This window comes from Mercenaria mercenaria, chromosome 3, assembly GCF_021730395.1.
Source record: "Mercenaria mercenaria strain notata chromosome 3, MADL_Memer_1, whole genome shotgun sequence".
Classification (NCBI taxonomy): domain Eukaryota; kingdom Metazoa; phylum Mollusca; class Bivalvia; order Venerida; family Veneridae; genus Mercenaria; species Mercenaria mercenaria.
This window is the reverse complement of record NC_069363.1, coordinates 72354399-72460454: the sequence shown is the minus strand read 5'-3', so window position 1 is coordinate 72460454 and position 106056 is coordinate 72354399. Positions and strand designations below refer to the sequence as shown.

The window sequence follows — 106056 nt, the reverse complement described above, 5'->3', positions numbered from 1 at the left end:
ACTTTTTCAGCTTTTTTTTTCAGATTAATACAACAGTAACTAAATAAATTCACTGCGCTTCATGCACGCGCCTTCTCTCGTACTTAACATGTATATGACACAAGCCAATTTTGTTTTTTAGCAAGAACACACCATTATAAACATAACACCAGACTGTGCTTGTCGAGAACGACTTGCATCTGTTAGAATAGACTTACAGATTATAAAACATTTCACCCAGACTTGTTTCCCTTATATCGGTGTTCATGATTCAGTGTGATCAATAGAAGTTGTATCACAGCTGGCTGAAACAATAGCATTGGCTTTACTGAGCATATATACACAGATATTTCTCCAAATGTACCGCTGATTGTCTTAACTGCTACACTTGGAAAGTTAGATTCCAATTAATAGTTTCCGGATTAGTTACTCGTACCGAATAGCGGGATTTATCGTTGCTTTTGGAAATAATTTATAGGTGCACTTTAATGACTGAATAAAATTATTTGTAGCGGATACTTGGTCTTTTTTTTCTAATATATAGTTAATTATCTGAATAATACATATTAATGGAATAAAACGCCATTGCAGCCACTTGTTTTACGAATTTAGAAATAAATTTATACTACTATTAATTACTTCACAAATCAATACATTGAAATGTAAATTGCATCTTAACAGTATAAATATCAATATGCAAGGACTTTAATTATTCATTCCCACGCATCTAACTTGCTATGTGTACCGAACATCTGTCACGGGTGTAAATATTGGTTGAAAAATAATATAAAAGATTATGTCAATATTAACATGATGAGATTTGACATTGTTTATCAAAATAATACCGTCATTGTCTTTGACATTAAACAAAGAATATTTTTCAAATAGTGATATGGAAGGAATAGCGGAGAGGATAATGTAACTATGCCTTACCGATTTAGATTAGACTGAATTTCCATTTAAGGAAATAATTATTTTATAATAAGCATAATTTGGACTTTTGGCAAGAAACTGAATATTTTATATTTTGATTTTTTTTTCCGAATGCAAAAAATATGTGACGAATTCAAGTTTATCAAAATAATATGTAACATTAATTGAAGCAGAAAAAACACTTCAAGCGTTTATAAAATTGATATAGAGATTGTTGCAAGAGATTTTTGCCTGACATTGTCGCCAGACATTGTTGTCGAGTTTGTATGAAACCGGATAGTAGTTTGTTCTGCTTCTTGAAAGCTGAGACTTGGTGTTTATCCTGTAGGATTCGTAAAGAAGGTCGGGATTTATTAAATTCAGTATTGGATAATTTACGCAAAACGGGTAGGTCCGGTGTGCGAGCCACACGGCCAGGGATATTCTATACAATGGGAGCCAAGGAAGACCCACCAGACCCGTTTGATGACATACAAGAAATGCACCATGAAGTACAGGTAAATTGTTCTTATTGCGATCTCATCAAACTTAACATTCAGAACATTTTATTGAGGTAGAATTCCAGTTGCAGTTTTGAACGTTTCAAAATGAAAATTACAAAACAGGCACAAGCCAGCATTCAAGACAGAAAACAGTATCATTGGTCACTTTCAAGACAAAATACACATTTCACAAAAGCCAAAGTGCACAAATTGCTGTCTGTATAAAACTTAAAATAAGAAATATTTAATTTTGCCAAAAGCGAGTGTCAGTCACTCATATTAATTTGTCATTTAAGTTTTCCGATGGCAATGCAATTGACTTGTTAATACCTATCTGAATACTTTATAACATGGCGAAAGCTGAAAGTATGGGAGTTTTCGTTACTGAATTGTTGATGATATATTTACATAAATATCAGCTGAAGTTATACGCATTCAGTGTCTTGAATATAATTTATAAATGACGGAAATCCAACATAGTATTCATTTTAATGAAATATTTGTAGAAATTCTTGGAAATATTTTGGAAGAGGAAAGAATGCATAGAGTAGTTGTTGGCTTGCTTGCGGAGTTTGATTCTGACTTCGTTTGCTGTGCTCAATGCTTTCCATGAAGCATGTCACTATATTGTAATGCTTCTACTTCTGACTCTGCATTGTCAGTGGTCCCATTTCTAGCTGTGTATTGTCAATGGTCCCATTTCTCGCTCTGTATTTTCAATGGTCCCATTTCTCGCTCTGTATTTTCAATGGTCCCGATTCTAGCTTTGTATTGTCAATGGTCCCATTCCTAGCTGTGTATTGTCAATGGTCCCATTTCTCGCTCTGTATTGTCATTGGTCCCTTTTGTGACACTGCATTGTCAATGGTCCCATGTCTGACTATGTGATGCTAATGTGTTCGTTTTTGACCCTGTAATGGCAACAGCTCAATGAAAAATTTTCAAGAAAGCCAATGATTTTTCACAACTTACAGCAACTTTCAGCTGAATCAAATTTCCTTCAGCATGATGATCGGTAGAACGAATTAAGAACATGAAGGAAGAGAAACTACATTACTTACTTTGCTTTTAATGATTTTAGAATTTTCCACGTATTATTTATTAAACTTACCAATGGTGCTATGATACTTCTACTGGTATGTATATACAGAAAGTTCAATATGACTGGTGGTTAATGTTTGTATTGACTGTAATTTTTTTCATCACAGAAGGTGGTATTTTCAGTTTTGTTTAGCTTTAGATTTAGACGCAATAAATGACTTGTTATGGCCGGAAGAGTAGAGAAAGCACATTTATTATTCATGATTTGCCTGATTGTTACAAAACTGATACAACGCAAACTTGTTGACTTATTGATGAAACAAATACAATTCATATTTGCCGATGCAAGTTCAGAATACATCACATATGTCGCACCTGAATTTTAAATGAACGACATGCCGCAGTTATGATATTGATTTGTCTGAATGTATATCTGTTGTGGGTATACAGTCATGCTCCATTTTCTATGCGGATAGAGAAAAATGCACTTTCCCTAAAACAAAGTTTGCTGACTATCTATGCTATCAACAATCTTAACAAAACTCACATAAAAGATTGTATGTACGAATTACTATTCTCTATTTAGCTATCTATTAGAGCAAACGAAAAATGCATTAGAACGACGTATGTACGCAGTATCTTGCATTTCCAGATGTTTGTATTGTAGGGTGTTTTACTTAAAACAAAATATAACGTTACAAAACTATTCTAAATTTACATTTATGTTCATCAAAATGAACGACAAGGCAAAATTGGGCGTCTTTCTATGAATATAGTACACTATGATTTATGTTGATAAATAAAACAAGAAATGTCTTTAAAAAGTGACCAATACAGAAGTCCCCTTTCGGTGATTTTTTTACTTGACCTTTGACCGACCACCATGGGTCATGTGCGCGATACATTGTCTAATCATGGGGAATATTTCTGTGTAGTATCGGTCGGGGACTAAAAAGATATTCGGCGTCAGTGGGGATTGCGTTGTTTACATAAGAAATGCATTACTTCTTGACAAAGTTATGACTCTTTACAAAAGATTTCGAATATTCCTGTGCAATTTTAAATTATTATCAATGTCTGACTGTTTTCGTTAGACATACCAGCAAATAGACGGTATTTTGTTATTTAAAGTCATATCAAACACTTGCATTTATTATTATAAGTTCAATCAAGCGGTTGAAATAAATCCGCAAGTACATTACAGAGTTTACGGAGATAGCCGAGCTCACCACGACCGTCAACTACACTATACATAAAAAGTTACACGAATCTGGAGTTCCAAGCTTCGTGTATTAAAAACCAAGCATCATTCAAGTAAAACTTTAATATGACATGTATAAATACCTCCTGTCTGCAGTAACCCTTTGTGCTTCGTCCGATATCTCCGTTATACTTTGTTAAAATGTCACGAAGCGTTTAGTGAAACAGTATATTAAATTCAGCCAATTAAAAGTATGTATGCATTCATTTCTGTCCAGTCCTGCTGTTTTTTATTGGTCGAAGAATTATAAAGTGACATTGGTTCTTTAAGTAGGTCAAAACTTGGCTTAGATAGCTACGCCGAAAAATCTGGACAACTGTAGAATAGTTTCTGACTGTTGTTTCAAGTCTTAATGGATGTTTAGTTTTACTGGTTAGACGAACATTTTTATTTCTTATCTGGTAACGATTTAACCACTTACACGTATACGAATGTATATTTGTTCGACTAACATATGTCCGCTGAAAGTTGATGTTCGTAAGATTGGTATTTTCTGTTTAGAGAATTGTTATGACACGTACCTGACTAGAACAAATGCAACACATATATTTATATAAAGAAAAAGAACAATATCTCTGCCAGATGTAATTCAGGTATTATGTGTTCCTGTCTTATGCATGCTCACGATTTTGTCATGCTGTCAGATATATATCAGATCAGGATATTAAACGCACTTGCTAGTTAGAACCATTTTAAATTATCAACGTTTTGTTTTACTTTTACCACCAAGAAAATAATATTATTAGATTTTAATGGTGATATTTTCGACTAGACAATTTGTGACGTATTATACGACGCCACATATTGACAGATAATGGGGTTTATATCAAGATTCTGTGCGTTGATGACTTTCTGTTTCCTTTTATTGAGTAAAACGTAACAAACCATCATGGATCCTAACTTAATACCAGGATAACCATGTAACACTGGAAAGCCGAAGAGCCTTAATTATTTAAGAGAAAGACACTTAGTCACAATTTCCATTGACTGTCTGTCCTAAATTCGATTTCACCTTATACACAAGCTGTGACATATGCTGTATACAGATAGGTTACCATCTGAGCAATAGACTGTCGCATGGTACGGCAATTTTCCTTTGGTAAACGTAGTAACTTGTATACATTATTAGACAAAACCTGTGTTGACATATAATAAAACTGTTACAAAACCACATAGAATGATGCCAAAGATAAATATATTCGTTTTATTTTTTGCTTTTTTATCCGTTTTGAGGGAAATAACAACATTTTGATATACACATACATAGTGAAGAAACACAAAAAGTTTGTCTTTCTACTGCACATGTATGAAAAACATCCAAATAGCAAAATAAGGATTCCCCAAAAAGGGCAGTTCGGCAAAGCATACATTTGGAAAGCTATACAGTATATGTTTTTATATGCAGGTTGTATACAGTATATGTTTTTATATGCAGGTTGTATACAGTATATGTTTTTATATGTAGGTTGTATACAGTATACGTTTTTATATGCAGGTTGTATACAGTATATGTCTTTATGTGCAGGTTGTATACAGTATATGTCTTTATATGCAGGTTGTATACAGTATATGTCTTTATATGCAGGTTGTATACAGTATATGTCTTTATATGCAGGTTGTATACAGTATATGTTTTTATATGCAGGTTGTATACAGTATATGTCTTTATATGCAGGTTGTATACAGTATATGTGTTTATATGAAGGTTGTATAAAGTATACGTCTTTATATGCAGGCTGTATACAGTATATGTTTTTATGTGCAGGTTGTATACAGTATATGTTTTTATATGCAGGTTGTATTTTTGTACAGGTTAGAATAAAATAAAATGCTATATTTGTTAATGAAACAAGTAGTCTCTGTTCTCTGATGGGCTATGTCACAGGTTTGAATGTAGAAAAAAGTTCAGAAAATGGTCTTTATGTATATACTGAAAAAATGATCTTATTTTTTCTGCAAGAATGTCATTTGTTTGCTATAATAGATTAAACCTTAAAGGTCCAATACTAAGGAAAGTGAACATTTTAATTTCTTTTAAAAAGCACAGAAACTATTTCATTTTATTGGAAAATGAAAGTTGGTATGTAGAAATTCGAAATAAATCGCAGTATATGTACAATTATTTTTCTATGAAGTATGAAGAAAGTTAAAAAGACCTGGGGGTCATTCTGTCGATTCATTGAAATTTCAACATAATACACATACATTTCTTTGAGTTCCAAAGACCTTCTGTAAATTTTGACCTGCCAATCTTCATTATTTAGTGTCTTGCAGAAGTCTATGCACTGGCTATGAAAAAAATTGCCAACTCACTTTCCCTTAGTAATGGACCTTTAAAAGTTATATAAAGAAGGCAGTGTAAAATTTTAAAGCTCGACAACCCCATAGTGTTCGTGTTTTGAGCAATTAAGCTAAAATTCTAACCTAGGGTCATTCTTCTATGAACTATCATTATTTTCATATATTTAAAAAATTTACCATATTCCGGATTATGAATAAAATTTGTCGACACATTTTTTTGAAATTATTTTTATTTGTAAAACTGGGCTTTTCGCAGTCAAAACTTAAGTAAAATCATTTTCAACTCATTGTATAATAATAATAATAATACTCTTTATTTAATGAGGATAATATATATGGCTACAGCAAGTCTAACATATGGTCGACTGTCAGCAACTTATAAATAGTTTGGACTAAATTTTAAAACAAACTTTTTTAGATTTGGACATTTTTGCATATTTTAACAGCTTTGCGTTTGTGAAAAATTAGACTATGCAATAATATTTTAAAGAGATAGATAGATTTCTTTATTTCCTCCAATAATGGAGAGCATAACGTATATACATGAACAACATCTGCACAATAATATACATACAAAAGAACAAATATTTACACAATTATTTCAAATAAAAGGCATAAGCATTCATGAGCTGAATAAAGTGAAAATCGAAAATAAACCTCCTATAAGTCTCTCACACCCTATTAAATCCCTACTCAAAATATCGTTTATCTAAGTTTAATCAATTATTATAATTACATTATAACAATTCTCAGTAACGACGACCCTATTTTCAGTGTTAAACTCATCTACTTGGCATTCGCAATGTTAAATCAAAGCCTTGAAATGTCTGATGATTGCGGGTTTTTGGTAGATTTATTTTCTGTTTAAATGCCAGTCTATGAATATACATGAATGAGAAACAAATACAAATTTAATGTGCCTCATATCTAAGATGAACTCTGCCTGACCCAGCTTGTGATGTAACCATGGGCTGGAATACCTTATCATTGATAGATCTTATATGATCTAAATGGTCAGTTTGAGTGGATACAGGTTGAATAAGAACTGCTTGTTCATTGATAATTCATCCGCAATGTTCATGAATGGGACTATTTTGTGTAGCACATGAACATCGTCTGGATGTGATTCGGAATAAAGTAAAGACGCTTTGATTGTCAGAAATACACTTTAACTTTGGTAGCGGGATAAACCCGCAACCAAAAACTTTCAGAAGGATTACCCCTGTATCACCTCCACCTGCTCCATAAACTTCCCTATAATAAAAAATCCTTAGAATATAACCAAGTGTAAAACTCCAATTTAGGACAGAGAGTCGTTTTCTCTCAAAACCAAGCAGAATGCAGCAGTTGGCTCCCGAACTTTTAACGATGGTAAACATATATATAATACTGCGTGCACCTTAGTTGATTCAGGAGTGCATCGAGTCAAAGTGTAACGCCCCCAGGCCAGCCTAAACTTTAGATCTCGCTTCGCTATCTTATTGTTTATATATTCATTTATAAAAGACTTAGAATTCGATTAGATTGTAGGGATAATACACGTTTTTTTGTGTATTAACGTCTGCAGAAGCCCGCAGAAGACCGAAGGTCGAGGTCACAAACATATCCCAAGGGCTTCTGCAGGCGTTAATACACAAAACAAACGTGTATTGTCGCTATTCTTGCATAAAAACATTACACGACGACTAAATGCATTGTTTTCATATGTGATGACTTGACGATTCCGGTACATTTTTTATTTACCATTCTTGTTGTTCTTGGAAACGGTAAACATGTTTTAAATATCCGTAACCGGGGCACACGTAACAACAACACTACTAAAAGCGTGATTTGAAGGTTTTTGGTTATTTCAAACGTTACATTACACATAATTTTGCATATAACTTAAAAATTTGATAAACAGGAACACAATTATTTTAAGAATAACAACTTTACATTCGAATTATTTTGAGTACGAACAAACAGAGTACGGATGAGTACGAAGCTAGTGACTAGCTTTCGAGGTTTATTATATGAATTCTGCGAACAATCAGGTAAAAACAAACCGACTGATACTAACAAAAGTCATTAATATAATACCTAAAAACCGACAATAGCACAAGTTACACGCGATACTTATTTATTCACAGTTATTTACAATAACTGAACAGACGCTTTGTAAAGGGAGTAAACTCTAAGAGAAGTTAGTGCGTACATTGATGGGGGCAGTACGTTTTGGGTTGGAAACTGATACAGCTAAACATACTATGGATTACATTGTGTCTATAATGCTTCAAGAAGAGGTTATTATGGAAGAAACAAGATGCAGATGCCAAATATCAGTCTGCGCAGAAATACATACATACGTCCCTGGCAAAGCATTTCAAAAATAAAAATCATGTATTAACAGCACGTGAATTGCCTTGTTTGCACACGATTTTTCTCCCGTTTATACATGGGCGGATCCAGTGAAAAAAGTAGTTTTTATGCAAGAATTACGGTTAAAGTAATAAAAACTGTATAAAATTTTGCTATTTTTTCTTTTCTTTTTTGCATTATATCCCTTTCTCTACCCTGGGAATCTTTGATTTTACATGTACATGTCACAGAATACTGCGCTTAGTTTGCATTAGGTCTAGAACAATTTATGCGGTTTATTATATTTGTTTGACCTAAAGGCAGGTATTTTTTTAAAATACAGATGAGCCATACAGGCTTTTATAGGGCAGCTACCAGCAAAGCTACTTAAATTAGACCGAATTATTTCCGGGGCAGCTTGACCCCAAACCCTCTAATTGTCCTTGCAAATACATTCGAGGCTGTATAGCTCATTTATATTTTAGGCAACAATAATATAATTTGTCATAAGGGTCAAGCAATTTCGTTTATTTATAATATTCAAACGTAATTACCAACATTTTCATGACCTTTGATTTTTGCTGCTTTATTGTTCTGTACAATATTTATTAGTAGTGTTAAAATCCTCCAGAAACAATTGAAATGATCTTTAATGCTTTCATTAAAGAAGGAGTATGCTTAAAGCTAAATTTATGTGATTTAAAAGACAGATTTGTTTGCAGATCTCTGAACAGGCTGATGCGTAGCATTGAATTGGCTGGTGTTCTGACAAGAAACATTTTGTAAGAAAATGATTTAACTGTTCCCTTCTGATTGTTTAAAAAATCTAGTCCTTTTTCTTATCACTTTGAAAACAAAGCTATGGTTACTAACACATAGGCAGCATCGATAACCTTTAGTCTGATACACTGGAAATAAACTGACACGGAGAAAGCAAGCAATAAAGCAAAACAAAAATATCAGAATTGTTTGAAAACAGTATAAAGTTTTCTTTGACCGAATATAACGAAACTGTAAATTAGTTAAAGAAAACATTTTTATTCGCAGGCATGTAATTTTTTACGCTAATTTCTACAAATACAGTACCTTGATTCTTAAGGACGCTCGCTACAGTTTCATAATTTTTTTCTCAATAATAGATTTCGATGAAATATTTTGTATTAAAAGATCATGTTATGATGTAATGAAAAATGAAATAAAAGTACTAGGTCACCAGCTTTGTTTCAATTTAATTTGCCCCTAGATATGGTGCTATTTTAAAAATTTTTCAAAATTTCTGTAATCCTAAAATATATTTCAGTAAAGTACAATAATCAGCATAAATTTGATTATTTAAGCATTTTTATAACGGAAAACAATATATCTATTTGAAACATGCTCAGAGAAATCAAAAGAACATGGTTTTGTAAAGAAAGGAATACTTGTTCAGCAGACCCAATGACTATTTTTGCATATTTTTGTCAGTTTTAAGTTGGTACTTCTGCTATTTTATCGAGTTTCACATAATAGAATTTAATCAAACTCTGCACATACCTTTGGTTATATCTACCTAATCTAAAACAAAAAGAAAATTGATAGGTCACCATATTAGATTTCGCTTAAATCAAATTACAACGAGGTGGGGTGTGGCAGGCATTTATACAACGCAGGTTGGTACGAAATACTCTTTCAGTGTTTAAGCAAATGTCTTAGAAATATATATATAAAATTATCAAACGGCAGATTTCTTAATAAGCGGATTTTAAGGTGTTTCTGAAGCATTTGGATGGCATAGAACGATGAAAGTTTCCGCCTTTTTTTTTTACAAAACCTATAGTTTACGAATGTACAGTACGGGATTAGAAACAGCTGTGACTCAATGCAGTGTTTGAGCGCTGGTATAAATAACAGACTCCAGTATATGTCGGATTGAAGCAATTTTAACTAAAAGTACTTTAAATGTATATATTTTAACCATGGTGATACTTACCCTAACCTTTAGTCAGTATATTATACATTTTGTACATTAAATGCATGCGAACATACAATAAGTTGCGAATTTTTGCCGTACGCGACATTAGATAATTACTTCCAGGCATGCGCAGAAGACCGCGCCAACTCTGCAGTGAGTTACATCGATTAGAGGCTGAACACCACTAAATCCAGCTGTTCTTTATTTCATATAAAATCAACTCACTTCATAACGGTGTTTCGACATTTTCTAGCATATCAGATTTTCAGACACTTATATTCCCATAAAGAACTAGATCGCTACTTTAGAAAAACAAAAAGAAAAGGGGGTGTTAACTTTTATATAAGAAAACTACAGTTCGTTAAATACAACCCGCTGAATTTACTACTTTTCGCTTCTTTCAATTTCTCTTTTCGTGACATTAAATTCTTACGCCGCCATTTTCATCTAGCATGCGATAGGAACATGCCGATTTCATTAGAATGCAAAGTGATACATACTGAAACGCGGTAGGGTAAAAGTAAGCACGTTGCTGCCGAGAAAATGCACTAGGAAAGGAAAAAAGATTAGTACTATTTATATTTGGACTACTTGTGACTAGACCAGCGGAGGCTTACATTCTATTTGGTAGTGATCAGCCTTAGAAACACAACCAATTGGCACGGTGTTGGGGTAAATATCGACCCGTCCGGAAAAACTGTAGCGAGTGCCTTTAAAAGAATAGCTTCGGTTTTCAAAAGATTTAAAGCACGTGCTTTGGTTAGAGTAGACTGGCATCAGTCGTTAGTCATTAAATGTAAAGCACTTGGCCATAAAATTAATCCTCTCTAATAGCACTTTCTGAAAAAATTTACAACAACACTTAGATCTACCTCTGACTCTGAGCCTAGAGAGAAAATGGTTTTCTGAGAAAACATCAGTGTCAGTATGAAGAAAGAATAAACTTTATTGCAGATTACTTGATCTCAACAGACTTTGTAAGTCTATGATTACAGCATACACGCCCGGATAGCATTAATTATATTAGAAGTTCCCATGCTCTATGTGACTGTTACAGTCCAGAGAAATTAGTGAATACTCATTCATAAATTTTGATTTAGATAAATATGCTTTTGTGCGGTTAGATTCATTTGTAAATATATAAACAGGTACCGGCAACATCAAAATAGCGGCTGAAATATGTGTTTTTAGTACATTTTGATACATTTTGTATTTCCCTTGTTATGAATAATGAACAGAAGAGTGCGCCCCCCCCCCCCCCCCCCCCCCCCCACCCCGACCTTAATGGAGTGAACCTGAAATTCTAGTGTCCATGATAAAACGTTCATAAAAAACATCACACATGTTGGTTACATTATATTCTAACACGATCCGATTCATTTTCCTATTAAACAAAGAAGGCAGAAAACAGTGAATTATTATACAACAAATCACTGTTCTGACGTCACAATTATTACGTCATGGAGTCAAACGGCATGGCAGCGCACTGGAAAAGAAACCGATTGAAAACGGGCAAATATTTAATGAATGTCGTCAAGGATGTACTTAAAAATCCTTGGTAACGTGTTAGAATCGAAATAATATATCTCATTTAGTGATTTGCTCTTGAATAAATCATTGTGTGTCGTTCAGATGCGTATTATTATATCACTCGGGCTGCGCCCTCGTGATATAATTCCTTCGCATCTGAACTCCAAACAATGATTTATTCAACGACAAATCACTGGATGAGATATATTATTTCTTAACTAATTCACTTCTTTATTTATTTCATATGAACAATTAAATCTTACCTCATTTTCAATATTTTAGAGCATTTCAAGAAATATACGAAAAAAGATAATCCTAATGATTGCTAATCAAACTGCATTCGAACTACAGAAAACTATATAAATCAGACAAATACATCAAGATTTTGTTCGATGAGATGCCAAAGTGACGTCGATGACGTCGAAAACCGTAAGAGAATCCTGACGTCAGCGGTTACGTTCTGGTTAAGTGATGTGTTAATTGAGTTGGTTTTGCAGTGGTAGACTATAGCTTTTTATATTGTAAAAACAGATCATAAGAATATAGTTCTATATGCTTAGCAGTTAATATGGAAAAAATAAATCATTCGGAGATTCTAGTGTACTGGGTTTTCAATCCATGCTGATTCCGATCTCTCTAAACTTCTGGACATGAACTATATAGATAGTAAAATATAACTTTCCTCTGTTGTTTTAAAATATTCAAGAAAAAAATTGAACCTGTTCGAAAATAAAATGGTCATGGTTTACAGAGGCATATTGCCACATTTTACTGACAAATTGAGAATGCACGTTCCAAAACTTTTACCCAAAATATGTTTGCTGCTGTCTCTATCTTTTTAGCAAAATAATTACCCTATGATTTTCATACTGATTAAATACCACGTTAAGTATTTAATAAGATCATTTGCATGTGCGTTCTACATCAATATATGCCACTTTATCGCTTCTGCACGAAAATTTAACTTTCATAATATGCGTTCGTTTTTCTTTTGTCTTTAAGGAAAACAATAGATATGACAATCAACAAACAACAACTGCTTAAATATTTTCAGTCCTATATAATATTAAAGTTGATATACTTTACTTAATATATCAAAACAGTTTAGTTACTTTCTACCTACATAAACTGTAAGAAAACATTTTATCTTCAATGGGGTTTAACGCTATTTCTCAAGAACATAAATAGGATGAGATCCTGGTCGGGACGAAGAAAGATTAAATGAAAGGAAAAATGATATGTTTCATTGTAACAGTACATCTCTGTCATCTACTTAGCTCAACAGGATAAAACAAAATACTTAAAATCAGGAAGCTATAGGGTGATCCTGGTCTGGACAAAGAAAGATTAAATAAATGGAAAAGTGATACGTTTCATTGTAACAGTACTTTTATTTGGTCTGACATGTCAGATCACAGGCAATTCCATTTCTTCGTAAAAGAAATATCATTTCCAAATATACAGCTCCAAGAAAAAAATCACGAAAAAAAAAGTAAAATCAAAATTCTTATTAACTTAAACATTTAAATAATATATTAAAATTGTATATAAGAGTTATCATAATGGTAGTTCAACTAGGATGTTGTATTCGACTCCAGTAAACTTTTCAAGGCCCCGATAACATCTGCAGAATCCAGAGGGATTGGTTGGTGCCCGAGTCCGGTAGGGCGAGGGTACCAACGTTTCCCGAGGGATTCTGAAGATATTACAACACAAAATGAACATGCGTTAACGCTATTCTAGCGTGACAAAACGCCTGAAAAAAACAACTAATAAACGAATAAATTATCCCTCTACGTCATTAAGTTTCCATGAAACGCGCTGGAGCGTCTGCGCTATTTTTTCGCGTTGACGTCAGTTCCTTTTGAATAATCCGTTTTTGGGCCGTAATGCGTTTACGCTTTTCAACGGAACGCGCATATATAAAAAGGTGTTTTAACGGCACGTGAGCGCGAGAATCTCTGTTAATACACGTTTTCTCTCCTGTTAAAACACCCCCGAAAAATGACAAGAACATCAGTTTTATGCTAGAATCTGCGTTGAAAAAGAGTTGACCTCAATAAGATGCACAGCGTAAATGTTCTGTTCAGATCGGCCCGAATCGGCGTAGGGCATTTAACGTGTAAAAACAATCGGTCCTTGGCACAGAGGTGGTTAAAGATGTAAGAAAAGACAATTAGTCGTAATTACCCTAGACTACTCTAATTTTGGCTTCACGTTCTAAACGCAAGCTGTGACATAATCAATACCATTCTGTGCTATATGTTACCACAGGGGCACCAGATTGCTTACTTTACAACAATATAACAAACACTGTATTTTTAACATTCTGTTGGGTTTTTCTTTTTCAGTAGCTGCACTGCAACTCCAAATTATACTGAATGCTTGTTATAAATCTATGAATAGAGTTTTTATTGACAGTTTTTTAACAAAAATCTTAACAACCGTTTTTGTCGTTTGTTGTAACAGGAGAGTAAACGTGTATTAACATAGAGATTTCAGTTGATGTACAGCAAAATCTTTTTTGTAAAATATCATTTTCTTCACAATTAACTCCTTTTGCAGAAAATATCGTACACTTTTAAATAAGGTGTTTATTTAAAATCATTACACATTTTGAAATATTCAATGGGTAAGTAACATATGGACATACCCGACTTCTTAAAACTACTGTTAAAGGTATCTGTCGGCACTTACCTGAACCATTTTGAGCCTTAAAATTTAAACATTCTGATTAGGGAATGTCTGCGTTGCTGTGACTGGGGACCAAAACATATCATTCTGGACTTCATTCTCAACGGGCCTGCTTGATTTGCATTCGCCGCTGGCGTATCGGGGTAAGCCGGTCACATGACCGGTATGTGACCGGCGTACGCCTATAGGATGAGCTAATCGACCAATCCGGTTCAACAAATATGGCGGCTATTGCTGTGACAGCTGTCTGTAGTTTTAGAATTAATAAGTGATACAAGATTTAGCTTACCAAAAGGTTCCTTCTAGCGCATATTAAATATTCTTTTTAAGGGATCTGTTTTAGCATCCTGTTACAGATGATTAATAAAACAAGTATGAAAAATGTGTTTTGTTAGTTTACGTGTATTCTTATCTATTTAAAAACATTTAAAGTTATTTCAAATAAACATATATTTAACTTATAATGATAATGAAACACCTTCTACCTAAATATTATATCAGCGGACAATAAATAATAAAGACCATCATTCTATAAAAATTTCGGGAATCCTCTGTCGAAACCTTCCCTAGTGGCACAGATCGGAATTTGACCGTATGTTAGCCTCTTTGTAAATTTAAAGTTTTACGTAGCAATGCAATGGACAGAAAAGTGCTGCCAAACACCCTTAATTGCATCGCATGATTGATACATCCAGCTCCAGAACGACATAATGCCGTCTGAGACCGTAAAAGTTAAGCTGGAAGAAAAAGGGCTTATATATAAGCCGGTGTAATGAAGTATTTCGACCCCCATAGAATAACGACCCCCCGGTCATTATTCTATAGAAAATGTGACTCCTTTCCTGTAAAATATTGACTCCCCTTATAAAAAACTGACTCCCTTTGAAAACTCTATAGAATAACGACCCACGGTCATTATTCTATAGAAAAACTGACCCCTCAAAGTAAAATACTGACTCCCTAAAGATGACTCCCTTCGAATCTCATAGAATAACGACCCCGGTGATTATTCTATAGAAAAAATGACTCCTTCCATGTAAAATACTCACTGCCGAAATTACTACATTCGAACTCTCATACAATATCGATTCCCGGACATTATTCTATTTAAAAAAGTTACTCTTTCCGTGTAAAACACCGGCTCCTAAAAAGACTTTCGACGATAATATCTATTAAAAAGTGATCCCAACCAAACCTAACGGACAATTTTACTAGATCTGCAACTCTAATACCCTCCATTGCCAATAGTTAACATTTTGATTGTACTACTACTGCTGGTGCCGCTACCTCTGTTGCTATTACTACATGTAATTCTTCTTCTACTACTACTACTACTACTACTACTACTACTACTTCTACTACTACTACTACTACAACTGCTACTACTGATACTACTATACCTGCTTCCACTTATACGTCTTGTACATCTACCTCTTCTTCTCCTGCTGCTGTTGTTGCTGTCACGTATTCCTCTGCTGCTGCTGCTGCTGCTGCTGCTGCTGCTACTGCAACTGCCACTACCACTGCCACTACTACTACTACTACTACTTTCTATTGTTGCCGCTACCGTACTTTACTGCCACTGCTAAGTATTGCAACTTCTATTAATACTAAGTTCTATGCTAGCAGTTTCTTGTGCAGTTTTCTTCTGAAGAATTACTTCATACCGAAGTTTGCAGGGATTATTGACACTGGTGTGTTTTGTGAACGTATCGTGAATTGTTATTTTCCTGAAAAAAAATGTATACACCAAGATACAGCGTCTAGAAATAGAATCCCTTTTCCCGTTGCGGAATGCTCTGATTTCTGTGTCAAGTGATGGTATCTGGGGCTAATGGTCAAACGGAAGGATGGACGGACAAGGGCAAATCTATATGCCCCCCTCCCCCGAGTGGGGACATAAAATGCAGCAATTAGGCCTTAGATACATGAGTTATCACTAAATTTGACCAAATGACAGGGGGTCGTTTTTTATGGGAGTCAATATTCTTCGTGAGGTTCAGTTTACTTCACGTGAGGGAGTCATAGTACTATGATCTGGAGGTCATAATACTATGACCGGGGGGTCACTTTTTCTATAGAATAATGACCGGGGGGGGGGGGGGGGGGGTCATTATTCTATGGGGGTCGAAATACTTCATTACACCGGCACTAACAACTTAATGTGTTTGAAAAAAATGTTTACAAAAAGTTTACAGCTTGATTCTGATAAAACAACTTACCAAAAGGCAAGAAATTACAAAGTTCGAAAATTTTTATTGCTAAAGAAAGTGAAATCAAAGCCTTGAAATGTCTGATGATTGAAGGTTTTTGGTAGATTTATTTTCTGTTTAAATGCCAGTCTATGAATAACAAATACAAATTTAATGTCCCTCATATCTAAGATGAACTCTGCCTGACCTAGCTTGTGATGTAACTATGGGCTGGAATACCTTATCATTGATAGATGTTATATAATCTAAATGGTCAGGTTGAATAAGAACTGCTTGTTCATTGATAATTCAGCCGCATTGTTCATGAATGGCACTATATTGTGTAGCACATGAACATCCTTTGGATGTGATTCGGAATAAAATAAAGATGCTATATGATTGTCAGAAATGTACTTGTAACTTTGGTAGCGGGATAAACCCGCAACCAAAAATGCATTATACAGTTCTGGATAAAAACAAGGGAAGTAATTGAAATGTTGTAAAAACGGTGACGGTGCGTAGCGTGCAAACAAGCGAAAAAAAATATCTCGAATTACTTTATAAGTACAGTATGTTTTGATAGTAATACTGAACGTCAAAATAATATAGCTGATATGAAATGAAATCTGTAAAAAGATCCTTTGGAAGCAAAGAATAAAACCAAGCAAAACAATAGCAGATGACATTATTTGGCGGGAGTCTATTTTTAGATGATGCATATTCATTTAAATAATCTCGATTCTTCAATATGACAAGTTAGATTTAGAGGAGTTATATGATTTAACCCACATTATTGTTTCTTGAAGGTCTGTTATTACGTAGTTGTATTTCGCTAAAGATTAACTTAAAGATGAGTAAACACACATCGGAAAGAGACTTTTTGTAATGAATATGCACGAGTCCATGATGGCGGCGCCCAGCTAGAATTCGGATGCCTTTGATGATACCCTTGTTTCAATTATATGCTCAGTCAAGTGTGACATGTTCACCATAAGTGTTCCTTCCCTTGAGAAGGAACAATAAAACAATTATGAAAAAGTGTTTTGTTAGTTTACGTGCATTCTTATCTTTTTTAAAGTATTCAAAGTTATTTTACACAAACATTTTTTTTTTAATTTATAATAATAATCCCTCACTTACTTCAAAATTTCCTTACAAGGAGTTTTCAGCCATATTTGCAATCGGCGCACCCCGGAGGCGCAAACGAGAGAAATAAAGTGGCTGTGCCGGTTCCGGAAGTTGAAATCGGCGTAAAACGGCGTACGCCGCTTTGCAAAACAAGTCCCACCAACATTTTGCTCTAAAACCCCTTTTCACAGAAGGGTTAATATCGATAAGAAGGTTTCTTAGATTTAATTGGGAATATTTCTTTGTATATAGTAAATTGAGGTAGTCCGCACTAAACGAAAATTTTAGGTTGTCTGAATAGTTTCGGGAAAACTAAAGACAGGTTTGGCAGATTGTCCACTTCCCATTTATTCCTCAACATTGAGACCGCTCCTTTGTCAATATATCAATGTAGGTTATGTGCTTAAAGTCGCTGTCTTCAAAATATTTGCCCATCACCGTTGTTGGTTCGAAACACCTCTTTAAATGTATGATTATATCATAACAAGTAGCCATTTAGGTCGCTGGTTCTATCATGGCACCCAAACATACCTTAAATAATGTCCGGAGATACCTCGGGACTTCCTAAATTTATCAATTGATGCTGACCGCCTTTTTTGGATTTTTCGCAATTGATTTAGAAATCCAAATATATTATTTTTTTACTATTTAAATATGAAACGAATCAATTTGTAGCTTATGATGTGCAGTGTTCCCGCAAAATAATCCACCGCTATAACACGTACTATATCGTCCAATTTAAAGTGTATGTAGTATATATTTTACGTAGTACCTGTCCAACTACCAAATGTATGTAGTACATTGTCTAACTATATATTATACGTAATATATTGCCAAACTGTAAATTGTATTGCTTTGCAACTATAAAATGTACGCAGTATATTGTCTTAACTATAAAGTGTACGTAGTATATTGTACGCAGAATAACGTCCAACTTAAATTTTTACGTAGTATTATTGTTCAGCTTTAAATTGTAGCTTAGCTCAATAATCTCGGGGCCGCAAGTTTAATCCCCGCGCGAGGCGTATGTTCCCCGTGACGCTTTGACAGAAGACATTTTATCAGAAGTTATTTCGTCCTCTAGCTCTGATGCATGTAGAGAAATTGGCAGTACCATGCGGAGAACAGTACCGGTTAGCTTAACTGCCTGTCGTTACGTAAATGAAATATTGTTGAAAAACAGCGCTAAACCAATTTCAGGTTCTTTTTTCTTCAAAAGTAGCAAAACAGTTTCAATGGAAATTTTTACACAACGTAATATTTACAGAGCATAAACTCAGTCTTATGAAATTATCAAACGGAATTTGTAATATATGCAAAGAACACAGAGAAACTTTAGTGCACCTGGTGTGGAACTGTCATTTTGCCAAAAATATTTGGACTCTTTTAAATAAGAACTTGAACGACCTGTTTAGATATGTCAACATCGGTGATTCTGCTTTTAAATTTGCTGTTTGTTTCGGATAGTATGATGACAGGCAAGTGAACAAATTGATTAATACGATTATATATGAAACAAAATGGGAAATTTGGAAATATAGAAATAATTGTAAATTCAATAACAGCTATCAGTCAATAAGAAGCTTTTATAAACATCTAGTTAGAAAAATTAAAGAACAAATAAAATGGCACAATACTGATAATGAAAAACTACAGTTATTGAAATCTATTGAGTCCATGTCAGATACATATATAGACGTATAAATTTTCACAATGTTGTGTATAATAAAATATTTGTAAACTTGTCAAAAGAAACTTCGTCAAATTTTACTTGTCATTTCGTTTTCGAACAAGTTCTATTTCACTGGCGAAGTAACTGTTGTGTTCAATATATCACTAAATTCATTATTCATATGTTTGTAAGAATTGGTTGTTAATTGTTTGTTGTTTTTTTGTTGTTTTTTTTTTTGGATTTAACGTCGCACTGACACATGATAGGTCATATGGCGACTTTCCAGCTTTAATGGTGGAGGAAGACCCCAGGTGGCCCTCCGTGCATAATTTCATCACGAGCGGGCACCCGGGTAGAACCACCGACCTTCCGTAAGCCAGCTTGATGGCTTCCACACATGAAGAATTCAACGCCCCGAGTGAGGCTCGAACCCACATCGATGAGAGGCAAGTGATTGGTTGTTAAATGTCTTCTTTTATGGTTATTGTTTTGTAAATGTTCATACCTTACAAAATAAATGGGGTTATCCCAAGTGGGAGCCCGAAAATTGTATTTGGTAGACTAGCTATAAATTGTACTAGCATACTTTGCAACTATAAATTGTATGTAATATATTGTCTAAATAAATTATAAGTAGTATATTGACAAACTTATAGTAAACGTAGTATATTGTCCAACTTAAAATTGTTTATATATTATATATTTAAATATATAATTAATATTTTTTCGAAATAGTAAGTATACATATAACATATACTCAGTAGTAATTTCAGACAAGTAAAGAACATGTACGGTCATGCAAAACTGTCACTGACATTAACTGACCTGTAAATTAAATATATTTTGTTTTCATTCAGGACCAAAACGTGTCATTGATGTACTAGGAGAAAACTTACAGATATTATTTTCAAAGCCGAATGCAAGCGATAACAACTTGTAAAATTATCTTATAATTTCATTCTGCTTGTTTTAAGCCATATGGTTGATATTAAGGAAACAATAGTTTACCTCAGGGAATCTACAGTTTAGTCTCTTCATTAAAACAGATACCGATGAACTGGTTAAGATCACAGGATTGAATTGGATGGTGTTCTGACAAGAAACATCTTGTAAGGAAATGATTAAACCATTGCCTTTTGGTCAATTCGTTTGTGCTTCTATGCTTTGTTAAACTCTTTTCTTCCAGTCCTATCTGTTATTAGTTGAAAAAGGCGGCCGTATCTGCTAACCTGAAAGGACAAACACTTCAGTGTTTTCGTAACAAAACTATGAAGTCTACTACGTTACGAATGTCTTCATACTTATTTTCATTGATGATGACCTCTCATAATGGCAAAAATTGTCATGGAATAACACGAAAACATTTTCGGAAATTAAAATTCTATAATGCGTCGGCTATTATTAACCCAGCGTAATGATCAACAGCATCTATACTATCAACACCAAGTAAAGGTTAGAACTATTTTATGTCGAGATAAAGTTTTCTGATCAAAGGGTTATATTAAAGCAGCAATAGAAAACCTAATCAACAGCACACATTTTCACTCATTTCGGTAAATATCTTAACTTCTCAGTTCTGAGATATAGGACACGTTTTAATTTGAAATGCAAATTAGATTCCCACAGATAAGTTATCTATCGCTTGACAAAGTTAATGTTTTAATGAGATTTTAAATCAGATAGGAAATGCCGAGTTTTCTAACAGGAATTGAAGTTTTGATTAAATACCAATAGTGAAAGCTTTACTTTTCAGTCCAGTTGGGAAAGGGAGTTGCATTCAAAGCTTTTATTAGATTTGCAGGCGGATTAAAACATTGGAATTTATGTAACAGAAATATCTTACTACTACCAATGAATTGCGGAGCGGATATCTAAGCTGCCAAAATATAAACAGCTGAATCCCTGTGTCTCGGATTCCAAGGGTTTTACTTCGAGATTAAAAGGAATCCGACTTAAAATGACACTTGTTGCAGATAATTTTATTTTATTATGTTGGCGTAACTTCAGATACATGTACAGGGTATACATGACTTTAGTAATTTATATACATCGCAGTTTGAACGCTTTGCTGTTGCCTCTTTAGAAGCGTGGTAAATGTTTAATGCTTTACTAATTACAACCATTCTTCTCTAACAGAATGTCTATACAAATGTAGTTAGCTTTGGTAGAAAACCAGTAATTTCCGAACAAACCAGGAGCAGCACAATTTACATAATGAAAATATTAAATTTGAAATTCTCAAAGGAACATCTTTGACAGCATTGTATAACCAGATATCAATATTTACAATTGAAGCGAGAGAGAGAGAGCTAATCAGATTTCATTGCACATTTGCATGATACAGACCTGACAGATACTAACAAATCGACATTTACGGCTATTACATATATGTCAAGGGAAGTACTACTTATAACTATTCTGTACTTTGTTCCGCGGGCGACGCGGGCGATGCGGACTCCTCCCGGCCATGCAGGCACTACGAAGTTAAAAACGAAAGCGTTTTTCGATTTCAACAATTGTTCTTCGCTCACATATATAGTTAGAGTTACACGACGAAATGCATATATTTCAAAAGACTTACTTGTGTTTTACAGACGGGTTTTCCCAGTAAACATATTTCAACATTAGTAATAGTTATATCTAAAGTTAAATAAAAATATTATAGAAAAACCGCAACTGAACTGAATTAATTGTTGAAAATACTTTCGAAAATTAAAGATGGAACGTATTTCTTGTACCGTTTTTTTTTTTTGTATACGACACAGGAGTAGAACACTAATAACTAGAAATAGCGTACGTCTCCCACCACTTACCACGCAGAAATTGTAAAATGCCATAGATATAGGACAATAACTGCAGGCATATTCAATGAACAATAACAAACCAACAATGTGCACAACTAGGCTTGGAAGGGGTAACTTCCATCGTTAATAAAGGGACCTACATAATAACATGGCTTTGTTCGGGGACCTATTTTGATAGTACATAAGTGAAGGGACCTATATTTGAATGATATTGTTGAAGATACATATATAAATATGACTTTATTGATTGGACCTATTTTTGTCTGATATTGTTAAAGGGACCTACTTTATATGCCATTGTTGAAGGGACCTGGAATTGTATTAATTTTTGAAGGGACCTATATTTTTATGATATTATTGAAGGGATCGATGTAAATATGACATTGTTAAAAACCCGATTTTTGTATAATAGGACCTATGTAAATATGATAATGTTAAAATGACTTTTATTTTTACTATATTGATATAAGGACCTATTTTGATTTGACACCGTTGAAGGGCATATACTTTTATGATATTGTTGAAGGAACCTGTATTAATATGACATTATTGTAGGTACTATATTTATATGGCATTGTTAAAGGAAGCTGGGTTAATACGACATTTGATGAAGAGACCAATTTGTATGATATTGTTGAAGGGCCCGGTTTGAATATGAAAATATTGAATGGACCTATAATTGCATGACTTTGTATGATATTGATACTTTGTATGATATTGTTGAAAGAACCGATACAAATAATACATGTTTGATATTGTTGAAGGGATCGATTGAAGTAGGATACGGTTGAAAGGACTAATACTTGTATGATATTGTTGAAAGAACCTATACAGGTTTTATATTGTTGAAGGGATCCATTGAAGTATGATACGGTTGAAAGGACCAATATTTGTATGATATTGTTGAAAGAAGCTATACAGGTATGATATTGTTGAAGGGATCCATTGAAGTATGATACGGTTGAAAGGACCAATATTTGTATGATATTGTTGAAAGAAGCTATACAGGTTTGATATTGTTGAAGGGATCGATTGAAGTATGATACGGTTGAAAGGACCAATATTTGTATGATTTCGTTGAAAGAACCTATACAGGTATGATATTGTTGAAGGGATCCATTGAAGTATGATACGGTTGAAAGGACCAATATTTGTATGATATTGTTGAAAGAAGCTATACAGGTTTGATATTGTTGAAGGGATCGATTGAAGTACGATACGGATGATTTGTATGATATTGCTGAAGGAACCTAAGTTAATATTACTATTTTGAAGGGACCTATTTTTGTATGATATTGTTTAAGGGATTTATATTGGTATGATATTGATGACGGGATCGATATTGGCATGATTTGTTGGAGGGACCTACATTTGTATGATATTAATGGAAGAATCGATTTAGATATGATATTGTTAAATAGACCTACACTTGTGTGATACTGAATAAGGGGTTGATATTGGTATAATTTGTTGAAGGGGCCTATATTTGTATGATATTGATGAAAGTATCGATTTAAGTGTGATATTGTTTAATGGACCAATATTCGTATGATACTGTTGAAGGGATCTCTATTTGTCTTATATAATTGAAGGAGTCGATTTAAGTATGATATTATTGAATGGACCTGTATTCCTATGATATCAGGAAGGGAGCTATATATGTATGATATTGTTGAATGGATCTACATCTGTATGACATTGTTGAAGGGGCCTATATTTGTATGATATTTTTGAAAGAATCAGTTTAAGTTTAATATTGTTTAATGGACTTATATTCGTATTATTTTCGTATGAAACTGTTAAAGGGGCCGACCTACATTTAAATGATGTAATGTTGAATGATGTAATGTTGAATGGACATAATCTTGTAAGATATTGTTGAATGGACCTAATCTTGTAAGATATTGTTGCAGGGACCTAATCTTGTAAGATATTGTTGATGGGGACCTAATCTTGTAAGATATTGTTAAATGGACCTAAACTTGTAAGATATTGTTGAATGGACCTAATCTTGTAAGATATTGTTGAATGGACCTAATCTTGTAAGATATTGTTGAATGGACCTAATCATGTAAGATATTGTTGAATGGACCTAATCTTGTAAGATATTGTTGAATGGACCTAATCTTGTAAGATATTGTTGAATGTACCAAATCTTGTAAGATATTGTTGAATGGACCTAATCGTGTAAGATATTGTTGAGGGGACCTAATCTTGTAAGATATTGTTGAATGGACCTAATCTTGTAAGATATTATTGAATGGACCTAATCTTGTAAGATATTGTTGAGGGGACCTAATCTTGTAAGATATTGTTGAGGGGAGCTAATCTTGTAAGATATTGTTGAATGGACCTAATCTTGTAAGATATTATTGAATGGACCTAATCATGTAAGATATTGTTGAGGGGACCTAATCTTGTAAGATATTGTTGAGGGGACCTTATCTTGTAAGATATTATTGAGGGGACCTAATCTTGTAAGATATTGTTGAATGGACCTAATCTTGTAAGATATTGTTGAATGGACCTAATCTTGTAAGATATTGTTGAGGGGACCTAATCTTGTAAGATATTATTGAGGGGACCTAATCTTGTAAGATATTGTTGAATGGACCTAATCTTGTAAGATATTGTTGAGGGGGCCTAATCTTGTAAGATATTGTTGAGGGGACCTAATCTTGTAAGATATTGTTGAATGGACCTAATCTTTTAAGATATTGTCGAGGGGACCTATATTTGTACGATATTGTTCAAAAGAGAGATTGAAGTAGTTTACTGTTGAAGGAACCTTTGTTTGTATGATATTATTGAAAGGACATATATGTGTATAGTATTGGTGAAGGGATCGAGTTAAGTAGGATAATTTTGAATGGATCTATATGGACACAATTGAAGGGACCTATATTTGCATGACATTGTTGAAAGCATTGATTCATGTTTGATGTTGTTAAATGGACATATATTTGTACATGTTGTACATTTCTGAATGGATAATAAATGAGAATTGTAATTACTAATCAAACGTTATTTTGTCAGATTAAATTTGGAACAAGAGGGCCAAGATGTCCCTAGGTCGCTCACCTGAGAAACACACCATAACAGAGTAAACATTTTTGACCTTGTGATTTCATGGAAACAAATATTGACCAATTTTCATTAAGATTGGACCAAAAATGTGGTCTCTTTAGTGTAAACAAGTATTTTCTTCAATTTGACCTAGTGACCTAGTTTTGAGCCAAGATGACCCACATTCGAATTTGACCTAGATTTAATCAAGGCATTCATTATGACTAAATTTCATCAACCTCAATTGAAAAATACAGCCTCTATCGCATACAAAACGTTTTTCTTTAATTTCTCCTAGCGACCTAGTTTTTGACCACAGATGACCCATATTCAAACTTGACCTTAATTTCATCAAGGCTATCATTCTGACCAAACTTCATGAAGATCAATTAAAAATACAGTCTCTATTGCATACACAAGGTTTATCTTTAATTTGACCTAGTGACCTAGTTTTTGACCTAAATGACCCATATTCAAACTTCACCTAGATTTCATCTAGACAAACATTCTGATCAAATTTATGAAGTTCCAGTGTAAAATGCAGCCCCTTTGCGTACAGAAGGGTTTTCTTTGATTTGACCTGGTGACCTATTTTCTGACCCCAGATAACCCATATTCAAATTTGACCTAGATTTCATTAATGCAATCATTCTGACCGAAATTCATGAAGATCAGTCGAAAAATACAGCCTCTATCGCATACACAAGGTTTTTCTTTGATTTGACCTAGTGACCTAGTTTTTGATTCTAGATAACTCATTTTCGTTCTTGGCCTAGATTTCATCAAGGTAATTAAAGTTACAAAATTTCATGAAGATCAGTTGAAAAATACAGCCTCTATCGCATACACAAGGTTTTTCTTTGATTTGACCTAGTGACCTAGTTTTTGACCCAAGATAACCCATTTTCAAACTTGGCCTAGACTTCATCAAGGCAACTATTCTGACCAAAATTCATGAAGATCAATTGAAAAATACAGCCCCTATCGCATACACATAGTTTTTCTTTGATTTGACCTAGTGACCTAGTTTTTGATTGACCCAAGATGACCCATTTTCAAACTTTGCCTAGATTTTATCAAGGTAATCATTCTGACAAAATGTCATGAAGATCAGTTGAAAAATACAGCCTCTATCGCATACACAAGCTAATTGTTGACAGACGACGACAGACGCCGGACATCGAGCGATCAAAATAACTCACCTGAGCAAAAAATACATTATTTCTTCGCGTGTTACTTTCATAAATGTACCGAACTAACAAATGCATCCCGTTTTAGTATTCTACCAGAAGAAGCAAATAAATAATAGTCTTTTCGATTCAAGTTTTCTGAACCAACTAAACATTTGATTAGGTTTCATGGTGAAGTTTCGGACTAGCCAATCTATGACGTCACATAATGACAGATAATGAGGTTTACTGCAGGATTTGTTGGATGAAATGGTTTTCTGTTTCTTTTTATTAGCAAATATATATCTGTATAAGCGGACTCAAGAAAGTGTTGGTACACAGAAAATTAAAGATGTAAAACAAAGACAATTAGTCCCAATTTCCCTTGACTGTGTTATAACTAAACATAAGCTGTGACACGATCAATAAGTTTGTTACAGTTCTATATCGGAGCAATCACCCGTAAATATGGATTCATAAAAATGATGCACGAGACCCGTAAGTAAATCAAGGTACATAGCCTATATCATTATGTTAAATTATGCAACTGATGTCTTCCCTCAGATTATATTACCCAAATATTCTGGCTTTGATTTTAGTATCTAGGGTAATTTCAAGCTACAGTATACTTTTTTATATTTTACAGCAGTAATTGTTATTCCCTTTGTTAGATTCAGCACTCGAGAAATGGCATTTATCTACAAAATTATAAATTTCGAGGAGCAAACATACATGTAATTTCTAGTTTTTTATGAACTAATCTTTGATTTTTGCAGTTTTATTGTCCTGGTTATTTTATTTCATATAAGAGAACTAGTATAATATTTATTCGCAGTCAAATCGTTAATCGGAATTAATAAAACGTTCTTTAATGCTTTCATTTCAGAAGAAGTAATGTCTTATCGAATGCTTAAGCCAAATTTATGTGATATAAATGACAGATGTATAGTTTTATAACAACCCCGATCAATTGCATACCTCAAATTTGCCGTTTATCAGAAACCAGAACCAGATGTATTTAGAATCTCAGACAATGAATGTTTTCTTAAAATAGTAAATGTCCATATATATCTAACATTTAATGCATATACAGTAGTTATTTCACGAATCAAAGAGCATGCAATTTAGATACGGATGAACGTCTTAAGAGGAAAGTTTCTGAAACTGAATATTTGCATGCGATTATTAATTGTAACTTTTAACCTACAATTCCATGCTGCCTGGTTGATATCTCGTTGAGGCCGCAGGACATCAACTGCACCTTCAATTATACCCTTCGTGTATACTTTTAATTCAACTATACCTTCAACTATATCTTCAACTATACCCTTCAGCTATACCTATACCTTCAGCTATACTCTTCAACTATACCTTCAGCTACACCCCCCTTGCCTTCCAATATACCTGATGCCATACCCTTCAGCTATACCTTTCAGATATACCTCCAGTTAAACCTTCAGCTCAACTATACCTTTAGCTATACCTAAAACTATATCTTTAACTATACCTTCTGCTACCCTTCAGCGATATACTTCAACTATACCTTCACTTACACCATTCAATTGTATCTTCACTTATACTATTTAACTACATCCTCCAAATCTGTGTTTCTTTGATTTCCTCCTAGTCTTGTCACTTGTCACTTAAAATAAAGAGCTATGTATGATAACAGGTTGGCAGAAACGTTAGTAATCAGTCTGATGCACTTGAAGAACAATGACATGAAATGAGCAAGCAATAAATAAAATCAAATAAATCGTATGTCCAGATAAGGTTTTTTTTAATCTAAAATTTCCATTAAAATAGTTACAGTTAAGATACACGTTTTTATTTACAAATACAACCACCAAAATTCTACAGTTCAATGTTTACTAATAGTAAGTGCATGTATCGCTGAGTTATTAGTGAAATTAAAAGCAAAATCTGTTTTACCAGGCTGAGTAATCAGTGAAATTGTAAGCAAAGCCTGTTTTACCAGGTTGAGAAATCAGTGAAATTGTAAGCAAAATGTGTTTAACAAGGCTAATTTATCAGCGAAATTGAAAGCAAAGTCTGTTTTACCAGGCTATGTAATCAGTGAAATTGTAAGCAAAGTCTGTTTCACCAGTTTGAGTAATCAGTGAAATTGTAAGCAAAGTCTGTTCAACCATGCTGAGTAATCAGTGAAATTGTAAGCAAATTCTGTTTTACCAGGCTGAGAAATCAGTGAAATTGTAAGCAAAATGTGTTTAACCAGGCTAAGTCAGTGAAACTGTAAGCGAAGTCTGTTTCACCAGGCTGAGTATTCAGTGATTCATTTTAAAACTAGAACGAACACAAATGAGCTGTTATACCAGGGAAAACAGCGAAGTTTAAACTAGGGAAAACTAAACTCAACCATTTACAATTACAAATATTTTACTTGTTTTTGATATTTTTTTTCTGTTTACTTAAGAATTAAAATGTATTGAAATTGTCATAGATGAAATGCTCAATGTTTATCAGGTTTTTTTTTCAATAAAGAAAATCCAAGCTGACCGGTCAGAAATCTTCCTTATAAAAGATACAGTCAGACATTACTATTGAAATAACATTTTACAATATAGTGTATCTACAACAGAAGGATTTTCTAAGAATGGTGGTCAGTTTTTGGAAATTGCTACCATCCTTCTCTAACAGTTGTATTACAATGTCTGTAGTTGGTTTTGATATCCCGCTGTAGTAAATCTATAATTTACTCGATATGTTTTTAAAATAAAACATGTACAGCACACTTTACATAACAAAAATATGAAATTTGACAATTTAAATGGAATATTTGTAAGAACATTTTCTGACCAGATACGAATATGTACATCTGACATACTGGTACTAACGATAAACTCAGACAGATGATAAAGTCGACCACTGTGCAATCGGTTATTTAAATAAATGAACACACCGTCTAAAAGCAATCACTTACAACACCAACTGGTGTAAACAAAAACAAAATTGGTAAATATTCTGTATAAATAAATGACTTAAATTTATCTGTTTAAAAAATATTTATCCAAAATTACTGGGGAAGGGGATGTTTCTGCACATGCACACTGTCAACACATGAAGGCCTGACATTGGGTCACTTTTCATTACTTTATCTAGAATGACTGTTGCAGCATTTCTGGGGAAGTTTCAATATAGTATTATGGAAAAAAAATGTAAATGACAAAGTGGTCGAATTTATCACCAGTCAACGTTCGTACAGTCCCCATTTTACATACCCCTTTCAGAGCCTCACTTCGTGTGCGATTGCTTACTAAATATAAATTTAAATGTCAATTTTTCAGCAAATGTTAAGCTTTATTTTGATACCAACTACTGATAACAATTCGCAGAAATATAAAAGTTACAGGTAAAAGACCTCGATTTTCTGTCCGAGTTTATCATCAGTACCAGTATATTTATTAGTTATAATATATATATACGGAGCTCTACTTTAACAAACAGACTTTCATCTATTCCGACTCCTTGAAACGATATGGATTCACGGGCAGATACCATTATATAAATAGTCAGTGTAACGTTCATGAATATGTTTAGGGCGGCCATCCCCAGTTTACAAAAAAGCGTTTTACATCAGTATCATTTGTTTTGTTTTTGTTTAGAGTCATACCGACACAATTTAGGTCATATGGCGACTTTTTGATGGTTTAGTTTAATCATACTTTATTGCATATTTTCATCATATGATGGTAGAGGAAGACCCTAGGTATTCCTGGGAGTACTGTTTCAGACATGGGCGAACACGTAGGTAGAACCCCCGACCTTCCGTAAGGCTGCTGGAAGGTTTCCTCACGTGAAGAATTCTTCATCCCAAGCGAGGTTATCAATCCTAATTTTAAGCACAACCAAAACGTATTCGTGTTTTTGATAATTGTTTGTTTTGAACTGTTCTGTATATTGTTACGCAAGCGTTACAACAACAACAGCATCGAACCATCGTCTCTGAATATCTATAATAATATAACATCTTCAAAAAAATTCTATTACCTTTGTCATATACTATCTGTAAAGTAACATATTTGAAAAGCTTCTTGTACAATCGACACAGAGTATTTATAATCTAATTTACACTTTTCTATCTTCAAATGTCTTCTGGTACCATCACCTGAGTACTTTAAACTTACACTATTTCATCTTTAAAAACCTAATGGTACCATCGTCTGATTCTTATGAAATATTCGACAAGAAAAGAATGTGGCAAAAATATTTTTGTAATATTTTAGTTTTCTTTCCTTCATAAGTGTCTTTATTTTTCCATGACAGTAGTGCATTTCTCTAGTTCTTCCGTCTGCTTCCTTTAGATGTTTTGATATGTTGATTGATTTAAAAGAAGTAATATTCTATATGCATATTTACTTAACATCTACACAAACAAGACCTTTAATAAGAACTACTCTCAGTTATTCTTTTTCTGAAATTTTCATCAACGTTTTTGTTATTGTGTAGAGAGAATGTAAACAGAAATTGGACATTGCAGTTCATATTTAATATATAACAGTCATTATGAATAACAAGTTTGAAGGAAAAGATCTTTCAGAAAATGTATTCATTTATATGTATGATACATTGGGAAATCCTTGATACAAAATAAGAGACTGCGGGATTACTAGCTACTTTTAAAGGCGATGTGTGCGGTATAAAACGGCTGTAAATCAAATCTACTGTTTGAAGTGAATATACATCTTTGATAATATACAATACAGTTGAAATATGTGCATTTGTTGTAAGCTGAAGTTTTCAAAACAAATATAATAATTTGCTTAGTATATATCTATTCGAGTGGCAAATTTATTGTCATTTAATACACGGTGATATGCAGTACATTTTAAAATTGTCGGTGTAAAATAGACTTATCTTCTAAAAAAATGATAATTTATTCACCCAAATGTGGAAAACATAGAGCCTAGGATAATTAAAATTTTTAGCTACAATGTATCACTCATAATAAAAATACAAAGGATTTGCTTTATCGTGGACTATTTCTGTTGAATTTAGAATCAACCCACAACAATCCCTAAAATACATTTTCGTTAATGTTATACATCAACAAAGGCTCAAAGCTTGGTACCCCTTGGACCTCAGTCACATGGTTTGACTGTCAGTAAACCATTCAATAAGTGTTTTATTATATGACTTCACATTGTTGAATGTAGACCGGTCATACAGCGCAAACTATAAACCAGCGATTTATATACGAAGATAGGTAATAATCTTGTTGTGTATTATAAAATGTGATACATTGTGTTGTTTCGATATTACATTCACTGAATTTGTACGTTTTTAAAATCGTTCTATACTCACCCTTTCTAAACGGGTCACTGTGCTAAACTATCGTATTTCCACGAGTAAGGCATTTTATGATACTGCTATATGGATTTTTTCCACGGTGAGAACTATGACAGTATCTAAGTAATGTTGGGTGCTACCTGCAGAGTCTCTTCTTTATTTTTGGCCAAAGGAAATGTCAAATCGTCAAAAAATAAAAGGTTGAACTGGGTGATATATTTCAGGCAAAATGATGAATCACGTCATCTAAGATCCTGTGTGGTAAGCAGGTAATCAGATAAAATCCAGAAGATGTTATTAATTCAGTGTTTGTAAAGTAAGATATTTTAGAAGTCGAAAGGACGACAAGATGATGAATTAGTGTCCTAGTCTGCGAGCTAAGTTTAAATCTACTTACTAACTGAATATTCGCAGTTCGAAATTGATATCTCATTGACTGTAAGTTGCACTCAGTTTGTTTTAATTGAAATGAAATAAAAGCAATATTTGATTTTAACTACAGAAATTGAACATTCTTGTAACGAAATTCTAAGTTTCGTTGAGCATTTCCTGAAGATAATTTGTATTTCACAGAATAGGTAGATTAATATAACAGCAAGTGGTGTAATAAATACAAGCAGCAAATTGTTGGCAAAAACCTGGTGTACAGCATTACAGTTCATCACTACATAATGTAAACGTTAAAAAAAAACACATCTGCACCGATATAAATTAAAGTAAATCTTTGTATGGCAAAAAGTAAAAATGGTCTTCGTGACGCTTCAGATTAAACATTGGCAATGCAGATGCGTAATGTCCTCCACGGGCGGTGTATGTTCTAGCATTTTGAAAGACGACAATGGTTAATGCCCCTCATGTGGCACATTTTGCATAGAATGGCGTCCTTTGAGTGTCTTATAGCCTGTTGATTGATATTGACAAACTTCGGTCAGAATAATCTAGGATATAGCTCAGCTTGTCCAGACGTAGTGAATACAAAAAATCAAATCAAGATTTAAATATATCTATTTCAATGTGAAAGGACTTGCAAGGCCGCCAGTTAGCTACAGTCTGTGCCTCTATTCTATCAGGCCGGTAGTTAGCCTCAGTCTGTGCCTCTATCAGGCCGGCAGTTAGCTGCAATCTGTGCCTCTATCAGGCCGGCAGTGAGCTACAATCTGTGCCTCTATCAGGCCGGCAGTCAGCTGCAGTCTGTGCCTCTATCAGGCCGGCGGTTAGCTGCAATCTGTGTCTCTATCAGGCCGAAAGTTAGCTGCAATCTGTGCCTCTATCATGCCCGCAGTTAGCTGCAGTCTGTGCCTCTATCAGGCCGACAGTTACCTGTAATCTGTGCCTCTATCAGGCCGGCAGTTAGCTGCAGTATGTGCCTCTATCAGGCCGGCCGGCAGTTAGCGGCAATCAGTATGTGCCTCTATCAGGCCGGCAGTTAGCGACAATCTGTGCCTCTATCAGGCCGGCAGTTAGCTGCAGTCTGTGCCTCTATCAAGCCGGCAGTTAGCTGCAGTCTGTGCCTCTATCAGGCCGGCAGTTAGCTGCAATCTGTGCCTCTATCAGGCCGGCAGTTAGCTGCAATCTGTGCTTCTATCAGGCCGGCAGTCAGCTGCAGTCAGTCTGTGCCTCTATCAGGCCGGCAGTCAGCTGCAATCTGTGCCACTATCAGGCCGGCAGTTAGCTGCAATCTATGGCGTAACACTATTAAAAACGTGTCTTAGCCCTGTATCCATGGGTCATGTAACATCAAGTTGTAATAATGAAATGAAAGGACTGGCACACAGAAAGTGCCATTCTATGTTCCAAATTAAATGGAAACACAATTCACTGTGTCCAACCGCTAAAAAGGAGTATGGTTAATTTTAATTTTTATTATACGAAAGTAAAACAATATATAATAATCACTCTTAATCATTATGCATCAACACAACTCAACATGTGCACCAACGGTCTGAATAAGTTCCCGACATATCACCAGATAAATTCCCTTGCGAAGAATTAATGGCAAGTTAAGGCCTTTACGCGCGCGCAACGCTCCTTGCCTATCTGGCCCATCAACCGAAGAAAACCATTCAGCCAAATTGTTCACATGTCTTCATCGAAGTTAATACCTTCCATGAAAAAGTGATTATGCAGACTTTTGTATACCATTTGTTTTAAATCATTATTCATTTTGTGTAAGAACCTAGCCAGATCCTTATTGAAAGAGGCTACCAGTTTAACCGTGCAATTACCTTGAACATTGTAGATGATAAGACAGAAGTGCCTGTAATAATTATGATGATTATCCAATATGCCTTCCGTTCCTAAACTTTTTATAGGTTTCGTCTTGAGATCAAAACGGGAGCTGTTTGCCATCCAAAAAAATATCTTCCGAGTTAACAAGTAATCTATTCATCCTTATATCCATGCGATCATAAGAACGGCACACATTATCACTAAGAAGCAGTTTGGTTTTATCCTTCACCCAATCCATGTCCTTGTGATGAAACCAACGCAAGCAGCGAATAGGCACCACCTGTCCGTATAATCAACTAAGATTGATGCTCGCTCCACACACGACGCAACATCCTCAAACGCCGACACCTTCCAATACGGCCAAGAAACACTTACAATATTATTATTTAAAACTCACTAAATTACTCGTCTGTGTCCTATTTATCCCACAAAACAGTCCAGGTGACGGGGCCACTCTTGAAATTTGAAGCTTACACCAATATATATCCAACCCTCAGATAACATCAGAACTCTTCTCCAAATTTTGACAATGCGATATACTTACCTTAAACCAACTGTGACAAATCAAATTACTTATCTGTAGACTATCCATACTCAATGAGGTAAACCACTCGGGCACCGCCATAGAAAATATGACAATAATTCCTCCGAATTCCGAGCAAATCAAAATACTTATCTGCAGAGTCTCCATACAAAATGAGGGAAACCACTCGGTCACCGCTATAGAAAATATGACAAAAAATCCTCCGAATTCCGAGCAAACCCTCCCAACTCCGAGTAAATCCCCCGAATTCCGACCAATTCCACCGACCCAGAGCAACCAAAAAAGATCCACCCGCCTCGGTCACATCGCACAGCCACAGTCAGCCGACCGCACTGACTCCCCATCAGTTATGCTGCAATCGGTGCCTTTATCAGGCCGGAAGTCAGACCGGCAGTTAGCTGCAATCTGTGCGTCTATCAGGCCGGCAGTTAGCTGCAGTCTGTGCGTCTATCAGGCCTGCAGTTAGCTGCAGTCTGTGCCTCTATCAGGCCGGCAGTTAGCTGCAGTCTGTGCCTCTATCAGGCCGACAGTTAGCTGCAGTCTGTGCCTCTATCAGGCCGGCAGTCAGCTGCAGTCTGTGCCTCTATCAGGCCGACAGTCAGCTGCAGTCTGTGCCTCTATCAGGCCGGCAGTCAGCTGCAATCTGTGCCTCTAGCAGTTAGCTGCAATCTGTGCCTCTATCAGGCCGGCAGTTAGCTGCAATCTGTGCCTCTATCAGGCCGACAGTTAGCTGCAATCTGTGCCTCTATCAGGTTGGCAGTTAGCTGCAGTCTGTGCCATTATCAATTTTAATCGCAAAGGTATCAAGTTTTTCACAATATCACCACAATATCACAAACAGCTAGACTCTTTTATTTATTTACTGTATAGATCATAATTAAATTTGAAAGTAAAATTCTACATGGAGTCTCTGAAACGTAACAAGCCAATTTCTTATTACACTAAACGGGATTCAAGAGAAATATAATATGTGAACACCTTTTGATCTACACTGCTAAATTGAATAGCACATAAAAGGGCGTTTTAATTTATAAATTAATACTGAAAGTTTTTCTATGGTAAAAGCTACAACGTTTGCGTGCTTCTGATAGTTACGTAATTTAGTAAATTGTTCGAAAAAGTTTGTACAACGGATACGCTTTGGGCTGATACAAAACTACTTACACTTATTCACACCTTTACCGAGTCCCAAGTTTAGTGTACAATAGAAAATATGTATGTTTAAATCAGTCAAGTCAAGTAAAATATTTTATTAACGTCTCATCACATGTACATATTGAAATCATCACAGAACAGATAATAGTACTAATAAACTTTGATAAAGTGGCAGCTGACCTCAATACAATCGACACTTTATTTTCCAATACAGGTAAATCCAATAATTGCTTTGCATAAGATCTCTGACGGATTATCTTTGAACACCCCTGGACTTATTAGACTCAACTGCCACATTATCAAAGTTTATTAGTAAAAGTGTCTTTCTAAATAGAAATATAAGAGACGGGTAGATAAACTCATTGGCTTTAGATTATAACAGTTATACAAACGGTTTCATTATGGAAACAATTATTTCATATTAAAACTGCTAAACGGCATGAAGAAAAGCTGTGGAACCCATATAAAAAGTTATAAAAGTGCATGTTAATACATATCACACTCAACAATCTAATGTTTAAAATGGTAAAAGTTAAATTTATGATACAGAAATCTGATTGTAATCCGACATTAAAAGCTCCTTATAAATGCCTATATATGTTTTAATAAACAATTACCGAGGTTTTGGTTTCCATGTGATCTTCAAACCCTTTACGTTAACTATAAGAAGACTAAATGAATTAAAATGGGATTAAAATTGGTAGGAGCTGTCTTATGACAGCATACTAGACTATTTGAATCTCTTCTGACATATAACGGAAGCAAAAAGAGAAAAATTGTAAAGTTTTAACCAAAGTGGTGTATACTTTCATAATCGGTAAATTCAAGTTACATAACTTATCATAGATTTAAGCAATCCCCCAATGAAGAAGTGGCACTATGGAAAAAACACAAAAAGTCGAGCTATAAAACATATCTAATATTTACAGTGTAATAAAAACCCAACAGGTCTTGGTTGTAAAGTTTACGACATTTTCATTAGAGAACATAAAACAAAACTTTTCATTGTCAGACAACTGGTTAAAACTTATTAACTTGGTTTATTGAGTCGGAAAGATCTTCCCTATATTAGACTGCTTTTTTAATTTAGCATGCAAAGAAATTGCGGACTGTATTTAATGATATTGTGAAAGTTTTTACGCGAAGGTTATGCGAGCTTTTGATAGAGTTGCTTCAATCTTTTCATGCCTCCTGTAGGGACGGTCGGTAAAGTTACTTGAAACATTTTTTCGGTGGAACTTTTACTGTAACGTGCACCGCGGAATAGCTATAATAATTGAAGTTTTCTCAATGTTGATTGCTTTACTGTGGACAAATGATTTTTCAATGATTAAGTTATGTAATAAAATTATTTTCATTTAATGTAAATGAAGCATGCGATCTTCACAAGTTTATAACTTCCTCCAAGCTTCCTTGATTACTGATTAGATTTTAAACCCTATGGTTTTTACAGAACTATGCCTTAAACCAATCTAGGCTTCTGTCCACTGTGGTTTGTAAATACAGGTTTCCGTCCCTTTTGATGAATTTACGCTCGACCCATTCCTTAGAAACGGAAGTAAAATTTCGCGCATGCGCACTCTACGTAGAGAAAAAAGACAAGACCGCAGGATGCAAACTACGTTGAAGTTGAATCACATTAATATGTTTGGTTAATATGAGTCCCGATTATAACAAGATTTACCTTAGCAAAAAGTTCCTTCTAGCGCATATGTAATATTCTTCTGTCTTTTATGAAAATCTGTTTAAGCATCATGTTACGAATGTTTATCTGACAGTGATGAAAATCTGATTGGTTACTTTATGTTGTTTGACAGCAATATTAAAATCTTCCGAATTCTGTGCAGAAGCAGTCATCAACCGGATGTTTTCGTCACGTGATCAACACACGCGAGCACCGGAATATTTACCCTAAAATATTACAAATATGCATTTACAAAATGCAAGAAAAAGATCTTGACAGGTAAAATATCAAATAGGGCATATGCAAACCTGAACTTCAGCATAAATATATTTGAAGTTATAAAAAATCACGTGACCAACGACTATTTCATTACTTGATTATTTGGCGGGTGTCTATTTTTAGATCATGCATATTAATCTCTATTCTACAGTATCAAATATTTAACGCACGGGTTAATACTCTATACTGTAGGCAGAACACTACCAAATCATCACTAAATCCGGCTGTTCTTTATTTCATATAAAATCTACTTACTTTATAACGTTTTTTCGACATTTTCTAGCATATCAGATTTTCAGAGACTTATATCCCCATAAAGGTCTATTTTGCCACTTTAGAAAAACAAAAAGAAAAGGGGGTGTTAACTTTTATATAAGAAAACTACATTTCGTAAAATACAACCCGCTGAACTTACCCCTTTTCGCTTCTTCCAATTTCTCTTTTCGAGACATTAAATTCTTACGTCGCCATTTTACATAGCATATGATAGGAATATGCCGATCTCAATAGAATGCTAAGTAATACATACTGAAACGCGCTAGAGTAAAAGAAAAGGTCACGAGGAAAGGGAGAAAGATTATCACTATCTATATTTGGACTACTCGTGACTAGACCAGCGGAGGCTTACATTTGATTTGGTAGTGATCTGCCTATAGACGCATGAACACACAGTAACATCGAGGCCATTTGTAGTAGATAAAAATTATGCATAAATCCGCGTTCCCCCTCTTGAGAAGGAAAAATAAATTACCAGTGCAGAAAACCCTATGCACATCCTCAACCACCTTGCTCAAAATGAGAAGCTTTGACTAATACGCAATATAACTGCTAATAAGGGATTCAAAATGAACAGGCAATAAACTATTCTTCAGCCATATTGATCTTTCATTTTGGACAAATTTAGGAAAAGAAAAAAAACTGATAATATCCATCAATTTAAAACTTATGTTTTATGGACATTCCATAATATAATCTGACAGAACTTACAACCTGTCGCAATTAGCTTACATGAAAATATCATTAAAAGTCAAACTTAAAAATGAAAAGTTTAATCAAGAGAATCATTTCCGTTCATTGATTTTAAAAATCAAAAACTAAAGATTTTCGACGGGGCTACAGATTACTCTCATCTGATGTACCAACTCCCTCTCCCCCAATACACACATCTACAGAGGCATCCACGATAAATTTGAAAAAGGTGAACACAATCCCCATTCCTTTGTTATATCCAAATCGCGATCAATTCATTCCATATACAAATGGATAACTGTCATCTTTAAATTGTTATTTTTTTAAATTTCTGTTGATTTTCAGAGTTTTCAAAGTTCTAATGGGTTAGGGTGGGATGGTGACCACAGTGTTCAAATTTAACAGGGGTGGGAGTCCGGGTAGGGGGTGGATGTTCCACACTCGCATTCTTTATCTTTTGTTAGACCATGATCTCTATTTATTGTGGAATTTATGTTTACTATAATTATTCCATTGATTGAAGGTTGTTGATTTCTGCGAAAGTTATATTTTCAATAATTTTAAGATTATAAATATGATCCAGAATATAAACATGAAGTGAGATATATTAGGCATTTCCCTTAAGTAAATAAATACGGATCCAATAGTAATTAAAGTAACCTACTTGATACGATGCAGAATAATCGAATTATAAGGTATGCATGTACTCAATACATCTTTTCCGTTTTAACACATTTATTGCCACAAACACGAAATAAAAGAATATTGGAGGTCTTCAAAAATCTGTCCTATGATAATTTTATGAAAATTCGATCCGATTAAAAACTATCGATACTTTGTCAGGCATTTTTCTCATCATTTTGGGAATGCCACCAACACCGGTACAATTGGGAAAATACCTCTGTACTCGATTTCTTTTTGAATAACATTTTAACATGTGTGATAGTATATTGATAACTGTTCACTAAATTTAATGAATAACAGTTTACAAAATAGCAAAACTATTGTTGAAAAGCAAAAAAAAAAAAAGAAAAGAAAGAAAAAACACCCAAGGCAGTAACACTGGTTTGAGAATTCTACGTCCAGAATTGGGAAAAACATACCTTTTTGCATTGGGATTCCTCCTTTTACGGGTGATAGATCTAGCTTTATAGGGGAAAAAGCCCTGTTTGTCTATTAACGTTTCACTAACATTCAGCTGTAACAAACATATCAAAATACTGTTCGAGACCTTATAAAACATTTTTTCTCCGTATTTCAACATATTTCATCACCGAAATAAACAACAAGACTTGGCTGTAAAGTTTGATGAAATTCGAACCAGTTGTAATAGAAAAGTATCACAGTCAGACATCACAGAATCTAACAAATCAAGGGTCATATCATCGCAGAAAATCAGTCGATGATATGCATAACTATACTTCACACAGTCACTGATCACTTGTGAGGTATGGGGATATTCAGTCCTATGGTAAACGGCAAGTAGTGTAAACACAACTAAATACGACGAATCAGATGATCAGGGTTCATAACTTCGAACCGGTCCATGCCAATGTCAATGATTTGAATACTCAAAGTCAAATACGATTGCGCCACAAGCTTTGTGACATTCAGACAAATTGACTGACAGACAGACCGACAACACTTAATTATTACATCTCCAACCACTGGGTAAGAGACTTAATTATCAGGTTATTATGGTCATAAATCACGAACTTACCAACCTGGATACTATGTAAACGTTTCTTTACAAATGGTGTTGCAGAATTCAAGGGAAGTAACTACGCAACAACATTTATACTAAAGCTATTATATTGCTCCTGTATGGAACGTGATACAGTGGTATAATTGCTACAGAATGAAAGTAATTATAAAACTGGTTATTCATGAAACTTTTACGAACACCAAGGGCGTCGTTTGTGAGCTCATTCTCTTCTATTCAATCAATTCTAATAATTCGATATTGATAAACGAAAGACAAAATAAAATATTAATCAAGATCTCTAAAGTCATTGAATCGTAGATTAAAACTTTTAACTTAAAAGCAAACTGAGTGTTTTCATCACCCTTCGTCCGTCCGCCCGTTGTCAACAATTTCACTGTCCCATTTTTGCAATCTTTGAAACGAAACTAGCGACAGAAAGATCACAGAAAATTTAGAATATTAATCTAGATCATAGAAAAGTAAGAATACAATCTTACTGTATCAATATTGCTCAAAGTAGGTGCTTGATTTTAGAAAAAAAGTGGCATGCCTTGGTTTTAATCTGTACATAAAAAAATACTAGTTTCATGTACTTTTCCTTCCGTTTCGTTAATCTATTGAGAGGAAAAATGTTGTGCTGTCATTGATTTACGTGTATTGAAAAAAAAGTAAACTGTTTTAGACGAAGAACACAAACTGAAGAAGATCTAGACGTTGCTCTGAAGTTATTTTTTAAAGAAATAAATGTATTGGATTGATGCATAGATTAAAGACTCAGTACATAAAAAAAAATTCTTCCAATGTTGTAACTTTACATTGGTGATTCAAGTGTTGCGACAACACAGTAACTATTTCTGTGTATAAAGTTCAAAGCCGCAAGTATATAGTAATAATGGATGAATATAGTATCAAATATAGTAGTAGAGTTTAGATCTAGTCAAGAGATTAGTTACGAGATATGTTGAAACATTGTTTGTAAGCTTATCTATAACCACCACCTGTAATTCTTATAGAAGACTCCTCCAAGAAGACTGTTAGTAATATATGTTGCAGGATAGTTAAAGATACAGAAGACGTCTCTGCGAGATATAAAGCACCCATACACGGGGCTTTCATCCAAATGCTAGTATATTTTAGTTGGGGGAGCGGGGCTCGAACGTACGAACCCTTGTTTCGTAGTCAGAGAGTTTCACCTCTAGTCCACGGCATCTGCTTTTATGTTCTAACTGTTGGTTTGTTCGTATTTGAGCTTATTTATAGCCGCCACCGGTAACCCATATAGGCGACTCCTCAAGAAGACTGTTACTAATGTTGGTTGGAGGATAGTGCAAGACACAGAAGCTTCAATTCCAGGAGCTTCACTGGTTCTATAGCGTGCCAGGTGTAAAGATTCCATACACGGGATTTTTATCTCAATTTTAGTTATTTTTAGTTTGAGGATCGGGGCTTGAACTCACGACGGGTTTCGTAGTCTGACAGTGTTACATCGCCCACTGTGTTCTTACTTACTCAAAGTGATATGAGAAAAATGTCAACTTAAGGATAAAGTGCAATAAAATTGATTATTAATCAGCAAACAGAAGCCTAATCAGGTGTGATGATAGAAACAATCACTTACTTCTGTTTCAGACATTCATGAAAGGGAAGTGGCAGTACTTGCTGAAAGCTATTTCTTGATTAAAATTAAATGGTGTTAAAACACATTACAGTTTCAAGGTGCAACACAGCTTTAGGACTTGATTAGTTTTTGCACAATGTACTTGATTTTGAAAGCCGACTTGTAGTTCTAAAAATTTGAAATCATAAAATGACCAAAATAGATTTTCAGTTAAAATATATAGTATTCCCGGATATGAAGTATAATATTAAAGTGTATAATGATTTTGATACAACAAAAACACGTATTCATTGACGGACTCTACTGTTGGTTACATGCACATTCACCACACATATTTCGTTTGCAAACACCAGCACCAACACCACACGAGGACAATGAATGTAAGGAATGTAAAGCCAACTGTTGCTATAACTGTATTTCTGAAGCTCTTTTTAAACACTATACCAGGCAAACTCATTTGGCATAAACGAATTAAAAATTTGGTAAGAAAATAATTTTTCAAAATAAACCAATATCATTTTGTTTGATGGCTTTTACCTACTGGCCACGAGTAAGTTTTGCCATGGGAAATATCTAGCTATTTGTCTTCGTGCCTGCCTACCTACCTACCTACCTACCTACCTACCTATACCTACTTACCTACCCTCCTTCGCTAGTGTAAGACAGGACTCCATGCACGTCGGAATGTTGGTATAAAGAGTAAGAGTAATAAAAGCACCTTGCAATGATTATTGTCAGTTGCTTTTAGACTTGCATGAAAGTATTCAAATGTTAGGTTATAAGTGAGAACAGGGTAAAAGTATCGAACACCGGAATAATTTTGAATCTTTACCACAACTTTCTTGTATGAACTGGTCAGAGAACAGAGACTGGACTAACATTGAATCTTTACCACAGCTTACTTGCATGAACTGGTCAGAGAACAGAGACTGGACTAACATTGAATCTTTACCACAGCTTACTTGAACTGGTCAAAGAGCAGAGTAAAAACATCGAACACCGAACTAACATTGAATCTTTACCACAGCTTGCTTGAACTGGTCAAAACCAGATAAGGTTACCATGATACTAGAAAGTTGGTTCCAAAGGGTTACTATGTGGGAAAAACGATTACTTGTGATAATCAATCTGAGGTAACATATACTTGCCTTTACTCTTTAGATTACATATTGTGGAAGAAATGTAGGTAGGTTTTACTTCTGCCGCAAGGTTATTTTTCAATGAAGAGAGCAAAATTTAAAATAGTCCCACAGCACTCGACCTTTATTTTTCAATGTTGGAGTTTGATTTCTGTCTCATTAAATCCTTTTACTTGGGGCATCCCAGAAAAAAAAAATGATATTCACAGTGGCCATCACTTTGAAGTTTTTCTCTACTTGAGCTTGAGGAAATATCATGAATTATACAAAATTTACAAAACCGCAAGGTAAAAGTTATTTAAATTTTGCATACAAGTCTCTCTCTGGATTCATTATAATTAGTTGCTGTAACATTGTTTTGAACATTTGAAATATTCACCATTAGGTGGGTCATACCTTAAAAAAGAGCTTTTATAGGAACCGGCGTTCCCGTTTTAAAATATTAACAATGACAAATGAAAGCAGTTTTAACCTGACAAATCAAAATATTAAAGCAATGTCCGGAAAAAGACAAACATGCTCTTGCTTGTCAGTAAATATTAAAGCCCGTGTAGGTGTAACTAAGACAAGACTGTTCATCGAGAAGATACATTCCCAAACGTGACAAGGAATGTGAAAATCGAGAATCAATACACATGATGGATAACAAAAAGTCCTTTGTTTAATTGAAGGCCGTAATTATCTTCTGGGATGTAGTAATTTTGCAGCATTAATTACAGAGAGGTGTCTGCCACGGAGGATTTGGGACAGAGAAAAGGGAGATATTCTAAGTAAATAATGGTAATGAAGATAAATTATCCCTGACAAATGATTGCCGCCGCTCTCATGGAGACCGGCAACCTCTAAAACAGGAATGAGACTAAAAGAGAATGTTATAGTCAGAGATAAAGTTGTTTTCAATGTACATAGAACGTTTAATGTATCACAATAAAAGTGCTTGAATTTTATCTCACCTGAACTTATTTACACACTCAAGAATGTCTTGTATTCTTTGTCAGAAACATTTTGTACATGCAAAGGCTATTTAAATAACCTTTTAGAAAATAAATAGAGATGCCGAAAAGCATTCGAGTCTGATTCAGTTCCGTTCAAATCTATCTCCACAATTCAGTAACAAGTTTGTATATATAGAAAATCAAGCTGTATTGCCCCTTAAACTGTAATTTAATGTTAGTTTTTATGAAAACATTCCCTAATGTTGCTGTCTATTCAGTTTTAATGGTAGGCCTATTGTTTATTGAAGTATTCAGATCAAATAGGATCCTAAACTTCGTACTTTAATTCATACTAATTTATTTTCGTTATATTGTGATGATTTTTTAAGCTTATTTTAACGTACTCTCAATCATGAGTCCGCTTCCTGGAAAACCCAGTACTAGTGTCATATAAAAAGACGTGGTCTTGACCACACGGAACCCCATGTTGTGCGACCGGCACATCAACTCCCTTTGAACTTTATATGATTAAAGAACACTGTGGGCAACAAAGTCAGTGTTCACAAGAACAAGACAAGACAAATCAATCTAAATGCTTAAAATAGCTCATATTTATGCATTATTCGCGTTTTGGCAGTTACAGCTATACATTATATATGGCTACTGTAACATATCTCTGCGCTGCAGTTTATGATGTTATATGCTAAACATTAAAGATGTAAAACACTTCTGTCGTGAAAATCCGTCATAAAATTTTGAGGTAATATTTGTGAGTGAGATTTTCGTCAATTGTTCGTCTAGAAAAGAAACTTCAACAACAATATTCTAACACGAAGAAAGTAGTTTGATATTTTGTCCCTACGTGAAATGTATATGTGCCAGTATATGGGCTATTTTCTGCACGTATAACAGGATTTTGTGTCTGCCTTTATGGCTTCCTAGACGGGCTTGCCTTCAAATTAGATTGTTCCATTGAGCTTGACGAAATCATATCTGACAAGACTTTCTTCTGATGACAACACTTGATAGATGTTTCCATAGCAGATACGAGTTCGCTTTTTCATATCCACGCTAAATATTCCCCTTGAGGGAATCATGCATTCTTCAAATAATGAAAACGCGATGATTTTAGACACTGTAACCATGTCGATTATTTATTCAATGGATATTGCTCGAAAATGCACATTCAACATAATCATTCATAACATTGTCATAATTTGAGTCAAGCTTCCCCAAGATCGAAATTCAAATTTTTCGAAAAGTGCAATTCAAATTAGCATTTCATTTCGAGCCAGCTCAACGATGGAATTTCATATCTTTGAAAAGCCGGATTTTCGACGTAGTATTGAATTAACAACCTGTTCGAAGCAATCTATTCTCGGGGACAAGGACTTCTGGTGGTTTGTATACGATGTTTCACTTTGATTTTTCTTAGGTTTTCAGTTCAACTATGATTTAGGCAATATTCTTCTGAAAATCACCGTTGCATGATAGTGTACATCAAATAATAAATTTTGTTCGGAATATATTTTAAATCTAAACCTGATTTCTGACAATTCAATATTTGGCGTGAAAAGTTCGATTTTTGTGGTAGTTCTTGTTTGCAAAAATGCAGGTTATGATAGTAAGATCAGGCACACAATAAATATCAGTGCGAGTCTGCAGTTTGCAACAGTTGTACTCAATATTTGATTTACATGCATACTAGTTGCAGACAATATGATAATGGGTGAATTAAGTGCCATATTATTTTATAATTTTGATGTTCATCTCTTTCCACTATTATGCAGTTATATAATGACATAGTCATTTGTTATTAAAATGACATGTTTCAATTCATTTGGTCTTTTTTATGTAAATCAAACAGAGAAAAACTACCAACATGTATCAGCAGACAAAGTCGAATATCGGATTAGTATTGAAACAGCTTGAAAATCGAACAGTGAAGTTTGAAAGCTGAATTCCGTCGTAGCCTTGAAGCTCTTACATGTTCAATATCATTACTCAGGGTTTAAAAATCTAGCATTGCAATATCGTTCCAGATCGAACATATCGAAATTCAAGTTTCTAGAAGCTAAATAAATTGCTCCTGGTATTGTATTTGGAGCGTGCTTGAGTTAAGCTGTTGAACAGAATTTGATTTCGAGTCTGATCGACGTTTTGAAAATCTAGCCTGTGTTTCGAGCCAGCCTGAATATCGAAATTCAACTTTTCAGGAAGTTGAATATCGGTCTGGTTTCAAGTTTGAACCCAGTTTGAAGATTAAAATTCAAGTTTGCACAACAAAAATCGAATTTCGAACTGGCACTGAAACTGACTAGGCTCTAAAAGGAAATTTTGGAAAGCTGAATGTCGATCTAGCATTGAAGTTCGGGCCTGCTTGAAAATCAAAATTTAGATTTTGGAAAAGCTGTATCTGTATGTTGTATTCGCAACCCGCAGGTTTTGTTTTTGTAATTCCATATGACTACAATGTTTATTGCCCATTGCATGGCACATTTTGCATAGAATGGTGTCCTTTGAGTTCCGTATAGCCGACTGATTGGTATTGACAAACTTCTGTCAGATTAATCTAGGATGCTACTGCAGCTCAACTTGTCTACAGAAGTTCAATCAAAAATTATTGCATCGTCAGATACCGTAGATCTTTGAAGCTGCGAAACAATTTAATGCAGCAGTAAATAAGCCAAAACACGTGTCAACTAAAGGACCCAGCCGCAGGATGCGATATCTTGAAGCTGAAAGATATTCAGTCTGTTAAGACACTATAGTTAAAATAACTCGAATCAAGTATAGAGTGGGTACGCGATCTGTCCGCAACAAATTTCAGATAAAGATACACTATATATGCTCTAGAAAAAATGTCTAACTAGTATTGAGGCATAACAATAGGCGTAACAATAGGCAGGGCAAACGCCCACCAAAACTTAAAAGGAATTTATTTCTCACAAGATCCTAAATTTACTTATTTTGTCAATGCGTAATGATTACGGTTACGTTCACACGAGCATGTATCAAATGTCTGCTGGACAAGATAAGACAGCATTTAAAAACTCTTTAAACAATTTATTGGCTGCTTTCTGCTCAATACTTGTGTTACTTAATAAAGAAACCTAAGTGCACTCTATCCCAACACCACTGCACATCCAGTAACAAGACAATTTATGGAACGATCACCTCAAAACATAAACTCATGACTGGTAAATACAAAAGTTACTGTTTCGTCTGTTTTACTGTATTAATTACAAAGGATTTGGGAGATGATCTAAGTAAATAATGGTAATTAATACAAATGATTACATCCCCCGCTGATGGAGACTAGTGTCCAATCTAAAACAACTTCCAGACTAAAAGAGAATTTTATGCTCAGAGACATGAAAATTACGACAAAGATGTTTTAGTATACCTAGAACACAAGTTTTAAAGGAACTCTAAATAATCGGTTTACTTTGTCGGAAACTTTTTGACATGCTTTATTAGTTCCCTACCGTTGGAACCGGAAGGAACTATAGGAATGCCTTCCGTCCGTCTGTCTGTCTGTCCGTTCGCCCGTCCTTCCGTCTTCCATTCGCAAATATGGATCCTGCAATTATTCAAAAAGTATTCAAGCTAGGTTCATAAAACTTGGAATGTGAATAGAGGACAATATGTAAATTATGTACGTTCATACCTTATGCTGTAGGTTATAGGTCAAGGTCACTATTGGAGATCAAGTAAAAATTGTTTCCACTCTATAACTTTTATATGCATTGAGGGATTATCTTAGTGCTATACCCAAACGTTTCCCATGATGAGATAATGTACCAACACATGATCTACGCTTGTCGGTTAAAGGTCAAGGACTTTTATATGCACTGAAGGATTTTCACATCACTGCAAGCAAATGTTCCTCGTGACCAGACAAAATGTCGCATACATGACTCATGCTTGGTGGCCAAAGGCCAATGTCACTATCGAAATTGAAGTAAAAATATGTCTGTTTTCTCAGCTTCTAAATGCCTTGAAGCATGTTTATATATATACACTTACATACATGTTCCGTTCCCCATAACCAGATGACGTGTTGCTTGAGTTGCTTGCATGACACATGCCTATCAGTAAGAGGTCAAAGTTACAATTGAAGGTTAAGTATAAAGTTTTCTGCTCCATAGCTTTTAATTGCACTGAAAGATTTTTTATTACTACAAAGAAATGTTCCCCATGATTAGACTGTGTCGCGCACATAATCCATGTTTGTCGGTCAAAGGTCAAGGTCACTATTAAAGGCCAAGTAAAATTGTTTACGCTGAATAACTTTTATATGCATTGATGGATTATTTTAGTTCTGCACACAAATGTTCCCCATGATGAAACAATGTGTGTCGTAGTTGATATATGTTTGTAGGTCAAAGTCACTATAAAAACAGTTTAAAAAAGTTTTGGTTTCTTAGCTCCTAAATGCATTGAAACATTTTTAGTCCTAACACTGTTGCCAACAACCACAAGGGACGAACACTAACAAAGTTTTCTAACGGTAGGGAACTTCTGTACTGCCGCTGCAAAACTCGGTCACTTGTTTAAATAAATGTTTCAGAGAATTGAGGGTTTTGTCAGTAAGGAGACGAGTATGATTCAAACAAGTTCCAAGTTTTCTTCACAATCCGGTATTAAGTTTATATATGGTAAAGTATAATCTGTGCTGCCTAGCTGTGTTTTTAAGTTTGTTTAAAGAATGCATTGTTTTTTTAATTATTGGTATTTATTGACTTCACTATTGTCAAGTGTCCAAATTTTGAATTATTTATGATTTTATAACACGTGTAATATAGCTCATAATACATTTCTTGTCTAGTTCGCAATGATAAAGCAAATAAATTCTACTAACCCTAAATCATTTCTATGTCTGCTTTATTCGTGGTTCGGCACTTTCAGCTCTTCGTTGCACTTTGGTGTTTGATACCATACCGCTATGCAGCAGTTTATTAGTTTATTATGCAATACATTAGAAACCAAACACATTTGCCGTAAATACCCCGTAATAAATTACTCAGTTCGTATTCGAGAGTGAGTTTTTCGTCAGTTGTCCGTCTACAAAGGGATGTCTTAAGCAGAGATAGTCTTAACACGTTGAAAATATTTTGGTATTTTTGTCCTACCGTTAGATATATGTATGCCAGTATATGGACCATTTTCTTCACGTATAACAGTATTTGTGTCTGCATTTATGGCTTTCCAGACGGGCTTGCCTTCAAATTAGATTGTTTCATTGGACTTGACGAAATCATATCTGACAAGACTTTCTTCTCATGACATAACTTGATCGATGCATTCTCAGCAGGAACGAGTCCGGTGTTTTTCACTTACACGCCAGATGTTCCCGTTGAGGGAATCACGAATTTAAACTATCTTCACAAGGAATACTAGTATACGATGATAACAATGTCGATTAATTGTTCAACGGATTTTATTATATCAGAAAACAAGGAATGTTATACTGGAATTGAGTTGAGGGTAGACGCGTGAAGTACCATTTGAACGCAGGTGTCTTTGATACTTTGATTAACGTAACAGTATTATTTTGATTGATACCAAATGATAAAATGCTTAAAAAGTGTAACACTTCTTACATACATAGAGGGGCTTCGTATCGCCTGTATTTGAAGTTTGATTTTCATATTGAGTGATTATGTTCCTGTTAAGTTCGAAAATGTCAAATTTTTACATCCTCTGTATCTAACAGACAGAAATCTAAAACAGTTGTAAATCTACTGACACAGGTCTCATCGTTCCTGTGTATCTACTTGACAGAAGTCTGTGACATTGGTCACATCGCTTCGTTGTATTTACCGGGATGAAATCAAAGCCAGTGGTGAAATCTTTCTTTTGTATCTACTAGATAATTTTTTAAAGCTTGTAACATTAGTCACATCCTTTTGTATCTGCTGGACAGAAATCTGACAAATTGGACACATGTTTCCTCGGTATCTACTATACACTAGAAACATCGTTACTCAGTATCTACAGCGCGAGAATCTGAGACAGTGGTTACATCGTTCCTTTGTATCCAATGGACAGACATCTGATATATCTGTATTCGTACAAGTACTTAACTTCTATGTACGAGTGCAAGCTATGAACCTCCCTGTATGAGTACAAGTATTAAACCTCTCTGTATGAGAACAAGTATGAAACCTCTCTGTATGAGTACAAGTATCAAACCTCTCTGTATAAGTACAAGTATGAAACCTCTCTGTACGAGTACAAGTATCAAACCTCTCGAGTACAAGTATCAAACCTCTCTGTATGAGTACAAGTATCAAACCTCTCTGTGAGTACAAGAACCAAACCTCTTAATATGATTACAAGCACTGAACCTCTCTCTATCTGTATAAGTACAAACAACAACCTCTCTGACAGAGTACAAACAACTTCTCGACTTTCAATCCCTCTGTATTTAGTCAAGTGCTCAGCCGCTTATAGTCACTGTATTAGTACAACCTCTCAGAATAGGTGAGAGCCTTTCTGTATTGGTGCAAGCACTGAGCTTCTCTGTATTGGTGCAAACACTGAGCTTCTCTGTATGGGATCAAATATTCAGCCCCTCTGTATTGGTGCAAGCAATGAGCATCACTGTATGGGCGCAAAAATTGAGCCTCTCTGTACTGGTGCAAACATTGAGCTTCTCTGTATTGGTGCAAACATTCAGCCTCTCTGTATTGGTGCAAGCATTGAGCTTCTCTATATTGGTGCAAACATTAAGCATGTCTGTATTGGTGCAAACATTCATCAGCCTCTCTGTATTGGTGCAAGCATTGAGCTTCTCAATATTGGTGCAAACATTAAGCCTCTCTGTATGGGTGCAAACATTAAGCCTTTCTGTATTGATGCAAGCATTGAACTTCTCTGTATTGGTGCAAACATTCAGCCTCTCTGTATTGGTACAAGCATTGAGCTTCTCTCTATTGGTGCAAACATTAAGCTTCTCTGTATGGGTGCAAACATTAAGCCTTTCTGTATTGATGCAAACATTTAGCCTCTCTGTATTGGTGAATGCATGGAGCTTCTCTGTATTGACGCAAACATTGAACATCTCTGTATGGGTGCAAAAATTGAGCCTCTCTGTATTAGTGGAAGCATTGAGTGAGTGAGTGAGTTGGGTTTTACAGCGAATCGACACAAAATGGTCATATATCGCCGAGGAAGCATTGAGCATCTCTGTATGGATGGAAACATTGAGCCTGTCTGTATTGTTGCAAACATTGAACATCTCTGTATAGGTGCAAACATTCAGTCTCTCTGTATTGGTGCAGGCATGAAGTTTCTCTGTAATTGTGCAAGTATTGAGCCTTTTTTATTGGTGCAAGTATTGAGCTTCTTTATTGGTGCAAGCATTGAGCCTCTCTGTCTTGGTGCAAGCATTGAGCATCTTTATTTGTACAAGCATTGAGCCTTTCTGCATGGGTTCAAACATTGAGCCTCTCTGTATGGGTGTAAACATTGAGCCTCTCCGTATGGTAGCAAACATTTAGCCTCTCTGCATGGGTTCAAACATTGAGCCTCTCTGTATGGATTCAAACATTCAGCCTCTCCGTATGGCTGCAAAAATTCAGCCTCTCTTTATAGGTGCAAACATGCAGCCTCTTTGCATGGGTGCAAAAAACATTCAGCCTGTCTGTATGGCTGCAACATTTGAGCCTCTCTGCATGGGTGCAAACATTCAGCCTCTCTGTATGGCTGCAAAAATTCAGCCTCTCTTTATAGGTGCAAACATTCATCCTCTTTGCATGGGTGCAAACATTCAGCCTCTCTGTATGGGTGCAGCATTCAGTCTCTCTGTATGGCTGCAAAAATTCAGTCTCTCTTTATAGGTGCAAACATTCAGCCTCTTTGCATGTGTGCAAAAATTGAGCCTCTTTGTATGGGTGCAAAAATTGAGCCTCTCCGTATGGGTGCAGAAATTGAACCTCTTTGTATGGGTGCAGCATTCAGCCTCTCTGTATGGCTGCAAAAATTCAGCCTCTCTTTATAGGTGCAAACATTCAGCCTCTTTGCATTGATGCAAACATTCAGCCTCTCTGTGTGATTGCAACATTTGAGCCTCTCTGCATGGGTGCAAACATTCAGCCTCTCTGTATGGTAGCAAACATTCAGCCTCTCTGTATGGGTGCAAACATTCAGCCTCTTTATATTGGTAAAAACAATTAGCCTCTCTGTATGGGTTCAAACATTGAACATCTCTATATAGGTACAGGCACTGAATTTATCTGTATTGCTGCCGGACTAAAAAAGAAGTAGGTACTACAGTAGTAACAGACTAACATAATTATACACAATGAGGTATATTCATGTTTCTAAATACAGAGTAGATGCGTTCCGAGTAATGTATTCTATTTCTTCTGAATTGCTATATCAAACACTGTAATTGATGCAAATACAACACCAAATAAAACCAGAAAATAGGACCAAATTACCAAAATATAGTGGTTTACCGTTCAGGTATTTAAAATTCTAATTTTAGTTTTTCTAGACATGCCTTTATTGGTGTGAATAGTTTCAGAGAATAATTGGCCAGACGTCCCGAAATATAGAGATTACCTAAGTTTTGTTGAGCACCGGATACCTTTGACATTATGACTTTTTTTTTGTTTTTGTTTCATTGCGGACACCAAGCGTCAATAATACTCAGAAGTCTCGAACATATTCAGCGTCCATGTAATTATAATCACTGGCACCAGACCAGACAAAAATGCCACTTTACATGCTATACCCAACTCCTAGGTATACTACAAGAACTATGGTCATGAACAGGAAAATGTACAAACCAAGTCTCATCTAAAACGCGCAGTTTGGTCAATGGGTACTTTGCATATTGAACAAGAATAATTTATCATCCATCATGCACAAGTCACATTGTCTCAATATTTTATCTCACACATAGTTTACTAAGACAAAGAAATAGTTTACTAAGACAAAGAAATCGTCAATGGCTGGATGCATTATAAGCTTACACATATATTTTATTAAGTAAGGTAAACAATCATTAGTGATACATAGTTTAATATGAGAAAGGATTATTAGTGAGTGGCTGCATTGTAAGATTGATCACATGACAATAATAATCAGTGACTGCATAATATATGCATTTAATACGGCAAAGGATAATCGGACACATTTTTTTAGTATGGCAAAGGATTATCTGAGACCGTCTGCATTGTATGTTAATTTAGTAGGCAAAGGATCCTCAGAGACGGTTTATTTAGTATGGCAAAGGATCATCAGTGGCTGTCTGCATTGTATGTGTATTTATTATGGCAAAGGACCACCAGTGGCTGTCTGCATTGTACGTGTATTTATTATGGCAAAGGACCATCAGTGGCTGTCTGCATTGTACGTGTATTTAGTATGGCAGTGGCTGACTGCATTCAATTTAGTATGGCAAAGGATCATCAGTGACTGTCTGCATTCAATTTAGTATGGCAAAGGATCATCAGTGGCTGTCTGCATTTAATTTAGTATGGCAAAGGGTCAGCAATGAATGTCTGCAATTAATTTAGTATGGCAAAGGTTCATCAGTGACTGTCTGCATTCAATTTTTTATGGCAAAGGATTCATCAGTGACTGTCTGCATTCAATTTTTTATGGCAAAGGATTCAGCAGTGACTGTCTGCATTCAATTTAGTATGGCAAAGGATCATCAGTGACTGTCTGCATTTAATTTAGTATGGCAAAGGAACATCAGTGACTGTGTGCATTTAATTTAGTATGGCAAAAGATCATCAGTGACTGTGTCCATTTAATTTAGTATGGCAAAGGATCATCAGTGACTATCTGCATTTAATTTAGTATGGCAAAGGATCATCAGTGACTGTCTGCATTTAATTTAGTATAGCAAAGGAATCATAAAAAATTAAGAGGTTACAGGCAGAAGCTGTAATTTCGCAGCAGCAAAGCAATTCTAATGTACAGAGTCAGCAGTATCACACCAGATTGAAACCAAAACTAAGAAATGAATAGAATTCGATTTTGTAGAAACTGGGGTCCTGAGATGTTCATCTTCATGTCAGTAGTGTTCATATGCACTGATTTCAGCAATATGTTTTGCAGCAACCAAAGTAGGCGTGGCATTAATTTGAAATTGATTTTCGTGGATAACCCATTGCCTAGTCAAGGCTTTTGTATTTATTTAAAGGTTTCGTACGCATGCGAGGCTAAGTTAATAAAGTATGACGGTTTTCTTGTTGCATAATTAGATAAGCAAACCTGTATAGTTTGTTCAGCTTTAATAACTATTACAGTTACTGCAGATTTGAAGGGGAATTATGCCAGTACTTACCTATTTACTCTCACCATAGTTATGAAATTATACTATAATAAACTATAATGGTAAAATTCAACAACAACACGTGAATATTTATCTTTTATCAACGTTTCGGCGCTTACGCCTTCATCAGGATAAATACATAATAAAACAACGGACGTGACGTCATGAAGTAAACGTTACGTTGAATGGCGGAAAAACGTATACTGTTTTTTTAAAGTATTACATAAATTAATGTGAATAACAGATAGCAAGTTTATTACATTACGGATATAAGAATACAGGATTTCCTATAGCAGTATATATAAAAAACCATAAATAGGAAAAAACGCAATAGTACTAAACAAACACATATACATGTAAAATTCATTACACATTAAACAATGTTTTTGAATTAAGTCCATCAGGATTGAGTGTTTTTAACTTATGAATCCAGAATGTTTCCTTGCATAACCGGTTAATTTGATTATTTACCACATCAATAGGCATAAATGTGAAGTCATCAATACTATGGTCATCTTGATTAAAATGACCAGCAACCAACGTGGAATATGCAGGATCTGTAAAATTAGATATGTCAAATTTATGGCTATTCATACGCCGTGAAACCTGTTGCATAGTCTGCCCAACATATTGCATATTGCATCTTTTACACGTTATAAAGTATACAACATCTTTAGATTGACAGTTTGTATCATATCGTAAAGAAAATGTTTCTCCTGTAACTGCACTACTAAATGAGGATCCAGAGTTGATTCTTAGACAGTGGGAACATCGTTTCCTGTTACATTTCTGCGTGATGTATGTTTCAGTGTTCAATTTGAAGTCCGAACTTACTAAGTAGTCGCTTAAATTTCTTGTACGTCTGTACGCCACTATAGGTTTGTATTCGTCATGAACAAATTTAACATTTGTATTCTTTGCAATGTTCAGAAGATCCCAATACTTGTGAATTGTTCCACCTATATTTGGTAATGATGGATTATATTCTACGTTGAATGGAATAACACTTGTTTTATTTTTATCTGAAGGCGTCAGGGCTTCGTTTTGTGACGTTTTGATTTTAATCAAGATGACCATAGTATTGATGACTTCACATTTATGCCTATTGATGTGGTAAATAATCAAATTAACCGGTTATGCAAGGAAACATTCTGGATTCATAAGTTAAAAACACTCAATCCTGATGGACTTAATTCAAAAACATTGTTTAATGTGTAATGAATTTTACATGTATATGTGTTTGTTTAGTACTATTGCGTTTTTTACTATAATAAATTGAAAGACATTTTCTAACCTTGCTCCTTGAGACAAATTCGTTGAGCTAAAAACAATATTTTCTTGACAGTTTGTTAATGAATCAGTGATTGTTTTGCGAAGTCTAATATTTCTGGTTGTCAGTGGATCCCGCTGTTGACAGTTATAAGACACAGATCGCTTCACTATTTTCATAGCCTGCCGCTAAAGCAGGCATTTCTCTATAATTGACCTCTCAATTGTCTTTCTCAAAACATCAAATTATCTCGGAAAGAAATGACTCGGACAATTTATCAACACTAATTGTACGCGGGAAATTACATCCCGTAATTGTGACTGGCATTTCAGTGAAAGAAACCAGAACTTGCAGCTATATATTTCCATTTATTTCCCGCGTACACCCACAGTTTTAAGATTTAAATTAACAGTTTCTCTCATTCCTCAGTTGCATTCATTTTTCACAGTACTTATTTTCCTCCGTTAAAATACATGTGAAAGAATTAAATAAGAAATAAAATCAAACCTGCTCCATAAAAGGCATTATTATATCAGTCTTCTTACTTCGAGACTGACATGGTGAGTTTTAACTAGCGAACTGGAAAAAGCATAATCTGCGCTCTCGAAAACTAACGGAACAAAATGTTGTCGGACGTATCATTATCATCATCATTATTGGTTGTTGTCATCATAATCATTGTAACTGTCGCTGTTACTACACTGACTGCTTCTTTAACTACTTCCACTATTACCACTTCTACAGTAACCGCTGCTGTACTTGATACTGTCTGTCTTCTACTATCTTACTTAAGAGAAAAACGTAACGTTTTCATTCGCATTTCTTTGCGACATTGTTATGTAAGTTTGTAAAAGTAAATCAAGTTGGTGTCGGCTAGGAATGGCGGATAATTGTCTACCCAACGACTTAAAGTTTATTCTCAAGTGGATGATATAGACATATTGTCGAGAATCGATACTTGTAAGTGCATGACGCAAAACTTGCTATCTAAAACTGTGTCTTAGACACCAGTGATCTAAGCACATTACTTCAATGACTTTCACAATGTTTACTTATTTTAACAATTTTCATCTAGAATTCATGAAGATTTGTTAATGCTCAACTTCATCTACCAGCAGTCGTCACAAATGAATAATGAAAACTGGACAGTTACAACAATATGCTTACTACTGGTAGAACGACTGGAAACAAAGCACTACGTTTAGGTTTACTCATTCAGCAGTAGGAGGCGCTGTAACATGCTGCACACTTGAAGTTTAGCATCGCCTACCAGTTACTACGTAACGACATTCTTTTGAGATTTAATCATAATTATTTATATTAACACCATTTATTGGTACCAGTTGGCCATAAAACTATAATGTAATACAATTATAACCAGTAAAGTTTGTCCTCTTTGAACGTCTAAAACTGTAATAAAGAATGTGTTATCAAGACAAACGAACTTCCCTGTTCTACGATAGACTCCGTCACAAACGTCAGAAGTCTTTAAATTCACAAGAGATGGTATTTGCTAGATGGGGTTTGGACACTTGTTTAATAACATTTATTACCTAGTCAACATTTGCTGTCATCCTGTAAACAGGGTCTGACCAAGTCTTTGTTCTCTGTTATTCTGTTGATAGGGTCTGACCCAGTTTTTGTTCGCCGTCATCCTGTAAACATCTTGGTTTCTTTTTGCGCTTGGAATAAAACTTTTAGCAGTTTGAGAAACAGGTAAAACCTAATTCTTTATAATTAAAGTATGTTCTTAGATTCCAAACATAGAGTTGCCCATTCTTTTGTCGTTATAAATATCGCTTTATTGGGGCTGGAATAACATGTTTCTCTGTGCAAATTTCTTAAATTGCATTATGGCCATTTTCCTGTTAATTTCAGTTAAACCATTTATTTCAATTTCAGACAGACTTTTACCCCTCCATTAATTTGTAATGTGACAAAATCAAAATTGGCATTTACTTTCATAAATCTGCAATGTATTAAGGTGTTTGATCATCATTGATTAAAGTGACACCTGGAACATGAGATTGGTGTTCAAGAAAATGGTTTCATTATTTATACATGTGATATGGACTGCTTTCTTTACCGACAGAATTCAGACGACTGATTTTCTTATCGTCATTATTACGCAAGTTAATCCCTCACTTTTCACTTAGTTTTTAACCCCATCAGTTTTCATTAGAGGTAAAAAAGGGTGAACAGAAAGTTCTTTCCTATTGGAAAAGTAAACAAGACTAGCAAAAATATGAAAAAGTAAGATATGCTTATTTTTCAGTCATGTACAAAAGCTGATATGTTGCCATAAGGCGCGTGAGACAGAAACTCTCTAGTCCCAGATTGGGGAAAAACAATTTCTTGTGATACAATAAATTTTCAGAACAGGTAAACTTTGAAAAATAAACAAGCATCGATTATAACACGTAAATAAATAAAAAAAAATTATTGCTGTCTCAAATGTAAGTGATTTATATGTAGAAGCTGCAGGGAAAAGTTTTGGGACTACATGTAGTGTAAGGAACATTGTTAAAGCAAACAGTAAGCCCAGTTGGTTTAACTATGAATGTAAGGTGTCTAGACGTAATTTTCATAGGGCTAAATTTTTGTACAAATTAAGAAAAATTGATGAAAACAGAACTAGTATGAGAAATGAAAGTAAGATGTATAAAACCCCACTTAAACAGAATTTTATGCATTTTAATAATAAGAATTTTGATAAACTGAGAAAAGTAAAAAGAGCTGATCCTAAAAACAATACTGGACAGTTCTGAACTAAACGGCAAAATGAAAACTTATGTTAGAGCTAATTTAAATGATTTATATAACTATTTTAAAAACTTGATTTGTGATGACAATATTGATGACACACATTATGATATAAATATTGAAATTGAAAATGATGAACAAATAAATGAAGAACTAAACCAACTTTATGATGATGTGTTGAACAACACTGATACCCAAAACAATATCATAGGTTGTCTTTCGGTGATTAGTATGGACATTATTGTATTTTCATTAAAGAACAATAACATATAGCTGTTAGCTTATCGAACAAACTTTCTTCCCACCCTTTACATACAAATAAATTATATTTGTTTAGATATACAACATTTCAACGAAGAGCAAGTTTCGTACCATTGAAATACATGACTATCAAAACTGATTAAATGTTCAGTGACAGTACATATATAATATATGATCTTTACAAACAGATGGACGCACGGACTCTACGACTTGTCCCTCGCCTTGACTTAACGACATTCAGCTATAGAATCTAGAGAAATCATCAGTGTAATGTCATGTGTAATTAAATAAAAAGAGGAGAGGATGTGTAGGCGGTCCGTAGTTCAGTCGGTAGAGCATCGGAATGGTATTCCGAGGCCCTGGGTTCGAGTCCCGGTCTGGCTGCACATTTTTCTCACCCTGTGACATTTGGCGCCGGGGGACCGTGACTGAATATACCCTGAGATCATGTTTACCTTGTTCTCTGTCCCATTAGATATTCGCAGGGGAGTATGTCACGGTATAGGACTTGAATATTAAAAACGGGGAGAAAATATGTAGGTGACCGGGTAGCTCAGCATCAGAACGGTATTCCGAGGCCCCGGGTTCAAGTTCCGGTCTGGCTGCCCATTTAATATTCAAGTCCTATACCGTGATAGTAAGATAAAGAAAGGTGGATGTCTTTAACGTCATTTTTCAACAGTATTAAGTTCTAGGTGGCATCAAGTGTATCAACCTCGAGAATAAAATTAAATTTTCTTAATGAAATTTTGTTCATTAGAGCTTTCAAACTTGTTTTATTTTATTGCATGATTTCTACTCCTTTGCTGATCGAGTACTTCTTAATTCAGTTATCTGATGTCTTTTCGTAGGTCTACAGTCAATAAAAATACACAGTAACTTTTGGAATATATCCGTACTGTATCTTATTATTTATACATAAGTTTTAACGCTTGAATAGCCTAAATGAACCAGCGTGGGAGCCATTTGGTCTCGTAATGGCGGACAGGTTTTTGAACACTTAATTGTTCGTTATGTCTCAAGTAAAGTTGGTCTTTATTTAAATTTCATTGTAAATGTATTTCTGACATACAAATGTATTTAGAGAAGATATTAGGGAAGATGTTGTATTAGGCGAAGTGAAAGTCAGTTTTAAATAACCATATGTCATAGTAGTGTGATTTTTATGCGATTCTGTAGTAAGCAAATGTGACAAGAGAAATGTCTCTTAGATGAAAATGAGCCCTACTTTTCTATTCGTTTTATGTCTGTTTTATTTCACAATTCTCTTAAATGAGACAAGAATTTGTTCTCTGAAATGGGTTAAGCTATGTTTTGCATTACTTTAAAAAAGTTAGTTTTGTATAGAATATACAGGGAATATATTTAGGCGTGTGTGACCTTAATCCCGTATAAAGGTCGCTTTTGCCCGGAAGTTGACAAGCTCTCGACGGCCATTAAAAACGTTGTTGTTGTTTGTTTTTTTTTTTTGTTTTTTTTTTAAATGGCTAATTAATTTTAGACCTGGAAACTATCTTCGAAAGGTGTGTTTTGACTGGATGATATCGTATGAAAATGCGCAATGAAATACCGTTGTGTCTTCAGGCTTTCATGAAAGTGATATTTTATATTACAGCCATTTAACATCAAGGCATTTGAATGCTGATATCTTTTGTGTGTAGAGCAATTACGCTTTTTTTCTATCGATGAAACACTCTTAACTTTCTCCAGTAATATTGCACATCATTATTTATTAATTTACCTGACTGCACTTGACACTAATGTAGTCGTGGAGTATTACTTTCTTCATATTAAAAAAAATGAAATAAATAATAATAATAATAATAATAATAATAATAATAAGTCTATTTTTGAAAAGTTATAAAACTGTTGTGTAGTAAATGTAGGATTGCTTGACGGATTGAAGTAGGAATAGGAAGCCAACTTGAAGTAAAACTAAAACTGCTTGACTGAAGTACGTAAACACTCTCTTTTTATACGCCCGTTTGAAAAACGGGACGTATTATGGGAACGCCCCTGGCGGGCGGATGGGCGGATGGGCGAGCGGGCGGGCGGCGACCACAGACTTTGTCCGGAGCATATCTTCTACATGCATGGAGGGATTTTGATGAAACTTAGCACAGATGTTCACCATCATGAGACGGAGTGTCATGCGCAAGAACCAGGTCCCTAGGTCTAAGGTCAAGGTCCCACTTAGAGGTCAAAGGTCAAATTCAAGAATGACTTTGTCCGGAGCATATCTTCTTCATGCATGGAGGGATTTTGATGAAAGTTGGCACAATTGTTCATCATCACTACTTTTCTGTAGTACAACATGCATGCTACATCCAATTTTGAAGTGTATTTTGACCAATCTCTACCTGGTAAAGATTTTTGTGTGGACTTACACTTTTTTTTTGGATTTTTTTTTTTTTTTTTAAGATTAACTTCCCTTAGTTGTTACTATAAATAACTTATATAGTAACGTTTTTATAATTGACCTTGAGAATTTCTGTGGTACAACACAAATGTTACTTTCAAATTTTAGGTGTATTTTAAGGTCTCTCTACCTGGTAAGGAGTTTTTTTGTGGACTTAGAAAAAAACAAAGACTTACAATGATTACTAAACAACCACAAAATTAAAATTCATTTGCAATACAGCAGCTAGAGTAAAGAAATTTGCTGTGACGGGCGTACATTGTGACATTCTGGCACTATTGTTATTATATAAACATACTTTTCCAAATACAGTTAATGACAGGGCCTGTATATCTTGATTTGACAGGTAAATTGCTATTAAAGATAAAGAGTAAATACAGTTCTCTTTTTAAGTGTTTATTTTTGTAATGTAGTAACATAATATAAAGAGAAGTTATCTAAACTTGGATTAACGGGGACATTGTTGTCTTAATTACAAGAAGCATGCATTCATTTTTTTTTAATCACATTTTAACATCGGGCATGACCGCAGTTAAGAAGATGGAGATTCTCCCTCTGATACATACATCGTCTGTGGGAAATCCCAAAAATTAATTAGCTTAGTAGAAATATTGAGTCTTACATTAAACATGTTATTTCAATGAGTCGACTTCAAATGTCGATTAAACATTGAATTACACTATCCAATTTACAAATCCCCGCTGAATTGAGACTATCAAACTGTATGATTTATGACTGAACATTTCTCAGAAAGGATTAAACATTGTTGTAAAATGAGCTTTAAACAGCTTAATGGTATCTTGAAATAGTACGTCACAGTGAAGGATTGTCACCATCATATAAATTATTTGCAAAATTGTCTGCTAGAAGTTAGCAGCACAGAAATTCAAAACATCAATAGATTTCAATGTTCTAGCAAGACATTTTATCTATTTGGTAAACAAAAATGTATAATTTTCAAAACCAGAACTACATGGAGACCAGTGAAAGATAACCCTAATGATAAAAAGTATTTTCAGAAACAAAGTATCACTTACACAGGGCAGTATGTATGATAAAACTTCTATCACCTCCTTCAATAGCTTGGTAATATATCTTATCACAACTTTATTATAGATAGATAGACAGATAGACAGACAGACAGACAGACAGACAGACACAGACAGTCAGACAGACAGATTCCTGTGTAAAATCATATTCATGGCAATATATTTAACAACACACACACACACAGACAACAACAAGGAACAATTATGCATGTTAAATAAAGCCATGTAATATACATTATAACACAAAGGATGACACAAAAAAGAAAGATAGAGATAGAAGTTCTCTTTTACTTCCATTGTGGTCTTTGTATACCACAATTAGGGAAGACATAGATCTATCACAGACAAAGAAAGACTACTTAAGGTAATCACAATTCATAGATATAAAGCTATGAAAGACTAACATTATTACAATAGACGGATAACAATTAAGTATTACATAATATCTAATCTATTATTTCATATATATAACAAATATTGCTAAATTATCTAAAAATATCTAAAATAAGGTTACTAGTACCTGGGCAGTACTGTACTTTATGCAATATTTAAAGTTAAATTCATGAATGTAAAATATTGAACTTACTATGGTAAAATCATGTCATGAAACATTTTGTGGCAAGCTGTTCCACAGGTTACAACCATTATATGCAAACCTGTCACTTTTTTGAATGACAAAACGTTTACTATCTGAATAAGAACAGTCCATACTAAATACTAAATCTTGTGGGGTACTTACGTACTGCACTAACAGGAATAAAGTTTTCTTTCATATAAGCAGCATCAATGTTATTGTGCATTTAAAGACATGACCTAGGGTTATTTGACTGACCCTTCTTGCCTCTGGTGTTATTTACAATAGATTTGTCTAAAATTTTGAGAAATTTCTTAAATGTACCATTAGTAACATGAAATATATTGAATTTAGAAAATTCTTTACACTTAGAAAATATGTTAAGACGTTTGATCTGTTGTGGTCGAGTCTATAACGTATCTGCTGTGGTCAGCGCTATGACGTTTGGTATGTTATAGGCGATGATACGACGTTTTATCTGGGCTTTTTTTATCTATAATTTATCTGTTGTTAGCGATGTTCTAACGTGTGAACAGCACTATGACGTTTGATCTGTGTGGTCAGCGCTATGACGTATGATCTGTTATGGACGGCGCTATGATGTTTGATCTGTTATGGACGGTGCCATGACGTATGTTCTGTGTGGTCAGCTCAATGACGTTTGATCTGTTATGGACGATGCTTTGACGTTTTATCTGTTATGGACGGTGCTATGACGTTTTATCTGTTGCCGACGGTGCTATGATGTTTGATAGGTTGCGTACGGTGCTATGACGTCTGATCTGTTATGGACGGTCCTATAACGTTTGATCTGTTATAGACGTTTTATCTGTTGCGGACGGTGCTGTGACGTTTGATAGGTTGCGGACTGTGCTATGACGTTTGATCTGTTATGGACGGTGCTATGACATTTGGTGGGTTGCGGACGGTGCTATGATGTTTGATAGGTTGCGGACAGTGCTATGACGTTTGATAGGTTGCGGACTGTGCTATGATCTGTTGATTTGTTATAGACGGTACTATGATGTTTGATCTGTTGCGGACGATGCTATGACTTTTAATAGGTTGCAGACGGTGCTATGATGTTTGATCTGTTATGGACGGTGCTATGATGTTTGATCTGTTATGGACGGTGCTATGACGTTTGATCTGTTATGGACGGTGCTATGACGTTTTATCTGTGGCGGACGGTGCTATGACGTTTGATCTGTTTCGGATGGTGCTTTGACGTTTGATAGGTTGCGGACGGTGCTATGATGTTTGATCTGTTATGGACGGTGCTATGATGTTTGATCTGTTATGGACGGTGCTATGACGTTTAATCTGTTGCGGACGGTGCTATGACATTTGATAGGTTGCGGACCATGCTATAATGTTTGATCTGTTATGGACGGTTCTATGATTTTTAATCTGTTATGGACGGTGCTATAACGTTTGATAGGTTGCGGACGGTGCTATGACGTTTGGTCTGTTATGGACGGTGCTATGACGTTTGGTCTGTTTTGGACGGTGCTATGACGTTAGACGCTAATTTTCCAGTTAAAAGTATCAAGTCCTTGGTTTGCTCTAAGTCCTGTATTTAAAGACCACAACAAAGTCAAAGCTTAAAGTATTGTCTGCAACAACACACAGCCATTCATATCATACATCACAAGTACAGAATTCAAAGGTGATTCAAGTTATATTTAAACCTCAAGAGGTTTCTACTACCCCCTGGATAACTTCTGGATCAATGCATATTCACGAAAAAAAAAAGAGAAAAAAAAGTTTCGGATTTGGTGAATGAAAAGTAGAATTTTCAGAACGGGGTCAGTAGTAGGTGGCATGATACTAATTAATTCCATTAATATTAACTGTAAGCTGTATTTGATTATTTTTCGTGGTACACACCGTAGTACTCATATTTCTCATCATGACAGATAATCCATTAGATTTCGGTCCTTATCAATAGTTTTAATCAAGCAAGAAAACTAAAGATTCTTCAACCTTAAATAATTTCTAGAGGATTTTGAAGAAAAGACAAAAATCCTTTAATTCTGAATTACCAAGTGTTTTCGGCGACTTTGATGTGTAGCATCAAATTCTGCTTGTCTCTTTTTTGATTTCCTTCAGTTCCTTTCTTTTAAGTATATTTTTACCTATGTCTCTTTTCTATCTTAAACATGATACAGTGATATATAGTGATGGAATATGACTTTTTTCAGACATGGTTACACAGCGCACCGAAGCCGTAATTCTATTCTCTATCACAGGGATAGAGATGGATTAATTTTGACACATGTAGATGGGTGAATCAATAAGAAACAATTTAGCGCTCTGCACGAGCTTTATCAAGATAACTATGTTCATATAATATGTATAATATGACCCATAATTTGTTAATTAGGATTCCAGTTATTTCCAGTATATTGTCTAGAAAGTTATGCCTTAGAGGATAATAGTGCATACGTTATCGCATTCCGCTATGTCCATCAGGATGGCTACAGTACGGAAGTGTACGTAGCAAAAAAAAAATACTTCCCGAGACACAAATAATATTATAAGAAAATAAGAAATATCTTTTAAAAAGATGGTCGGTTCAGTATAGTTGGAAAATAAGTTGTTTTGAAGACCATAATGTAAAAATTGAGAAAACGGCATTTTATGCATAATGCAAGAAAGCCGTGGTCACGAGATACCAATTACGGGATACATACTTTCATTTTGGCTATACCTTTCGGATCTACTCCAAGAATGCTATATTTGAGATTAAAGTTATCCGCAGTGGTTCCTTTCTAACGAACAATTCTTACATGAAAACGGCTGTAGTTGAACAGATTGTCACCAGGAGCCCTTCTCTACCTCACAGTGTACACTAGATAATAGGCCGTACACAGATCTTTCGGTAAAATTATATAAAAAATGCATTCTAACGGAACATTTTATTGTTTTTGAAAGACGTACTTGTTATATTTAGACATACCAATATAGATGCTGAATACACTAACCTACATAATATAGCACAATATATAAGTTCTCGGTTCGAATGCCTTTTTTCGTTTGAATAGAAATTTTCGATTCTTTTACCTGCAAAATAACCTGTATTAGACTAAACAAATAAGACAAAGTGGCCTATTAGGACCAGAAACAAATACATATGTACTGTATAATTCTCACTTAAGACTATTCTAACAAACATCATGATTATTTAGTTCATAAAAGAATGTACGGACATCAAATAGAAAAAAAGTATATAGACAAAGGTCAATTTTCAGTTAGGCTAATATTTGACAGTGAGCGACTGGTTCTGTCATAGGTCCCAATTTTTGACGGATGTTTTGTCGATAATATCGAGAACTAGTCAGGCATTTATATACTTAGTGCCACTCATTGCAGCTTTAACGGGAGAGAGTAAAAGCCGGGGAAATACTGAGGGATATTACAGATTTAGTTGGTCATTAAAGTCTGTCACATGTCAACTGTACTGACTGATGAAGTTAATAATTTACCTTTTGAAATGTCTCCAGCGGATAATCGGGGAATATCAGGCAATGGAATGTCAGTACAATTAACATCATTCTGTGTTCTAAACACTCCGTGAATCATAAGATAATACTGTACTTATTTCATATCTTGTTTTACCAGTTTCAGAAAGGTCACTATTGAAAATGTAAATACTCAGTAAGCTGTTTTGTGTTACACGAGATCGCTGCTCGATGACAAATACAGTCAGAGAAACTGAAAAAAAAAGTATGAAGGAAGGTAATTTATCAATAGTTAAGCAATCAAAATACTGTGTGTTCAGTTAAAACAGTACACGCCTAATAAAAGTTTAGCTAGACACAGGAGCAAGAGGTGTTCAAATTAAAATCTCTAAGATTGCACTGTTATCTATACAATGTTTTCTTATACTTTGATTCGAAAACAATAAAGCTGTACTCACAGTCGACAGGGTCAAGTTCGGGCAGATCCGGATCCACTTACAAGGTTGAAAATGCACTTGTTTTACGTTTTTGCTGAATGGTGCTGTCGTTGACGGATGAGAGAGTATCTTCTATGCGAGCGAATCTGCGACATTTTAGCCGAGGCTGCAATTCTTGCCTGAGACATTGATTTCATAACATGAGGCAAAAAAATTGCCGTAGATTCTCTAGCATCATCTTCCTGATTTGCCGAACCATCTAGATAGCGCCGCTTAACCAGGCTTAAGAACCCTTTCTTATCCCATGACGTCACATCCAGATAATATGTGACCTGTTGCAAATGAACTATTCTATGTAGAAAAATACAGAAAGTTTCTAACTTTTTTTGTGAACAAATGTGACTAGAGTCTGTTTCCAATGGATTTCGCATTAATAGTTTGTGTTCCTGATCATAAATGTAAACGGACAATGGACTATCTTAAACATTAACTATAGGAGATTCCAGAGACTCAGTACCCAGTCCCGGTAGCCTGTGGTATATACAATAGAGAAATATAGAAGCGCTATCATATCATTCCCCAAAATAATTTGAAATTAGTCTGACCAATGGAATAAACTTGACCAATTAGTACACATTGGCCTTCTTGATTTGAATGTTACAGAATTATTTATTTCTATAATAGAACCAAATCAAACACTGGTTACAATAAAATAAATATCATTGAACATGTATGTTGTAGATGGGTACTACAACTAATAAAACTAGAAGTCCTCTTTTTTTTTTTTTATTTGTATGTTTAAACAAATAACTATCGTGCATGACATTTAATTGTGGATGTAGCTCTGCAAACACATATAGTTCACATATTAAGTCGAGTTAAATTTTCATTTGACAATTAAATTTAGTATATTTAGTATATGTAGTATCTAAAAATGAAGATTTTAGTGAAAGATGCGCATTGGACAGTTTTAAGTCCTCCGGTCATGACAAACTTTCAGATAGTCTCCGTCGCCAAATCTTTATCAAAATCCTCTCACCGCTGAAACTGTATGTCTTCTCTTGGTAAAATTGTGTTTTTTTTAATAAAAATTATAAATTGCATAAATTTAAAAAGGTATAGCCGTTATAGCATAATATAAAGGAGATTTAACCGCCTCGATAGCCTAGTGGTAGAGCGTCCGCTTCGAGTGTGGGAGGCCGTGGGTTCGATCCCCGGCCGCGTCATACCAAAGACGTGAAAAATGGTACCAGTAGCTCCCTTGCTTGGCTCTCAGCATTAAAAGGGAAACTGGCCTCTTCTCTCAATACCCTCGTGGCGATGGATTCAATCAGGAATGAGGTGTCGAGAATGATTAATATAAGTTGTAGAACTTCCTTCACAATCGACCAAAAAAAAATTATGTATAAACTAAAGGAGTATTAGATAACTGTATTTTAAATATATTCTTTTACGTCAATGTTCAAACAGACACTTGACAGACTTTAGCTAAGAAAGTTATGGGTTTTTTTTCCTGCAAAAAAGAGCGTCACGTATGTGACATATTGCACCAGTACTGGGTATAACTGATAATCTTCAATGCAGCGTTTAACGCTTTTTTAAGTTCAAAGGTGTGTATCTGTTGTATAATATCTAGAAAATATATAAACATAACATTAAACTTTTTTTGGAGGTGGGGGAGAGTTGTTTTAAATGCCTAAAAAATTTATAGAGCATTTTTACTACCAAAGGATCTAGTTCTCTGAAAAGAATTTTACCCATCAGTTTTAAACAAGGTTTGCAGCTAGAGGTACCCCCTATCCTCAAAAGTTTTACTATTTTCCTACTCATTTCCCTGCTTGAGGGAACCGTGTCACGGATTGAGAAAAAAGAAGAGAATTTTGTAAGGCAATTAAACATTTTGGGTAAATGAGGTCCTAGTTGTTAGACCTGACCAATTCTTTCGGATGGATAAGACCTTGTAGTCCCTTTTGTGACATTTATTTCCTTGTAATAAAACGACTATAGTCTGTTAGAGATTTAAAAATTACCTTGGTTTATATACTTTTTAATATAACAAAAAAAGAAGATAAATTCTTTGAAGATTTTAGAGAATTAAATTTCATCAAATGTCAAGAAACAGATTTTTTCCATGAAGTTGGAAGGGACGAAACTCTTGGAGGCTTGTGTCTACTGCATCGAACAAAATATTGTTATACGATTTAGAAATATAAGATTTGGTATTTGTTTTATTCATCCGAAGTTTCCCTCAATTATTCATAACTTTTCCAAACAAGTACATAAATGTTGCAAACGATCCAAGTGATTGTATCCCGCATGAATTCAAGTTCCTAATTTACAGAAGCTGTGATTGTGTTGTCACTTGATGTTAATGAAACCTTAATGACAATTTCTCTTCTTTTTTCTGACTCCACAGGTTGTTATTGATTTTGTCTTTTATAGTAATTTCACAGCCTCAACAGAAGAATTAGAAGCAAATCTTTTACTTCTCAACATAAACCATGGACTATTAATGCAGTTGTCGCTGTCAAAGACGTCTTAAAATCTCATTTCATGTAACGTGCACATGTCTTGTGTTAATGTTTTCTCGGCAAATACCAGTTATTACTTGCTTTTTGACAATCGTGCAGCTTCGTCCCTCGGCTAAAGACTTGAAGGAACAATGCAAACTATCGTTCAGTTCTAACTCTACGTATCGCCGCACAATCGTTTGCCCGTCAGTAATTCTTTTCATTAAACAATTTCTGAATGATATCTTTAACATTTTTAAATTGTGTAGATCTCATTGATATAAATGGACAGAGGTACGTTTATTAAGACTGAATTGCATTTATAACACATTTAATACGTTAATACTTTTGCTATATCGCTTTGTAAACTTTCATTATCCGTGACGTGTGGACTTAGTTGTAAAATCATATTTATATTAGATCTATTTATGGACGTACTTTCTTTATAAAGGTATTTCGCGTCCTTACCTGTACAGTATATGCGATTCGATCTGAAACGAGGCTTGACTTTTTATCTGTGTTGTTCTTGTTAGTAATGTCAAACTTCGCTTCACTAATTTCAAATTCTAAATCTATTGATTGATAACTGACTAGTAAAAAGTAGTAGTGTGGTGTGTTTTCATATGATCTTTTTCGGGATAGATAATTATATAATTGTACTGACAATAGCGACAAAGTGACTGAACTGAATTCACTAGTCTAGTGGATTTTATTTGATAAGTTAGCGGGAGTTGTGTAGAAAAAGAAATTTTTGTCACAGTGGATGTTATCTGTTTGAACAGTATGAATTTAGTGTAGGTATGTGGTATGGATTGATTATTACTGCATGGTGAATACTGATATATTGATTTAAGTTAATGAAGGTATAGTCTGTTTAGGGATGCATCATAATGTCAGTCAGAGTAATATAATAAGCAGTGTACTATAAAACCAGTGTAAATGTGCGTGAAATAGAGCATGCAGTATTTCTAAATCCGGATTAGAGTATTTCAACATATCGTTTTACATCATAAGTAGCTTTTCGTTATTTGTCACAAACAGCTTTTTCTCGCGAGGTAATGTTTTCTTTCTTCGATATTTTTGTAAAAAAAAATTTTGCTTAGTGATTAAATGAATAATTCTTCAAGTACAAGATTACTGAATGAGGATACTCTTTGATATTTGATTATATACCATTCCTTACCAATTATATTCATTAAATGCAATAATCATATTTCTCTGCTGGCAGTTTTACTACACTATTTTATTGTAAATTGTTTTCGCTCACATATAACTTTATTTCGTTCTAAACGTAAGTACTTTTATTCATAGGTAATTTGAAGTTTTTAATGTCAATACTTGCTTGAGATATACTGTTGTGCGGTATCAATGTTCTACAGATGGCCAATCTTATTTAGACAGCTTTTAAAGACATGTTTCACTTTTTGAAAAATTATGATAGAGATTCGCTTTAGTAATGAAAAACGACGCAATCCATCACATAAGATCCATATTTGAAATGTATGCCTTGTTTTCTAAAATTCTGTAATTATCTCCCTTTAATATGAGGTACCTCAAAGAAACGCATAGTATTTCTTTTCGTTTCAGTATAGTTTTCAACAAAATGAAACAAAAGGCAAGTTTTAAAAGTGCTTCTAGTTTTAGAATTAATTTATTTCCAATATATTTTGGTTGCGCAACTCGGCAATAAGAGAGAGGTTATCCTGGATTTCCAAAGAATTTATGTTAACTATTCAGAACAAAAATGCAGGTTCACAATGAGCTATTTGCTTATCATAGAAAGAAAAATATGTACAGAAATGTTAAGGACCCTCGGTTGCAGAATGGTCACGGTCGTTGACTTCAAGACACTCGAGCCCCTCATTGCTGCGGGCTTGAAACCTCACATAGGGCGAAGAATTATTTCATGTGAGCAAGACGTCCGTCTGGATGGTTCTACCCAGATGCTCTCCCGTACCTGTAATAATGTGGGTGGGGAATCTTGCGTCTTGCTCTTTTTGAAAAGCTCGAAAGTTGGCATAAGGCCTATAATTGTGTCGGCGTGATGTTAGACCCAACACAAATGTTTTGTGTAATGTCTCAGTGGCGTAATATCTTAAGACGGTACTTACTGTGTGCTATATACATACGGATTTTCGAAATGTTTTAGACCTGCACTGTAAAATATACTGATAGTAATAATTTTTAATTGTCAGACATAAATGAGCAAAAATGTATTCATTTGCTTTACCCTTTGTTTTGGTCTGTACATAGTTCTTTCTGTGCCATGGGTTTCTAGCAAAATGTGCAAAAAATTCATTTGAGGTTAGTGTCAAAGTTATTACAATTCTTGTGTCAAATTTTTTACAGGGCAAAGTGTTGGTGATTCTGGGCAACATAATTGGTTTCCACACAGTGAGTTATGACATTTGTCTTAAAATGGAAAAGAAGTTATGTTTATTTCGTTTTTTCTGTGTTCATTTCAGTTGGAACAATTTTTCTGGAAGTGTAACAGATCGGAAATTGCTGCCGTGTTATTTCTGATGAACATAAGGAACGAGCTTGATTAAAAGTTAAGACACAATTGATTGAAAAAAAAGGAGAATGTTATCAGTTATCTGAGGAAAGTTTACCACAGATAAGGGGATTTAGTTTGAATTTCGATTTCAAGACAGTACTTGTGATTTGATGATTGATTTCCTAATAACGTGTATGTGGATAAATATGCATTGATTTATTTAAAAACCTGTTGAAACATAGTATGGCCGGACTAATGGAAGACAAAGAATTCGAAAATAAAAGGGAAAAACGGAAGGCACCGAAACCCCCACCAAAGCCAAAACGAGGCCGGAAATATAGTCGGGATAGTTCTCTGACAACGGTAAGCATGGCAGTTGACATTTTGTTAGAAGTTTTGACATAAGAGTTGCATGTTTAAAGCAAATCTTGCCAGACTGTGCGACGAAACGACTGAAATGTAATGTACCAACATCTTGCTACTCTTGTCCAGTAAGGTAAAATGTTTCGGAACTTTACTAGAGGTATTGTCTCGAGCACTCGTAAACAAACTCTTACGAAGCAAGTTCCCTTTCTGTAAAGGCAAAGCTTATCTCTGTTTCTGTAAAAAGGTGTACTTATTTAAATACACTTGTGTATATAAATTTGATTCATTAACAACACATGTTCACGCATATATATCTGTACATCCTGGGTCAGTTTGTCAAACCTTTATCGTGTGTGAAATGTTTGCCTCGGGCAAACACTGAGTTGATCATAAATATGTATAATTCATACATGTAAGTATTATCACGATATCATTACCATACTACATATATTGATGCATCTATTTTGAATCTCCAAAATGCAAGTATACTTCCGCCTTAACTTTTAACGAAATATCACACTATAGATACTGCATTTAGTATTATTGTCTTCTTGAAAACATACACCGGCTTCGTAATCGACTATTGTTTTCAGCTTAAAAAATGTAAGTTTATGTCTATAGCTTAATTCCTACCGTAATTGTACAAATAATCATATCAAACATTAACGCTATAGTTCAAGATCTTGAACACTTATATTTGCAAACACTTATGAAATAGAAATCTATTAAAAGCAATTTTTTAAAAATCGATACTTTTTTTCTAGCTGTCACATATCTGTTAACAGTTAAGTATTATGACATTTATTTAGATGTTATCAGTTTCACCTTCTTCTGTAAGACTCTGTTTTGAAAATACTTGGATCATAGTTCGATACAGCATTTCTGTTACATTTTGCTATCTGCCACGTGCCGATATATTAATAGAAAACGAGCGGAGGGATCAATTAATGACAATTATAGATAAACAAATAAGAAGTACACATGCTGACTGTTTAGGTGTATCTACATCTGGTGTTCTTCACGTAAACCAATATGTTCATTGTTATCTGTAGTTATATATTTGATTTTTTCTAAGAAGTCAGCTTCCAGATGCTGCGAATTCCGCTATAATTTGTATCGTACAACCAGGTGGGAATGTTATATATGCTGGCTGTAATTAAAATGTTCTGTCCTGTTCAAAATGACCAAAAGTCATAACAAGCTCACTGTACACTTCATTTCAAGCTTGTTTTTAATAAATCTTTGAAGTATTGATGGAACATTATGTCGTCACTATTGATGACACCATAAAATATAAATAACAGAAATCTAAACAATTCTTTCTTCCTATCTTTACGAGATTTTCCCAAGTTATAACAGTTTATTACTCGTACGAAGTATTAGGTGACTTTTCAACGAAAACAAGACTATTGTAGTTGTGAATTGAATAGTATCGGAAATAATCTTCGTTTTAAAAGTAAATGACTAGCCCGAGGTATAAGTGAAATCTTGGTTTAGTTGTATCTCATTTACAGTATAGTGTATGTAAATGTGAGGAATATATCTGCAGAGAGAAGGTATGAAGATACGCCATTCGGCGACGAAAGTAAGGGAGATGTCGGCAGAAATGGACGAGTGAATAATGATTATTGCTTGGGCTTGCATGCAAAGTTGGTGAGGGTCGCTCCGGCTGATGAGACTAGTGTCCGATCCATATATACCCAGTTAACTATCATAGGTCGTGTGAGTCTTAAATATATGTTTGAACATCAATGAGAAAGGGCAAATTTATATTGAGTCATCAAAATAAAGTGTATGTCGTTCTAACACCATTAGTTGTTTGAAACATTGAGAGATTTGCTTTCCTGAAGTTGTTTGAAAATAATTGTACACGAATCTTTCAAATACCATGATCAGGTCGCGAAGGACATTCAGCTACTATTGCTTAGGACCCATCGGTTGTCATATATTGAATATCTTGACAAAAACTGTGTCGTAATTACGAAAAACGAGATGATGCTCAAGCACTTAATTTGACTATTCGGTGTTTCTACTGGTGAGCGGAATCCATATCTGATGTAACGTATCAGTGTAATTGAAGTATTGGATTGTTCTAGCATTTGCGTATCTTTATTAGGTTAATTTCTACAACAATGGTCATAAATAACAAAGAGTTCAAAAGACTCCATTTCTAATCATATACTGCTGAATTTATTAACAAACTGATTTGATTGAGATGACGGAAAACTTCAGCATCAGTATCCATTCTCCGAACATAATCAAATTATTTCTTCCTGTCGAAAAAACAACAACAGTAGTTACGAAACAAGAGAAATCCATATTCGAGTCCATATCCTCTGCAATGAAACATTTCTATGTTCATTTCAAAATTGTATATTTTTGACTGTATTTTTCATAAACTTGGATTTTGGTAATTATTCAAAGGCAATTAACGAGTTGAAGTTGAAACTCTCTTTTCTTACATTTATTTATAAAAGTAATTGTTTTTCAGTTTAATAGCGGGTATTTGTACATGAAGCTGTTCTCACACATACTATGTTATCAAATACTCATTGCCCTATAGTTTTCTACTCACTGATTTAAACTGTGAGTGACCTCTTAATGTTTCAGATAAATTTTAACTTGAAAGCATGTTTACAAGATATATTTAAAGAAAATTCGCCATTTTTGGTTAAGCCCGCTTGCCATGACCCTGACAGTCGCCAAATAGCTGTTTGGCATATTTATGTTGGTGCATCAGTGTGTGTCCGTCCGCTCTAGTTCGTACTGAAAGTTTGACATGTATTGAGCATATTTTTAACTGTCAGAAATGTATGTGTCGATGAGACGGTATGAACTACGAGCACAAAACCAGACCCATGTCTCAAAGATCAATCACACACTCGGGGGACAGGGGTCGTGCGTAATGTAGGTCAGACAGTAACTTCACCATGCTTGAAGTAGTCTCGGAAATACCTGCCAGAAATGTTTGCCTTAATGTAACAGTAATTTCAAGCTAGACAGATGGCGATATTATATGTAGTAAGTAACTGGTAGGCTCTAAAACAAATTTTAATACGCTTGTCAAACAAGAAAACGAAAATTAATTTGGAAGTGTTTTTGATTAGGTAATATTCACTTCCAGAAAATGTTTAAGCCATTGCGTGTTTTGGCACCAAAGCCATTCTAAAAGGAATTGAAGCAAGGTGTGAAAAATGGTACTTAGAAATTCTGTTAACGCTGTTCGGTTCTAAGCGAACGCTCGTAATAAAGATTCAAAGCCCCTTGGGACCTTGTTAGAGAAAAAAAACGATGAAGTTTAATTTTAAGAAAGACGGAGAAATATTTGCATCACGCGATAATTAAACATTGAGGGTGTAATAAAATAATAATTCCACCAAAATGTATACAAACAGAAAATGAATAGAGTTAGGCGACTTTATAACGATACTTTACTCGACTGAGTAAATTTGTGTTTTACCTTTGGGAATGAACTTTTAGTGAGAACATGAACTTCAAAAGAATAAAATCATTTTCTTTATGAAGTACAGAATATTTTCTTATCTCATCACACTTTTTTTGAAAATACCGAGTTGTTAAGGGCGGTTGAATGACATAACGCTTGTAGTACCTCAGTTCAATAGCCTTTTATAATGTTTCTTTTTAAATAACAATTTTTGTAAACATTAAGTGGAATGAGCTGGCTTTATTTTAACCTTCGGGACATCTTTGTCGGCTTAGTTTATATGTACATGTAGCAAGGTTAGAGACACTGTTTTTCAGTACCTTCAATAATTTGGAAATTTGCTTTGTACCGAGACAGATTGACTGGTGTCTTTGTGCATGTCATATACGGGACAATAAAGTTGTGATATTTCTTTTAAGCTTAACATTTAAGAATAGACCGTGTGCTTTTATTCATATGACAATTACAAAATTGAGGAAGACAACTGTTTTTATAATTAATGAATATGTAAATTATTTCTTCTGTAGTATTAAGAATGCAAATGAATGCTGTAGTTGTCACCGGCCGCTGGTGAAATATTTTATTTAAGGCAAGGACATACATTCATTGCGTAGATTTGGTAGCCGTGGATAATCTTGTCATGTAGAGTCATAAAATAAAGTTTGCGGAACAATTGATTTTTGCGTTAATCAGAGTAATGCAAATTGAGATGATTTTAAACAAAGTATTCTATAAATTTGAAGGCATTTAAATTTTGTAAGTTAAAAAACAAAAGAGTGGAATTTATAAACGGGAGCAACGTTGTAAAAATGTCTTACTCGGATTACACGGAGGCAAGTATCTAATTGACTAAAACATTGGGGGTTTTATTTGTTATTATATATTATTGGTCTGTATGATCCGTATTTTGATATCAATAAAATGACACATTACTAATATCAATTACTATATCAGATTGTTGTAGTATTGGCAATGTTTTAATGAATTTATATAAAGCTTAATCATGCAGTAAATTCCCAAGTGGGTACGTCATCCCACCCGATATGCCGAGTAGGCTAAACGTGACAGTAGTGCCGTCGTACAATATTTATACTGAACAAAACCGCTTACTTTCCAATATCGTAAAAATTACTGAACGCACTTTCTTGAAATTTAGCATACGCTTAGAACAGAGATTTTTTTCATTTTACGACTTCATCTCATTTTTGAAAAGTCACAGAAATATACTAAAATGCATAGAATTTACAAGCTAGGAATAAAACATTATGAGGGAAGGAAAAGAAAACTTGAGCTAAACGACGTCGTTGTCGTGCCCTAATGAAAATGCTCATAACAGATTTGTACGCTATTTAACCATTTTCAGTTTTAAAAAACAACAATAAAATCTACACATCCGTGTACTCTTACAACTGATGTTCATCCGTTTTATAAAAACACAACATTTTATGTGTAGAAAAAATGGGATGTGGTTGTAAAATGAATAAAATTATATCCTTGGGCGATTTGATATTTTTGAAATTTTGATATGTTATTAACAACAGGTTGGTCTAAATGTATGCTTAATTCCAAAAAAGAGCTTTTAGTATTTTCTTAAGATATTAATGGCGGGTTAGCTTTTTGATAAGTATAGTTATCTTTCATCATATGTAATGTTTGTTTACGTATTCGACAGTTACATTCGCTACGTGTATCCATAAATCGTCATGTTATTTTATCTGCAAAATGAAACATGCTTAAGTATTTGTCCTACGTGTGCTTTAACATAAATCTAAGCACTTGAAATATAGATTGTTGTATGTATACAGAGAACATACCACGGATGTGACAGTTTCAACATTGATAAATGACTGTTTAATCTGGCTTGATATTAAACGACATCCTAGAGTCACCCCTGGCAGTTACTGTTTACACAACGATGCCACCTCTCTAACTACCCCCGGCATATTCTCTGATTAATCAGGAGTTTCTGTTTGGACATGCTTTAGTGCTTTGATATATACAAGCAGGGAGACTTCTGTTTTGTAACATCAGTTACCTCCAAGGCACAAAACACGACACAATTTTAATGTCTTCAAAATAGATGTATATTGTAATTTTTTCTTACCAAAACAAAAATGAGCAAAAGAGTCTGTTTATTTTTTTTCTACACCAAGCTGTTCTTTTCCCCCAATGTTAAGAGTCATATATTCATTTTTGGAACTTTACGGGAATAGGTCAAACAAAAACCTTTTCTGTTTTGAATTAGCTCGAGTTTTCCCAGTAAAAATGCAATTAAATCTTGACATATTTATAACAAAACACTTATGGCAACGTTAAGTGTACACAAAGTTAAATAAATTTACGATACAATAATTTGCCCCGGAAGAGCCGTACATAATGCTTTGTTTGGCATATTCTGGATATTTATTTCTCCCTGGTAAATTATGAAAATTGGTTTTCATACTATGCAGACTGAATGTTTGACAGGCGTGTTACCCGCTGTATTCCACCGTCCATTGTGTAACTACAGTAGAGGCTCGTAGATAAAGGTTCAAAGTATGAGCAGGATAAAAAAATCTTCAAACATATATCATCCTTCCAACGGCCAGTATGAATACTGATATCATTTTTTCAATTATGCTTTGTGTGAAAATATTTAGAAAATATGTTTGGTCGTTCTTGGGCACCAATGCAATAAGGTTGCCGGGGTAGTCTTGGCATGTCAGTACTCCACAATGGCAACTACAGCTATAATATGTAAACAATTATTGCATGTTTCATATAACTGAGTGGCATGTGAAGCAGAAGATAGTTTCAGTAAATAACATAATTATTTTATGTTAATTGTACAAGATAATTTATGAACAGTAATAAAAGAGACAACAACTTCAGTAAGACGATAAGTAACTTTACATGTAGTGTCCGACACGGCCGCGGGCTCAATAATAGTTTAATTATATCCACATTACTATACGGGCACCAGGTCAAACGTTATCGTGGATTTTATGGTGATGTTTTGGTGAGAATAAATAAAAATCAGCCCAAAGAACTGTCGCAAGTGTATTATTTGAAATTCATCGTCCGTTCTTATAATAGAAGTCGTGTAAATTCACCAATGCTAATGCCAATGTTGGTTATTTGAAAAAAAAATGTTTGGGACTTTGTCCTAGTTTGTAAAGAGTTGATTTGTATTCCTATATTGCTGATACTTGCTGTCTGTTAAGACGAACCTGATCGCCTTCAGTCTGCAAGTATCGACCATGACAAGAAAGAATAAACCTAAAACTGTGTTAAGATAATGTGTAATATAATAAAACGGTCGCTATTAAGAAAGACATAAGGAATTAATCAAAGTCTCGAGGTCTGACATTTAATGTGAAATCATCGGTCTTTGTTAAGCTCTTTTATGTTTTGATGCGTTTGTTTCATGATAGTAAATGTTCAGGGAGTTGATGAACCAATTGCTGGAGCGTGACTTTATGCCATTACAAGATGGCTAAGTTTGTGTCTTTGTAAACGCTACGACTGACATTCAGCCATTGAACGGTGATTAGCGATTTGGATTGATTCATCCATACATACAAGTAGTTTTTTTGGTAATGAAATACAGAAATTTCCGAATTTACAGCGGAAACAAAAGTCACCGGAAGAATGAAAAAAAGAACCTTATATCATTTACACAAAACGTTGAATCCCAAGGACAAGAAAATACAAAATCAATTGAGGTTAGATGGAACCTGTCGCAAGATTGTCTGTCGCAGACTTTTTTTCAGGTGGCAGCACAGCAAGTGATGTCATCTGCAGTCTCTGTGATAGACTGGTGGCAGCACAGCCAGTGAAAACGTCTGTCGTCTGCTGTCTCTATGATAGACTGGTGGCAGCACAGTCTCTATAATAGACGAAGACATTCCAGAAATAAATCGCATTACAATCAGCGTTAGATATCTATTGATCGCTACATTTACCAAATTATCTCGCATTGTTTGTCTATCAGTCTATAGGACAATTTTATTGAATTCGTGCCGCTATACTATAGCGTAAATATTTCGCCTCTAACAAAATGGTTCCCATTCTCATTTGTCCGGTAATTGCTCCTCGAATCACATTCATTCGGTAATTTCACATTGAGCTCATTCACGCACGTTCACACGACATTATTTAACATCATGCATAGAATAGCACACAGGAATCGTACAATTTTAAACAAGTGCCATTTGTATGGGCGTCTGTTTTTGCAGAAGCTGGTATCGGAGAGGTATGTCCCTAGGCTCTTAATTTCGTTCTTTGATCTTAAACGTTTCAGACATAGCCAGTGAGCCCACACCGAAATCGGTAAGACCGCCTTGATTAAACGATAATTGTAGAAACAAATATAGCATTAACAATTGATGATAAGGGAAAATCAATTGAAGACAAACAAATGACAATGTTGATTTAGAATACATAACAAATGAGTCTAATAAATGTGAGTCATATCTGTTTGCTAATAACGATTAAATTGTTGAAATAGAAATTTCTGTATTCTTTGAACCCCGTTATTCATGTAATACTATACACTCTGATATGAAAAACCCATGCACATTTTCCGTTAAAACGCGGCAATACTGACGTCACGTAGACATATTATTTGGGTCAAACAGGCGCCGAGAAAGAGTGCTAGCACGTTTAAGAATCGAAATGATATAGAAGAACGGTGTTATTCTTAATTCACACTCCCTGAATCGATCATTAAAGGGATAGAATTCCGCGGGACTTGTTGCACATTACCTCTCGTGAACCAGCCGAGCCTGTATAGCACATTACCTCTCGTGAACCAGCCGAGCCTGTAAAGTACATTACCTCTCGTGAACCAGCCGAGCCTGTATAGCACATTACCTCTCGTGAACCAGCCGAGCCTGTATAATTCTGTTTCTGACAGATTTTATTAACCATCACAAATGCAGCGTTTAAGTTCAGGGTGACGGACATAAAGTCTGTGCGTACTTGGATATCAGGGTGACGGCCATAAAGTCTGTGCGTACTTGGATAAAGTGTTGGTATTTTAAGCTCAGGGTGACGGCCATAAAGTCTGTGCGTACTTGGATAAAGTGTTGGTGCAGCCTTTAAGCTCAGGGTGACACGGCCATAAAGTCTGTGCGTACTTGGATAAAGTGTTGGTGCAGCCTTTAAGCTCAGGGTGACACGGCCATAAAGTCTGTGCGTACTTGGATAAAATGTTGGTATTTTAAGCTCAGGGTGACGGCCATAAAGTCTGTGCGTACTTGGATATCAGGGTGACACGGCCATAAAGTCTGTGCGTACTTGGATAAAGTGTTGGTATTTTAAGCTCAGGGTGACGGCCATAAAGTCTGTGCGTACTTGGATAAAGTGTTGGTGCAGCCTTTAAGCTCAGGTGACGGCCATAAAGTCTGTGCGTACTTGGATAAAGTGTTGGTATTTTAAGTCAGGTGACGGCCATAAAGTCTGTGCGTACTTGGATAAAGTGTTGGTGCAGCCTTTAAGCTCAGGGTGACACGGCCATAAAGTCTGTGCGTACTTGGATAAAGTGTGGTATTTTAAGCTCAGGGTGACGGCCATAAAGTCTGTGCGTACTTGATAAAGTGTTGGTGCAGCCTTTAAGCTCAGGGTGACGGCCATAAAGTCTGTGCGTACTTGGATAAAGTGTTGGTGCAGCCTTTAAGCTCAGGGTGACACGGCCATAAAGTCTGTGCGTACTTGGATAAAGTGTAGGTATTTAAGCTCAGGGTGACGGCTAGTCTGTGCGTACTTGGATAAGTGTTGTGCAGCCTTTAAGCTCAGGGTGACACGGCCATAAAGTCTGTGCGTACTTGGATAAAGTGTTGGTGCAGCCTTTAAGCTCAGGGTGACGCCATAAAGTCTGTGCGTACTTGGATAAAGTGTTGGTGCAGCTTAACCTCAGGGTGACACGGCCATAAATCTGTGCGTACTTGGATAAAGTGTTGGTGCAGCCTTTAAGCTCAGGGTGACGGCCATAAAGTCTGTGCGTACTTGGATAAAGTGTTGGTGCAGCCTTTAAGCTCAGGGTGACACGGCCATAAAGTCTGTGCGTACTTGGATAAAGTGTTGGTGCAGCCTTTAAGCTCAGGGTGACACGGCCATAAAGTCTGTGCGTACTTGGATAAAGTGTTGGTGCAGCCTTTAAGCTCAGGGTGACGGCCATAAAGTCTGTGCGTACTTGGATAAAGTGTTGGTGCAGCCTTTAAGCTCAGGGTGACACGGCCATAAAGTCTGTGCGTACTTGGATAAAGTGTTGGTATTTTAAGCTCAGGGTGACGGACATAAAGTCTGTGCGTACTTGGATATCAGGGTGACGGCCATAAAGTCTGTGCGTACTTGGATAAAGTGTTGGTATTTTAAGCTCAGGGTGACGGCCATAAAGTCTGTGCGTACTTGGATAAAGTGTTGGTGCAGCCTTTAAGCTCAGGGTGACGGCCATAAAGTCTGTGCGTACTTGGATAAAGTGTTGGTGCAGCCTTTAAGCTCAGGGTGACGGCCATAAAGTCTGTGCGTACTTGGATAAAGTGTTGGTGCAGCCTTTAAGCTCAGGGTGACACGGCCATAAAGTCTGTGCGTACTTGGATAAAGTGTTGGTGCAGCCTTTAAGCTCAGGGTGACGGCCATAAAGTCTGTGCGTACTTGGATAAAGTGTTGGTATTTTAAGCTCAGGGTGACGGCCATAAAGTCTGTGCGTACTTGGATAAAGTGTTGGTGCAGCCTTTAAGCTCAGGGTGACACGGCCATAAAGTCTGTGCGTACTTGGATAAAGTGTTGGTGCAGCCTTTAAGCTCAGGGTGACACGGCCATAAAGTCTGTGCGTAAAGTGTTGGTATTTTTCTTTGGATCAGGGAGTCCTTTCAGTTTACTATAATAGACGCGCACGAAATTGTCTACGTCCCTGTAATTGGTTAGACAGTAATGGAAGATAGATAGATATATTTCCCGGTGCTTAGGGCGCGAGGGATTTTGCACATGTAATTACCTCTCATGAACAGACTCAGTCAAACAGAGTCTGCTATTATTTCGCTTTGGTGCGTTCTATATATGCTAAAAAACGTTTTTTACAGAAACACATAAAATGTATATAACGTCTTCTTAAAATAGGTATAAGAAACGAGTTAGTTCTGTAATTCGTCCCTGTCTGAGAGAAACAGAAGTTTAACGCATATTTTAAGTCAGATAATATACTCAAGGGAAATCTTTTTGTTGCAGAAACGAAACTTACATCTCCCCATATGGAAATCTTTAGTCAGTATTAAGGAAATTGCGGCATTTACTATTTCATGATTTGTCGACGTTAGAAGACATTTATCGCTATTTTCGGTAATAGCATACGAACTGCGCACCTGCCAGATCCCATAAAATAGGTCTTTACAAAAGTGAAGGAAAATTGTTGCCTCAGGGACACCAGCTATAGTAGCTCATTGGACGCTGTAAAGCATATGTGACAGAGGCGTCGGAACAATACTTAATTATACATGACTCGTAATAAGTTCACTTTTGAATAGTTTATACGACTAACAGTGAATAATTGAAGATGAAAGGCGCTTTCTCTGAAAGCGTGGCAGTTGTGAGAAGATCTTCTGCTCATAGATTGTTCCAGAATACCGTCTAAGGCTTTACAAGCTGCCTTTGGTACGCTTTGGAGATTAATAAGTTTAAAATATGATTTACTTTAAAGCGCTGTAGATTTATATCGAATTTAAAAGCAAGAATATGGAAATAAAGTGTAATAAATGTCACCAGTTGTAATAGCCATACAGTTATACATTTCAACATTTTAAGTTTCCTAGTTACTTTAGACACACTATCGTATCGACAATATTGTCAACGCGCCATGATATTACTATATTAAATGACTCGTGTCGGATGACACACAGTGTTAATGATTTTTCTCTATTTCGAAACAAAAGTTGTCGTGGTTTTTTATGGTTGCTATGGTAGCTGCAACACTTTAAATTATGATGCCTTTCTGTATAACGTCTCATGTATACATGGAAGTGTAGTAATTACTGTCAACTGTATTTATATTATGGTAAAGTTTAAGATGCATTTCTTTATATGACAGTATGTCTGAACTAATACTCTAATATACATCTCACCACCAACATTCCAATATAAATCTCACCACCAACATTACAATATAAATCTCACCACCAGCATTCCAACGTAAACCTCACCACCAACATTCCAATGTTAATCTCACCACCAACATTCCAATGTAAATCTCACCATCAACCTTCCAATATAAATCTCACCATCAACCTTCCAGTATAAATCTCACCACCAACCTTCCAATATAAATCTCACCATCAACATTCCACCATCAACCTTCCAATATAAATCTCACCTTAACCCTTCAAATATAAATCTCACCACCACCCTTCTAATATACATCTCGCCACCAACCTTCCAATATAAATCTCACCATCAACCTTCCAATATAAATCTCACCATCAACCTTCAAATATAAATCTCACCACCACCCTTCTAATATAAATCTCACCATCACCCTTCCAATATAAATCTCACCATCACCCTTCTAATATAAATCTCACCATCAACCTTCCAATATAAATCTCACCTTCACCCTTCAAATATAAATCTTACCACCACCCTTCTAATATAAATCTCACCTTCAACCTTCCAATTTAAATCTCACCACCAACCTTCCAATATAAATCTCACCATCACCTTTCCAACGTAAATCTCACCATCAACCTTCCAACGTAAATCTCACCATCAACCTTCCAAAATAAATCTCACCACCAACCTTCCAACATACATCTCCCCATCAACCTTCCAACATACATCTCACCATCAACCTTCCAACATCTCATCATCACCCTTCCAACATCTCATCATCACCCTTCCAACATACATCTCACCATCAGCCTTTCATTATACATCTCACTATCAACCTTCCAACATAAATCTCACCATCACCCTTCCAACATACATCACACCATCAACCTTCTAATATGCATTTCACCATCACCCTTCCAACATACATCTCACCATTAACCTTCCAATATACATTTCACCATCAACCTTCCAACATACAGCTCACCATCAACCTTCCGTTATACATCGCACTATCAACCTTCCAACATACATCTCACCATCAACCTTCCATTATACATCGCACTATCAACCTTCCAACATGTATCTCACCATCAGCCTTTCATTATACATCTCACTATCAACCTTCCAACATAAATCTCACCATCACCCTTCCAACATACATCACACCATCAGCCTTCTAATATACATTTCACCATCACCCTTCCAACATACATCTCACCATTAACCTTCCAATATACATTTCACCATCAACCTTCCAACATACAGCTCACCATCAACCTTCCGTTATACATCGCACTATCAACCTTCCAACATACATCTCACCATCAACCTTCCATTATACATCGCACTATCAACCTTCCAACATGTATCTCACCATCAGCCTTTCATTATACATCTCACTATCAACCTTCCAACATAAATCTCACCATCACCCTTCCAACATACATCACACCATCAGCCTTCTAATATACATTTCACCATCACCCTTCCAACATACATCTCACCATTAACCTTCCAATATACATTTCACCATCAACCTTCCAACATACATCTCACCATCAACCTTCCATTATACATCGCACTATCAACCTTCCAACATACATCTCACCATCAACCTTCCATTATACATCGCACTATCAACCTTCCAACATACATCTCACCATCAGCCTTTCATTATACATCTCACTATCAACCTGCCAACATAAATCTCACCATCACCCTTCCAACATACATCACACCATCAACCTTCTAATATACATTTCACCATCACCCTTCCAACATACATCTCACCATTAACCTTCCAATATACATTTCACCATCAACCTTCCAACATACATCTCACCATCAACCTTCCATTATACATCGCACTATCAACCTTCCAACATACATCGCACTATCAACCTTCCAACATACAGCTCACCATCAACCCTCCAACATACATCTCACCATCAACCTTCCATTATACATCGCACTATTAACCTTCCAACATACAGCTCACCATCAACCCTCCAACATACATCTCACCATCAACCTTCCAACATACATCTCACCATCACTCTTCCAACATACATCTCATCATCAACTTTCCATTTTAAATCTCAAGTTTGGCAAAAAAAATATTCCTGTTTTATGTTTGCGACGTGCTTATTTGTTTAAAGCGAATCTAAATTGTTTACATATTCTATTTTCAGCCGTTGAATAAACGTCATATTGACGATTATCCACGTTATCCCGCCAAGCACGTACGTTCTCTGTCAATACGGAGTCAGCCAGAAGACCCGTGCTTCTCGTGCCTTAGAACAGCTGTACATTGCTATAACATCGTCATCCTAGTAGGTTATCTTTTATATCTTTTTTATACGTATGCTACGGAAATCCTTTTACTACATATTTATTTTTGTCTGCTGTATTAAAGATACGGAAATCCTTTCACTACATATTTATTTCTTGTCTGCTGTATTAATGATACGGAAATACTTTTACTACATATTTATATCTTGTCTGCTGTATTAATGATACGGAAATCCTTTTACTTGATATTAATTTCTTGTCTGCTGTATTAATGATAAGGAAATCCTTTTACTACACATTTATTTCTTGCCTGTTGTTTCAGTGCTACGGAAATCCATTTACTACATATTTATGTCTTGTCTGCTGTAGTAATGATACGGAAATCCTTTACTTTATGTTTATTTCTTGTCTGTTGTATTAATGCTACTGAAATCCTTTAACTTCGTATCTATTTCTTGTCTGTTATATTAATGCTACGGAAATCCTTTTATTACATATTTATTTCTGGTCTGTCGTATTAAATCTTTTTGCTACATATTGTCTGTCATTTCAATTCTACGAAAATCCTTTTAACTACATATTTATTTCTTGCTTGCCATATTAATAATACGGAAATCCTTTTACTTTATATTTATTTCTTGTCTGCTGTATTAGTGATACGGAAATCCGTTTACTACATATTTATTTCTTGTCTGCTGTATTAATGATACGAAAATCCTTTTACTACATATTTATTTCTTGTAATGCAACGAAAATCCTTTTACTACACATTTATTTCTTGTCTGTCTTTTCAGCGCTACGGAAATCCTTTAACTACATATTTATTTCTTGTCTGCTGTATTAATGAAACGGAAATCCTTTTACTATTTATTTATTTTTAGCTCATCTGATTTTTTGAAAAAAAATGATGAGTTATTGTCATCACTTGAGCGGTTGTCGGCGTCGGCGTCGGCGTCGGCGTCTGCGTCGGCGTTGCCTGGTTAAGTTTTATGTTTAGGTCAGCTTTTCTCCTAAACTATCAAAGCTATTGCTTTGAAACTTGGAATACTTGTTCACCATCATAAGCTGACCCTGTATAGCAAGAAACATAACTCCATCTTGCTTTTTGCAAGATTTATGGCCCCTTTTGTACTTAGAAAATCAGTTTTCTTGGTTAAGTTTTATGTTTAGGTCAGCTTTTATCCTAAACTATCAAAGCTATTGCTTTAAACTTGCAACACTTGTTCACCATCATAAGTTGACCCTGTATAGCAAGAAACATAACTCCGTCCTGCTTTTTGCAAGATTTATGGCCCCTTTTGGACTTAGAAAATATCAGATTTCTTGGTTAAGTTTTATGTTTAGGTCAACTTTTTCTCTTAAACTATCAAAGCTATTGCTTTGAAACTTGCAACACTTGTTCACCATCATAAGCTGACCCTGTACAGCAAGCAACATAACTCCATCCTGCTTTTTGCAATACTTATTGCCCCTTTTGGACTTAGAAAATCATTTTCTTGGTTGAGTATTATGTTTAAGTCAACTTTTCTCATAAACTATCAAAGCTATTGCTTTAAAACTTGCAACAGTTTTTCACCATCATAAGTGGACACTGTACATCAAGAAACATAACTCTATCCTGCTTTTTGCAAGAATGATGGCCCTTTTTAGACTTAGAAAATCATGGGTAGGACAATATTTCTATTACACAAAAAAAATCAGATGAGCGTCAGCACCCGCAAGGCGGTGCTCTTGTTTGTCTGTTGTATTGATGCTACTGAAATCCTTTAACTTCATATCTATTTTTTGTCCGTTATATTAATGCTACGGAAATCCTTTTATTACACATTTATTTCTGGTCTGTCGTATTAAATCTTTTTACTACATATTGTCTGTCGTTTCAATGCTACGGAACTCCTATAACTACATATTTATTTCTTGTCTGCTGTATTAATGGTACGGAAATCCTTTAACTACATATTTATTTCTTGTCTGCTGTATTAATGATACGGAAATCCTTTTACTTTATATTTATTTCGTGTCTGTCGTTTCAATGCTACAGAAATCCTATTACTACATATTTATTTCTTGTCTGCTGTATTAATGCTACGAAAATCCTTTTACTACACATTTATTTCTTGTCTGTCGTTTCAATGCTACGGAAATCCTTTTACTTCATGTTTATTTCTTGTCTGTCGTATTAAATCCTTTTACTACATATTTCTTGTATGTTGTATTAATGATACGGAAATCCTTTTACTGCATATTTATTTCTTTTCTGTTGTATTAATGATACGTAAAATTCTTTTACTGCATATGTATTTCTTGTCTGTATGAACTCCTTGTTACCCAACCCTTTTGCATATACCCTTGTTAAGTATTGTATTTGAGATAATAATAATAATAATAATAATAATAATAACTTTATTTTAAGAAGATGACATATTAAGAGTACATAGTATACATACATTTATTTCCAATATGGCCTTCTATATAAATGTTAAAACACAGTATCTACAACAATAAGAGTATCACTAGCACAATTTTAACGACAAACACACTTTAAAAACAAACTCGATTTGAACTGATTTTACCAGGAGAATAAATCAGTATAATTCATTTTGCATACATGTACATTCATCCATCAATATCATAAAGTTTAAAAGCTACCCTATACGACATAAAATGCATGATAATTGATGAAGATTTGAGAAAAAAAAAGAATAAATAAATAAAATAAAAAAAAAATCTCAGTATTAGTAATGTTGTTCTTGTAATAAATAATCCTTAATTTTTCGTTTAAACGTGAATAGATTATCTTGAAGTTTGGTGTTTGATGGAATGGAATTCCATAAATGTGTGGCTTTGTATGAGAATGTTTGTTTCAAGTAGTTTGTTCGGGGCTTTAACAAAGAAAGATCTTTACGAGTCGAGGAACGAAGATTATATCTATCGTTATGAGCAAAAGATAATAATTCAGACATATATTTTGGTACAAGGTTATGGTCACATTTAAAAACCAGTACAGCCATGTGGTAATTGCATCTGTTTTCAAAAGTGAGCAGATTCAGATTTTTAAACACGCTTCCTGCGGTACGATTTTTTGTTATTACACGAATTGCCCTCTTTTGTATATTATATATTTTATCAGTATCTGATGTAAATATTATATAAATTGGTATGCAATAAAATATGTCTAAACTAATTAAACTATCAAATCCTTTTACTACATATTTATTTCTTGTCTGTTGTATTAATGATATGGAAATCCTTTTACTACATTTTATTTCTCGTCTGTTGTATCAATGCTACGGAAATCCTTTTACTACATATTTATTTCTTGTCTGTTGTATTAAATCCTTTTACTATATTTTTTTCGTATTACTGCTATGAAAATCCGCTTACTACATATATAGTTCTCGTATGTTGTATTAATGGTACGAAAATCCTTTTTATTTTTTATCTACCTTATGAATGCTACGGAATGTCATTTACTACATATCTATGTCTAGTATGCCTTGAAAGCCGTATATTTGTCTAATCTGCCGTATTGATTAATGTAACAGAAAGCCTTTTACAACATTGTCATGCCTATTCTACAAAAATCCTTTCACTAGTTCACTATATTATTATATTTATGTGTAATTCACATGTTAATGCTACGAAATGCCGGGAGAGCAACATTCTGGTGCAACATATTTATGTCTTCGGCAAGGCAAAAGAAAGCCGCATTTGCTGCTGTTATATTATAGAAAGCTGAAAGAGTTTTAACTTGCCTAATAGTAACAATCTTCTATAAATCGTCAGTTGTAAAGTTGTTTGTCGTCAACAGAGGGCCGAGAGAGCAACTTTTATTTTTGGCATTGGAACTGCAAACAGTGACTTGAAAAAGAGAAATTTGCATGCATGACCTTTCCGAAAATATAGATATAGTAAGTTTGATATGGTTGACTTTTTTATATTAGATACTCGGATTAGGAGTACTTGGTGTCGGCATATGGCTACTGGTCACAGAGTACAGCGCCAGAGAGGTTACGGTGCTGGTGGGTTCAAACCTATTCGAGATAGGCACATACCTAATGATTGCTGGGGGCGGAACCATAGCTTTGCTAGCATTCTGCGGTTGCTGTGGTACCATGCGGGAAGATAGATGTGTTTTAGCGTTTGTAAGTATGGCACTATCATAAGTCACTTGTTTTCTTAAACATTTTAGGATTACTTTCCGCTACGTTAACAATGTTATATATTAGATTTTGGCTTTTGTTCGTTCTGTCCAATGTTTTCCCTGTTTTGGTGTAATACATGTCGGTATTACGTTACGATTTTTACTTTTATGATCGGTCGTGTTTTATTACTGGTAGTAAACTTTATACAGTTAGCATTGTTTATATAGTTAGACTTATTGATTATCATGTTTATTTATGACTTGCATTTTTCTCTTTCAGTATGGTGTAACATTGACTATAGTACTGCTCGCTCTGATATCTGGTAGTGCATTAGCTTTTATTTTTAGGGGTGAAGTAAGTATTTTAAAAACAACACGTAACTACTCCAGTATTCTTTTTCTGTGAATTTGTGAAACATATAGGCTCTTATTTAATACTGGTTCGACGGCGTTCCATAAGCTTGTATAATATGACATCGTAGCAAGAGTTTGTGGGTTTAGCGTTTTATCCATCAATTTGTCAGTCAAAATAACGTCTGTATCTACTTGTAGCTGTAAGCGCAATGCCCAACTTTATAGTGTTGTCTCACTGGAATATCACGTCGTAGACACGTGACATGATACCCCGACTATTCACATTATACAGACACTGGGCTGGCCAGTCCTGGCACTATATCGTAATGCTGAGCGCCAAGCGAGGAAGCGACTTGTAACTTCTTTGGGTGAACGCGGACAATGGGCGAACCCACGGCCTTCCGAGGCGGTGTTTGACATCAAAGTATGCAATAAGTAAAAGAATTACGTATAAATATTGATGTACCAATAGCCGTGACTCATTTACTGTACAATAGCATACTAGAACTTATAGACGTTCAGTTTGTTTCTAGAATATAGCAATTCTTTTTTCATTTATCATTTACAGTTATCAGGGCAAGTCAAAGATAATATCTTTAACACATTGTCAAAAGGATATGGAATAGATTTACGAAAGAACAGCCAAAATCGTTTAATAACCGATGCATGGGATTCCTTGCAAAGAAGTGTAAGTATTTATACCCAATTCTTCAAGAGATACCACTGTATGTTTAGTTTTTAGCTCATCTGATTTTTTGAAAAAAAATGATGAGTTATTGTCATCACTTGAGCGGTTGTCGGCGTCGGCGTCGGCGTCGGCGTCGGCGTCTGCGTCGGCGTTGCCTGGTTAAGTTTTATGTTTAGGTCAGCTTTTCTCCTAAACTATCAAAGCTATTGCTTTGAAACTTGGAATACTTGTTCACCATCATAAGCTGACCCTGTATAGCAAGAAACATAACTCCATCTTGCTTTTTGAAAGATTTATGGCCCCTTTTGTACTTAGAAAATATCAGATTTCTTGGTTAAGTTTTATGTTTAGGTCAACTTTTCTCCTAAACTATCAAAGCTATTGCTTTGAAACTTGGAATACTTGTTCACCATCATAAGCTGACCCTGTACATCAAGAAACATAACTCCATCTTGCTTTTTGCAAGATTTATTGCCCCTTTTGGACTTAGAAAATCAGTTTTCTTGGTTAAGTTTTATGTTTAGGTCAGCTTTAATCCTAAACTATCAAAGCTATTGCTTTAAAACTTGCAACACTTGTTCACCATCATAAGTTGACCCTGTACAGCAAGAAACATAACTCCGTCCTGCTTTTTGCAAGATTTATGGCCCCTTTTGGACTTAGAAAATATCAGATTTCTTGGTTAAGTTTTATGTTTAGGTCAACTTTTTCTCTTAAACTATCAAAGCTATTGCTTTGAAACTTGCAACACTTGTTCACCATCATAAGCTGACCCTGTACAGCAAGCAACATAACTCCATCCTGCTTTTTGCAATAATTATTGCCCCTTTTGGACTTAGAAAATCATTTTCTTGGTTGAGTATTATGTTTAAGTCAACTTTTCTCATAAACTATCAAAGCTATTGCTTTAAAACTTGCAACAGTTTTTCACCATCATAAGTGGACACTGTACATCAAGAAACATAACTCTATCCTGCTTTTTGCAAGAATGATGGCCCTTTTTAGACTTAGAAAATCATGGGTAGGACAATATTTCTATTACACTAAAAAAAATCAGATGAGCGTCAGCACCCGCAAGGCGGTGCTCTTGTTTATATAACTAATGACCTGAATTGGTAAGGTTTTTTATTCTTTTCTGTTTGTAAACATTATTTTTGAAATCAAGAGTAGCGAGTTCTGGCGCTACAAATGTATGCTAGGACCGAAAAGAACCGTTAAATCTGATAGAAAACAGTGCCATACTGTGAAGTTTGAACTAATTCTGATAATTTTGCAGTTACATTGCTGTGGTGCATATGGTGGTGTCAATTCTTCACATTCCTGGGCCTTCTACAAACAACATTCGGACTGGTACCTTCTTACAAACATGCGTGAGTATCTATTGGATGATATTTTATCCTTTGAACAGTCAAGCTAATCGTTATAATTTATATTACATGTATTTGGCATTTGTCCAGTGTTTATCAAAATGATGAACATAATTCTAAAACCGGGTACATGCATTATGCGTATTTTGACAGGTCGTTTGCAATATAATTCCAAAAACCTACGTCCAAACTAAGAGACTTGGTTATGACGAACAACTGTAAAATTAATTTAGGCCCTTCACCAATATATAGGAACTTAGGACCCTAAACTTTTCTGCAAGATGCGACTCAAATACCTAGGTTTTCAAGAAAGCGCACACAATAGATTTCCAGTGCCTTGAGAACATTGGTTTTGTGAAGTATTGTCCTAAATATTATCATATGTCTTTGTAACATATTAAGCAAAGTGTTGGCATAGAATTAACGTTAATGTTATTTAACACACATCAACATACTTTCCTTTCCGATATGTATGGAGAAAGTGTAGTCAGTAATTTTCATATGGCAGTGATTAGATATTTATGTATACAGATATTTACAATGAAGGTGTGTGTTCCACTTCACCATACCTATTTCAGTCAATCTTATACCATCCAGTCATACACTTTATATTTAATAAAAAGCGGTTTCAAATATACAGCTAACAATTTACACCTGTGTATATTGGGTAACATACGGGTGTCAGATATCAGTGGTATGTGTTCAGTAGCGTGAATATTGATCGTTACCATAAAGTATGGTACAGTTTGTAATTGACCGCATCCGTGGGAAAATCTCCATCCGGGCGTAAAGTTTTATAATGAATGGAATGTGTCACATCCTTTATTGCAAAAAAAATATCGACTGATTTTGAAATGCGATATATTTACATGTATCAAAAGTTTCAACTGATTTCTGAATTCTTACAAAAAATGTAGGTTTTGCCTTGCCCAGTTTCAGGACTATCAAACATATCCAACATGTGTAAACAACTTTAGTACAGCAGGCTACTAGCTACATAACAATAAACGTTAGTACATACCCGTCTACTAGCTACTTGTCGTGTAAAGAACGTTAGTACATACCCGTCTACTAGCTACTTGTCGTGTAAAGAACGTTAGTACATACCCGTCTACTAGCTACTTGTTGATGTTTGTATCGTTTAGGTGATCTTCCAGCTAAATGTGGAAAAGATTTCTAAGTGTTTCCTGAATAGTTTTTGCAATTTCCCTGTTTTGACAACATCACCAGGGCAAAATCCTAGAGGCTCCGACAGACAGTTGATAACTGCAGTTGGTTGCCGATTTCGTGTTGTAATAGCGATATGTACATACATCATTATGTATTACAGGAGCCCCATATGTACCAGACTCGTGTTGTTCAGGGAACAAACAAATATGCACAGGGGTAGAACTGATAAATGGACCGCCTTCCAAAGGACCGCCTGTATATACATCATACGCTGTAAATGAGCATTTGTACACAGAAGGTTGTTATGAAAAGGTGATGGTTCACCTGGAGAGAAACGCCTTGATTCTTGGAGGGGTTGCCGCCTGTGTTCCTTTGTTATTGGTGAGTAAACAAAAAACTAAAAGTGGAGGTGTATTGCAGGAATAGTGTTGGGCTGTAGAGACAAAGACGGTCATGCAATGGATTCCAAACTATGCCAGACTTAATGGTATGAATCCAGCCAGAAGTGGAATCTAAATATGAAAACCATGACCTCTTAGTTGTGAGAACATGTTCAATATCTGCAATGAAATGTCCAAGTTCTAACTGTACTACAAGATATATCTGTAGAATATATATTATAATTGATATATTTATGTTGTTAAAGAAATGTATAATTGATATATTTTTGTTGTTAAAAAATATGCATTATTGATAGATTTATGTTGTTAATACATTTTCTGACGAAAGTTGACTTTTTGTATGACATATGATCTGCAATGTTTCAGTAAATATTTTCCTTTGTTGTGAGCTGCCTACAAGAAGTTTTATTTTCTATTTACAGATAATAGGTATAGTAGTTGTGTTTTGCATGTGTGCACGTGTGCATAAGGACGAAATAGATGACGAAGATGACGTTTAGCAGTCATGTGACCAAATTTAAAAAACTTCCGTCCTCTGTGATAAGAATATTTAGAACAACGTGCAAGCCGCTATCTTCAAAATAATTCCATAGTTGCATATCATCGATAGAACAAAAAAGGAACTTTATAGATGAGAGACAACCCGCTTGGAAATGTGTGCTTTATTGTGTATGGTTTTGCTGTTAACCAAAGAGACAAAGGGTGTACGAATTTGGAGGTACTGAATATTTTGTTGTTACAACACTGGCTTCATGATGACAGTGTGATATCTTCCGGTCAGTAAAACGTGACGCCATCGACGGTCACTGGGTGATTGTACCGATATATTTATTGAAGAGTCTATGGGGTGACTCTTAGTTATTCGGAAGCCTTGTAAAACTGATGCAAAAGAATTTGCTCACAGACAAAACTGTCTACACTCTACAGGGCATGTAACTGTGTTATAGTTAGTGTGTCAACACTGGGAGTTGACAAGTGTGTTGTACTTTATGACTTGACGTACATTTCATTGAATCATTTTCATTGTTTTGGTTTAGCTCAAAGCACTTTATTTTTACAAAAAATCATTTGAAAGGGAGAAATACAGAGAGAACAATGTGCAAACAGTGGTTCTTTTTTGGTTTTATTCACGGGCACTTTCATGGTGCCGCCATTTTGGAGCGCTAAATATAGATGTTGCCATGAGAACAAGAATCAAGTATTTGATGAAGGAGCCCAGAGACTCTGAAATGTTGTGGTTTTCTTTGGACGTTTTACAAAAACAGTCCGGACATTATACCTAGTGACAGTCTGTCTTATTAGTGATTCATCTTTGTAAATTTCATTTCCATCACGTGTATCAGTATATATGTATTATGTCTGCATGTAATCAAGATAATATGTTTTTAAGTTTGCTTAACCGTTTTCTATGATCGTACATTTATAAGCCACTATTTATGGAACAGAATGATACCAAATTATATCACCGAAGTCGGTTATAATACGTTGCATATACGTAGAATTTTAAATAGCCGAACAATAACTGTATGGTTCCTATTGAAACTACATGTACTTATTGATAAGTCACTTTGTGTTGTTCTTTGCTTCAATAAAGTCATCGTAACGGAGCTTTAAGTGTGGCATGTAGACTGTTTGAAGTTATATGCATGATTACACTAAATAAAGGGTTATACAACTTCAACATTTTTCGAACAAGAGCTAATATAATATGGTATTGTTACCGGTTTATTTACAATTCTAATAGCAAATTCAATAAAACCATTTGAAATTTTATCTTTCTTTGATAAAGTAAGTTAAGATTATATCTATTTAAAGTTTGGTATCTGAAATACAGGTCTAGGAGAAATGTTTAAGTTGATTGTCAATGTTTGAAGTATATGACCTAGCCTTTTTGCAGATAAGAAACAATATTCTACCTAATATGACTGTTTCCTTGATTTAAATGTTTCGAAAAGCTTACAAGACTTAGGATCGGCTGTACCTTGGTGTTTCAAGTATGTCTTTTTGTAGATAATACTTTATTGTTTAAAACGTTGAACGAAGAAGACGTAAAAAAAACAACCTGAAACACATCTTGGATCTTCAGAAATGTTATCGCAGCCGTGACAAGCTGATCAAAACTTCCCTTTTCTGTAAAATAGTGGTCTTCTCTAACATAGTGGACACTCCTTTATAGATTTGCTTAAAACAGACACTGTTTCAGAATGTTTGAAACAGCAGCTATTGAACACGTTTTAATTAAGTTGAATCATTTAAAGATGGACTGTAAAATTCATGAACAAGTAGAATCAACTATATTGTCACTCCAAAGCTCCGCAAATCCTTTGTTTGAGAAAAAAATGAAATATTGTGATAACGCATTACATCACGGATGCCACTCGATATTGGTAACATGGCATTTCAATATCCGGAGGAAGCCTAAGGAACTAGTGTTTGGAGTGAGTTAACATCCTAAAACAGCAGAAATTGCTGGGGGATTTCTTCCATCAAAGTGCAAAATGATAACCCATGGGGATCCTTAACACAAGGCAGATACAAAATAGAAAATTTAGATGGTAATATGTTTTGGCATCACGTTTTCCTTAGAGTAATTACTTGTGATTGAGAGAGAGGAAAATTTTTAAAGCGCTTTAGTCTGGGATCGTTTCTCTTCTCATATAAAATGTAATTTTTCTAGGAAGATTTAAAACATTGAAACAAGAATGTTTTCTGTGCAATATATATTAATTGCAGAGACAAACCACCTAAAACATGATAACTATTTTTAAGTGAGAGTATGGTTGCAGTATTTATATATTCGCTGGATGATTTGATAGCAAATCAGACACTATATGGTAATATATTAGAAAACAAACATAATGTACTTACTTGAAGGCAACATTAAAACTGAAGTACATTTTATATCAATCTGACTAAAGTACATCTCCTATTACGCTACGCATAGGATCTGAAAACGACCTATTCATGGCCTCGTTCTGACGACCCTTTCGCTAGCCAATCAGAGCATAGCTTACAACATGTTGCAAATCTACCTGTAGCCTTGACTTTTGATATTTACAATTCATATGTCATATTGGGTCATATAGCCGGTTAGCTCAGTCGGTAGGCCACTTGCTTTGTAAGCGAGGGGTCCCGGGTTCGAGCCCTGGAATAACTGCATATTTTTCTTACTCTTTGGCATTCGAACAAGTCGTCTGATTGGTTAAAATAAAAATAGCAATACTGGAAATCCAAAATATACAGAAGACGTATGTGAATGGGTCGTTCTCAGATCTTCGTTTAGAAGATCAAGTACTTAAGTCAGATTGATTTTATATTGAATTTAAATGAAACTTAACGTACAGATGAAAGAGTAGAATGCTGTAAGATAAAAGTTAAAAGGCCCTTGTCAGTACCAGATATTTCGTATCCTTGATGTATAAATACTTACGTATGGAAATATTTTTAAGAATGTATTTTTTTTATTATTTTGTTGTTAATTTTTCATGAAATGTTGATTGTACATTTGTTAATATTACTATCTTCTGATTATCCTCTGTAATTTACGTCAAAATGTACTTGTCATATGATTAACGTTTGTTAATTTGATGCGATTAAAATCTACGGATGTGGTTTATTTACTATTGCATGTTTTGTTGTTTACAAATTGTTTTTCTTTAAGTGTTTTATCACTTACATTTGTACTATATTATCACGTCAACTGTTATCAACTCAACAGCTTGTCTGTAATTAAGTACTATATTTATACCGTTTAAGATGACACTAGTTCGTGCTTTAAGCATGCAGCATGAGAGGTTACATGCATAAGTGTTAGTCAAGCAAATATTTCAATTTACCAAAATGTGGTAAAATAACGTATGAAGTTTTTAAATCAACAGTATAAAAGAATTAAAGCCATACTTGCAAAAACATATAGGCAGTTAGTGTATTGGCGTGTAACATAATTGCACTAGGGGAAAAATGTCGCAGCTAGTCTTGATAGAGTCCATGGGATATTACATGTTTGGTATATTTGAACAACAGGCAGAGCTGTTGCACTCACCCGCTCGCCGGCTTCATTGTTCCATTTGGGTTGAGTTTTTTATGTAAGCTGGTGCCTCGGTAACCACAAATAGGAATAGATTGAAACTTAACACTCTTGTTCTCTGTGATTATTGGGCATGCGTTAACACTCTTCAGCAGTTATAAAAAGTAACTTGCCTTTTCCGACTTACATTTTAGCTCATCTGATTTTTTGAAAAAAATGATGAGTTATTGTCATCACATGATCGGCGTCGGCATCAGCGTTGGCGCTGCCAGGTTAGGTTTTAGGTTTAGGACAGCTTTTCTACTAAACTATCAAAACTATTGCTTTAAAACTTGCAACCTTGTTCACCATCAATAGCCGACTCTGTACAGCAAGAAACAGAACTCCATCCTGCTTTTTGCAAGAATTATTTCCCCTTTTGGACTTAGAAAATATCAGATTTCTTGGTAAAGTTGTGTTTAGGTCAACTTTTCTCCTTAACGGTCAAAGTTATTGCTTTAAAACTTAGAGCGGTTATTCGCCATTAAAAGCTGACTCTGTACAGCAAGTACCGTAACTCTACATTGCTTTTTGCAAGAATTATGGCCCCTTTTGGACTTAGAAAATATTATATATAGACAAAAAAATCAGATGAGCGTCTGCACCCGCAAGGCGGTGCTCTTGTTCTGTAAGCTGTAAGCTGATGTCTCACTAACCGCAAGTCAGGACTGGATGAAACTTAACATCGTTGAGATAGTTTGACGTGCAGTGCGCACGCTTTGTAACTGTTTTAACATTCTGAACGTCCTTGAGGCGTGATTTTGTCCAATAGGAAAGTGGACACTGTGTGAGACTACTCACAATGATCATGACCTTCACATTCTGTAAAACTAGCTATGTTCTCTTCCAGCTCAGCACTCTTCACATTCTGAAACACTACCTAATGTTCTCTCTCGGCTCAGCAGCCTTCGCATTGTCTAACACTACCTAGTGTTCTCTCTCAGCTCAGCAGCCTTCATACACTGTATCACTACCTAATGTTCTCTCTCAGCTCAGCAGCCTTCATATTCTGTAACACTACCTAATGTTCTCTCTCAGCTCAGCATCTTTCGCATTCTCTAACACTACCTAATGTTCTCTCTCAGCTCAGCAGCCTACATATTCTGTAACACTATCTAATGTTCTCTCTCAGCTCAGCATCTTTCGCATTCTCTAACACTACCTAATGTTCTCTCTCAGCTCCACAGCCTTCGCATTCTCTAACACTACCTAATGTTCTCTTCCAGCTCAGCATTCTTCATGTTCTGTTACACTACCTAATGTAACAATGCCTAATGTTCTCTCTCAGCTTAGCAGTTTTCACGTTCTGTTACACTACCTAATGTAACAATATCTCATGTTTTCTCTCAGCTCAGCAGCCTTCACATTCTGCAATCTCTCTCAGTAGTTTTCATTATACTGATTATTTGTAGGATTATAATTTGTCTCTGTCTTTATTCAATGCAATCTACTGATTTCCTCATTAGACTGTCTGTAATGAATGCAATTAATAGAAACAGTTTTAATGTTTTTAAAGAAAATCCATATTATAGACAATGATCTAAAAACATGCGAATCAGTTTCAGTGTCTTGTGGATACAGTGCAATTTAGATTAAAGCATATGATGCCACATTGAACGTGAACGATGCGAACAGAAAAACAATGAATAATATCGGGATATGTCTATTATATTTGTTATAAAAAGGGTTAAAACGTGTACCCTATCGGGTGTTTACACTTGCCTGCTGGGTGTTGACCTTTATCATAACATCAGTGTGAGATGTGGTTGTATTGTATCAAGTCCATTTTATCGTTCCAAAATGACGATAATAGTTTTGTTTATGCGGGATTGACCTACTTTGGAGACCAAATTGTAAAGGTTTCAAATATAAATTAAGATAAATCCTACACACTGTAAATATTTGGCCAGTCTGCATGTATACAGTGAACATTTGACATTCCTTTCGTTCATGTTTTTACCGTATTAAAAGTCGAGACCTTAAAATTTAAGTGCATTTTTCAACATTCAGCATTTCCAGTGTAGGCAATATTTCACAGAAATCAGCCAATTTTGTCTTTTTTTCAGTCGAATGAGAAGACCATTATGTTGTCAGTGTAAATACACAAAAATCACTAATTGTGAAACAGACAGTATGTTTGTTAAAGGCACACTGACGTCAGTGTTCGCAGTAATTGTTCTACACTGACATGCGAAAGGTCAATTGTTCATTATTAGATCGTAATGTTGACTGTTTTCTTTTTCGCCCGAACACTAAATCAGTGTTGTGATTTTATGATCGTTTGTATACAAAACGAAAGATAGGACATGACAAAAAAAAAAGAGAATTAACCTCACTTGTCCTCCAATATTGCATTAGCTGTGGGAAGTGTTTAGATGGGCTTTCCTCTTGCCAAATGAGTTTAAACTCGCCCATCTGATTTTTTTAGGTTAGGGTTCGGAACTAGATTCGCCGGGGTGCTGAGTATATGAACGGATGTGTCTGCCTATACGTGTCTAAACTAAATGTTTATTTTTCATTTTATTGCAACTATTTTCATCGTATATTTTGAGAGAAAAAAAGTTCGATGAAGAATGTGTCTTGTCAGTGTTAGTTGTATAACATAACTGTCTTCTTCGTCACTATACTTCTATATCACAGTCTATTGTAAATAACAAAACAGAGAATTCACAAACAGGGAGCTTCGAATTAACTTATCAACGAAATTTCTCGCATTCTTTCATCACCTAATCAAATAACAGCTAAATGATAACTACATATGACTAAGCTGCGGCTAAATCTCCATATAGTATACATATAATATTTACCATTCACAGAGAATTTAGCTTTTTGATGTACAAAATGTGACTTCAAACGTCTGTTACAGTGAATATGTTCTACGACAATAATCTGTCCGTTTAATTACAGTCATGAATCGCTTTGCTAATCAATAGTTACCAAGGAAACAGCGTGTTATAACGCTACATTTTTATTTCAACAGATTGTGTCCATAGATGCACGCGAAATCATCTCCATTCTCTAAGTTCAATATCTGTTCTAACTGTTGCTAAATTAATACTACTACAAATGCATCTCAGATTATGAAACAAGAAAATGTTTGTCATGTGCTCATATTATATAGCAACACCAGACAGCTTTAAGTTTAGAGATAAATGAACATGTATATAATTCTCTTGTTACACACTTCTATCAAAGAAACAGCAAGATGCCTAGATATAGAAGCCTGGAAAATAGGCAATGAGAGTCTTAATGATCGAAATAACTGATAGAAGTTCCGGTCTTTTTGCCTTTCAGAAAGCAAGTTTTATCAAGCTATATTATAACATTTAAGTGTTTCAACCGACAAAAGTTTTAGGAAACAGCCTCATGTTTGCCTGTTATGTCTGTTAGCACCCCCCCCCGCCCCCCTCCCCGCACACACACACACCCAGTATTATCTGTAACATGCTCTTACTTTCTGACCACGACAGAAATACTTTATATTAAACATTTTTGCTATAAAGAAATTTCTGTCTCAACATTCAATATGTTTCGGACTGTTCATATATCGTGCAGCTAATAAATTGTATGACTTTTTGTATAATTGGAGCGTATTATTTCATCGATATATTTGAAAAGGACAGCGTGTATCACTTCCCTGTGACACTGTTAAGTCTTCAATTACTTTATGAAAATCAATGTTATATTCATGACAGTATCTCCATGTTCATTAAACAACATATTGATCGGTTTTGCAGGATTATAATACAGCCTATTTTAGATTCAGATTGAAAGTTTATGTTCATTTATAGTTGAAAGAGGCTGACTGATGTCATTTCGTTAGAGAGCTGGCTGATTGTTAACTTCAAATGTCCATTAATGTAAACTTGGCGGAAACTTATTTTACATTTTTTTTGTTGACTTCTTTTATACGACAAATTATGAGCAGTTTTTAAAAGCATTTACAGTCGTTGTATGCGGATTCCGTTCATATACCTCTGTCGAAGCTGTCGGCGGAACGATTTTAATCAATTATTCATAAAAACCCTACACTGAAACATTGATAGACAATAGCTGTTAAGACTTTAAAACCAATTTCTTTGTAAGTACGTAAACAAATGCAAATAGCACACTCCCAGTCCACACCATTTTCATGTTGCGGTGATGAAGAAAGAATTTAGTCGATGAAATGGTCCCTCGGGACCATAGATTTGTCGGAAATCCTTGATTGAATAGATGTTAGCCGAGATAGTTCCGAATAATGTCTTCGTTACGGAAATTCAATTTCGGACAGTTAATGGATTATTTGAGCCAGAATGTCCGTTGACAATAGATGTTGTATTGGTAAGGGCTCAGTCTATAGGAAACCGAATAATCTTATTTGAATCATCTTTGTGTAAAGATAAAGCTAACCCAATCAGTTCATTATTTTGATATACTACAGTCATTACATTTGTCTGTATAGATAATTGTCGAAGTCACGTTGGTTTAATTAAGAATCTGATGGTGTTTATATTAGATAAGAAAATATATGTTTCAAAATAAAAACACTTGGAACGTCAACAGTTATTTATGATCCGGCTGATAGAGAATAAAGTACCAACTCGCAATATAATTTCACCTATCTTTGGAACTATATCTCTCAGTATGCTGTCATAATGTAGCTGGTTAAATATTCCTGCGGTTACCTTCAAGTCAGTTATGACATTAGTTCGACATACAGTACATAGCGTGTGTAAAAATGACATTAGTTCGACATACAGTAAATAGCGTAGGTCAAAAATGACATTAGTTCGACACACAATAAATAGTGTAAGTCAATAATGGCATAATTTCGACATACAGTAAATAGAGTATGTCAATAATGATATAAGAACTAAATATATACTTAGTGAGTCATTAATGTCATTACTTTGACTAACAGTAGATGGCTTAAGTCAGTGAAGGCATTAGTACGCCATACAGTTCAACTAACAGTAAATATCGTGAGTAATTCATGCCAAGTAAACAGCGTAAATCATTAATAGCATACGTACAACCTACAGCAAATAGCGCAAGTCATCTATAGCAAAAGTACGATCTACAGAAAACAGCGCAAGTCATTTATGGCATAGGTACGACCTACAGTAAATAGCGTAAGACATTTATTGCAATAGTACGACCTACAATAGCTTAAGTCATTTATAGTATAAGTACGACCTACAGTAAATAGCGCAAGTCATGTATTGCAATAGTACGACCTACAGTAAATAGCGTAAGTCATGTATTGCAATAGTAAGACCTACAGTAAAATAGCTTAAGTCATTTATAGCATAAGTACGACCTACAGTAAATAGCGTAAGTCATGTATTGCAATAGTACGACCTACAGTAAATAGCGTAAGTCATGTATTGCAATAGTTCGACCTACAGTAAATAGCGTAAGTCATGTATTGCAATAGTACGGCCTACAGTAAATAGCGTAAGTCATGTATTGCAATAGTACGACCTACAATAGCTTAAATCATTTGTTACAATAGTACGACCTACAGTAAATAGCGTAAGTCATGTATTGCAGTAGTACGACCTACAGTAAATAGCTTAAGTCATTTATAACATAAGTACGGCTTACAGTAAATAGCGCAAGTCATGTATTGCAATAGTACGACCTACAGTAAATAGCACGAGTCATGTATTGCAATAGTACGACATATAGTAAATAGCGTAAGTCACGTATTACAACAGTACGACCTACAGTAAATAGCGCAAGTCATGTATTGCAATAGTACGACCTACAATAGCTTAAATCATTTGTTACAATAGTACGACCTACAGTAAATAGCGTGAGTCATTTATAGCATAAGTACGACCTAAAGTAAATAGTGCAAGTCGTGTATTGCAATAGTACGACCTACAGTAGATAGCGTGAGTCATTTATGGCATAAGTATGACCTACAGTAAATAGTGTAAAGCATTTATTACAATAGTAAAACCTACAATAGCTTAAGTCATTTATTGCAATAGTACGACCTACAGTAAATAGCGTAAGTCATTTAATGCATAAGTACGACCTACAGTATATAGTGTAAAGCATTTATTGCAATAGTACGATCTACAATAGCTTAAGTCATTTATTGCAATAGTACGACCTACAGTAAATAGCGTGAGTCATTTATGGCATAAGTACGATCTACAGTAAATAGCGCAAGTCATGTATTGCAATAGTACGACCTAAAGTAAATAGCGTAAGTCATGTATTGCAATAGTAAGACCTACAGTAAAATAGCTTAAGTCATTTATAGCATAAGTACGACCTACAGTAAATAGTGTAAGTCATGTATTGCAATAGTTCGACCTACAGTAAATAGCGTAAGTCATGTATTGCAGTAGTACGACCTACAGTAAATAGCTTAAGTCATTTATAGCATAAGTACGACTTACAGTAAATAGCGCAAGTCATGTATTGCAATAGTACGACCTACAGTAAATAGCACGAGTCATGTATTGCAATAGTACGACATACAGTAAATAGCGTAAGTCATGTATTACAATAGTACGACCTACAGTAAATAGCGTAAGTCATTTATTGCAATAGTACGACCTACAATAGCTTAAATCATTTGTTACAATAGTACGACCTACAGTAAATAGCGCGAGTCATTTATAGCATAAGTACGACCTAAAGTAAATAGTGCAAGTCATGTATTGCAATAGTACGACCTACAGTAAATAGCGTAAGTCATTTATAGCAAAAGTACGACCTACAGTATATAGTGTAAAGCATTTATTACAATAGTACGACCTACAATAGCTTAAGTCATTTATTGCAATAGTACGACCTACAGTTAATAGCTTAAGTCATTTATAGCATAAGTACGACCTACAGTAAATAGCGTAAGTCATGTATTGCAATAGTACAACCTACAGTAAATAGCGTAAGTCATGTATTGCAGTAGTACGACCTACAGTAAATAACTTAAGTCATTTATAGCATAAGTACGACTTACAGTAAATAGCGCAAGTCATGTATTGCAATAGTACGACCTACAGTAAATAGCATGAGTCATGTATTGCAATAGTACGACATACAGTAAATAGCGTAAGTCATGTATTACAATAGTACGACCTACAGTAAATAGCGTAAGTCATTTATTGCAATAGTACGACCTACAATAGCTTAAATCATTTGTTACAATAGTACGACCTACAGTAAATAGCGTGAGTCATTTATAGCATAAGTACGACCTAAAGTAAATAGCGCAAGTCATGTATTACAATAGTACGACCTACAGTAAATAGCGTAAGTCATTTATAGCAAAAGTACGACCTACAGTATATAGTGTAAAGCATTTATTGCAATAGTACGACCTATAATAGCTTAAGTCATTTATTGTAATAGTACGACCTACAGTAAATAGCGTGAGTCATTTATGGCATAAGTACGACCTACAGTAAATAGCGTGAGTCATTTATTGCAATAGTACGACCTACAGTAAATAGCTTAAAGCATTTTTTGCAATAGTACGACCTACAGTAAATAGCGTAAAGCATTTTTACAGTAGCTTACGTTATTTATTGCAATAGTACGACCTACAGTAAGTAGCGTTGCAATAGTACGACATACAGTAAATTGCGTGAGTCATTTACAGTATAAGTATGACAAACAGTAAATAGCGTAAGACATTTATTGCAATAGTACGACCTAAAGTAAATAGCGTAAGTCATTTATTGCAACAGTACGACCTGCAGTAAATAGCGTGTCATTTATTGCAATAGTACGACCTGCAGTAAATAGCGTTAGTCATTTATTGCAATAGTACGACCTGCAGTAAATAGTGTAAGTCATTTATTGCAATAGTACGACCTGCAGTAAATAGCGTAAGTCATTCATAGCATAAGTATGACAAACAGTAAACTGCGCAAGTCATTAACAGCATAAGTACGACATACAGTAAATATGGCATAAGTCATTAATGATATTAGTTCTGATCATTTAGGAAAACGTACCAGTTGAGCAGATATGTATAAACACCTTAATTACTTAGAGTTGATACGGGTGATTGCCCATATTATTCC

The 106056-nt window shown here is 35.0% G+C and overlaps 1 protein-coding gene across 6 annotated transcripts; it reads left to right on the top strand.

Moving 5' to 3' along the window:
* The first annotated feature begins 868 nt into the window (after positions 1–868).
* Positions 869–97580, top strand: LOC123524427 (tetraspanin-18-like). Of its 6 annotated transcripts, none has more exons than XM_053538871.1 (10): positions 1278–1409; positions 71617–72011; positions 85734–85874; positions 89778–89978; positions 90258–90332; positions 90900–91019; positions 92296–92389; positions 93717–93937; positions 94380–96848; positions 97262–97580. In XM_053538871.1, exons 2-9 carry the CDS (start codon positions 71892–71894, stop codon positions 94455–94457), a joined length of 1050 nt encoding a protein of 349 aa, XP_053394846.1. In that variant the 5' UTR covers positions 1278–1409; positions 71617–71891; the 3' UTR covers positions 94458–96848; positions 97262–97580. The 6 variants fall into 6 exon arrangements, with proteins under 6 accessions (XP_053394842.1, XP_053394846.1, XP_053394845.1 ...); XM_053538870.1 differs by lacking the exon at positions 1278–1409 and adding an exon at positions 69632–69945; XM_053538868.1 differs by lacking the exon at positions 1278–1409 and adding an exon at positions 69632–69949.
* The last annotated feature ends 8476 nt before the right edge of the window (positions 97581–106056 follow it).

Bases quoted from the DNA above. Each gene is read 5' to 3' on its own strand.
- LOC123524427 (XM_053538867.1), top strand. From the start codon at position 1,179: ATGAAACCGGATAGTAGTTTGTTCTGCTTCTTGAAAGCTGAGACTTGG. The intron at 85,875-89,777 runs GTAGGTTATCTT...TTTTTATATTAG, and splicing joins GCTATAACATCGTCATCCTA to ATACTCGGATTAGGAGTACT. The intron at 92,390-93,716 runs GTGAGTATCTAT...TATGTATTACAG, and splicing joins GTACCTTCTTACAAACATGC to GAGCCCCATATGTACCAGAC.